At 35.7% G+C, this 144,179-nt stretch overlaps 6 protein-coding genes across 10 annotated transcripts; 4 read left to right on the top strand and 2 right to left on the bottom strand.

Moving 5' to 3' along the window:
* Window positions 1-40,758: 40,758 nt before the first annotated feature.
* On the bottom strand, window positions 40,759-54,125 carry LOC131154565 (uncharacterized). 2 transcript variants are annotated; one of them, XM_058107405.1, is made up of 10 exons: window positions 53,894-54,125; window positions 53,687-53,756; window positions 52,862-52,990; window positions 52,674-52,737; window positions 52,490-52,577; window positions 45,784-45,868; window positions 45,404-45,460; window positions 42,516-42,653; window positions 41,759-41,829; window positions 40,759-41,533 (listed from the first exon to the last, which is right to left on the bottom strand). In XM_058107405.1, exons 1-10 carry the CDS (start codon window positions 53,995-53,997, stop codon window positions 41,008-41,010), a joined length of 1,332 nt encoding a protein of 443 aa, XP_057963388.1. In that variant the 5' UTR covers window positions 53,998-54,125; the 3' UTR covers window positions 40,759-41,007. The 2 variants fall into 2 exon arrangements, with proteins under 2 accessions (XP_057963388.1, XP_057963389.1); XM_058107406.1 differs by lacking the exon at window positions 45,404-45,460.
* Window positions 54,126-63,974: 9,849 nt separating this feature from the next.
* Window positions 63,975-82,043, top strand: LOC131153214 (kinesin-like protein KIN-1). Of its 2 annotated transcripts, XM_058105369.1 has the most exons (17): window positions 63,975-64,059; window positions 64,298-64,495; window positions 64,694-64,796; window positions 77,392-77,435; window positions 78,239-78,277; window positions 78,419-78,448; window positions 78,533-78,655; window positions 78,742-78,767; window positions 78,939-79,020; window positions 79,535-79,576; window positions 79,657-79,690; window positions 79,794-79,869; window positions 79,940-80,156; window positions 80,237-80,328; window positions 80,722-80,836; window positions 80,917-81,096; window positions 81,641-82,043. In XM_058105369.1, the coding sequence occupies exons 2-17, from the start codon at window positions 64,382-64,384 to the stop codon at window positions 81,809-81,811; spliced, it is 1,488 nt and encodes a 495-aa protein (XP_057961352.1). In that variant the 5' UTR covers window positions 63,975-64,059; window positions 64,298-64,381; the 3' UTR covers window positions 81,812-82,043. The 2 variants fall into 2 exon arrangements, with proteins under 2 accessions (XP_057961352.1, XP_057961353.1); XM_058105370.1 differs by lacking the exon at window positions 78,239-78,277.
* A 2,113-nt stretch (window positions 82,044-84,156) lies between these two features.
* LOC131153211 (GDSL esterase/lipase At1g54790) lies at window positions 84,157-86,714 on the top strand. Its single transcript, XM_058105364.1, has 5 exons — window positions 84,157-84,567; window positions 84,856-85,056; window positions 85,207-85,373; window positions 85,538-85,808; window positions 85,919-86,714. Exons 1-5 carry the CDS (start codon window positions 84,333-84,335, stop codon window positions 86,185-86,187), a joined length of 1,143 nt encoding a protein of 380 aa, XP_057961347.1. The 5' UTR covers window positions 84,157-84,332; the 3' UTR covers window positions 86,188-86,714.
* A 1,469-nt stretch (window positions 86,715-88,183) lies between these two features.
* On the bottom strand, window positions 88,184-90,258 carry LOC131153212 (UPF0603 protein At1g54780, chloroplastic). The gene is made up of 3 exons (XM_058105365.1): window positions 89,670-90,258; window positions 89,205-89,397; window positions 88,184-88,616 (listed from the first exon to the last, which is right to left on the bottom strand). The coding sequence occupies exons 1-3, from the start codon at window positions 90,114-90,116 to the stop codon at window positions 88,369-88,371; spliced, it is 888 nt and encodes a 295-aa protein (XP_057961348.1). The 5' UTR covers window positions 90,117-90,258; the 3' UTR covers window positions 88,184-88,368.
* LOC131153213 (uncharacterized) lies at window positions 90,168-100,361 on the top strand. 2 transcript variants are annotated; one of them, XM_058105368.1, is made up of 8 exons: window positions 90,168-90,718; window positions 91,260-91,339; window positions 91,694-91,754; window positions 93,535-93,592; window positions 93,789-93,846; window positions 94,514-94,586; window positions 99,724-99,844; window positions 100,058-100,361. In XM_058105368.1, the coding sequence occupies exons 1-7, from the start codon at window positions 90,395-90,397 to the stop codon at window positions 99,814-99,816; spliced, it is 747 nt and encodes a 248-aa protein (XP_057961351.1). In that variant the 5' UTR covers window positions 90,168-90,394; the 3' UTR covers window positions 99,817-99,844; window positions 100,058-100,361. The 2 variants fall into 2 exon arrangements, with proteins under 2 accessions (XP_057961351.1, XP_057961349.1); XM_058105366.1 differs by having other exon boundaries at window positions 100,054-100,361.
* Window positions 100,362-102,778: 2,417 nt separating this feature from the next.
* Window positions 102,779-129,919, top strand: LOC131153602 (sodium/hydrogen exchanger 2-like). Of its 2 annotated transcripts, XM_058106018.1 has the most exons (15): window positions 102,798-103,093; window positions 103,194-103,312; window positions 103,394-103,491; window positions 105,570-105,629; window positions 105,722-105,768; window positions 105,859-106,045; window positions 108,400-108,455; window positions 110,157-110,203; window positions 121,585-121,651; window positions 122,283-122,383; window positions 123,673-123,774; window positions 128,514-128,652; window positions 128,735-128,797; window positions 128,892-128,978; window positions 129,146-129,919. In XM_058106018.1, exons 1-15 carry the CDS (start codon window positions 102,920-102,922, stop codon window positions 129,470-129,472), a joined length of 1,674 nt encoding a protein of 557 aa, XP_057962001.1. In that variant the 5' UTR covers window positions 102,798-102,919; the 3' UTR covers window positions 129,473-129,919. The 2 variants fall into 2 exon arrangements, with proteins under 2 accessions (XP_057962002.1, XP_057962001.1); XM_058106019.1 differs by lacking the exon at window positions 108,400-108,455 and having other exon boundaries at window positions 102,779-103,093; window positions 105,859-106,053.
* The last annotated feature ends 14,260 nt before the right edge of the window (window positions 129,920-144,179 follow it).

Here is a 144,179-nt window from a genome sequence, read left to right as displayed (position 1 = left end):
CTAAATCCATCTAAATCAGATGCTGAATTATCCCTGCTGACATTGTTGCTCCTACCGATTTCCGGCTCAGAGCATCAACTACTACATTAGCCTTTCCCATGTAGTAACTGATGGTGCAGTCATAATCTTTTATTAGCTCCTGCTATCTCCTCTATATCATGTTTAATTCTTTATGTGTGAATAAGTATTTTAAACTCTTATGATCAGTGAAAATCTCACACCAATCCTTATATAGATAGTGTCTCAAAATTTTCAATGCATAGACCATTGCGGCTAATTTCAAATCATGGGTAGGATAATTCTTCTTATATTTTTTCAGCTGTCGAGAGGCATACGCTGCAACTCTCCCCTGCTGCATCAGAACACATCCGAGCCTTTTATATGATGCATCACTATAAATTACGAAACCCTCTTCTCCTGAAGGAATTATCAAAACCAGTGCATTGATAAGTCGTTGCTTCAACTCTTACAAACTCCATTCGCATTCATCAGACAACTCAAACTTCACACATTTCCTAGTCAGTCTAGTCAGTAGGCTTGACAGTTTAGAAAAACCCTCAACAAACTTGCGGTAGTACCCAGTCAATCCCAAGAAACTTCTGATTTCCTGCACATTTTTCGGTTGTACCCAGTCTACCACCGCCTCAATCTTGCTCGGTTCTACTAAAATAGCACCCCTGGATACCACGTGTCCAAGGAAGGTAACCTGCTTCAGCCAAAACTCTCACTTCTTGAATTTCACATACAGTTTTCTTTCTTTCAACACTTGAAGTGGGCTAGGATCTACATAGATCGTTACAGATTGGCAAATGATACAGATTGACTAACCTTGAGGGCCGACCAGAGTAAGTCTAGCTTACGGGCAACACAACCCTATTATGAGGGGATATATCATGATATACAGATCCTAGGGTATAGCAGAAGTTCCTATGTACATATATATCACACAGCAGCAGTTTATATTATTATATTAGCATTACCTTCAAATAGCAAACTCAAATACACAGTCATATTTTAATGATTACATGACAGATATATATATATTATGTACTGTTTATTTTCTCAGATTACAGTATCAGTATTATTTCAGTATTTTAAACGATTAACTCAGCCGCCACACACTAGTAATAGCATATTTCCACTTACTGAACATTGTCTCATCCCAGTGACTTATTATTTTTCAAGTGATCCTGCTAGGCGAGCAGATCAGGCTCGCGGTTAGAGATTGTCTTGAGCTGCCCTAGTTGGAAGGGTAGGTGTATTTTTTATGCCAATGATTTGGGGTAGATTGTTTTGGGATGTTGTCACTAGGTATTTTGTGTTGTAATTATATTTTAGAGCTCTATAGTTTTCTGGTATTGTATTGTATATAGCAGTTCCCAGTCTTGTGTACCGCTGCATAGTTGTGTATGATTTACAGAGATTCCTCAGTGCTCTTTTGGGCCTGGATGTTATTACTAGTATTTCAGACAGTTGATGTTTACGAAAAAAAAAATGTTGAATAAATAACAGGTTATTACAGTTTGGTATCAGAGTCTAGGTTACTAGGTTCTATAGACTCTAGAATGTAGCGGATACAATACAAGAATATAGGAAAAGAGTTTAAGGATTTGTTCTGTGGTCTGAATACAGGATTTTTGTGGTCGTATCTATGTTTTTCCTAGGGTGACGATTTTAGGAAAACCAAAGTAAACTATCGACGAGTCATATGTTTAGGTTGTAGGATTGGATTTGGGGGTAAGAATAAGGGAGTTGCTAATAGAGAGACTGGAGTTTCAGTTGAATGGATAGATTAGATTTGTGCGAGAATAGGATTTTGAAACTATGTTCTTTGTATTTTCAGGATGGATCTGGGTAGCAGTGGCACCGATGCTGGAGGTGACAGATGAGGACCCTCCAGTATGGGAGGTGGAGATACAAACATCATTTTACACAGCGTCACCCAGCAGGTGATGGCTGAGATGGCCAGGAGTGGAGGAGAGCATATCTGCATGATCGAGCAGTTTATGTGGATGAGGCTTCCTTCTTTTGCTGGAGGACTGGACCCGATTGTGGCTGAGAATTGGGTTCAGCATGTCGAGGAGATTTTAGCAGCACTGGCATGTACAGATGAGCAGAAAGTGGTGTTTGTGACGTTTAAATTGACAAAAGAGGCAAAGCACCGGTGGAGATCAGCGCGTATGATTGAGAAGCAGAGGCCGAATCTAGTGCTAGTGTCGTGGAGTCGGTTCAAGGAATTGTTCTTCAAGCGATATTTCCCTGCTATCGTTCGAAGCACAAAGGCAGCGAAATTTCTGCATTTGTCTTAGGGGTTGATGACGGTGACATAGTATGCTGCACGATTTCTTGAGTTATACCGTTTCGCCCCACATTTAGCACCAAACGAAGAGAAAATGGCCAGGAAGTTTGAAGAGGGATTGAAGCAGAGTTTATTTGAGCAAGTTATCGGCTTTCAAGCTTAGACGTTTGTAGAGGTGGTGGATAGAGCTACTGTGATTGAGGGTGGTATGCAGAGGAGCGCTATAGCTCAGGGTCAGTGGAAGAGGTCCACGCCTCAGGATTTACAGGCGAGCTCTCGGGTGCTGCAATAGAAGGAGGCTTAAGGAGCTCTATTCGGATTTGCTACTGTTGTGGCTGGGTTGGTTCTGGTACAGTGGAGTTGTGCTGAAGATGGTTGATGCTGGAGTTGCAAGCTTTGGCGTGGAGTTACAAAGGCTGCTCTGCTGTGTAGCTGCTGGAGAAAAGACTTGGGTTGCTGGTGTAGCAGTTTCGTGGAGCAGGGACTCGGGTGGAGTTGCTGGCCGAGGATTGCTGCAGGTTATGCTGCGGTGGAGATTGGTACGTGCAGCTGGAGCGGAGCTTGCAGCAAAGGAGGTTGCTCCAGTGGCTAGCAGAGTGCTGGAGATAAGGAGAGCATAGGAATACAGGGGAAGGAGAAGAGGAAACGAGAAGGAGAAAGATAGAGAGAGAGCTGATAAGAGAGTCAAGATGGAAAAAGATTAAAGAAGAAGAAGAAGAAAGTGAAGAAAAAGAAGAAGAAGAGAAGGAGAATGAGAGCAAAAAGGGATGCCTGCGCAGGGGGAGGAAGAGAAGGGAATTTAAAGGATAGGGGGGGAAGCCCTAGACCCGGATCCAGCCAAGATGAATCTGACCCGGCCCGTTTGAAAGGACTTGAATTATTATATTTTTTCATTTTTTTTTTGTTCTCTATTCATCACAAATCTGACTCTTCTAGAGCCCATTTCTCACAAAACTCAAAACACAAAAGTTGTAGATAATTCTTTCCTCTTTCTCTTAAAATTTGAATCGTCTCAATCAAATCTCATACGGAAAAGTTATGCATAAAATACGAACAAGTATCGGTTTTGATTTTTGAGATTTTTCTTGCAACAAAAAATTACCAAAACTTCATAAATAGTGCAATAAAGTTCAAGAATGATGATTTTGGCACTTTATTAAAATATTGGACAATTTTGGACATTTAATTAAAAATATAAACCATAAAGCCCGGGTTAAGATGCCCAATTACGTAATTTTGACGCGTAATCACTATAGCTACGCTGATTGGGTTAGTGGTGAGATGTAGAAGGGTACTTAGGGGTTTTCCAGTAACTATTTAGGGAAAAATATTACCAGCTGATTTGGTGATATTAGATATGCAAGGATTTGATATAATTCTAGGTATGGACTTGTTCGTAGATAATCATGCTAGTATTGACTGTCATTTAAAAGAAGTGATTTTCAGACCTCCAGGCGAGCGTGAATATAGATTTCTTGGTTCACAGGTACGTTCTTTGCCACAGCTTGCGTCAACTGTTCAGGTGAGAAAATTGATCCAAGAACGCTACCAGGGATTTTCCCCTTACATTAAGGAATTGCCGAAAGAAGAACTGAAACAAGCTGATGTCCCTGTAGTTAAAGAATTTTCAGATGTATTTCCAGAAGAATTACCAGATTTACCCTCAGACTGTGAAGTAGAGTTTACAGTGGATCTTCTTACGGGGTCAGAACTAGTATCTAAAGCTCCTTATCGAATGACCCCAGCCGAGTTAAAAGAATTAAAACATTAATTGCAAGAATTACTAGATAAGGGGTTCATCAGGCTTAGCGTGTTGCCCTGGGGAGCGCTAGTTTTATTTGTAAAGAAGAAAGATGGAACCATGAGAATGTGTATCGATTACAGGGAAATAAATAAACTGACAGTTAAAAATAAATATCCTCATCCCAAAATAGACGATTTGTTTGATCAGCTATAAGGGACCCAGGTTTATTCTAAAATCGACATGCGCTCAGGTTACCATCAAGTGAAAGTGAGGGCAGAGGACGTCTCGAAAACGATGTTTTGTACGAGATATGGGCATTATAAGTTCTTAGTGATGCCATTTAGGTTGACTAATGCCCCAGCGATATTTATGGATTTGATGAACCGAGTGTTCCATCAGTACCTAGACCAATTTGCGGTTGTATTCATTGATCATATACTGGTCTACTCGAGGAATTTTGAGGAACACGAGCATCATTTGAGGCTGGTATTGCAGACATTGAGAAAGAGGCAAAGTTCAAGAAATGTGAATTCTGAAGGAAACAGATTTCTTTTCATGGCCATGTAATCTTTGAGACAGGTGTATCTATTGACCCGAGTAAGATAGAGGCAGTAGTGAATTGGGTAAGGCCACGAAATGTTCAAAAGGTTAGGAGTTTTCTGGGTTTAGTAGGCTATTATTGGCGCTTCGTGGATGGTTTCTCCAGTTTTTCAGGTTCGTTGATGCGACTTATGAGGAAAAATGTAAGGTTTGAATGGACTGAAGACTATGAGCAGAGCTTTCAAGAGTTGAAGCAGAGGTTTGTTACAGCCCCAGTATTGGCTATCCCAGCGAGGGAGGATGGGTTTGTGATATACAGTGATGCGTCCCTGAAGGGGTTTGGGTGCGTACTGATGCAGCACGCCAGGGTCATTGCTTATGCTTCTAGAAAGCTTAAAGAATATGAGAGGAATTACCCTGTGCATGATTTGGACCTAGCTGCAGTGGTGTACACTCTTAAAATTTGGAGGCATTACCTGTATGGTGGAAAGTACGAAATCTTCACAGATCACAAGAGTCTGAAATATTTCTTCACTCAGAGAGAATTGAACATGAGGCAAAGAAGGTGGCTAGAACTTATAAAATATTATGACTGTACTATTAGTTACCACCCAGGAAAAGCAAATGTAGTAGTAGATGCTCTGAGTAGGAAATTAGTAGAACCAGTACTGGCAGCCATAAAGATTCAGCACCCGATCCTGATGGATTTGGAGAGACTCAACATAGAATTGGTAGAGCATAGTCCTCAAGCTTTTGTTGTCAGCCTAGTTATACAACCTAGCTTATATGAGAAAATTAAAGTAGCTCAGAGTGATGATGCAGAGTTGGCAGAGGTTATGGCTAGAGTACGGGATGGTCAGGAAGAAGAGTTCAGCATATCAGATGACGCAGCCTTGCGATTCCGTACTAGGCTTTGTGTTCTTGCACATACCAAGATTAGGAGAACTATATTGGGGGAGGCTTACAGACACTATACACAGTCCATCCCAACAACATTAAAATGTACAAGGATCTGTGAGATTACTTATGGTGGAATGGAATGAAGAGGGAGATGGCTGAGTTTTTTCAGCAGTGCTTAATGTGTTAGCAGGTTAAGACTGAGCACCAGAGACCAGCAGGGCAGTTGCAGTCGTTGTTTATTCCAGAGTGAAAGTGGGACCACTTTTCTATGGATTTTGTTACAGGATTACCGCCAATGCAGCATGGATTGAATGCAATTTGGGTGGTTATTGATCGTCTGACGAAGACTGCCCATTTCATCCTTATTAAAATTGGCTATTCCATGGACAGACTAGCAGAGATATATGTTCAGGAGATAGTTCGTGTTCATGGAGTACCAGTATCCATAGTATCAAACCGAGATCCTTGGTTTACTTCAGGATTCTGGAAAAGCTTTCAAGAGGCTATGGGTACACCGTTAGCATTTAGTACAACTTTCCATCCTCAGACAGATGATCAGACTGAGAGGACAATTCAGACCTTAGAAGATATGCTTCATGAATGCGTGTTAGATTTTGGGGGTAGCTGGACTCAGTTTTTACCACTCATTGAATTTGGTTACAAGAACAACTACCAGTCTAGTATTGGCATGGCTCCGTACGAGGCATTGTATGGTAGGAGATATCGTTCTCCTCTTTTCTGGGATGAGGTAGGCAAAAGGTGAGTTCTGGGTCCAGAGGTAGTGCGGTAGGCTTGTGACAAGGTCCAACTAATTAAAGAAAGAATCAACACCGTGCAGAGTCAGCAGAAAAGCTATGTAAACACTCGCCGCCGGAAACTAGAGTTTGACGTGGGAGACCAAGTATTTTTAAAGGTAGCTCCTCTAAGAGGGGTCATGAGGTTTGGAAAGAAGGAAAGGTTGAGCCCTAGATATATTGGCCCTTTCGAGATACTAAAAAACGTAGGGTCCATTGCCTACAGGCTAGCTGTGCCGGCAATGTTGGTTAGAATTCACGATGTATTTCATGTTGCCATGTTAAGGAAATACATCCCAGACTCATCTCACATAATCAGCTATGCAGAGATAGAACTTAAGGATTCATTAGCTTATAAAGAAGCACCATAACAGATATTAGACAGAAAGACACAATAATTACACACAAAAAAAATTCAATAGAGGAAACTTCTTGGGAACTCGAAGAGCAAATCAAACAGAGATACCCGCAGTTGTTCCAAAAGGTATAGAGGTAATCAGGTAATGTATAATAGTTAGATAAGTTTCTTTTACAGGTACATGTATGGATTTAGTTAGTAGATTGTTTTAGTTTTATATATGTAATCTCCCAGAACATAGAATGTAACCACGGTATTCCTCCTCCATAAGTGAGGGTAAGTAATAAAATAAGTAGACCATTGGCTTTTATGGAATGATAAAAGGTGATACAGATAGTAAATTTTGTGGACGAAATTTTATAAGAAGGGGAAAATGTAATAACCCAAGAAACTCTTTCAAGACTCGTCGACGAACACAGGGGATTCCTCGATGAGGGTTCTTCAGGGTCTTGTCGATGAGAAGATATTGAGAGTGGGTTTAAAGCAGACTGAAACTCGTCGATGAGGGTGTAGGTTCGTCGACAAACTTTCTACAAGACTCGTCGACGAGGTGACGTGTCTCGTCAACAAATCCTGCCTTATAAATAGTTGAAACTCGGATTTTTGGCAGATTATTGGCGCAAGACACCTCTCTCTCTCTCTCTCTCTCTCTCTCTCTCTCTCACACACACACACACACACACACAAAAATGCACCCCTCCCCTTCTCTCTTATATCCTGGCCCCATTTCTCGCCAGTTTGAAGATCTGAGACCACCACGACACTCTTGGCGAAGTTCTCTACAAGTCTGCCAAAGCAGATCGTGGGAAAAGTTGATTTGAAATTCATCCCAAATCTAGGATAAGGTATTTTATTTAGAATCTGCTTTCCCTAGAAGTGTTGTATACAGGAAAATACTGATGTTTGGTTTTGGAGGATGTTGATTTCAGGGAGTTGATCTAGGAATCTTGCAGGTATAGGGCGAGAATTTAGTAGAGGCCTTTCAAATTTAAGGTAAGGGAAATATGTTATGCTAGCAGTTTTAATATGTATACAAAATATTATAAATATGTATTTACAAGCATGCCGATCAGATTAATTTTTCCAGAGAATTATGAATACTATCTTCATAGTAGAATTACAGAAATTGAGCATGAGATTGTGTTTACTCAAATGTGTGACATGAGTTTATTACAGTACAATATGTAGATTTTATAGTATTATAGATATTCAGATATTTCGTATTATTAGCAATAAATTAGACTTATAGTATTTCCCAAAAAAAACATGATTTCTAAACCATAACACTCAGACAGATTATATAGTTATAGCATCAAGATGCTACAAAAGATTATTCAGAGATTACATATATTATATATAGAGTATACAAATATTATATACAACTATTTTATGCAGATATTACAGATAGTACAGACAAAAAACACAGATGTTACAGACAGATAATATATATATTTTAGTTAGATATCTCAGATAATACAGCTCAGAATTATAGTGTTATGGTTGTTCTTAAAATCATGTTAAAAGCAGCAAGATGATTATATATTTATATATATGTATATAGTATTACACAATATCAAATCCTTGTGGAAATTACAGACAGATATATTTACAGCAGAGCACGGTACCGTTGCTAGTTTCAGACACGTGCAACCACATGACTCAGATAGCATGTGGATTCCGTCTAACCGTGCTAGGAGAGATTTGCAGTCTCCCTAGTATGGGTTAAGGTAGCCGGTTAGATGATGATAGAGGTTTGAGATGGCCCGGAGTGATTGCAGTGGGCTAGGATCTACATAGATCATTACAGATTGGCGGATGATAAAAATTGACTTACCTAGAGGGCCGACCAGAGTAAGTCCAGCCTACAGGCCCCACAACCCTATCATGAGGGGATATATCATGATATACAGATCCCAGGGTATAGTAGAAGTTCCTATGTATAGATATATCACACAGCAGCAATTTATATTATTATATTAGCAGTACCTTCAGATAGCAAACTCAGATACACAGTCATATTTTAAAGATTACATGACAGATATATATATTTTGTACCGTTTATCAGTTTTCTTATATTATAGTATACGTATTATTTCAATATTTTAAATGATTAACTCAGCCACCACACACTAGTAATAGCATATTTCCACTTACTGAGCGTTGTCTCATCCCAGTGACTTATTATTTTTCAGGAGATCTTGTTAGGCGAGCAGATTAGGTTCGCAGTTAGAGATTGTCTTAAGCTGCCCTAGCTGGAAGGGTAGGTATATTTTTTATGCCAGTGATTTGGTGTAGATTGTTTTGGGATGTTGTCACGGGGTATTTTGTGTTGAAATTTTATTTTAGAGCTCTATAGTTTTCTAGTATTGTATTGTATATAACAGTTCCTAGTTTTGTGTACCGCTGCATAGTTGTGTAGGATTTACAGAGATTCCTCAGTACTCTTTTGGGCCTGGGATGTTATTACTAGTATTTTAGACAGTTGATGTTTATGAAAAAATATGTTGAATAAATAGCAGGTCGTTACACAAGCAATAATAAATAAGTCAATCATTTGCCACGTCACAAACTCTGATACAATATCAGCATAACCCAACCTAAAATAGGATACCGGGTAATCAGATTATCTCATACAAACATACCTAACAGCGGAAGTCCAAATTAACATACCATCTAGAATAAAAATGTAACGACCTGCTTATCTTATCATATACTACAGTATAATTAGTAAAATAATCAACCCAAACCCATGGGTAACGGGGACAGCTGTCAGTCACAGCGGAACCTAAGCAGCAATAAATGTAAATCTTAATCTCAAAACTACAAGGTACATAATACCAGAGTCAAATATAATCCAAAACACGGTGTTTATATACAAACCCCCAAAAATACAAAAAAATGTCTCTAGGATCCCACATCAAAATCTCATGATTATAGTTCAAACTTACTCTCCTAGCGGGGTAGCACAACTGACTCAACAGTGGCCTCGACCTGCCGGTCCTTCTGGGTTTCCTGAAAATTATTTAAGTTTGGGGTGTGAGACACTTCTCAGTAAGGGAAAAAAAACTAAATACAGTTGTGTGGCAACACGAATATTGGGGTGTTATCATACATATATAGTACATTTCATATGTTGGAAAACATTCATCAAAACATACTGAATAATCATATACTTTCATAATTTCTAATAATTCATACTGATCATGAAATGTCTGATATAACTGATAATACTGTAATTTACCCAGGATGTATAGCTAGTTGATGTCATGTATTACCTCACATGACGGGTTGTGCAGTCCGAAGGTGGGACCCGACAATGACTGGCCGACCACTATCGAGTAAAAAATATTTTTAAGTACGATGGGCCTACCACACCCTGGTCTGGACTGCAAGGTGGACGTTTACAACTCTACACTGAAAGCCACATCGACTATCCATCTCTCACCCCCTTATGGGGCGGTTAGTGCAAGTTTGAACATAGTAATATGATCTGTATAGTTACGATACCATGCTCCTGCAACTGAACTAAACTATCATCCGGGTTCTGATAATATGTAATACATGATTATATATAGTTTAACATAAATAGATTGATAGCATTTTCAGTAATAACATAATACATACGGCCTTGCGCTGATTACTTTCATATCTGTGGCCTTGCACCAAAATCATACATATGTATACGGCCTTGCGTCAAAATTATATATCATACACGACCTTGCACCAGCTATCAATCATGGCCTTGCGACTAACATTTCATACATATCATTCTGAATAAATAATTCATTTATCATGTATTTTGAAACCATAATGTACTGCATTATTTCACAATTCCTAAAAACATATTTTATTCATAAAATTGTCATATCACAATACTTCCCACATAAAATAATATCCATGCCACATATTATATTCTAAAATCATAATTTCTAGCATTTCATACATATATATACATTTCAACATAATAGCAGTATTTTCCCAAGTACGGATTTTCTACATAATATACAAATATAAAACATGCTTTCCTGAAAATTAATTTACTGATAAATAATAATAATTTGTAGGGAAAATAACTACTTTAGTTTATTCCCTTACTTGATTTCTGAGAAGAAACCCCCTATATACTTGTCTTGCACCCGTAGGGTTCTTCGATCAACACCTTGAAATCGACAACTCTCAGAATTAAACTTTAGTATTTTTTTGTGAATAACATTTCCTATAGCTATGGGAAGACCAAATTCTGAATAGAAAACCTTACCTTGACTCTTAGATAAATTTCAACTTGGTCCCATCAATGATTCGCTTCGGTAGATTTGGAGAGAACTTCTCCAAGAGCGTCGTGGTGGCCTCAAATCGTCGATCCGGCGAATGTCGGAGCCAAAATCAAAGAGAGAGGAGAGAGAAACCGTAGAGAGGAGAAAGATTGAGGATTTTTCTGATTTTCTGCATAAAAATTCAAGGTTTGGGCTATTTATACCATGGGCTTCGTCGACGAGCCACATCACCTTGTTGACGAGGTCATGAAGGCTACTCGTCGATGAATTCTCCCCCTCATCGACGAAATTTAGAGTCGCCCAAATATCATCTCAGTATCTTCTTGTCTACAAAATTCACCTTCGTAGACGAGCCTATACTGCCACATCGTCGACGAACGCTCTGCTGCCTCCTTCTGTTACTGTTTCTATTACCCTCTCTCTTTATTATTTAAATACCATTATCCTTCGAGTCATTATATTCTCCCCTCCTTATAAAATTTCGTCCTTGTAATTTACTATTCATATAATTCATCATCCCTTAAAGGCAAATGATCTACTTATTTTATTACTTACCCTCACTTATGGCGGAGGAATATCGTGGTTACATTTCAAGTCTTGGGAAATTACATAAGTACAATAAAAATTCCCCCAAAACTAAAATATTACTTACTAACTAAATTATTACATGTACCTGCAAAAGAAACATTATACAATCACATATATTTTCTTGATTAAGACTGAACCTCTTGGAACAACTGTGGTTATTTCTGTCTGATTTGTTCCTCGAGCTCCCAAGAAGTCTCTTCTATTGCATGATTCCTCCATAGAACCTTTACCAGAGGAATCTTTTTGTTACGTAATTCTTGGTGTCTTCTATCCAGTATCTGCACTGGTATCTCCTCACATACTAGTGAATCACTGAGCTCTAATTCACCATAACTGATAATATGAGAAGGGTCTGAGACGTATTTCCTCAACATAGAAACGTGGACTACATCGTGCATTCTGGATAACGCAGGTGGTAAAGCTAACCTGTAGGCAACCGACCCTATTTTTTCTAGAATTTCAAATGGACCGATAAACTTAGGGTTAAGTTTACCCTTCCTTCCAAATCTTATAACCCATTTTAATGGAGCTATCTTTAAAAATACATAATCACCAACATCAAATTCCAAATTTTTGCGGCGATTATCAGCATAACTCTTCTGTCGGCTTTGAGCTGCACTGATTCTATCTCTGATGATCCGAACCTTATCGTATGCCTGCTGCACAAGCTTTGGTCCCACAACTCGCCGCTCACCCATCTCGTCCCAATACAAAGGAGATCGACATCTCCTACCATATAGAGCTTCAAATGGTGTCATACCAATGCTAGCCTGATAATTGTTATTATACACAAACTCTACCAACGACATGAACTGAGTCCAACTACCCCCAAAATCTAATATGCACGCTCGGAGCATATCTTCTAATATCTGTATTGTCCTCTCAGTCTGCCTAATTGACTGAGGATGGAATGTCGTGCTAAAATATAGCTGAGACGCTAAGGCTTCCTTCAAGCTTCTCCAAAAACATGACGTGAAACGCGGGTCTCGATCTGACACAATAGATACTGGCTCCCCGTGAGAACGAACTATCTCCTGAATGTAAATCTCTACCAAACGGTTGAGGGAGTAGTTGATCTTGATAGGAAAGAAATGGGCGGTCTTAGTCAACTGATCTACAATCACCTAAATTGCATTCTGACCATGTGATGTCGATGGCATCCCTGAGACAAAACCCATAGATATATGATCCCACTTCCACTCTGGGATAAATAGCGGCTACAACTGACTAGTCGGCCTCTGGTGCTCAACTTTTACCTGCTGGCACGTCAGACACTGTGCTACATACTTGGTGACCTCTTTCTTTATACCACTCCACCAATAGAACTCTCGTAGATCTCTATACATTTTGTACTACCGGGATTAACCGTAGACAAAGATCCGTGAGCCTCCTCTAAAATAGTCTTCCTAATGTCAGCATCGGCAGGATTACATAACCTAGAACGAAACCGCAAAGCTCCATCATCTGTAATGTAGAATTCCTATCCCTGACCAGTCTGCACTCTGTCCATAACCTCTGCTAATTCTGGGTTTTTCTTATGAGCAGCTTTAATTCTCTCATGCAGAGTAGGTTGTACCACTAATTTGGTGATACATACTGGAGGATCACTCTCGATCAATTCGATGCTGAGTCTCTCTAGATCCATCTTGATCGGATCCTGGATCTTCATAGCTGCTAACACTAGTCTCGCAGACTTCCTGCTCAACGCATCAGCTACCACATCTGCTTTCCCTAGGTGGTAACTGATAGTACAATCAAAATATGTAATTAATTCTAACCACTTTCTCTGCCTCATATTCAATTCCTTCTGGGTGAAGAAGTACTTTAAACTCTTGTGGTCAGAGAAAATCTCACATCGATTGCCATACAGGTAATGCCTCCAAATCTTTAATGCGTGCACCACTGTAGGCAATTCAAGATCATGGGTAGGGTAGTTCTTCTCATATTCATTCAACTACCTAGAAGCATATGCTACCCTGCCATGCTGCATCAATACACAGCAAAGTCCTTTCAAGGACGCATCACTGTAAATGACATAACCCTCACCTCCTAACGGGATGATCAGTACTGGTGCTGTGATTAGTCTCTGCTTCAATTCCTGAAAACTCTGCTCACAGCTGTCGTCCCATTCGAATTTGGCATTCTTCTTAATCAATCGCGTTAGAGGCCCTGATAAAGCTAAGAACTCCCCAACAAAACAACGGTAATAACCAGCTAACCCCAAGAAACTCCTTATCTCCTGGACGTTCCTTAGTCTAGCCCAATTCACTACCACATCAATCTTACTGGGATCTACAGAAATTCCGTCTCCTGAGATAACATGTCCCAAAAACACAACTTTCTCGAGCCAAAAGTCACATTTACTAAACTTGGTGTACATCTTCTTTTCTCTAAGTGTCTGCAAAACTTGCCTCAAATGTATCTCATGCTCCTCATAGCTCCTCGAATAGACCAGTACATCATCAATAAAAACAACAACAAACTAGTCTAAAATGGATGGAAGATGTTGAATTAGGTGTAATCCCAAGAGGGGGGGTGAATTGGGTATTTTAAAAATTCTTTGAATCTATCTACCACTTAATCCCTACTTGTATATTTAGCAAACCAATATTAGGGATTTATAACGAACAACAAATTCAATTTACCAATGAATTCTTATTACCCAATTAATTGTGTGTAATGTTATTCAACCTATACATGCAATATGAATAGTTTAAGTGTAGTGTTGAAAGTAAAGAGTAAAGGGGAAAGAGAAGACAAACGTAGTTTTTATGAGGTTCAGCCAACTCAGCCTATGTCCTCGTCTTGAGCAACCACTCAAGGATTTCACTAAAATCCCTGCTCCTTAAATTGGGACGGAGCTTCCCTTACAATCTGCTGCTCACAAGAGGCAGAGTTCCCTCCTACTCCGCTGCTTACAAGAGATACAACTCTCTCCTCAAATCCTGGTTCACACACTGAACCGTGAATACAATAGAATCTATAAAAACACTCAAAAATGCTTCCAAACAAAAGCTCGTGAGTACAATTCAAATTCCTAATACATTAACATATGATATAACTTGAAGCTCATAATGTATGAAATGATATAATCGTTTATGTATGATATGCTTTAACATAAAAATCCATTTTTATAAAGTCTCCCTAAAATTTTTGCATAAAACAATGCTTTGGAGATCTTAGGTTAGATCTTTGAATATAAAGATAGCTTTGTAGATTGCAAAGATGTCAAACACACTTTGTCAAACAAACAATATTTCTCTAAATATTTCAAACTCAATGTGATATTGATAATATTGACTTAATATATATATATATATATATATATATATATATATATATATGTGTGTGTGTGTATCTCTAAAATGATAATGCCAATGATCAACAAACTTAATATTTGATTTTCAGAAAATATCCTTTAATATGTATATAGATAGTTATGCACTTCTAAGGATATAGGTATATTCAAATAGTTTAGATGTATTAAAAAATATCAGCTTTAAATTAAGAATACACTTAAATAAAGAAACTTTAATCAATGGTCAAATACAAAACTTTCTCAAGTACTGAGTTTGTTAAAAACGATCTTTATATGAATGTGAAAACTCAATATCAAGTTTCTCTAAAGATATCAAAACAGATGGCGATATGAGATTCTCTAACAAAACAAAATATAAGAACCAAACCTCAAACCAATTTGAAGCACAAGATGTATAATAGAGATCCGTTTAGATTTTCTGAGGTGATTTGCCCAAAGAAGATGTGTAGAAACTAGAGCATAGGCAAACGTACAACAATCAGCTCAAGTATCTCAGTTTTCTTTTCAACAAGATGTGTTCTTCGCTTTACGTTGATCTTCTTGTGTTTAGCCTACGTATTAGGGTTTAGATAATCAATATTTATAGTATCTTACTCTTAGAATTGATCTTAACCGTTGGATCAAAAGATAGCTGGCGTGTTTACACAATAAAAATTAGTTTTTTAATCTTTCTAGCAAGTTCAGATGATTGAGGTCAAGGGCCCAGACGACTGAAGTCCTCTTTATCCTTCGAAAAAATAACCTGAACACAAGGTCATACGACCAAGGTCAAGGTTCAGATGATTGAAGTGTTGAGTTCAGATGACCGAGGTCAAGGTTCAATCATCTGAGGTGCTTCTACCAGTTTCTATTTTTCACCCAAAAATTTTTAGACAACTGAACTTATTTTTCAGACGTCTAAGGAAATTCTTCAGCCAACCGAACTTAAAGTTCAGTCAATCGAAGTCCCCATTTTCAGAATTTTCTTTTCTAATTTAAAATTCTGCTTTGCTCTCCTTCTTGGGTCTTTTATAAAACATATTTTCCATGATTTTAAAATTATTTCTAAGTCCATGAAAGTACCCTAATGATATACATGAAATGCATAAATCCTAAAGTCTTTCTAAGTTATGTTGAGCCTCAAATTAAATCATACAAAAATGTAAATACATGAGATCTAAGTACCCATTCCCAAGATGTTCTTAAATTTTGCCGCTTGCATCTTGATTCTCGTACTTTTTGAGTTCCATGGATCTTGCCAAGATTTGTGTTCTTTACTTTAAGGCTTCCATGACTCGTTATCCTTCCGTACATGCTTAATATGGTTCCTGTTCACAAACTCAATGCATAGATCAAATACCAAGTGATTTGTCATTATCAAAACTGGATTGGACTCGTAGAGTCAACAGAAGATCTTGTTCATCAAATCCATAAATATCGCGGGAGCATTTGTCAGACCAAATGGCATAACAAGGAACTCGTAATGTCCATACGTGGTCCTGAAGGTCGTCTTCGATACATCTTCAGCTCTCACCTTTACTTGATGATAGCCTGACCTGAGGTCGATCTTAGAATATACCCGTGTACCCTGGAGCTGGTCAAACAAATCATCGATATGGGGTAAAGGATACTTGTTCTTGATCTTCACTTTATTATTCTCCCTATAATCTATGCACATCCTCACAGACCCGTCCTTCTTCTTCACAAATAATACTGGAGCTCCCCACGGAGATACATTAGGTCGTATAAAGCCCTTAACAAGTAAATCCTACAACTGATCTTTTAATTCTGCCAACTCTGCCGATGCCATTCGATACGGTGCTTTAGAGATCGATGGTGTACCTAGAAGTAGATCCATAGGAAAATCTACCTCACGATCAGGTGGTAAATCCGATAATTCATTTGGAAACACATATGTAAATTCTTTCACTACAAGCGTATTAATAAGCTTCATTTCATTATCTGACATTTCTTTGATGAAGACTACAAATCCCTGACAACCACTTAGGAGTAGTCTCCTCGCCTGTATAGCCGAAACCATCTAAGGTAGAGATTGCACTCGTGACCCTGTAAATTTGAATTTTGGTCTTCCTGGAGGTCTGAAAATCACTTTTCTTGCACGACAGTCTATAATGGCAGAATTAGCTGCTAGCCAATCCATACCGAAAATGATATCAAACCCATGCATGTCCAGCACTACCAAATACGCAGATAAAATCCACCCTTGAATATCAACTAGACAACCACGGAGCAACCTACTACACCTCACAGCTGACCCGGTCGGTGTAACCACTAATAATTCAACATCTAAGGATTGTGTTTTAGCCCCACACAATTTAACACACCCCATAGATACAAACGAGTGCGTAGCCCCTGAGTCAAATAATGTAATAACTTTAAACAAACAAATATTAACAGTACCTGTCACCACGTCGCCGGTTGCCTCAGCATCACCTGGCGTCAAAGCAAAGACCCTGGCTGAAGCCATGTTCCTCTGCTGGCCTCCACATGGCGCCTAATAGCCTCCTCGAGCAGGTCTAGGAGCAAGAGCAGAACCGTCTAAGTTTGAGAATCCCTCATCACATGCCTTGGCTCCCCACACAAGTAGCAGATACCTCGCCCAGCACGACACTCCCCTAGGTGTCTCTTCCCACAAGTCGGGCAAGCTGGAAGTGGCTGCATACCCTGAAAACCACGATTCCCTATCTCCTACCTCCGGTCTCTGTAGCCACTTCACTTCCACGAACCATGACCGACTCCCCGCTAAGAACCAAAAGGTTTGGATCTCTTCTTCTGCCTCTGCTCCTCAGCCTCCAACCGCTCTCTAGTCTCTGCTATAGTAGCCCTATCAACCAGCTCAGCAAAATCCTGTAACTTCAGTATCGACACTTGCTTATATATTTCTCTCCTCAGACATCTTTCAAACTGTCATACCTTCTTCACCTCATCTCGAATAATGTACGAGGCGAAGCGAGATAGCTCAATGAACCTCGCCCCGTACTGCTGCACCGTCTGCTATCCCTGCTTCAGATTTATAAACTCCTCTATCTTGGCTTCCTTGGACGAGGCTGGAAAATTCCTATCGAAGAATATCTCCTTAAACTGCTCCCATGTCATCTCCACGGGTACTATCCTATGCTGCTCTAAGAGTTTCACCACCGTCCACCATCTCTCAACCTCTCTAGTGAATCTGTAGGTAGCAAACAACACCCTCTGCTCCACTGAATACTGTAGCACTGCAAATACTTTTTCGATCTCCTGCACCTAGTTTTCAGCAACTACAGGATCAGTTTTTCCTAAGAAAGCAGGAGGATTCATCTTAATGAATTTCTTGATCAAGCTATCGTGGCTTGTCGACAGACCACCCTATTCCTTCGAGCTCCTAACAATTTCAATGATAACTTGTTGTGTCACGCTGCGTAAAACTGCATCTGAATCACCACCCACAGCACCTAAGGGTCCAACACCCTCATTCCCACTGCATGGGCACTACTGCCACCAGGGTCCATCCTGAAAAACAAACAACTTAACTTAGAACCATATCACCTTACATATCATCCAACTAATATATCCCTAATTAATTCATTTCTCCTTATATTAATTCAAGGTTCAATCCTGTAAGTTAGATACCTAACTCGACGATAGTTTACCATGACTTTCCTGAAATTGTCACCCCAAGAAAATTACACAAACCACCACGGAAGTCCTACATCTAGACTACAAAACCAGACCTCAAATTCCTTTATCCTATACTCTGGTATTATTATTGCTGCATTCTAGAGTCTACAAAACCTAGCATCCTAGGCTCTGATACCAAACTGTAACGACTAGCTTATCTTATCATATACTAAAGCATAATTAGTAAAATAATCAACCTAAACCCGTTGGTAACGGGGACACCTGTCAATCATAGCGGAACCTAGGCAGCGGTAAATATAAATCACAATCTAAAAACCACAAGGTACATAATACCAGAGTCAAATATAATCCAAAACACAGTGTTTATATACAAACCCCCAAAAATACAAAAAAAATGTCTCTAGGATCCCACATCAAAATCTCCTGATCCTAGTTCAAACTTACCCTCCTAGGAGGGTAGCACAACTGACTCGGCCTTGACCCGCTAGTCCTTATGGATTTTCTGAAAATTATTTAAGTTTGGGGCGTGAGACACTTCTTAGTAAGGGAAAATAAACTATATACAACTGTGTGGCAACATGAATATTGGGTGCTATCATACATATACGGTACATTTCATATGCTGGAAAACATTTATTATAACATACTGAATAATCATATACTTTCATAATTTCTAATAATTCATACTGATCATGAAATGTCTGATATACTGTTAATACTATAATTTACCCAGGATGTATAGCTAACTGATGTCATGTATTACCCCCCCAAGAGGGGTTATACAGCCCAAAGGCGAGACTCAGCAATGACTGGCCGATCACTGTCGAGTAAAAATGTCTATAAGTACGATGGGCCCGCCACACCTTGGTCCGGACTGCCAGGTGGACGCCTACAACACTACACTGAAATCCACATTGACTATCCATCTCCCACCCCCTTGTGGGGCGGTTAGTAGAAGTCTGAACATAGTAATTTGATCTGTATAGTTACAGTACCGTGCCTCTGCAACTGAACTGAACTATCATCCACGCTCTGATAATATATAATACATGATAATATACAGTTTAACATAAATAGATTGACAGCATTTTCTATAATAACATAATACATACGATTTTGCGCCGATTACTTTCATATTTGTGGCCTTTTGCCAAAATCATGCATATACATACGGCCTTGCGTCAAACATTTCATACATATCGTTCTGAATAAATAATTCATTTATCATGTATTTTGAAACCATAATGTACTGCATTATTTCACAATTCCTGAAAACTTACTTTATTCATAAAATTGCCATATCACAATACTTCCCACATAAAATAATATTCATGCCACACAATGCTGTATAAAACCATACATTATATTCTAAAATCATAATTTCAGGAATTTCATTCATATATATACATTTCAACATAATAGGAGTATTTTCCCAAATATGCATTTTCTCCATAATATACAAATATAATACATGCTTTCCTGAAAATTAATTTGTTGATAAATAATAATAATTTGTATGAAAAATAGTTACTTTAGTTTATTCCCTTACTTGATTTCTGAGAAGAAACCCCCTAAATTATACTCGTCTTACACCCGTAGGGTTCCACGATTAACACCCTGAAATCAACAACTCTCAGAACTAAACTTCAGTATTTTCCATGAATAACATTTCCTATAACTATGGGAAGACCAAATTTTGAATAGAAAGTCTTACCTCGACTCTGGGATGAATTTCAACTCGATCCCACCAATGATCCACTCCAGTAGATTTGGAGAGAACTTCCCTAGGAGCATCGTGGTGGCCTCAGATCGTCGATCCGACGAACGTCGGAGTTGAAATTGAAGAGAGAGGAGGGAGAAACCGTAGAGAGGAGAGAAAGTGAGGATTTTTCTGATTTTCTGCTTAAAAATCCGAGGTTTGGGCTATTTATACCATGAGCTTCATTGACGAGCCGCGTCACCTCTTCGACGAGGTCATGAAGGCTACTTGTCGACGAACTCTCTCTCTCTCGGCGATGAAATTCAGAGTCGCCCAAATATCCTCTTGGTATCTTCTTGTCGACGAAATTCATCTTCGTCGACGAGCCTATACTACCACGTCATCGACGAACGCTCTGCTGCCTCCTTCTGTTACTGTTTCCATTACCCTCTCTCTCTTTATTATTTAAATACCATTATCCTTCGGGTCATTACAAAAAATATCAGAGACCTATCCATCCATATATACACATATCTATACACACCTCGAAAATCAACAACATACCCTAGGGGATTACACAAACACATCCATAACACAAAACACTTACCTTAACTATCAAGGTACCAACTCCCCTCTATTTCAGAGCTCTATCTCCTAATCTGTTACGGTTCCCTGAAATATTTAAATATTTTGGAGAGACACCTCTCAATAAGACAGAATAAATTATTTACAGTGTGTTGCACATGAGTTTAGTTATATCATAATACACTCATTTTAATGATTATATCTTTTAAGAAAATGTACAGATATGTACTTATAATCATATAGTTTTAAAACATAATTTTATAAGCTTTGATACCATTTCTCATTTTAAAACATGATTTTATAAGCTTTGATACCATTTCTCATACTCATACATATACAACCAATATTTATCAGCGAAAGTACCCAAGGATAGGGGAGATTACACGCCCATACATGTAACGCCCCTCTGCTCTGATATCGTTTGTAACTTTGCCCGAGTAATTCAGGTGCAGCTACAACTAATACTTATCAAGACACTCCCCTTACTCAGTAAGCACTCGAGTGGAGAGTTTTACTTCGTCCTAATTATTTTTGCCATTAAATTTACACTCTTTCATTTCTCATTTTCATTTCATTATCTTGCTCATGACTGTCCACCAGTAACAAATACACATTATGTCTGTAACTCATGGCTGCCCTGTGGATATTCACATCGTCATGCTTCCCTGAATGATCGGGTTGTGCGGTCCGAAAGCTGGACCTAACAGCGGTTGGCCTACCCAGTTAGATCAAAATAAAGAATCTGTCTGTCTGTAGTACAATTTACCTACCCACTCCTAGTCCGAACGCTAGGTGGCAACACTACCCTTCTCACTGGCACAATTGACTGTCACGCCACACTCTCCATGAGACCGTGTGGTTGCACTATCACCTCACTAGCAATGGTACCGTGCTCTCAATCCAACAGTCATCCATCAAGGTTCTCATTTCACATTTCAGTATTCTCATTTCAATATTCACATTTCAGTATTCTCATTTCAGTATGTTGGTTCATCTCATCACATTAGTAATATTCTCATCATTTTTTGTTTCATTCTCATTATATCAATACACATTCCATCTCATAATAGTACATATCTCATTTCACGTATTTTAACATTTCTCAATAAAACATATCGATATTTTTTATTTCCTCGTTTATCATAGAAAAAATTTATATACATATATATATATATATATATATATATATATATCATATTCCTTCCCTTTCCAGCAAAATACACATTGGTATATCACAATTCATCGTTCTCAATAAAACAATTCTGTATTCCACTTTTCATCATTTCCCAAATATCAAATATCATATCATCACAATTCAATATATAAAACATAACTGGGTTTCCACTTATTTCATTTTTGCATAAAACATTTAAATATATATATATATATATATATATATATATATATATATCATAGTCTCATTATTCTCAGTGCAAAATCACATAACCCAGTTTCAATTACATTTTCAGTATAAATCATATGCCACACAATTTTATTTGATATTCATATCATAATAATCACAGGCAAAATATCATATTCTCATTTTCACATATTTACTTAACCAATAATATCTATAAAAAAAAAATGACTGTTATAATTTATTCCCATTACCTGGCTTACTGAGAGGTCTGCTAACAACCCTAAATCCACGCCCCACGACATTCGAAGCTTAAAACCCTGAAATTCACATTTCCCCAACTCAATCAACTAAATCCCATAATTATTTATCATTCAGTATTTTCATAGGTCCCAAATACTCTAAATTAACAATTAAACTCTAAAATACCTTACTTACCTTGGTTTTGGGGTGGTGTCCCGGAACCCCAAATCAATGATCTGCTCCGATTAATTTATAAAGAATCTTCCCACAAACCTCGTGGTAGCTTCTGACCGTCAAATCGGGCTAAAACCGAGCCAAAAATGAAGAGAGAAGGGGTGAGTAGCTAAAAGTTAGAGAGAGAGAGTGAGAGTGAGGGAAAGCAGATTCCACACTGAAAATATGATTTTTGGCTATATATAGACTGGTGGCCACGTTTCATCGTCGATGAGACACATGTACTCATTGACGAGCCAAAGAAGGGAATTCGTCGACGAACCCTGAATAGTCTGAAATTCATGCTCTCGGTATCTCCTCGTCGACGAATGTCCCTGCTTATGCCCCTTTTAAATTTCTTTTTTCCTTATTTTATTTCTCTTTTCCCTTTATTATTTTCATGAATTAAATTTTTTGGGTCTCTATAAAAATTATCCCTCAAATTAAATTTAAAAGTCTTTTAATTTACCACCTTGAAAATTGCATGACACTAAATACTATATAAGTATTCCCTCATGTATAGGGCATACGGGAGCTCGAGAAAAGCTCATGCCCTTTGTTTGAAATCATAGGGATGGAAAATCGAGAAAATATGGTACGAAAACATACTCCCAGGATTTTTAAAATTTGGAGGGTTTTTCTAGGTATGAAAATAATATTTCGGGAGGGTTTCGAATTCATTCGGAATAGAAAAGGATGCTAAAAATGAATTTTAAGTCTTAAAATATTTTTCCCGATTTTTTTTCTATTTTTTAGAATTTTTTCCATATTTTTTGAATTTTTAAATAAAAAAATACAATTAAATAAAAAATGAAGGTCAAATTAAAAATATTTTTTCTAGAATTTTTCTTAATTTTCTAATTTTTTGTAATCTTTCCATGTTTTTAAAATTCAAAATAATTACATAGTATTAAAAAGAAAAAAAAATTAAAGCAAACAAAAAGAATTGAGTCTAAAATATTTTCTAGGATTTTCCCCAAATTTTTCTATAATTTCTTTTGAATTTAAATCAAATAGATAATATATTCACAAGAAATAAATAAATAAATAAAAATGAAAACTAGTTAAGACTGGTTTAGAAAATCTATTGATTCTTGGGAAGAACTGGTCAAAGGGTTCACTACTTTCGGGGGACGGGTCCCGGGAGAGGGGGATAACCGGTTTAAGGCCTGGCTAGGGCCATAGCCATGTGTCAACAGCCGAGCGATGGATGAAATGTGACCCGGATCAACCATGTGGCTTCATCATGGCCGCTAACATGAGGGGGCGATCTAACGGCTCTTAGAAAGCCACGTAGGGTTGTGCGGATGTCGAGGCAAGGATGCTAGGTGTCGAGGATCGAGTGGCAAATGGAGATTGAGGGGACTTCTGATACGGTGCCATCACGACTGTTGTAGGGCTACAAAGATCGGACGACTGGGGCGGGGAGCACCCAGATTGCTGACATGGCTGGATCGTGATTGTGTGGAGAGGGTTTGATCAAACGGTGGAAGATTGTGGCGCATGGATCACGAACGTGGTAAAATCCATGTTGTTTCCATAAAACACAAATCGGACAATTCGGGAAGAGTCGCGTGTCTTAATAAGCATGGACGAGGTGAAACCACGTGTCACCCGCTACTGAAGGATGGAGAGCCACGCGTCAAGATCTTGTGGTTTCGAGGGGGTAGATACTTAAACCCAAAATTTTTGTTTCTTCCCCATTTTCATTGCTCCTTTTTTGAAATCCCTCTCTCCATTCTCTCTTCTCTCCTTCCTCCTTTCCCCGCAGACGAAACCCTAGGGTTTCGTCAATTCTATAACTCTTTCCCCTCTCCTTTTGTCAGTTCTCTTCAACCTATAGCCAAAGCTTCATCGTTCTCTGAAGCTTTCTTCTCCCTTCTTGCTTCCTTCCGTAGACCTTCTTCTCAGGAACCCTTCACGAGAGATCCCTAACCTCTCTTATATCTCACCCTCATCTCTCCCTGATTCAAGCTTTCCTCATTCTCTAGCACTTCAACTGAAATTCTAACTTGGGTTTCGGGACTTGCAACCCCCTTACCTCACTCTCTACTCTCTCAACAACTCTCTGAGGAGGTGTAGTTTCGAACAAAAGCCCCTCTCAAGCTTCTGTTGGTCAAATCTAAACAACCTGAGAACCTTGTGGAGGAATGGTGATCGATGAGCATCCCTAGGGGCATTTCGAGGTGAAGGAACAACGTGAACCTTAGGGAGACCCCCTTCGACCTCTAAATAGGTCAAAAAGATAAGTTTTCTTTTTTACCTTATTATTATTATTATTTAAAAAAAAGGTTTTATGATTGTCATGAGTATTGCTTGAGTGTGATGCCATTTACGATCTGTTCGTGGCTGTTTTAACGATCCTGGGTCACAGATCTGGGATCAGTTTGATTAGGGTTGCAGGGTTGGGGTTGAAGACGAGGTAACTCATCTTCACCCAATGAGTGGGTGGCGGATTGACTTGCCAAAGTCAATCCGAGGCGATGTGTTGACTCGGGTAAGCCTGAGTCAGGCTTTGGACACGTGTGGGCCTCAGGCACGTGCTGGGTTTTGGGTCACTTGGAATGAACTGGGCTTCGAGTGTTTTTCAGAAACGGGCCTAGGTTCTGCTTTACAACAATGGGCTTCAGCGGTGTTGGAAAATGAGCTTGGTTAGTTTTAAAAACAAGTGGGTTGGTTTAGTTTTAAAGTAAATAGGCTAGGCTTAAGTTTTAAAAACGAGTGGGTTGGTTTAGTTTTAAAAAGGGGCCCGGTTTGAGTTTTGAAATAAGTGGGCTGTTTTAGAACACGATTAGACCTGGTTTAGTTTTAAAATGAGTGGGTTGGGCTTAAGTTTTAAAAACGAGTGGGCTACAGGATAAAATTATAACATGGGCCTAGGTTTAAGACATTCTAACGACTTCAGGTTAAACTATTTTGAACCCGAATTCAAGTCCGGGTCAGGGGTCCGGGTTTAATGGCCTACTTCAAGAGGTTCGAACCCGAGCTTGAATTTGGGTTTGGGGAATTGGGTTTGGGTTTGGTTTAGGTTTTGAACTCAAATTCAAGTTTGAGTTTAAAAATTTGGGTCTGATCACTATTGAATCAAGGTTCAGGTTCATGCAAGAACCTGAGACCAGAGAAGATACACATGCTTGCACCTACACCCACAATTACCATATGGATTGAATGGGACAAAAATGAGGGTTTTAGATGTTACCTTTCCCTTTTTCTTCTCCCATCTTCTTCTCTAGTGGGTGAGTTCCTGAGTGCTGACTCATAATAGGCTTCTGAGTTTCTACTTCTGGGTTTAGTAATGTTCTGTGCTTTCTGCTCTCCACTCTGTGCATTGCAGAGCTTCCTCCTCTCTTTCCTTTCTTCTTTTCTCTCACTTCCTACAAAATACCCTCTCTAAAACTCCTAATTCTGCAGAGTTTCCCCACTGTAATTATCTTATTGCCCCTCCCCTCTCTCGGTTTCTGTAGAGCTTCTTTGTAATGCTCTCTGCTTTCATTTTTTGCAGAACTACTTTAATTCTAATTGTCCTTCCTCTAGAGCTTCTTTGTAATGCTCTCTACTTTCAAGTTCTGCAGAACTTCTCCAATTCTAATTGTCTTTCCTCTCTCAGTTTCTGCAAAGCTTCTCTGTAATGCTCTCTGTTACAGTGCGAGACTCTCTATTTATAGGGAGTCTAGGTGGAGTCTTGCCGCCAAAATGCCCCTCCAGCGAGGCTCACCTCCAACTGAATTCCCCTTTAACAACCTGGCAGGGAATATTTTCTTAACAACTTCATTCTTGCACATGTGAATTTCTTTTTCAATTTCATTTTAATTTTGCTGGAATTCCAGTTAACAACTGATTTTGCTACTCTTTTGTGCACAAGTTAACTAGGAGCTCCAATTGGCAATAGAGCATTGGAGGGCTTTCATTTACCATGTGTTTTTTTTTTTTGTAATTTTTATGTGTAAAGGAAGTACCCCCGTACTTTTTTCATGCAACCATTCTTTGTAACATTCCTTGTATTTTGTACTTTTTATTTCCCTCTATTTTTTCTTGTTGTAACTTTTTGCATGTGCAATTTTTGTATTTTCTCACTGTGTTTGGTAGTGCGTGCTGCAGAACTCTTATGTGCTTTGGAAACGTGCACCCCTTCTAAAAAAAAATGTGACCTCAATGCATGTTTTATTTAATTTGGACTAAAATTCCAATATCAAGATTGACGTCTTACCCAAAGAACACCTAGTAATAAAATATGACCTTAAGGCTCCGCAAAATACCTGGTTTGGAAATTGAAGGACCCACTCTTAAAACTGAAAGACTAAATTCATAAATTAAAAGACTCAACCTAAAATCTAAAAGTTCAAAAAGTAGAAAGACTCAATTCAAAAAGCATTCTAGATCTCAACTTAATTTCCCAATAAGAGGACTCAAATTTTGAAATCTAAGGAATTCAACTAAAAATTAGAAGAATTCAATTTTAAAATTTAAACTAAAAGGACTCAAATTTTTTCGTTTGAATATGCAGGACTTAATTTCACGGAACCTGGCCAAATAAAGGAGATTAATTTTGGAACTAAAAAAAAAAAACTTGATTTAAACCTAAAATAAAAAGGACTCAATTTTGGAAATACAGAACTTGAGTCACTATTCCTCGACTAAGGGACCCAATTGAAAATAAACGGTGCCTGAATTTGAAACGAAAAGTTTCAATTTAGAAACTCGGGACTCACTTGCTGACGACCGGAACTCGATCAGACTTCTTTCAAAAAGGGTCCTCCGACTCTAGGGATTTAAAGTCAATTTTTATTACACCAGATCTTCTCAAGAAGACGTGGTTAAAATTGGGGTGTCTACGCTCTCCTTTCTCTTACACATTCTTTTTGTGTTAAGAATATTTTATCTTTCAATTATAAGAAGCTTTAGTTTCAATTTTCTATGTGATTTCCCCTACAAAGTCATAGAACAAGATTACGAGAGAAGATCAAGTAATTTCACAATTAAATTTTCATAAATTTAAGTTTTGTTGAATAAAACTTGAAAATACAATCAATAAACATATAAATTAAATAAATTCCCGAAAACATGCATACAATATACTATTCTATATATGGCTAGACTAAATATGGTAGAATATATGTTGCCTTAATAGGCTAGGCCAGCACAAATATAACTATCAATTCTGCTAACAGCTACAGGTATACCTTCCTTTTCTATCACTTATAATGATTTCTTAATGGTTCTTTTTTTTAAGATTGACCTCAATTTTTAAAATCCAAATTGGTATAAGCAAGTTATTGGATATTGACATTTTATTAAATATCTTAGTTATGATTGCACTTAAAGATGTTATTTATTATGGGAATGTAATATACACATCTTTATCATTGCACTTGGGTTTTCTTAATATACTAGACAAATTACACGCGCTTTTCGCAGCGGGATAATATAAAAAATAATAATAAAACACATATAAAATAAGTTAAAAATAAATATAAATATTAAGACCAAAAATAATAATACAAAATTACATTAATATATTATTATGACATAATGTTTGAATATAAATATAATCTTACTATTAGTAAATGTGTATAGAAAAAACATATTTGGAATTGACAATTTCGTTAAACAGTGCCTTTAAAACACATATAAGATAAAAAATATTTAAGTATAATTTTTTATTTTTTTTAATGAGATTAATTGTTAATTAAATCACGATAAGAACATATCAATCTAAATTCCTCGTTCAGCAGGGAATTTTGAAAATACAAAATTGTAATAATTTATCATTTTAACATGGAATTAAACATTACGTTGAAATACATAGAATATAAGCAATATTTAAGTATAACTTTTTTATATGTTTTTGTGCAATTAATTGCTAATTAAATCACTTAAAAAATATATCAACTTAACTTCTTTGATCAACCGACAATTTCAACAATTTGAAGGAATTATTTAAATAAATAATCAAATATGTTTAATTAAAGGGAAAAATTTTCACCATTAGTTGCCGAAGATGACTCCTAAAGGGAGGTTAGCAGTAGGACTCCCTTTTTCTGCCAGAAAGGTTCAACTGTCATGTATTAAAAGCTTGAGAGCTAGTGAATGGAATTTGAATGAATACTCTTAAAGATTAAATCTCCTTTAAGTTCAGAAAAGCATTCATGAAGAAGTAGGACATCATTTGAAATGTTTTCGTGCTAGTAAATATGTCCAACTGTTAGCTCTACTGTGATCCCAAGAGGGGGGTGAATTGGTATTTTCAAAATTTAATCCCTAGGTAAATATTCTAACACCAGTATATTCACAACCCTATGGTCAATTTAATGCAAGTAATGTAAATATACCAAAAATTAAATAAAGCAATTTAATCAACAACACATGCACCAAAAAGCGGTAAAGTAAGAATGACACAGAGAAATGTTATCGAGATTCAGCCAATTGCCTACGTCCCCGCCTTGGCTAACAAGCATAAGGATTACCACTATACTTGCTCACTTAAACGGGTGGAGCGGCACCTAAACAAACCAGGTCAATTAGTACATGATTGACCTCAACCTTTACAACCAATCCTTACTGGGTTGGATTACCGCCCCCTTAGGCCATGCTTGGAAACACTCAGATTTTACAATCAAAGAATATCGGTACTGTCACATCCTCAAAATTTCTCCATTTTTTTAAAATATCTATATAACCATACTTAAATAACGGAAACATAAGTCATACAACCATATATACTATACAATACCAGAATTCTGTATATACAAACCATAGCCATATACAATAACTTCCTCCAGTATCGTCTACCCCAAAAAAATACAAAACCCTGTCACAAGCTTACCCTACATGTAACGACCCCAAGAATAACAATAATTAAATAATAAAGAGAGAGGGAAATGGAAACAGAAATAGAAGGAGGCAGCAGACTTCGTCGATGAACGCCTCACGTTCATCGACGACAATGCATTTTGGATATAATAACTCAAGAAATTTTCCAAGCACTTGTCGATGAACACAGGGGTTTCGTCGACGAGAAGATACGGAGAGAGGATTTTTGGGAAGTCTAAAATTCGTCGACGAGGGTGCAGATTCGTCGATGAACTTTCTACAGGACTCGTCGACGAGGTGACGTGGCTCGTCGACGAATCCCGCAGTATAAATAGCCTTAAACTCAGTTTAATCGTAGAAAAATCAACGCAACTTTCCTCTCTCTCTCTCTCTCTCTCTCTCTCCCCTACGGTCTCTCCTTCATCTTTCTTCGATTTTAGCCCCATCAGACGCCAGATTGACGATCTGAAGCCACCACAATGCTTCTAGTGAAGTTCTCTCCAAGTTTACCGGGGCGGATCGTCGGTGGGATTGAGTTGAATTTCTTCCCAGAATCAGGGTAAGGTTTTTTATTCAGTTTTTGGTCTTCTCGCAGTTGTAGGAAATGATGGAGATAAAGAAATAATGATGTTTTGTTCTAGTGAATGTGGTTTTCAGGGAGTTGAGTGGGAAGCCCTGCGGGTGTTGGACTAGTGTACCATAGGGGCTTTCCAGTAGTCAGGTAAGGAGAACATGCTATGTTAGGAAACTTCATTATGATTTCAGTACAAAATATAGGTTGTTATCAAATTATTATTCAGATTATATATATATATATATATATATATGTTTATAGTTTCCAGAACCTGATAATATTAATATTTATTTGTGTGGCTTGAGTTGATAACATAACAGTACTATATTTATAGAATTTGTGAATACCGTGTCTATGGTTATTAACAGAAATACCATGTTATTTGCATGTTATAGAATGATGAATTTTTTAGTGTACAGTATACTAAGAAATATGAATTTTCAGTAATCTCAGAATAACATGTTTATCAGTACCATAATGCCCTGATATACAGATATTCAGACAACAGTTCAGTTATACTGAAATCAGGTTTTCAGTTAGTTATTTAGAATTTCAGATAAATTTTATAGGGTTATGGGTGTTTTAGAAACCACAGTAAAAATAGTATATTACATATATCAGTTACCTATATAGTATCATACTTTGATGCATCAAACAGCAAAGCACAGTACCGTAACTACAGATATTCAGTTCAGAGTGCAACCACTTTACTCAGACAGTAAGAAGTATGAGGTTGATCGTGCCCACGTCAGGATAGACTCTCCATCAGATATAAATTGAGGGGGCTGATCAGATTGTCGGAGTTCAATTGACTTACCCTGGTCGGCCAGCCAAGATAGGTCCCACCTTCGGGCCGAACAACCATGTCATAAGGGGTTAAATCATGACATACATCAATCTAGGGAAATTTATCAGATATTATGAGTACTATCAGACTTTCAGAAATAGTAGTGTTAATATGAAAAGTATTTTCATACAGATTGACATGTTATGTAGCTAATGGTTTTATTATACGTAATGTAATATCAGCATTTTTAGATTCAATTATTCATATAACTCTTAAATCTTATTATTTTTTTACCAAACTATAGCTCAATAGCCACACCCTAGTAATAGCATGTTTCGTCTTACTGAGCATTGGCTCATCCTAGTGTTGAATTGTTTTTCAGGTGAACCAGCTAGGCGAACGGAGCAGGCTCGCAAGTAGAGGGGCTGTTGTACTACCCTTTTGAGAGTGAGTATTTTTGGGTGGCATGTTTTGTAAAGCCTTGGAATTAGTAAGGGTAGTTTTGAGAGAGCAATGATGTTTGTATATTATGGGAAGATTTGACACTCTGGTATTGTATTATGTGTGGTTTTATTTTATATGAAATGTCTTCCGCTGTTTAGGTTAATGATTTAATTTTAAACTCGGGAAAAAGATTTTATTTTATTAGCAGGTCGTTTCATTACAACCAAGGTAGGGAGGTCAACTCTCTATCCACGAGCCTGATCTGCTCGCCTAGCTGGCTCACCTGAAAAATGATAAAGTAATAGGGTGAGACAACGCTCAATAAGTGGAAATATGTTATTACTAGTGTGTGGCGACCGAGTCGTAAAACTATAGCATTAATATATATATATATATATATATATATAAAGTTGCATGATCTGGAAAATCTGTAAAACATATGTATAGTAGCTTAAAACATTTATATCATCTGAACTTTCTATCATTCATACTACTATATCATACTATATACGACAAAAGCTGTAAAACTGTATACATATAAATAACTGTGCTCTTTCCCTGGGATTCTATATGTCATGATTTGACCCCTCATGATAGGGTTGTGCGGCCCGTAGGTGGGACTTAACCTGATCGGCCCTCCAAGTAAGTCATCATACTCTATACTACCTCAGCCCAGCCAAATTGCATCCACTCCTAAGCTCGGGACTGGCTGCTACCTCGTATAACCAGCCCGCTTAACCTAGTGTACTAGGGAGCTGCATCCTCTCCAAGTACGATTAGACGGTACCCACACACTTTCTAAGATATGTGATTGCACCCTATCTGTATATTGCAACGGTACTGTGCTCTGTAAATTGTATCTGTCTGTAATATTTCCGCAGGGATCTGATACTATATAAGTACATATATATATATATATATATATCTTTACTGTTCTCATCATGTTTCCAAAATAACCATAACGCTATAATTTTATACTGTAAATACTGTAATATCTGAGTAACTGTAGCATCGTGATGCTATAACTATATAATTTGTCTTTATAAACTGTCTGTATAATCTGTCAGTATAAATTGTGTGTTAAGGCATTTAGAAATACATGACGTTCTGTAAATACTATAATATACTGAACTGAATAAAATCTGTATAAATCTGTCTGTTAAATATCTGTGAATATCTGTATATATATTATATATCATGATATGCTAAAACATTATACAAATTCTACATCAGGTAAATATCTACTCAGGCCACACAAACATTAAAACTCTTTTTCTCTAAAAACTGTATAATAAACTGGTATATATGTATCCATAAAATCTCTGTTAACATTTTGAAAACTCCTAGCATAGCATATTTCCCTTTCCTTAAATCTGAAAAGTCTCTCATTGAACACTAGCCCTACACCCGCAGGGTTCTCCACTCAACACCTTGAAAACAACATCCCCCAAAACAAAACATTAGTATTTTCTTACCTGCAACATTTCTTATAACTACGAGGAAGACATAATCTGAATAAAATGTCTTACCCTGGATTTGGGATGAATTCCAAACCAATTTCTCCCACGATCAGCTCCTGTTGACTTGCAGAGAACTTCGTCAGGAGCGTCGTGGTGGCCTCAGATCTTCAATCCGGCGAGAAATGGGGCCAGGATCGAAGAGAGAAGGAGAGGGGTGCATTTTAGAGAGAGAAAGAGAGAGTTTGCGCTGAAAATTCATTCAAAAATCTGGGTTTTCACTATTTATAGAGTCGGATTCGTCGACGAGACACGTCACCTCGTTGATGAGTCCTTAAGTAATTTCGTCACCAAACCCTACCTCTTCGTCGAAAAAATTCAAACTGCCCGAAAACCCGTCTTGGCATCTTCTCATTGACGAGGTGTGGCTTCGTTGACAAGGCCTACTTATGAGCTCGTTGACGAACTCCCTGTGTTCGTCGATGAGGCCCTGTGTAAAACTTCTTGGTTATTACGTCTAAAGTGCAACGTCATCAACGAACGCAGCCTGCTGCCTCCTCCTATTTTTTTTTCCATTTCCCTCCCTCTTATTGTTTAAATACCATTATTCTTCGGGTCGTTACAAGTACAGTGATTGTGCTTTCATGTAAAGCAGATATGTACCCAGATGCGCTCAGTCACAAACACCACAAAATGATTTAATATGTAAACTCAGTATGGTCTAATATTTCAACTCTCAAATATATTTTCTATCAATGTAATGAGTGCATGAGAGTGCCGGCAAGCAATCTTTGTATCACAGAATATTCAATCAACGTGTTCATACAAAGATATCAAGCAAGTCTCAAGAATATTAATTAGCAGGATATCTTAATCGTGTAACTATCAAATAATGTATATTCTTGGTTTGCAAAGAATATTTAATCTTTGTATTCAGCAAAATGATACGTAGGTCAATGAGTGTTGCAACAAAGATTAATGTCACAAACACAAATATCTTTTCAAAAATATGTCAAAATAAATCACCCAAGATATTTGAGAATGTTTTGAAAAAGGTTTTTGCAACCCAAAAACAAATTCAAGCTTCCTAAGATATTGTAACACAAATGCAATACTCAGAAGCTTAATACAAGTCTTCTTAGGAGAGACTTATTAGCAAAGTCCCCCCAAGAACACTTAGGCTTAGCTCTCAAGAATATCGAATCAATCAAACAAGGATGGGAGAGCCAACCTATTAAATCAAACACTCAATCAACTTACAGAGGATTTAAGCAATGGTAGAAGGTAAGTATGAGTGAAAAGAGTGTAAAAATGAGTAGTAGGATTTTTGAAAGTGAGAGAGAATTTCTTAATCGGGTTTTTTAATCGAGTTACCAATCATCCCAAATGAAGGGGTATATATAGACTCCCTTAAAATTATAACTGTTAGGGACAAGGTTGGGATTATTAAAAAAATTTAAACAATATTTAGTTATTTTAACTCTGTTAAAAAATAGTTAACCACGGTAAAAATGCAGGGCAACTCGAGAGCACCGATCGAACAGGATAGGTTCGGTCGACCAAAGTTCTTATGACTCGGTCGACCGAGCCAAAAATGAACTTCAGGTTCGGTCGACCGGACAAGTATGTCTGAGACAATTTTTCCCATTTTGCGAGGTTCGGTCGACCAGGGCAAGAGTGAACTACACTGGTAGATCGACAAGACCGTTGGAAGTTTGATTAGGGTTGTAGGGCTGGGGTCAAAGACAAGGTAACTCGTCTTCACCCAGTGAATGGGCAGCGGATTGACTCACCACTCCCTGGGTTCAGTAATGTTCTGTGCTTTCTGCTCTCCACTCTCTGCATTGCAGAGCTTCCTCCTCTCTTTCCTTTCTTTTTTTCTCTCACTTCCTACAGAATACCCTCTCTGAAAGTCCTAATTCTATAGAGTTTCCCCACTGTAATTATCAGATTGCCCCTCCCCTCTCTTGGTTTCTATAAAGCTTCATTGTAATGCTCTCTGCTTTCAATTTTTGCAGAACTTCTCTAATTCTAATTGCCCTTCCTCTCTCAGTTTCGGCAGAGCTTCTCTATAATGCTCTTTGCTTTCAATTTCTGTAGAACTTCTCTAATTCTAATTGCCCTTCCTCTCTCAGTTTTTGCAGAGCTTCTCTTTAATGCTCTCTGCTTCTCTATGTTATAGTACGAGACTCCCTATTTATAGGGAGTCTAGGTGGAGTCTTGGCGCAAAAATGCCCCTCCAGCGAGGCTCACCTCCAACTGAATTCCCCTCTAACAACCTGGCAGGGAATATTTTCTTAACAACTTCATTCTTGCACATGTGAATTTCTTTTTCAATTTCATTTTTATTGTGTTGGAATTCCAATTAACAACTGATTTTGCTACTCTTTTGTGCGCAAGTTAACTAGGAGCTCTGACTGGCAATAGAGGATTGGAGGGCTTTCATTTACACTGTGTTTTTTTTTTTTTTGTAATTTTTATGTGTAAAGGAAGTACCCCCGTACTTTTTTCATGCAACCATTCTTTGTAACATTCCCTGTATTTTTTACTTTTTATTTCCCTCTATTTTTTCCTGTTGTAACTTTTTGCATGTGCAATTTTTGTATTTTCTCACTATGTTTGGTAGTGCATGCGGCAAAACTCTTATGTGCTTTGGAAACGTGCACCCCTTCTAAAAAAAAATGTGACCTGAGTGCATGTTTTATTTAATTTGGACTAAAATTCCAATATCAAGATTGACCAGTCTTACCCAAAGAATTCCTAGTAATAAAATATGACCTTAAGGCTCCGCCAAATACCTTGTTCGGAAATTGAAGGACCCACTCTTAAAACTGAAAGACTAAATTCATAAATTAAAAGACTCAACCTAAAATCTAAAAGTTCAAAAATTAGAAAGACTCAATTCAAAAAACATTCTAGATCTCAACTTAATTTCCCAATAAGAGGACTCAAATTTTGAAATCTAAGGAATTCAACAAAAAATTAGAAGAATTCAATTTTAAAATTTAAACTAAAAGGACTCAAATTTTTTCGTTTGAATATGCAGGACTAAATTTCACGGAACCTGGCCAAATAAAGGAGATTAATTTTGGAACTAAAAAAAAAAACTTGATTTAAACCTAAAATAAAAAGGACTCAATTTTGGAAATATAGAACTTGAGTCACCATTCCTGGACTAAGGGACCCAATTGAAAATAAACGGTGCCTGAATTTGAAACGAAAAGTTTCAATTTAGAAACTCGGGACTCACTTCTGACGACCGAAACTCGATTGGACTTCTTTCAAAAAGGGTCCTCCGACTCTAGGGATTTAAAGTCAATTTTTATTACACCAGGTCTTCTCAAGAATACCTGATTAAATTGGGGTGTCTACTTGGTTAAGAACATTTTACCTTTCAATTATAAGAAGCTTTAGTTTCAATATTCTATGTGATTTCTCCTACAAAGTCATAGAACAAAATTACGAGAGAAGATCAAGTAATTTCACAATTAAATTTTCATAAATTTAAGTTTTGTCGAATAAAACTTGAAAATACAACCAATAAACATATAAATTAAATAAATTCCAGAAAACATGCATACAATATACTATTCTATATATGGCTAGACTAAACAAGGTAGAATATATGTTGCCTTAATAGGCTAGGCCAGCACATATACAACTATCAATTCTGCTGACAGCTACAGGTATACCTTCCTTTTCTATCACTAATAACGATTTCTTAATGGTTCATTTTTTCAAGATTGACCTCAATTTTTAAAATCCAAATTGGTATAAGCAAGTTATTGGATATTGACATTTTATTAAATATCTTAGTTATGATTGCACTTAAAGATGTTATTTATTATGGGAATGTATTATACACATCTTATTATTGCACTTGGGTTTCTTAAGTGAACTTTGGAAATACAAAATTGCAATAATTTATTATTTTAGCATGGAATTAAACATTATGTTGAAATACACAGAATATAAACAATATTTAAGTATAACTTTTTTATATGTTTTTGTGCGATTAATTGCTAATTAAATCACGTAAAAAATATATCAACTTAACTTCTTTGATCAGCCGACAATTTTGACAATTTGAAGGAATTATTTAAATAAATAATCAAATATGTTTAATTAAAGGGAAAAATTTTCACCATTAGTTGCCGAAGATGACACCTAGAGGGAGGCCAGCAGTAGGACTCCCTTTTTCTGCTATTGAGGTTCAGCTGTCATGTATTAAAAAAAAAAAACGAATGAAAACAAAACGGGGAAGAAAAGAGGAAGAAAAAGATGGGTCATAATACAAATAATATTTAATTATAACATTTTTATGTGTTTTCAGTGAGATATATATATTGATAATTAGTTTTGACAATAATATCATAATTTACACATTATTTTATATTATTTTTTCAACATAATTGACAAACATTGATAATTTATATGGATAATATAATATGTACGTAGTACAAAAAAACTCTTAAAAAATTTATGGACATATATATATATATATATATATATATATATATATATGATATAAATTTAATTGTGGCAGATTAATTTAAATGTAAAATTAATTGAGAAAAATAAAATATAAATATAAATCATAAAAATTTTGAATGAGGATTTAAAATTTAAACTTTAAGTAAAATTAAAATATTTTACTTTATAACATATGGAAAGTTGAACACTTATTAAATTACATGTATTTATGTATTTATATATAAATATATATTTATATATAATTATAATTTGTTAATTTTAGAACTTTTTGATGGAAGATAAGTGAGAAAACAATCACTTATTCTAATTTTAATTTATATATTATATGTAAACAGAAATGTAACATGGTATATATATATATATATATATATATATATATATTTCTATATTTTTGAATAATATTAATTAAAATTAATTCCATAATTTTAGTGAAAAAAATTGTATTATATTGTATATATTATATTGAATATTTTTAAAATATTTTCAATCATTTATGCTAATTTTAATGTATATAATGTATGTAAAAAGAAATGATTAAAAATATTCTAATTTTAATGTATATAATGTATGTAAAAAGAAATGTAACACAATATATATATATATATATATATATAATATTTTTGAACAATATAAATTAAAATAATTTTATACTTTTAGTAGATGTAAATATAAACAAATAATGAAAAAAATAGAAACTAATAATTTGAATTAATTTTATAATATAAAAGCACTGAAAAAGAAAATGATGAAAAATTGTTGAGTCGGGATTATTTTTAAAAATATTATTTAGTGAAATTCATTAAAATTGGAATGTTTAAATCTTGTCTAATAAAAAAATAAAATATTTCAAAATATTGTTTTAAGAATTTAGTGAAATAAATATAGATATGAATTTAGTGGGGTCCGTGTAAGACCAAAGAAAAAGGAAATAATTTAAAAAATAAATTTAAAAATTAATGGGGCCCGCATAAGAGGAAGGAAGGGAAAAGGCATAATAAGAAGTTAAACATTTATGGGGCCCATGTGGGCTCCAGAAATAATTTTTTTGTCAAAAAAGGTAGGGCCCACAGGTGGCCCCTTCTATTTGTGAAAAACAAATGCAAAAAAAAAATATAATAAATAAACAAAAATAAAAAATCAACACCACATGTTAGCATTGAGTTGAAACTCTGGATTTAGAAATCATATATATATAAATTATGGGAATGGAATAGATATTTTGTTAATTAAATGAAGGGATACAAATGTAATTTTAGAAAAAGCAAACTATATAAATTCATAAATTTTCAAACAAAATAAAAGATAAATATCAATTATAAAGATTTTTAGGTTGTTCCAAATACATTATAAAACTTTATTTGTATTTAAGAAAATTATTTAGACCTTTATTTCAAATATAAAAAGAAAGACTATTGTTATGATTGAAATCTTGTAGTATTTGATTTAGGTTATGGTTACATCTACAAGTAAAATTTTACATTATTGAAAATTTCACTTGTGAGTCTCGTGTAAAAAATATAGTGAAAGATGAGTGCTTATATACATTGCTAGATTCAAGAGTCAATAGGTTTAAACTTTTAAGTCAAGTTGGTACTTATGTGTATCAAATTCAACTATAAATTCCTCTGACGTGAATAAATGGTATGAGAGCCAACGGTTTGTAACTCTAGGCAAACGATATCATAAAATCAAAGTGTGAAGTAAATTTTTCTAACGTGCTAATAGTTAGAGAATCAAGTGTGTAATTGAGACTAATAAAAATCATCTAGGTATGGTAGATAGATCCAAATAGTGTCAAGACATGGAAAAAACGTGAAATGCAATTCAAGACACATAAGGTGCGAGGGTAAAACCTTACTCCCAAGATGGAGATGGTTTCTCCTCGTGGAAGAGAGGTTGAATCAGGCACATAAATTAGGGCACAAACTCAATATTAATCTCATTAAATATTTGATTTTAAACCTTTTACTTTAAAATATACTTTTTCTTAAATTAGATTTATTAATTATCAAATAATTTAATTAACTTAGTAACTTGGTTTATTTATTAGTTCGAAACAAGCTTCAATCTAGTCAAGTTTGAGCTTGAGCTCGAGTTCGACTCGTTTAAGTTTTAATCAAGTTGAGCTCAACTTACATATACTTTAAACATCAAAGCTTGACTCGACTCGCTTGTTTGCAGCCCTGCACAGAACAATCAAGAATACTTCATTTTTTCGGTAGAGTAGTTAGAACTCACAAGTGAAGGAAGATTGTTGAGAATTCCACTTGTGAGTTTGTCTCACATTAAAAAGTAAAGTGAAAAATGGATGCCTATATACATGGTCAGGATATGGGAGGTAAGTAAAATACAATCCAGGATACGTAATGCACAAGGATAATACCTTATCCCTATGAGAGAGATGGTTTCTCCTCAAGGAGGAGAGACCCTATTAGGCACACAAAATAATCAAGAAAGCTTCTTTTTTAAAGAGAGTAGTTGAAACTTTCAAGTGAGTGGTTGAAAAAATAGAATAAATAAGGGTGCTTATATATACGATTAAACCCAAAATTCAATAGGTTTAAACTTTTGGATCAACTTTGTGCTCATTTGTGTGTATTAAATCTACTCATGAACTCTTTCAATGCTAACATACATATATGCACATATATTGTCGAACAAAATTATATTATATTTTATGATTTAATATAAAACAAAAATCATACTATAAAATGACAAGATATTTAATGAATACTTTTATTAATTTTGTATATTATAGTTGTATCGTATTATTACATGCAATAACATTAATACAACATTATTAAACATAAATACATAATAATATTATTTAACTTTATTTGCATATATTTGTGCTTGACACCATCTGTATGACTATTTCATTACTCAATTCCCCCTCCAATCAAGCCATCCAAGAAGATATAAACCCCGAGAATAACCCATATTCCCCCTCCTTTTTTTTTTGTTAGGAGTCCCAATTAAACTTTGCAAAATAGATAGAGTTGGATTAAATAATTTATGGTAGATTAGGAGGATTATTGAGTAACAAAATTACAATTCGTATTCAAGTAAGTGGTGGATCTACGACAGTTCAAATTGGATAATTTGTCAGTATAATTCTTTTTAACATTGGATGAACAATTTATTTTGTAAAATAATAACTAAAGTTATTTTAAAAATTATAATTTAGTAGATTATTAAACATTTTATAATCAATCATAAAATTTTGTACATATTTATTTCTTAAGATCATGAATTTAAAGATTTTATTTTGATCACAAGAATTGGGTATTTAGGCTTGAATTTAAGTAGAGACATAAGTAAAGTTAGTGCAAGAGTTGAAAGTGTAAGACTATGCCTGATCAATTAAAATTGTACTCTAGTGATATGCTTAATAGGTATCAACATATGAAATTAATTATGAATTTGGATATTACTTGTTAACCCATTGACGGATCCTATAGGATAAAACCTGAAATCCTTCAACCAACAAATTGGATAAACAAATTTTTATCCGCAATGCCAGGTCAAGTCCCCATAACACTGAGAAATTGCCATCCTGTGAAGAAAATTTATCATTATTATCTACCTGTACCCATTGTTCTACGGCATTCTTTTACTTGTTTATTTATTTTTACAAAAATGCTCGACAAAATCCCAAAAATTATAAGAAATTGCACTACTCTGTAATCATAAATATCCATTGTTCTTATCAATCTTATTACAAGGACAAGCAGTACCCATTCAAGAAAGAAAGAAAGAAGGAAACTGCTATATTCCTGAGGTTCTTAAAGTTTCATCTGTTGTTATAAACTAGATTGGTGTGTATGAGAGAGAGAGAGAGAGAGAGAGAGAGAGAGAGTTATTTGCATTAAAAAAAAAACCCTAATGCTCAACTGATTATGCGAAGAAGTTATTTGCATAAACACGAAACAGTAAATAGCCTAATGCTCGATCGATTATATGAATGCATATAAGGAAGCAGATCAAACAGCTTAACCAAGACCTTCTCGGTTATGTCCAACACAGTAAGGCCAGCCTGGTCTGCCAATGCAAGAAAATAATCGAAGGTGTCGACATTGCGAATGACGCAAGCAATGTATGCCACGGGGCTGGGCTCCAATGCATGACGCAGAAATTCGGCATTTGGAGCACCATTACATGTTACATTGCCTCCATGAGCATCAATTCCATGCCTGCTGTGGCTGAGATCAGTACCATCCAGGCCATGGGGATGGTAAACTTTGCTTTGATCAGTGTCAACTGTATCATCAACACCACCAACTTTGCCAGCCACAGTATGTATTGTCTCTGGTGATGAGCGGTGATGAACATCTTGACATGGTTGAAAATTGGCCTCTTTTCGGTCCAAAAGAATGGTAAGAACTCGAATAAAATGCGGGAGACACAGTGGATCGTAAATAACATCTGCACCCAAACTGTGAACAGACAAGGAAATTCAGCAATCGTTTTGAAAACAATAACCTGGTAAAAGAAGACCTGTAACTTCGAAAATTAGAATCTCCCAGTAAGGCAGCCTAGTAGTTGGTTCTAAATTTCTAATGAACAGCTGCCTTCCAGGCAGCAGAAAATCAGAGTAGAATAAGCAGTAATATTTCCTCATACCTCAATTGCAATTTAAAAAAAAAAAGTTGAACACTCACACAATGTCAGGCATATAGTCTTTGAGCTCACTTTCAGGTGCAGATTCCCATGGCAGATAAATACATTTTACCTGAAATTTTAATAAAATTCAGCAGTAAGAGCTTAATACTTCCTGGATCCATTGTATGACATAGGGCTTTTATATATTTCCGTCAGAATCTGAATCAACTCCAATTACGATTCAGATGCAACCAAATCATAACTTGAACAACTTCAAAAACCTATTTTTGAAAAAAGTGAATTTACATGTCAAGAATGAAATCCATTGGAGTAGGTAAACGAAGCACTTGATTCAATACTGGCAGTGTTCCTACTTGAATGGTCATCTCAAGCACATTGCATACAAACACTAAGTTACGCTTAGCTCACAAAATATCTGTTCCTACGAGCAAAATGGAATAAAATAAAAATGTATTAAAAAGTCACTCGAGCAAAAAAGTTGTGTTATTCCATCCAGCATGGAATGGTATAGATCATAGGGATGGTCATTCCCTTGCTCATTCCGTGTTATGGATTCACAAAAACATACAATACATCTATTGTAAGCTATCAAATCCTCGTTAACATTCAAGCACCCCCCAATAAAGAAAAAGACACAATATGGTAAGCATGTCCCCTGTCCCTGAATAATGCCAGATTACAATGTAATCATACAGATGTGCATGCCTGCGACTAAATTTGAACAAAGAAAGACACCAAAAACAAACCAGAAAAGATTGCAGTAGGGAAGTTTTTGTGGGAAGTGAGAACACTAACATTTTCAACTCTAGAATTCAGGAAATCTGGATCTTGAGAAATTCCTTCTGACACATCAATTTTGGTGCTCAACTGGTTCAACTCCAGATTACGCTTCATGTTTGCTAGAGTTGACAGGTCACCATCACTTAGCACCACCTGCATAAACAAACAAAAAATTAATAAGAATAGAGCAGTAAGTACCACTATGCAGGATCCATTATAGGACTTCTATTGCTCATTCAAGGGCAACATCTTCCAAAAGTTGGAGAGCAATTACATGCCTATTCACTACCTAAATCCAAGTTTTTTTAGGCCAGTTCTTCCCCTCCAACAGGCTCTATCATCAATTGATTTGATCCCCACTATGCATGTGTAGTCCATATGTTGGAAGGTCGCCTAACCAACTTAGATGCCTGTCCTTTATCTAAATATCTAATACATAATTTTACGGCGGGTTGGCAGTACATTATTTTCTAAAATGGTTTCATGTGAAAACATATTTTTACACAATGTATTGAAAGTTGATCATACACAAATTAAAGGACAATCACCCCAACCAAACTGCCAACCGGATGGCATGGAGAGACAGAGGGGGGAAGGAAAAACCCGTTTAGACTTCCCATTCTATAGGCTCTCATGGGGATATGGATGCTAGGAAGATGTTCATTTCTCACACAACTTTTAATTTAGCAGTACAAAATATACCCAATGATGGATAACTCCACAGGGTAAAAAAGGAAAAAGAAAAGGGCGTCCCCAGGCCACAAGGCTCCCCACTTTGTGAGGATAGGGGTAGAGTCCTCACAGTTGCAGCCTTAACCCTGCTTTTAAGCAGAGAGGCCGTTTTCTTGGACTCAAACCCGTGATCCACTGGTTACACAGGAGCACTTATCGTTGATCCAATGCCCGCCAAAAAGGAGAAATGAAATAAGACACTGATCAGCAAATACATGTATCTGTAATAATTAATAGGAACAAAAATATTGTCAAAACATGTCTTTTGAAACATCCTAAACCAGATTCAAGGGTAGTTCCCAAACTATAAAAGCCTCTAATCAAATATTAGAAGCATGGTCTTAATTTCAAAATCTTACTAAATCAACCAAAAATTGTCAACATCTCAAAATTTCAACAAAAATTATATTAAAAAAATTATTATCGAACAAAATTTTCCTAAAATTGAAATTTGAGATTCAAAATCCTCCAACACTAAAACTCAATATAGTACAATACTGATACTCTGATGAGAACTTTGAAGGTTGGATGATTCTCATTCAAAATTTTGAAAAATTCAAAAATTTCATTAAATAAATCTCTTGATTCAAACAGAATTTTGAAGTGTTCCAAGGTTCGAAGCAAGCTTTAATAATTTTGACAAATTTTTCCACATATTGTAAGCCATCTTAAACATAGAAAGGCCGATCTTTCAAGTTTTGGCTATTTGAATCTGTTTTAGTTCATTTAACACCCTATCCACATTCAATAACTCCATCTTCTATTTGATAATTTGTACGCACATATATTTTCATCAACAACAAACAATCCCACTAAGTGGAGTTGGCTACATGAATCCCTTGCCCCCAATTTATACAATCATGGGTAATTTCCTCTGACAAATTTAAAGCTATTAAATCCTTACTTAAATATCTCATTCTAAGTTATTTTAGGTTTACCCCTACCCCTTCTACTGCCCCTAATAATAACTAGATCACTCCTTATTGGTGCACAAAAAAAATGATAAAACATGTTTCAGTTTTTTTTTTTTTTTTTTTAATAGAAGAAGAATAGAGAGAAATACAACCTAGGTAAGACAAGAAATCCTCAAAAAGAAAAAATTATGAGTGGATAAAAATCATATGAAATAATATTGTTAAAAAAATAAATATTACATTGATTCCATATAAATATTATACATAATGATTAGTTAAAATCACATATATCAACAAACTAATGTCAAAAAATTTTAACATCCCATTCAAATCAAATTTGTAGTTTGAACAACTTTTATCTTATTTAAAAAAGAATATTCTTTAAAATTTTATTGTATTTTTATACAACAACAACAACAAAACCAAGCCTTAGTCCCACTAGGTGGGGTCGGCTATATGAATCATTTTCTGCCAATTTATGCGATCATGGACCATTTCTTTTGATAGATTCAAGGATATTAAATCCTTACTCATTATCTTCTCCCAAGTTATTTTAGGTCTACCCCTACCCCTTTTACTGCCTCCCACAGTAACTAAGTCACAGTAAAAAGAAAATGATGTTGATGTGGCTTTGGCAGTCTGCATAAACAATAAGTTAATACAAATATAAATCATTCCATGCATTGAGTCAAGCAAATAATCAGCACAGTAGTAGCATGTAGCTACAGTATAATAAACAAGGTCAAGGGTTCAACGCCACGCCAGGGCCTGCCCTTTCAACATCACTTTTTAATGTTAAAAAAGCAAGGCAAGTTGACTCGCCTTCAACCCCAGTTCATTCTGGTTTAAACTGGGTTGGCTGGGTAAATTTCAAGTTACCTCAAATTTAATTATCAAAGGCATACCGAACCGGCTCGGTGACCAGTTCCGGTTGAATCCAATAAGACCATCCGGTCCAATCTGGGCTTCAAAACTATGGCTGAAACAACTCAAAACCATAAAATCTAGTTTTTTAGTTTTTTTCAAAAACAGCTGAAAACTGATAACAAAAAATGAAAAACTTGCATCGTAAACAAATACGTTTTCATAATTTGTTTTTTTCACTGTATAGAAACAAAAAAAAATAGAAATGATACCAAATAGACCTTTAGTTTTTGAATCTTTCAACATTTTTTATAGCACAAGAGCTGAAAGCAGCGAGAGAGAGAGAGAGGAAAAACCTACATACATGAGCTTGAATTAATTTGGAAAACATACCTTGGAAGCTTTCACGCGAGCAAGACAAATGCCAACTAGACCAACACCTGAACCAACCTAAGAAACTAAAGAAATAAAAATAAGAGAACAAAAGCAAGGACATTTGCTATTATACACCAACAAATCGGAAATTATAATAGCATCATAAAAACCATAAACAAGGAAATGGATAGGTAAAACTGAATAAGTAAACTATAAACTATAAGACACTAAACACTTAAAAAACAAGAAAAAAATCAAACTGAGGTATTCTTCCAATTGCTAATCATATGGAAGATATACTAAATCCAAGCATTTATTCTTTCAATTTAGTAATAATGTCTTTGGCAAGTTTTTGTAAATAAGCATATGAAAAATAGATTCTGCAACACATATCTTACCTCAAAACATGATTTACTATGGAAAATCTCTGGACAAGAAAGAATGAACTCTGACAGAAAAAGACTTGAGGGCCAAATTGAACACCTATATAAAAGTCATTAACTGAAATTTATCAGTTTACATGCCAACCAAATAATAGTAATGCAAGCTCATCAAATTGTTGAATTCTGAGCATTGTATAAAAATCATCCACATTAGGAGCATATAGCCTAAGAAAATAATCAGCAGTGACTATACCATGCATAAGTTCAGTATAGAAGTCCAAAGCTATAGCTTGGTTTGTGAAAGTGAACATAACTGACAAAATGAATTAGTTGAACTGACCATATCCCAACCATACAAGTTTAAGAACATTTCCTGATTCCAGCTACATCTATTTATACTAACTCACATCTTACTGGACTGCCATTCATTCATTTCTTCTGAACAGGTACAATACATCTCAATACTCCATTATCAGTTATTATCTACAGGGGCTGCGGCCACATTTTTCATCTTGAAGATTTCAATATCTTATAATTCTAACCTTCCCAAAATAGATTCTCTTCTTCACCGTGTGTAATTTAAAAATATGCATATGTTGCTCCTTACACATTTTCTATTTTAATGCAAATTCACTGATTTACGTCTACTTCTACTTTTAGAAACATGGTAGTTTTAGAACACTTCTTAACTTGGAAGAACAGCATAACCTTGCGCACCCAACTCCACCAATGGGGGAAACTCCACCCCTAATGATAAAGCCTAGCAAAATGACTGCTTCAGAAGCGATGGTTTTACAATTTCATATGTTGTGAAAAACGAATCGCACAGCGGAATAAAACGATCTTACAACGCATCACTCAACGGTGAAATATACTGAACAACAATCACACATATTATAATGAAAGCAATAACAATAACACAAGGAATTACGTGATTCGCAATGGCTACATCCACGGGAGCAATCAGCAGTGTTTTTTCTTATTATCTTGTGTCCAAAAACATAAACATCATTGTAGATACAACATATACAACGTATATATAAAGTTCTCAGAGGCTTTCCCTCTAAAACCCAACCAACCTAATGTCCCAATTCAAAATTTGAAAATCTGCGCTGGGTTACTGAACCAAACCGTCGACGGTTTCCTCCTGCAGACTAGAATTCTGATTCCCACCATGTTTTCTCTTTGTACATGCATTCCGCTCAGTATATGAGTCACATATCACAACAATCTCCACCTTGGCGAATATACGCCCCTTAGAAGAAAACTGAAAATATAAATCCGCTGCTCCACCTTGGGACAATAGGTTGGCGCCGCCTCCCGTTTAGCAACTAGAGACAAAAACGAAGTCCAAGCAATGCTTGAACTTGTCTGTGGCAACTTCAGCTTCTACCATAAACCCCGACTCAGTTATAGATGTAACAACCGGAGACTGTACCCTGGACTTCCAATAATTAGGCCTTCCCACAACAGTAAGCACATACATTGTTGTAAACCTTCTGTCATCAAAGTCCCCTGCATAGTCTGCATCAACAAATCTCACAGCTGATGAATCACTCTGTTGCCTACCGAAACACCCCATTGCACCAGCATAGGGGACCTTTGACATATCCCGAACATCATTGTTTGTCCTTGGGTACTGAGCAATAGACAATTTACATTGATTCTCCACAAAATCACCCTAAGACGACAAACAAAATCTCCCTGCAGTTTTGTCCACAAAACCACCCTGAGATAACCTCAATCTCCTGTAGCTATGTCCTTGCAAATCTCCAAACCAAGACTCTCATTGGCCGTGTCCAAAATCTTCATGTCAAAACCTTTTCTCAACAGAGTTCCCAACTGATTAGTTTCAGTCAAAGTCTTCCCAGGAAATAACATGTTATCCACAAACAACAGAAACATCACCCCCTTACATCCTATCACCTCCTTCCCTTTTGGAAGTTTCACCAACTCCCACATCTGATTCTTATGCACTAACTCCATTTCCTCCACCATAACACTCATCCATCTATCTTTCCTTTTGCTGTGCACCGCATCTTGAAAAATAGTAAGAACCTTGCTCGTAGTAATAAATGCATAAAACACCAGAACATCAAATTTATACCTAAGTGGTGGCCTGAAAGTGCATCTGGACCCGTTATTTTCTTGCTAGTCTCCCGAGTTATAACTCCCTGCATTATGAACAATGTTACCTCTGCCCTAAGTATGTAACTCCACCTGCATCACATGTTCATTGCTGCTGCAGTTTTCTGACATCTGTTTTTCTTCCTTTACCTGAGTACGTTGCACCATTGCTTTCTCACCAAAAATCATGTCTCCACTGATCACCACCTTGTTTGTCATTGGATCACCCAGCTTAAACCCACCTTTCTTATACCCCAAAAAGATGTACCATCCGAACATTACACCAAGCCTAGATTTCACCTCACTAGAAACGTGCACAGCTAGACATCCAAATACTCTCACACCGCAGTGGTCTACCGCATAACCTATCGAAACCTCTCCTACAACTCTCCCATCTAGTGATACCTTTGGCGATCAGTTAAAAGAGAAACGTGTCATACTCACTGACTTCACCAAGAAGTTCCTTGTCAGCACTGCATACAACCTGTCATGCTCACAAAACTCCTTGAACAGAACCAGCGTACTCAATACCAATGTCTGACCTAAGGATCTCTCTCCCGGTTTTCCACATCAGCCACAAGTTAAACCTAGCAAACATTTCTGACTTGTGCCACATGAGATACACCAAGACCTTTCGTGATAAACCCACGAAATACATATGTCCACCCCGTGATGCTATCCTCACCGGTCCCCAAACATTTGAACAAATGTAGTCACCCATATGCCTTAACCACATATGCCACAAAATAGTGTCATCTGACTTAGATTCTACAGCTGCAGCTTCACCTACCACTGTGGTACCCTACAGTGCATACATATTTCCCGCTAACTTTTGTCCCTTCATCACCATCAAGTCGCCTTCACACACCTTCATTATCCCACTTTGAGACTTGTAACTATATCCGTTACAATCTAAAGTGTCTAATCAAATCACATTCTTCCTTAGATTCGGTACATGTCTTACATCACATAAATTTCTCACAACACCATCATACACCTTAATTCTTACGTTTCTTATTCCAATTATTTTGCATGAAACATCATTTCCCATTAGAATAGAACTAGAATTTACTGACCTGTAGGTGTTGAACCAATTTCTATTTGGTGCCATGTGATAAGAACACCCAAAATTTAGGATCCAAGAATTCGTGAGGTATTCTTAATCCAATGAAACAAATAGCATATCACCATCACTGCTCTCTGAGTCTCCTTCCCCTACATTTACAGATTTTGACGAACCCTCTTGATTTTCAACATTCCCCTTCTTCCACTCTAGACACTCCGGTTTTATGTGCCCAATTTTTCCACACTTAAAACACCTTATGCCCTTCTTCTTTTCAGACCACGACCGAGATCCGCTTCGAAACTTGCTTCTCCCACGTTCCTAGTTACCCTTCACCACAAGCCCTTCACCATGTGAAATTTCAGCACCAGTCATCTCTCTTTAATGAAAGCCCAGCAATGCGCTTGTTACCTCTTCCAAATTCAAGTTTTCTTTGCCTCATGTTAGTAGTAACCAAATTCTCATGCGTGTGAGACGCAAGTAGGGAATTTAATAGCATCGGCGCCTTGTCTTCCTCCTCAAACTTCAAATCAACACGCATCAAATCACTTACAATCTGATTGAATGCGTTAATGTGTTGGTTCAAATTCGAACCCTCCACCATCTTAAGCTAATATAATCTTTACTTAAGAAATAACTTGTTCAATAAAGACTTAGACATATACCGGCTTTCAAGTTTCTCCCAAATTGCTACCAGAGAATCATCATCCATGATTTGATACAACACGTCATCAGCCAAACAGAGTGTAGAGACCCGAACCCAAAAAATAAAAGAAAAATAAATAAAAGGAAAAGGAAAATAAATAAAGGAAAGGAAAAATAAGAAAAAGGAAGGAAAAAGGTTTGGCCAGGACCAAACTGTCGACAGTTTTGTGGGACTCAAAAAAACCGTCGATGGTTTTCCTGCAAGGCAAACTACCGAGAGCATTCAAGTGCCAAACCGTAGATGGTTTTGTCAAGCACAGAAAAACTCTTGACGGTTTTCTGTGGGGACAGCCTACCTATAAATAGACATTAGGTCATTTTTATTTGAAAAATCCGTTCTCTCTCTCTTCTCCGAACCCCCCCCTCTCTCTCTCTCTCTCTCTCCTCTAAGCCTCCCGGAGCATTCTTGGGTGCTCCACGATCCTCTATCCCTCCTCCCGGCACGTAGGTCGTCGATCCTCGACAGATTTGAGCGGTTAGGTTTCAGGGTTTTGGAAAGTTTTAGGCAGAACTTCAAGGAATAGGTAAGGGAAATAAATTATACCAGCTTTTTATTAATTTTGAACCGGTTAAATTCGAGTATATGAGCCTATGTATATATGTATGATTTTATGAACGGTTTAGGCATTTGAAGATGATGGTTTTTAATTATAATTCTTATTTGGGAAAAACCAATGTGAGTAGGATATATTATTTATTAATAGTATATAACAGTATGGTTGACATCCAAACCGTGTGGCATGAGAATAACTCTTCATAATAAACTGGTTGTGAGTCACTGTGGTATCTAAGTTTATGTATATGGGTGATTGTGTGGTTATTCGTGTAATTCACAATATAACGTTGGCAGGCAATGAGGAGGTCGTTATATTGTGCATAATATAAATCGCAATATAACGTTGGCAGAACTTGAGCAGGTCGTTATATTGTCATTTATATAAATGGGGTAAAACGTGGCAGGGCAACAGGTCGTTTTACTAATTTACCATGAATAGGTCAATGTGAAAGTGTAGCATGTCTAAAGTGAAGTACATGCTGAGAACGTTGGGGAGGGATGCTCAGTATGTAGAGGGAACGATGGGGAGGGATGCCTTGAGAACCACTGAAAGTGAAATGCAGAAGTGAAGTATTTGTGTATTGTTTGCTGTGGGCGTGCGTACACGCATGTGAATATTGATGTGTTTTGAAATGATGTACGATACGTGTTTACGTGGAACTCTGAGGTATGATTGATATTGAATGTGTGAATACATGTATGTGAATTAAATTGCATTAATATTTAGGGCAAAGTAAAACTCTCCACCCAAGGGCTTACTAAGTAAGGTGAGTGCCCTGATAAATATCAATTGTAGCCTCACCCAAATTAAATGGGCAAGGTTACAAACGGTATCAGAGCAAATGGACGTTACATGTATGGGCGTGTAGTCTCCCCAATACTCGAGAACTTTCGCTATAAATATTGGTTATGTATGTGCGAGTACAGTCTGCATGTGTCTTTTCAATTGATGTTGATTAATAAACGGCTATATTTTGTATACACTAAAACTCATCTACCACACACTGTTATAATTTATTCCATCCTTACTGAGAAGTGTCTCACCCCAGCGAATTATTAACTTTTCAAGTCCTTCGGGTGATTGAGCTTAGCAAGCTCCCGGGGTAGGGTTAGTTTTTGTAACTACGGTAGTTGTAGAAACTTATGTAAAGTTATGTTTAATTCCTGGTTATGTAATATAAAGTGAATGGTTTCACTTTTTGGATGTACAGTATAGAACTCTGGTATTTTAATTGAAGAATGTTAATTATTTTCCGTTGTGTGAATGGTATTTAAAGTATCAGAGATAGGTGAATTGAAGACATAACACCCCGGGCCCCACTTGGCGGGTTCGGGGCGTTACACAGAGTCTGATAGTCGACACAGCCTTTACTTCCAATTCATTCCAACTTGTTTCATCCATGCTTCCCAGTTGAACTTCATATAAAGCTTTCACCATACCTTATTACACTAACAGATCTTTCACTCTTCTCTGCCATAAATTGAAGTTTCCCGTTCCATTAAATTTAACGACATCGAACTTTGCAGAAGAAGCTCCAAAAGCCATTACAACAATGCTCTGATACCAATTTGTTGTGAAAAACGAATTACACGGCGAAATAAAACAATCTTAAAACGCAGCACTCAACGGTGAAATATACAAAACAACAATCACGCAAATTATAATGAAAGCAATAACAATAACACAAGGAATTACGTGGTTCAACAATGCCTACATCCACGGGAGCAATCGACAGTGTTTTTTCTTACTATCTTGTGTCCAAAAGCATGAACATTATTATAGATGCAACATATACAACGTATATATAAAGTTCCAGAGGTTTTCCCTCCAAAACCCAATCAACCTAACGTCTCAATTCAAAATTTGAAAATCTACGCTGGGTTACCGAGCCAAACCGTCAATGGTTTCAGACATACCGTCGACGGTTTAATACCGAGAGCAAACAATCACAGAAACCAACCTAGAACTGTCAACTGTTTCACTACTCCTGGGCCAAACCGTCAACGGTTTCCTCCTGCAGACCAACATTCTTATTTCCACTATGTTTTCTCTTTGTACATGCGTTCCACTCAGTATATGAGCCACATATCACAATTTTTTTTCATTTCATATTTTGGTTGGTCCAACTATTTTAGAAACCTTGTCCCAATGCACTCGGTATTGATATAAATTCGATGTGTCACCATACAACATTCACTCGTCAACCTGATTTTATTCACTCATAAGCCTAATTTTCAATCAAGACAAAGAAAATGACAACAAAACATACCCAGTATCTCCTTCAAGCATGTTGAGTGAACATTGCAGCGGAATCACCAAGGTTAATGATCTTGAAAAACTAGGCGATTGTGAACAATCTACAAATATACCAAAATATCAACTAACATAAGTTGAGGCAAAGAAACTCTATTACTCGCAAAGCAAAAATCAAGATAAATGTTCAAAGTTCAAACCATCAGGAAAATGAAATGAAATGTACTTCAAAACCCTTGAGTTCTCTTTCACTGCCATATCATCCTAGGTAATAAGAAATATTGTAAGATATAACTCAAGCAAGACATTTAAGGTAATTAAAAATATGGATTATTCGATACGGACTTAAGATTTCATGACTAAGCAATATCTCAGCGGAAAATATTACCTTCAATAAAGTCACGTAATGAGCATATAGCTCATATAATTCATCCAATACCTCCCCATGGTTCAACTCAATTTCATTGATAAGCTTCTTAAGAAAAATCTTCAAGTAAGGTGCATAACCTTTTCCATCCTGCAATAATTATAAAACTGAGTCTATTGCTCACAAAATAATCAAACAGTAACAGAGAATTTGGTTTCTAAGAAAATGAAAGAAAGATTGGAATATAAATATATTGTTCATGAGAGAATGATGAGCATTTTTCTGAGTATCAATTTATTTTTAGTATAAATGTTTGAATAATAAACTTAGTTAAGTTGATGTCTTCAATTCAAACCTCTGTTTTCTTTTTTTTCCCCTTGGATTTTCCAGTGACCAATTAGAAGTAATTGATCATGTTGAAAAAATGTAAGAAATTAGGGAAATGCAAACTAGCTTTCCTGCTGCTTTCAAAAGCAAGAAAATAATCCAAAAATTCTTGTCGACCAATGCACAAATCTTCAACTTCAAGCACAACAACTCAGCTCAGTTGAGTTGCTCCTGACTGAGATGCAAAAACAACACATAAAACAAAAGTAATGCATCACTTGTTCAGCATCATTATATTTCTCTACCTTCGAAGCTGAAAATTGAATTAATTTTAGCTCGCCCAAAAAAAAATAAAATAAGTGTTTTCAAGATGCGAATTAAACAAAACCTTAAATTTTTATTTTCCTCGGAATAATACCTTAAATTTCAATCAACCTTTTTGTTCATTTTCTTGCAAGACAAGAGAAGCAATGGGCAACTATATATATATATATATATGTGAGAGAGAGAGAGAGTTACAGCTTTTCTAATGCAACGATCCCAAACTAAACGTTGCACTGCCTCTGTAATGAACCCTCCACCACATACTCTGGGGTTTCCAAGCACAATCGTTAGTGATCCAATCTATTCAAATATCGAGAACGAGAACAAGACGAAGAATAAGAGTACAGCAGGGTTTGCCAAAGTGCGCGGTAGTAGCTAAAATCGCCGGGGAATCGCCATTACCGTGCCAAGGAGATCAGTGATTCGGAGGGTTCCATGGCTAGAAAGGCTGAAACCAAGTGGAGATGTGAAGGGACTGCGAGATCGAGCCCTCCGTCTTCCACCATAGCTGCTTCGAACAATTGCGGGTTTTCTACCACCGTAGAATCGTAGATGATGCAGAAGAATGGCTTTAGCCTCGGCCGGCTTCGGCCAGCGTCTAAACAGTGGCGGATAGCGGCTGAATGTTGGGATTTGTTCGTTGCGCTTTTTAATACTGTGGAGGAATTAGAACGAATTTTATTTTTATTTTTATTTTTTCCAGTATTTAATTATTATTGAAAATAAAAATTCATTCTAATTTAGTTAAAATTTTAAAAAGTTAAACATTAATAACCAGTAAATTTCAATGTTTCTTCACTGTATTAGTATACTTAAATGTTTGAATTCTTTCTTCTTTTTTTTCACTTTCTTGAATGTTTTTTAAGCTCCAAATGAACTTTAATGCGGCATTTTGCTAGAGGAGGAACTCGAAAAGAAAATTAAAAATTATATTTTATTGTATTTTTATATTCAATCAATTTTATAAAATAATATTTTTGTTGATAATTATAAGTAAAGAGATATAAGATGATACAATAAAGTCTCAAGGAGTCAAAAAAATTATTATACAAAACTTGTACATTAAGATTTAGAAAAACATAAATGGCTAGAATTTGGTAAATTTTTTTAATCCTAAAATTCTTCCTCTGACATTATAAAAAATATATATGGTTCATATAGGGTGGAACACATGTACATAGAGAAAGCAAGTTGGAGAAAAATAAGGAAGTTGGCTTGAAGAAATATCGTCGACGGTTTGATGGTTATATCAACGATTTCAGACAAAAGCCAAGTGAGGGAGAAAATTATCGACAGTTTGCATAGTCCACCAATGGTTTCAGGCATAAGCTTATTAGGAATAAAACCGTCGACGATTTTGTTCGATGCTGCTTTTTGAAATTTGAATTAGGAATATCAATAGGTTGGAGATACGGAGGAAAATCCTTCGGGGATTAATACAGGGGTATTTGGGGAAATTTCAAATCCCTCTGTACGTGTAGGGTTAGCATAAATACAATGTTGTAACCATGGTTTTGAAAAATAATGAAATTTAGCCGCTACTTGCTCTCATGGACGTAGGCATTCTGTCAAACCATGTTAAATTCCCTACCTGCATCTCTTACGTACAAAAATTTGGTTACAACTCTGATGTGAGGAAAGGAAAATCTTGAATCGGAGGAGATAACAGGTGCTCTTTTGGGTTTTCATCATAGGAAGAAAGCCAACTATAAGAATCTACAAGAAGAAGGGCTTATGGTGAAGGGTAACCAGAAATGTGGGAGAACATACGGTGTTTTAAGTGCGGGAAAAAGGGCACATAAAACAAGTTTGTCTAGAGAAGATGAAGGGGAATGTAGAGAATAAAGAGGGTCTATCAAAATCGGCGAATGTAGTGGAAGAAGCAAACTCAGAGAGTAGTGATGGGGATATGCTTTATATTTCATCCAGTTCATATCAACTCATGGATTCTTAGATTCTGGATTTGGCAGGTTGCTGTCACATGACACCCAATAAAGATTAGTTTAACACCTACAAGTTAGTAAATTATAGTTCTATTTTGATGGGTAACGATGCACCATGCAAAGTTGTCGGAATAAGGAATATCATAATTAAAATATTTGATGGTATTGTTAGAACGTTGTGTGATGTCAGACATATACCAGATTTACGAAAGAATCTAATTTCATTGGGCATTTTAGATTGTAATGGGTTTAATTCCAAATCTGCAAGTGGAGTAATGAAGGTGAGTAAAGGCGTATTAATAGTGATGAAGGGGCAAAAATTAGCAGGAAATATCTATACACTGCTAGGTACAATAGTTGTAGGTGGAGCTGCAACTGCAGAATCTGAATCAGATAGTACTATCTTGTGGCATATAGGTAAGCATGGGATGATGGAGCTTCATAAGAGAAATCTTTTGAAGGGTGTTAAAACATGCAAGCTAAATTTTTATAGGTATTGTATTCTTGAGAAACATAATAGGATGCAATTCAAGACAGGCACACACAAGACGGAGGAAATTCTTGACTATATTCATTCATATGTACGGGGCCCAAAAAGGGTAGCATCATGAGGAAGACATATATATTTCATGAGTTTTATTGATAATTACTCACGAAAGGTCTAGGCATACATCATGTGGCACAAGTTAGAGACGTTTACCAAGTTAAAAATGTGGAAAGCTAAAGTGGAAAAGTAGACTAGGAGGAAGATCAAATGCCTCAGGTCTGACAATAGTAATGAGTACACAAATTCAAAGTTCATGGAGTTGTGTGAGCAACATGACATTAAGACACATTTCATAGTACGCAAGACACCACAATAGAATGGTGTGGTAGAAGGGTGAACCGAACAATAGCTGAAAGAGCTCGGTGTCTCAGGTTGAATGTAAGACCTACAAAGAACTTCTAGGCAAAGGCAGTGAATATGACATGCTTCTTGATTAACAGATCACCGAGGGCAGCACTAGATGGGAAAGTAGCAGAGGAGGTGTGAATAGGTAGCGCAGTAGACTACTCTGGTTTGAAAGTGTCTGGATGTCCAATAGTGAGGAGAGATCTACGCTTGATGCAAAGTTTAGATAGTGTATAGTTCTGAGGTATTGGAAAGGAGTGAAAGGTTTCAAGTTGTGGGATCCAAAGGCAAATAAGGTGGTGATTAGTAAAGATGTGTTTTTTTATGAGAAATGCATGTTGCAGCGTACTCAGGAAGAAGAGAAACATGTGTCAGAAAATTATAGTAGCAATAATGTAATGCCCTGAACCTGAAAACTCAATCCACATAGTTTTTCCCAAATTATAAACTATGACCAAATCTTTATTTTAAATTTCCTGAACCGTTCAGAAAATCATACTATAATTATACGGTTCCTATACATGAAAATAACCGATTCAAATTTAATAAAAAACCTAGTATAATTTTATTCCCCTTACTTGATCCTCGAAGTTTTTCCTAAAAGGAACGGGAAATGGAAACCTGTATTCCACAAATCGTAACTTAATCAGTTCAACCCTGGAATATTTATCATTTAACATTTCCTAGACCCACACACACCCAAGAATTAATTTAATACTAAAACATCTTACTTACCCTAGTTTTGGGGTGGTGCCCAAGAACTCCAAATCAAGATTCTGTTCTGATTAACTTGAAGATAATTGCCTTAGGAACCTTGTGGTGGTTTTCAATCGTTGAATCAAGCTAAATTCGGGCCAAAATCGAAGAGAGAAGGTGGAAGGGCCAAACCCTAGAGAGAGAGAGCAAAAGGAGAGAGAATTTCACGGAAGAAAATGACCCACGACCTATTTATAGGCTGGTCTTCATTGACGAGTCTAAAAGGTTCATCGACGAACCAAAGAAGGACACTCGTTAACGAGAACATCGGGTTCGTCGACGAATCTGTTAGCTTTGGTGTATTCCCAAGAGGGGGGGTGAATTGGAATTTAAAACTTTTTCCTAAGTTTGACCTAAATAGTAGCAGTACATTCACAACCTAGGTTTTGTCTAAGCAGTTCCAAATGCATAGATAAATATAACGTGCGGAAATTAAAATTATACGCAGCATTCACCAACTATAACATACATGTGCAGGAATGTAAATTGCAGAAAGATAAACAATGCACACAAGATATGTTATCGGGGTTCAGCCAACTGTGCCTACATCCCCGCCTCTAGCTCGCAAGCCTGAGAATTCCACTAATGGCTCACTTAATGGGTGGAGTGGCACCTAATACAACCAAGTCAATTCAAGGGGCTGACCTCAACCAACACGCCTTAACACGATGACGCATCTAGCTTTTTCCTAATCGGATCTAAGCCAATCCGGGACTATTTCACAGGGCTAGTCTCCCTCTTCAGACCCGTGCCTGGAAATACAACAGTATTTTTCTCAATCAAGTTGGTACAGTGATTGTGCTTTCATGTAAAACAGATATGTACTCAAATATGCGCAGTATACTTAATCAATCACATACACATCAACAATGTAGGCAGATATAAGCTCAGTGATGTGTATGTACGTGCAAATAACACTCAACAAGATATGATCACAATAATGTTCAAAAGTGTTCTAAACAAACAATACTTTGGAATTTAAGTAAAGCACAAATCAATAGCACATTAGTATTCCAAAGATATCAATCAGATATTCAAACTAGCTCAAGGAGATTTTCTTCAATAAAATATGCACACTACTAGTTTGAAAATATTTTGCTTGCTTGAAAATATTTTTGGATAACCAAAAACAAAGCTATTGGACACTTGCAATAACAATGCAAATATCCTAAGCTTACTAGGTTATCCCAACACAAGATTTATAGTATGAAAATCTGTGGGATAAACCTAAGCTAAACTCTCCAAAAACATTATCTCAATCACACAAGCACATTGGGAGTATTAGCAATACTAGCAATCACAAGCACACTCACTAAGCTCTTACAATACCAAGATTTTTCAAAGGAATGAGTATTTGAGGGTATTTGAGCAAAGTGGGATTTTCAAATAGAGAGGATTTTTTGCTAATTGTTTTTGGCTAATCCTTGTTTAATCCTCACAAATGAAACCATATATATAGGCCAAGACCAAAATATAATTGTTTAGGACCTATAAGGTATTTTTTGAAAAGTTCTAAAATGCTTAGGGAGTATTAACCCAAATTAACTCAATTTACCGCAGTTAAATTATTTTTAACCTGCCGAGGTTCGGGTGGCTGAACCTAGGTTCGGTCGCCCAAACAGACACAATTATGAAAGCCTTTTAAATCAGTTCAGCAGCCCAAGTCTCAGTTCGGTGGCCCGAACAAAATTCAGAAACATTTCTTCGTAACTTCAGGTGCCTGATCATAGGTTTCGTAGCCTGAACTCGTGTGTTCGGTCACCCGGGGTCTGATTTGAACGTGAAGGTTCGGCAACCCGAGTTGGTGAAAAGTAACCTTCTAAGGGTTCGAGCGCCTGAGGGCAATATGGTCATTTTGGTTTCGGTCGCCCGAAGCATGATCAAACTGCTGACTTTCCAGCAGTTCGAGCGCCTGAGGAGTTTTGAACTCCTGAGGTTCAATCACCCGACCTCTTACATACTTAACCTATTTTTTCCAAATTTATTTCAATTCTTTCCCCTAATAATGTAAGTGATTATGGGGACTTTGTGCACAATGTGTAGGAACCTAGGGTCTTTTCAAGTACGCCCAAAAACCTAGCGTCGGTCGACCGAGGGTGCCCTAAGGTCATTCGGTCTCTATGGTCAATCTATGGCATTTCTGAGCTTACAGAAACCTACCTGCATGACATGCATAGATTATTACAGACCATATCCTAATTACTATTACATACTCAATAACATTACAACAATTAATAAACATTATGGGTCTTCATTTTCTTCAAGTTGCCATGTTCCATCAATATAATTTTCCTACTATGGTCCTGCACACAAACTTGGCAAACGTTAAATACTAGAGTATTTGTCATAATCAAAACAAGGTATGACCCATGGGGTCAAGAGAATCCATTAAATCTAAATTTTTTCTAGCTCTCGGTATTTCTTCGTTGACGAGTGCAGGGCTCTCTTTGACAAAGCCCTGTTGTGATGCCCTCTTAAAAATTTTTCTTTTCTCTTTATTTATTTCCCCTTTTTCTTTTATTTTCTGGGTTCGGGTTATTACAAAGGTCATATTAAAATCTCATATACCTTTGCAAATATTCTAGCATGTATTGATGTCCTTGAAAGACAATAACCGGCTAATAAACCTAAACCGCATGTTAAGCGTGGAAGGTGAAAGTGTGGTAGTATGGTCCATTACCACTTGTCGACCCGGGAGTATATAGAGTTAGAGGGGGGTGAATGAACTCTTTTGCATATTATTGACTTTCTCTAAAAAATAAAACTCTTGGCAAAATTCAAGCAATTATATCAATGTAAATTATGCACAAGACAAATAATAAAGATTATAGGGAGAGAAAGCGCCTTGAGACCAATTCGAGGATTCTACTCTAAACTCCTTCACTGACGGAGAAGCCTTACACTCGGGAACAAATCCCTACACTCAGGAACAAATTTCTACCGCGCTCACCAAGAGCCACAAGGATCACCAAGATCCCTTGCAAGTCGGTTCACCAAGAACCTTAACCAAATGGTTCACAAAGAACCTTTACAACAAGAAGACGATTTACAAAATGATGCTCCTCAAATGAGCTGATTGCAAATAAAAAACAAACCTATCATTTAATCTCTCAAGTAATGATTCACACAAGATTAGAGAGCAAGAGAGAATTTGAGCACTTGTGAATATGAACTAAAATGTAAAGTGCTTAGGTTTTGTATAAAAAGTTGTTTATCACTAAAATGATCAAAAACCCATGCTAACCAAGTCTAAGAACTTGTATTTATAGCCAAAATACCAAGCTAGTCGTTATGTGTCCGTTGGGAGTGAATCCCAAAAGAAGCTAGTCGTTTTCTAGCAGTTGGTGTTCAGGTCCCGATACGAATCGTCGACGAATCTATCCCAATTGTCGACGAGTGACCTTTAGTCATCGACGAGTAATGCCTTTTCGTCGATGAGTCACCTGGGCTAAAAAACATGTTTTGGCTATTGGAAAAATTCTTCGACGAGTCAATACTCATTTGTTGATGAGTCATGCCCATTCGTCGACAAGTTTATGCCATTTATCAACGAGATGCCTGGGCAAAAACTCAATTTAGGCTACTGGTTTTATTAGTCGATGAATGCACTGCATTAGTCGACGATTGTTCTGTTTTTTTCATACCGAAAAGCCTTTTTGTGACTTAAAACATTCTTAGACAAAAGTATATGAAATATATTAAGTCTAATGAAGATTTATACTTGTCCAAATGAGTTTCCCCTTGAATATAAGAAATATTGTTTATGAAAACAAATTTGAAGGCTCATTTGATATCTTATATGCTTCTATGTCCTTTATGAAAATATATTTGAGTATACGATATTTTTGACAAACTCTTGTTTTAACTTTGAAAATCATGTATGTTGAATTTGTGACTAAGTGAAATCCTATATATTCTTGTGTCCTAGTATGCATGTGCAATTGCTCAACTCTTGCTCAGAAAACGTGCATGAAACAAAACCACAAGGGTTACAAAGACTACTACCTCAAACACACCCCATTACATATAATTCTACATTAGGCTTCCTTTGGTTGTGCTTGAGTCCTTTTCGAGTGAGTGTCCTTTTGATCTTTCCTTTTCAACGTTAACTTGGTCCGATCTTTGCCTTTGATCCAGTACTTCATGTAATTGTCACTTGTACCTGTACTAAACATGATTTGCAAAGATAGGAAAACATTAGGAACAACATATAAGTTAATATCATCAAAATATATAAAATATGATTATATAGCCACCAAGGCTAACAGAAGGAATGTTGATGCAAAAGATAAAACTCTCAGAAGGAGAAAGTTGAAATATGTAAATACTCTAGAAGAGGTTATAGAGGTGGATAATCCATTCGATATTCACAGACCCATTTCTCCTGAAAATGGAATCCCTATTATGGAAAATCCTGAAGAGGAATCTCTTGAAGAGAAATATCTTGAAGAGAAAACTCTTGAAGAGACATCCTTTGAAAAGGGATAAGTACCTAGAAATAATAATCAGATCTCAATTCATTACATTAGAGAAATGTGGGATAGAAATAAAGTTGTTGTCAACAACATATTTGCATATGCAGTAGCTAGTGACATTACCATAAGTAATGAGGATCTTGAACATAAATCTGTTAATGAATGTTGATATAGAAGTGGTTGACCAAAATGGAAAGAGTCTATCACATCAGAATTAAACTCTCTATTAAAAAGAGAAGTTTTTGGACCTGTAGTCCATACACCAGAAGATGTCCAACCCGTTGGATATAAATGGGTATTTGTGTGCAAGCGAAATGAAAAAAATGAAATTACTCGATATAAAGCAAGGCATGTGGCACAAAGTTTTTCGTAAAAATTCGAAATTGATTATGAGGAGACATATTCTCCCGTAACAAATTGAATCACTTTAAATTCTTAATTGGACTAGCAGTTGTTGAATGACTGAGCATGCATCTTATGAACGTAATAACAACATACTTATATGGATCGTTGGATAGTGAAATTTAGATGAAAATTCCTGAAGGATTTAAATTGCCTGAAGCAAACTCATAAATTTATATTCAATTAAACTGCACCATTCTTTATATGGATTAAAGCAATCTGGACGCATATAGTACAATCGATTAAGTGAGTACCTTGTGAAAGAAGGATTCATAAATGATCCAATTTGTCAATGCATTTTTATTAAAAGATCAGAATCTAGATTTGCTATAATTGTTGTTTATGTTGATGATTTGAATTTAGTTGGGACTCTTGAAGAGCTCACTAATGTTGCTAATTATTTAATGGCGAAATTTGAGATGAAAGATTTAGGAAAGACAAAATATTATTCTAGCCTACAGATTAAACATGTAAATGACGGAATTCTTGTTCATCAATCTAAATATACCGAAAAGGTATTAAGACAATTCTATATGGACAAAGTTCACCCTTTGGGATCTCCAATGATGGTGCGATCACTTGATGTTAAGAAGTATATATTTCGACCTCATGATGATAGGGAGGAATTACTTGGTCTTGAAGTACCATATTTAAGTGCTATCAATTATTTGATGCATCTGATCAATTGTATAAGACCTGACATTGCATTTATTGTAAATCTACTAGCAAGATATAATTCAACTCCTACTCGGTGACACTGGAATGAAATTAAGCATATTCTTTGCTATTTGAGAGGTACATTTGATTTGGGTCTATTATAGTTATTTGATTCAAAATCTCAACTAGTAGGATATGCAGATGTTGGATATATATCTGATCCTCACAATGCTAAATCTCAAATTAAATATGTATTTCTTTATGAAAAAACTGTTATATATTGGAAATCAGTAAAATAGATGATTACAACAACATCTTCCAATCATTATGAAATACTAGCTATCCATGAAGTTAGTAGAGAATGTGCGTGGCTCAGATAAATGATTTCTCATATCCAAGTAAATTGTGGTATTCAATCAATCCAATAGGTTTATACGAAGACAACGCTGCATGTATAGTTCAACTAAGAGGAGGATACATAAAGGGTGATAGAACAAAGTATATCGCTCCAAAATTCTTTTATGCACATGAATTCCAAAAGAATAGTAATATAAATGTGTAGCAGATCTGATCAAGTGATAATCTAACAAATTTATTCACAAAAACTTTACCTACTATAACATTCATAAAATTAGTTCATCTCATCAGAATGAGACATCTTAAAGATCTTAATAGAAATAGTTAATATATGAGTGACATTCAAGTGGAAGTGTTATGAAAACCATAAGGGTTTAATGGTTGTCTCCCATTCGTTTTTCCACCCCAATAAATACTTTGCAATTCTTATTGTCCTATAAAAGGGCACCCTCTCCTTCTCATTTAAAGACACATTGCATGCTTGAAGATACATTACATGCTTGAAGGAAGTAGATACACAGTAAGGATAAGAGTAGAGGAGAGATTAAGAGAAGAAATATTTTGTACAAGTATAAAGAGAAGAGATATATTTTGTACGTATCTGGTTTAAAAATCATTTTATAATTTCTTCCGAGATAATGAATTTTTTGATCCCATCCCCCCAGTGGAGTAAGTATAATTGAACCACTCTCATCTTTATTTATTTTCATGCATCTTTAATAACATGTATTATTTATATTTATAAATTGTTTAATAAGTACTTTTTAAAAATAAATTGTTAGAATACGTTTTAGATGTCGTACGTAAGGAACGAAAGGATTGTTAAAAAGCCCGAAAGTAGTTTGAACTTTGAGTTTGAACCCATTTGATTACTAACATAAAATTGACGCCGTTTCAGTTTCTTGCAGATTCGCAACAGTGCGACTCCCACTCGTCATGGCTCCGCCACTGAGCCGTGCTATATATTGCACAAATGAGAGAGATACGCGCCAAACCAAAATCTGAAATCACAGAACGGGGGAGCGTATATTTTCTCGGCAGCCAAACGAAGAATCATAAGCTTCTTGATTTTCAAAATCAAGTGCGGTACGTGAATATTGGAAGTTTCATGCTTTCCTGGGGCGATTTTTTGATTTGTTGTGGCAGTTCACCTTCATTTAGTTTAATCAGCATTTTGGAAGTACTTTTTCTTGCTTTCGAAATTCATCCAAGTGATTTTAGTTCCGAATAGAAAGAGTACCTCCACAATGCTAATCAAACAATAATTTTCAGTTATAATACTCCCTGCTTGAAAGTAATTGCCCTGGATGTTTTGTAATTGCAGATATCGCAATTAGCTGAACACTCTTTTTGTCTAATTTTAGGCGAAATTTCCTGAAAAAATTGATGTTCTTCGCGGTATAGAGACATGTCCAACGTAACGGTCTGTGCACGCTTTAGACCTTTAAGCTCCAAAGAGAGAAGCGATCACGGTGATAATACTTGCATTCAAACCGTAGATGCTGAAACTTTCACGTTCAAGGTTTGCTTTTGTTTTTTGAACTACTCTTTTCCTAATTTTAGGTGCTGAACTCGCTGCTTTTTTATTTTTTTTAAGGTATTCAGAAGTGAGGAAAACTCTTAAGAAATGCAAAACAAACAATGCCTTAATTATCCCTTTTTTTGATTATTTATTAAAACTGTAGTTATTCCATAATTTAATTATATTGATGAACTATAGGATGAGAAGGATGGAGATTTTATGTTCAGTTTTGATAGGGTGTTCAATGAGGATTCTGGTCAAGCTGATGTTTATGAATTTCTGGCTTTGCCAATTGTTCGAGGTAAGAAGCAGAATATTTTTTTTTAACGACTACACTTCTTTTAAACTGATTTTGTGCAATTAATATTCTGTTCGATTGCTGAGAAATAAAGGGAAACTAAATAATTTTCAGTAACAAGTTTTCTACAACCTGAGTTTCCTACTATGAATTCAGTAAATCTAAGCCACATAATTAGTGTTACTAGCTCAGTGGGTTTTACCTTTTAAAAGCTCAACAATGAAGTAAACTCCAAGTTCAAAAAATTGTGTTTTCTCCTCGTATTCCTGCTTTATGTGAGCACATAAACAGGTTAATAAGTTTTCTGTTTTATTTTTCTGTTATATTAGTTTGTATTTAGGGTCAGTAGAGTTACGGTTTTGTCCCTAGGTATTTGTACATATACCCACCTGTACTGTTTACTGAGTACATACAAATGAAAATTATTTTTTTCATTTCTTGATATGGTATCAAAGCGAAAGTGTCACGGGAGTCTAAACGCTTTTTGATTCTTCTTCAATTCTCCTTCTTCGATTCTCCATTTTCCCTTTTTCTCTTTTTGATCATGGCGGAAAATTCTTCTGTTCGTGAAAATCTACCTGCAAGTTCTACTGCGAATGTCGAATTTGATCCACATAGCCCCTATTTTCTCACCAATGCCGATCATCCTGGAGTTCTATTGGTGAACGAGAAACTGAGCAACAACAACTACCATTCATGGTCTCGATTGATGTTTCTATCTTTGAAGGCACGCAATAAGCTTGGTTTTATTGATGGATCACTTTCTGTTCTAGCCAAGGATGATCCTCTGTTTTCTTCTTGGAGCAAATGTGATACTGTCGTACTGTCTTGCCTTCTTAATTCTTTGTCTTCAAAGATTGCTCAAAGTGTTATATATGTTGATTCTTCCAGAGCAATGTGGCTTGAGCTGAAAGAACGATTCTTGCAAGGCAATGGACCTCAGATTTTTGAGTTACAATCTACTATTTCTGCCCTGCGCCAAAATTAAAGTGATGTGAGCACTTATTTTACAAATTTAAATGTGCTATGGGATGAACTTCTGAATTATCGGCCTTTGCCAGTTTGTTATTATCATGGATGCACATGCAATTTATCTACTGTTCTTGCTCAATATCATCATCAGTCCTATCTTATGATATTTCTTATGGGGCTTAATGATTTTTTTGATAATGTGTATCAAGAAATGAAACAAATAATTTTCATTCGAATGTATTCAGTAAACAGTAGAGGTGGGTATATATACAAATACCTAGGGACAAAACCGTAACTCTACTGACCCTAAATACGAACTAATATAATAGAAAAATAAAACAAAAAACTTATTACTCGCCCTCAAGATGGACTACATATATTCGCTAGTCCCATCTTGCCAATAAAATGATTAAATTGATACAACCCAAGGGCCTTGGTTAGAGTATCTGCGATCTGATCATTTGTTTTTACTTGAAATAACTTGATAACTCCCTCTTGCAATTTCTCCCTTACAATGTGACAATCCAATTCGATATGTTTAGTCCTTTCATGATATACCGGATTGGAAGAAATATGAATCGTAGCTTGACTATCGCAATACATCAAAGCCGGATGATGAGATGTAATACCAAAATCTGAAAACAAATTTTTCAACCAAATAACTTCACAAACAGCTGCTGCCATAGCTCTATATTCTGATTCAGCTGAAGATCTAGAAATGGTATGTTGTTTCTTGGACTTCCAACTAATCAAATTATCACCCAGAAAAATAGTAAAACCAGTAACAGACCTCCTAGTATCAGGACAAGCTGCCTAATCTGAATATGTATAAACTTTCAGCTGAAAACTATCTGAAACAGTAGAGAAAAACAAGCCTAATCCCACCGTACCTTTGATATATTGCACTACTCTATGAGCTGCAGCCATATGAGGTGTTCTAGGTTTACTCATAAATTGACTTAGCCTTTGAACAGCAAAAGTAATGTCTGGCATTGTTATAGTCAAGTATATCAACCTTCCAACTAACCGTCTATATTGAGAAGGATCTTCTAGTTCATCACCATCACTAGAATTGAGAGCCAAATTTTGAATCATTGGTGTATTAGCTGGTTTACAGCCAAGCAAGCCACAATCCTCAATAATTTCTAATGAATACTTCCTTTGACACAAGTGAATCCCTTTAGAAGACCTAGCAACTTCGAGTCCCAAGAATATTTCAAATGACCTAAAACTTTCAACTTGAAATGAGTATTCAAATAATTCTTCAAAGAATCCATAGCATTAATATCATTGCTAGCAATTAAAATATCATCAACATGTACTAAAAGCATGATGATAGATGCGCCTTCAACCTTAGAGAAAAGGGAATAACCAGCAGCTGTCAAAGTAGTAGAGAATTTAGCAAACCATTGTCGTGAGGCTTGTTTTAAACCATACAAGGACTTTCTAAGCTTACAAACCATATTAGTCTCTCCCTTGCTGTCAAAACTAGGTGGCAATGCCATATAAACCTCTTCATGAAGATCACCATGCAGAAAAGCATTATTCACATCCATTTGAATAATTTGCCAGTTCTTGACAGCAGCAATGGAAAGAAAAAGACGAACTGTTGTAAGTTTAGCTACAGGACTAAAAGGCTCATGATAATCAAAACCCTCCAATTGAGTACCCTTTAGCAACCAGGCGAGCCTTGCATCTTTCAACACTGCCATATGAATTTAACTTCAGTTTATAAACCCATTTGCAGCCAACAAGATGTTTTCCAGCAGGCAAAGAAACTAAGTCCCATGTATGATTCTGTTCCAAGGCTAAAATTTCCTCTTGCATAGCAGTCCTCCATTCAGGATAAGAAATAGCTTGAGAAAAGGTCTTTGGCTAAAAAAGAATGGAAGTGGTTAGAACAAAATGCTTATGAGAATCAGATAATTTGTCATAAGAAAGATAAGAATGAAAAGGATGAGAAGTATTCTGAAAAGAAAGCCCAGCATCTTGTGAAGAAGAGAAACGAGGAGAATGTAACATGGCCTGCTGACAGTGATAGGATTGAAGATATGTAGGAGGATGTCTTACATGAGCTGATCTTCTAGGAGGATCAACTTGAGGAAGGAAAGTTGAAGGATGGTCTGAATGTAGAACTGATCAGATGTAGATGAAGTAGGATAAAAATCAGAAGCTGGAGCAGGTGATGAAAGAGAAATATATGAAGCAGGTGAAGCAGAAAATTTAGAATCTGGAGCTATCGTGGGTGAAAAAACAAAATAAAACGATGGAGAAAAAGAAATATCTGAAGAAGGAAAAGATATGGAGGACGACTTGTCAAAAGGAAATACATTTTCATGAAATACCACATCTCTAGAAATGTAGGAAACCTGAGTTTCTAAATTGAGCAATTTAACTCCGCCTGTGATGCACTTAAATGTCCTAATTTTTTCACACACAGCCGGTCCCAAGCCTGGGTTAAGGAGGAGGGTTGCGTTAGGTAGCTGACAGCCAGCGTAAAATTTGTCAGATCACTATGATATGAATCCTTACCGAATATTTGCTGGGGCGTCCCCTACGAGCGACGCGTTGCACTTGAACCACCCGGGTGTAGCGAAAAGTGGGCGAGGGTGGGCTAGGTCGTTGCCCCGAAGCGACGCGCCGTGTCGGCGCCCGGGTACGGTGTCAAATATGCGAGGGTTCCTGCATCATTCTGGACGTGGGCAGGTAAAGACGTTAGTTCAGGAAACTAGGATTAGATTAGCAACTTGGAATATAAGGACACTTACGGGTAAAAGTATGGAAATTGTGGATACAATGATTAGAAGAAGAATTAATATAATTTGCCTTCAAGAAACTAAGTGGGTGGGGGAGAAAGCTAGAGAAATTGATAAATCAGGTTTTAAACTTTGGTACACTGGAAAAGAAAAACATAAGAATGGAGTAGGCATTATTATAGACAAAAACTTAAAAGATAGCGTTATGGATGTAATTAGAGTAAGGGATAGAATTATAAAAATCAAAATGGTATTAGGACAAGAGATAATAAATATCATTAGTACTTATGCTCCTCAAGTTGGCTTAGCAGAAAATCTTAAGAGACAATTTTGGGAAGATATGGATAGTATTATACAAGGCATACTAGGGACTAAAAAAATATTTATAGGAGGAGATCTAAATGGACACGTTGGAAGAGATAATAAAAATTATGAAAGGATATATAGAGGATATGGATATGGAGACAAAAATGAGTCTGGGTAGATGATCTTAGACTTTGCTATGTCATATGATTTTAGTATAATGAATACTTGCTTTAAGAAGAGAAAGAACACTTAATAACCTTTAAAAGTGGACAAAATAGAAGTCAAATAGATTTTTTTTTAACTAGGAGGGTAGATCGTGTATCATGCAAGGATTGTAAAGTTATTCCAGGTGAAAGTCTAACCACACAACATAGAGTCTTAGTGTTAGATATATGCATTAAAAAATGGAAGAAAAAGGATAAAATAAACCAGTGTAGGAGAACTAGATGGTGGAACCTAAAAGGAGAAAATATAATAAAATTTAAAAATAAAATGATCAAAGATGAGAATTGGACCTTAGAGGATGGGATAGATTCAAATACTCTTTGGAATAGATTAGTTAGCTCTATTACAAAGATAGCAAAAGAGATTTTAGGCGAATCAAGGGGAAGATTCTCAAATAGCAAAGAAAGTTCGTGGTGGGATAAAGATATACAAAAAATCATAAAGACAAAAAGAATTTGGTATAAAACGTGGCAAAAATGTAGAAACAGCGATAACTTTGAAAAATATAAGGAGGCAAGAAAAGATGCAAAAAGGGCCGTTAGTGAAGCTAAATATAGATCATTTAATAGTTTGTATGATAGATTAGGTACAAAAGAAGGGGAAAGAGATATATTTAAACTTGCTAAAGCTAGAGAAAGGAAGAACAAGGACTTAGGAAATGTAAAATGTATAAAAAGTGAGGATGATATTGTCTTGGTTAAGGACGAAGATATTAAAGAAAGATGGCGAAGTTACTTTAGTATGTTGTTTAACGAAAACCAAATAGAAGGCTTAAATTTAGAATTGTCAAATGAGGAAAAGACTAAAAATATAAGATTTATTCGAAAAATTAGAGTTAACGAAGTTAAGTTTGCACTAAAAAAGATGAAAAATGGGAAAGCTATGGGACCAGATAACATCCCAATTGAAGTTTGGAAATGCTTGGGTGATAACGGAATTATATGGTTAACTAATTTATTTAATACAATTGTAAAAACTAAGAAAATGCCAAATGAATGGAGGAAAAGTATTTTAATACCTATATACAAAAATAAAGGAGATATTCAAAATTGTAATAACTATCGTGGAATTAAACTTATGAGTCATACGATGAAACTATGGGAAAGAGTAGTTGAACAAAGATTAAGGTTAGAAACGAAGATCTCAGAAAATCAATTTGGTTTTATGCCTGGGAGATCTACCACAGAAGCTATTTATCTTTTAAGAAGATTAATGGAAAAGTTTAGAGAAAAGAAGAGGGACTTGCATATGATATTTATTGACCTTGAGAAAGCATATGATAGGATACCTAGGGAAGTTCTATGGTGGGTTTTAGAAAAAAAGGGTGTATGTTGTAGGTATACCGATATCATTAAGGATATGTACGATGGAGTAATGACTAGTGTAAAGACTATAGATGGAGAAACTAGAGAATTTCCAATTACCATAGGTGTACATCAAGGATCTGCTTTGAGTCCTTATCTTTTTGCTTTAGTGATGGACCAATTGACTAAGAGTATTCAAAAGGAGGTTCCATGGTGTATGTTGTCTGCAGTTGATATTGTATTAATTGATGAAACTAGGGATGGAGTAGAGGCTGAGTTAGAATTATGGAGAGAAGCTTTGGAATCTAGAGGCTTTAAGATAAGTAGAAATAAAACAGAATATATGAAATGTAATTTTAGTAATGATAGGAGGAATATTGGAGACAAAGTTAAACTTGATGATGAAGAAATAAATAGCACTTGTAGATTTCGATACCTTGGATCTATTATGCAAGCTGAAGGAGAAATTGAAGATTATGTAATGCATAGAGTTAAAGCAGGTTGGGTAAAATGGAGAAATTCTTCAAGTGTTCTATGTGATCGTAGAATACCCTTAAAATTGAAAGGGAAGTTTTATAGGACAGCTATAAGACCAGCTATGCTATATGGATCAGAATGTTGGGCGACGAAGAAACATAATATCCAAAAAGTAAAAGTTGCCGAGATGAGGATGCTTGGATGGATGAGTGTTATAACATTGAAAGATAAATTAAGGAATGAACATATTCGTGGTAAGTTAGGTGTAGCTCCTATAGAAGATAAGATAAGGGAAGGACGACTCAGATGGTATGGACACTTGCAACATAGGCCTTATAGTGCACCTGTGAGGAAGAGTGACTTAGTTACTGTGGGGGGCAGTAGAAGGGGTAGGGGTAGACCTAAAATAACTTGGGAGGAGATAGTGAGTAAGGATTTAATATCTTTGAATCTATCAAAAGAAATGGTCCATGATCGCATAAATTGGCGGAAAAGGATTCATATAGCTGACCCCACTTAGTGGGACTAAGGCTTGGTTTTGTTGTTGTTGTTTATAGCCTTTAACACCAAAAGGATATCCAAGAAAAACTGATTTTACAGCTCTCGGAGAGAACTTGGTTCGATTATGAGAAAGTGTAGAACCAAAACACAAGCATCCAAGTACTCGAAGATGAGAATAAGAAGGAGGTTTATGATATAAGAGTTCAAAAGGACTCTTATTAATAAGAACAAGACTTGGAGTTCTGTTAATAAGATAAACAGCTATAAGAACACTGTCCCCCCAAAAACATATAGGAACCTTAGCATGAAAAAGCAAAGATCGTGCCACATTAAGAATATGTTGGTGTTTTCTTTCCACAACAGAATTTTGTTGTGGAGTAGCAACACAACTCAATTGATGAAAGACCCCTTTGGAAGTAAAGAATGATTTTAAAGCAAATTTAGGTCCATTATCAGACCTGACAATCCTAATTTTTGCAAAAAACTGAGTTTTTATATGAACAAAAAAAGATTGTAACAAAGTACCAGCTTCTGATTTTGATTTCATTAAAAAAAATCCAAGTAGTTCTAGAAAAATCATCCACTATAGAAAGAAAATACTTGAAACCTTCCTTTGTAGGAATTGACATGGGTCCCCATATATCATAATGAACCAAATGAAAGGGAATATTAGATTTATTATTGCTAATAGGAAAGGGCAATCGTTTTTGTTTAGCAATAGGATAGGTAGTACATGTAACATATTCAGAAGACAAAGGAGGAATATGTTTATTCAAAAGTTGTAACCTAGAAAAACAAGGATGTCCTAATCTAAAATGCCACAAGGCTTCATTTGACTGAACAGAAACACAAGTAATAGAAGATTTATTATGCAAAATAGAAGAAGAATTTGAAGAAGTCAATCTGTACAGGCCATCTTGCAATTCACCAGTCCCAATCATCTTCCAAGTTGCAAGGTCCTGCAGAAAACACTTGTCACCTTGAACAATTAAGCGATAGTTTGAAGTAGAAGTAATCTTGCTGACTGAAATCAAATTGACAGAAAAAGAAGGAACACAAAGCACATTTTTCAGGAGGATAGTAGGACTGAGAACAATGTCACCAATATGTGTGACATTAGCACAAGTACCATTTGGTAATTTTACTGAATATGATACTGATGTTGGTGGATTAGTATATAAACTTGGAGAATGAACCATGTGGTCTGAAGCACCACTGTCAATTATCCAAGTGAATGGAGTTAAAGAATGTGTAGCAAGACAAAATGAAGTGATATTACCTGAGAAATTTGGTAGCAAAGCCATATTAGCCGAAGGAATAGGAGTGGAGGATGCTTGTGGCGTGAGGAGAGCTAGCAATTATTGATATTGATCTGTGGTGTATCATCAGCAACAAAAACTTGTTGAGTTGAATTTACAAAAGCGGATTGTTGAGCTGAATTTACAGAAGCAGATCCAACCTTGGTTCTGTCTTTAAATTTATAGTTAGGAGGATAACCATGTAACTTGTATCATTTATCAACAATGTGTCCAGCAAAGCCACAATGACTAATGCCTCGTTGTCTCTCTTCTTGTATAACAAGAGAAAAAGCTGTATTAATAGAAGGCAAATGATCCATCATCAAAATCTGGCTTTTCACATTAATAAGCTTTTTGTTTTATTTTTTTGTTATATTAGTTTGTCTTTAGGGTCAGTAGAGTTGCGGTTTTGTCCCTAGGTATTTGTATATATATATATATATCCACCTGTACTGTTTACTGAATACATACGAATGAAAATTATTTTTTTCATTTCTTGATATGGTATCAGAGCGAAAGTGTGGCGGGAGTCTGCACGCTTTTTGATTCTTCTTCGATTCTCCTTCCTCGATTCTCCATTTTCCCTTTTTCTCTTTTTGATCATGGCGGAAAATCTTCTGTTCGTGAAAATCTACCTGCAAGTTCTGCTGCGAATGTCGAATCTGATCCACACAGCCCCTATTTTCTCACCAATGCCGATCATCCTGGAGTTCTATTGATGAACGAGAAATTGAGCAACAACAACTACCTTTCATGGTCTCGATCGATGTTTCTGTCTCTGAAGGCACGCAATAAGCTTGGTTTTATTGATGGATCACTTTCTATTCCAGCCAAGGATGATCCTTTGTTTTCTTCTTGGAGCAAATGTGATACTGTCGTACTGTCTTGGCTTCTTAATTCTTTGTCTTCAAAGATTGCTCAGAGTGTTATATATGTTGATTCTTCCAGAGCAATGTGGCTTGAGCTGAAAGAACGATTCTCGCAAGGCAATGGACCTCAGATTTTTGAGTTGCAATCTACTATTTCTGCCCTGCGCCAAAATCAAAGTGATGTGAGCACTTATTTCATAGATTTAAAGGTGCTATGGGATGAACTTCTGAATTATCGGCCTCTGCTAGTTTGTTATTGTCATGGATGCACATGCAATTTATCTACTATTCTTGCTCAATATCAATATCAACAATTGCTAGCTCTCCTCACGCCACAAGCATCCTCCACTCGTATTCCTTCAGCTAATACGGCTTTGCTACCAAATTTCTCAGGTAATATCACTTCATTTTGTCTTGCTGCACATTCTTTAACTCCATTCACTTGGATAATTGACAGTGGTGCTTCAGACCACATGGTTCATTCTCCAAGTTTATATACTAATCCACCAACATCAATATAATATTTAGTAAAATTACCAAATGATACTTGTGCTAATGTCACACATATTGGTGACATTGTTCTCAGTCCTACTATCCTCTTGAAAAATGTGCTTTGTGTTCCTTCTTTTTCTTTCAATTTGATTTCAGTCAGCAAGATTACTTCTACTTCAAACTGTCGCTAAATTGTTCAAGGTGACAAGTGTTTTCTGCAAGACCTTGCAACTTGGAAGATGATTGGGACTGGTGAATTGCAAGATGGCCTGTACAGATTGACTTCTTCAAATTCTTCTTCTGTTTTGCATGATAAATCTTCTATTACTTGTGTTTCTGTTCAGTCAAATGAAGCCTTGTGGCATTTTAGATTAGGACATCCTTGTTTTTCTAGGTTACAACTTTTGAATAAACATATTCCTTATTTGTCTTCTGAATATGTTACATGTACTACCTGTCCTATTGCTAAACAAAAACGATTGCCCTTTGCTATTAGCAATAATAAATCTAATATTCCCTTTCATTTGGTTCATTGTGATATATGGGGACCCATGTCAATTCCTACAAAGGAAGGTTTCAAGTATTTTCTTTCTATAGTGGATGATTTTTCTAGAACTACTTGGATTTTTTTTAATGAAATCAAAATCAGAAGCTGGTACTTTGTTACAATCTTTTTTTGTTCATATAGAAACTCAGTTTTCTGCAAAAATTAGGATTGTCAGGTCTGATAATGGACCTAAATTTGCTTTAAAATCATTCTTTACTTCCAAAGGGGTCTTTCATCAATTGAGTTGTGTTGCTACTCCACAACAAAATTCTGTTGTGGAAAGAAAACACCAACATATTCTTAATGTGGCACGATCTTTGCCTTTTCATGCTAAGGTTCCTATATGTTTTTGGGGGGACAGTGTTCTTATATTAATAAGAGTCCTTTTGAACTCTTATATCATAAACCTCCTTCTTATTCTCATCATCGAGTACTTGGATGCTTGTGTTTTGGTTCTACACTTTCTCATAATCGAACCAAGTTCTCTCCGAGAGCTGTAAAATCAGTTTTTCTTGGATATCCTTCTGGTGTTAAAGGCTATAAATTGCTCAATTTAGAAACTCAGGTTTCCTACATTTCTAGAGATGTGGTATTTCATGAAAATGTATTTCCTTTTGACAAGTCTTCCTCCATATCTTTTCCTTCTTCAAATATTTCTTTTTCTCCATCTTTTTCTTTTGTTTCTTTACTCACGATAACTTCAGATTCTGAATTTTCTGCTTCACCTGCTTCAAATATTTCTCTTTCATCACCTGCTCCAGCTTCTTATTTTTATCCTACTTCATCTACATTTGATTCAGTTCTACATTCAGATCATCCTTTAGCTTTCCTTCCTCAAGTTGATCCTCCTAGAAGATCAGCTCATGTAAGACATCCTCCTATATATCTTCAATCCTATCACTATCAGCAGGCCATGTTACATTCTCCTGGTTTCTCTTCTTCATAGGATGCTGGGCTTTCTTTTTCAGAATACTTCTCATCCTCTTCATTCTTATCTTTCTTATGACAAATTATCTGATTCTCATAAGCATTTTGTTCTAATCACTTCCATTCTTTTTGAGCCAAAGACCTTTTCTCAAGCTATTTCTTATCCTGAATGGAGGACTGCTATACAAGAGGAAATTTTAGCCTTGGAACAGAATCATACATGGGACTTAGTTTCTTTGCCTGCTGGAAAACATCTTGTTGGCTGCAAATGGGTTTATAAACTGAAGTTAAATTCAGATGGCAGTGTTGAAAGATGTAAGGCTCGCCTCGTTGCTAAAGGGTACACTTAATTGGAGGGTTTTGATTATCATGAGCCTTTTAGTCCTGTAGCTAAACTTACAACAGTTCGTCTTTTTCTTTCCATTGCTGCTGTCAAGAACTGGCAAATTATTCAAATGGATGTGAATAATGCTTTTCTGCATGGTGATCTTCATGAAGAGGTTTATATGGCATTGCCACCTTGTTTTGACAGCAAGGGGGAGACTAATATGGTTTGTAAGCTTAGAAAGTCCTTGTATGGTTTAAAACAAGCCTCACGACAATGGTTTGCTAAATTCTCTACTACTTTGACAGCTGCTGGTTTTACTCAATCAAAATCAGATTATTCCCTTTTCTCTAAGGTTGAAGGCGCATCTATCATCATGCTTTTAGTATATGTTGATGATATTTTAATTGCTAGCAATGATATTAATGCTATGGATTCTTTGAAGAATTATTTGAATACTCATTTCAAGTTGAAAGTTTTAGGTCCTTTGAAATATTTCTTGGGACTCGAAGCTGCTAGGTCTTCTAAAGGGATTCACTTGTGTCAAAGGAAGTATTCATTAGAAATTATTGAGGATTGTGGCATGCTTGGCTGTAAACCAGCTAATACACCAATGATTCAGAATATGGCTCTCAATTCTAGTGATGGTGATGAACTAGAAGATCCTTCTCAATATAGACGGTTAGTTGGAAGGTTGATATACTTGACTATAACAAGGCCAGACATTACTTTTGCTGTTCAAAGGGTAAGTCAATTTATGAGTAAACCTAAAACACCTCATATGGCTGCAGCTCATAGAATAGTGCAATATATCAAAGGTATGGTGGGATTGGGCTTGATTTTCTCTGCTGTTTCAGATAGTTTTCAGTTGAAAGTTTATACAGATTCAGATTGGGCAGCTTGTCCTGATACTAGGAGGTCTGTTACTAGTTTTGCTATTTTTCTGGGTGATAATTTGATTAGTTGGAAGTCCAAGAAACAACATGACATTTCTAGATCTTCAGCTGAATCAGAATATAGAGCTATGGCAGCGGCTGTTTGTGAAGTTATTTGGTTGAAAAATTTGTTTTCAGATTTTGGTATTACATCTCATCATCCGGCTTTGATGTATTGCAATAGTCAAGCTGCGATTCATATTTCTTCCAATCTGGTATATCATGAAAGGACTAAACATATCGAATTGGATTGTCACATTGTAAGGGAGAAATTGCAAGAGGGAGTTATCAAGCTATTTCATGTAAAAACAAATGATCAGATCGCAGATGCTCTAACCAAGGCCCTTGGGTTGTATCAATTTAATCATTTTATTGGCAAGATGGGACTAGGGAATATATATAGTCCATCTTGAGGGGGAGTAATAAGTTTTTTGTTTTATTTTTCTGTTATATTAGTTTGTATTTAGGGTCAGTAGAGTTACAGTTTTGTCCCTCGGTATTTGTATATATACCCACCTCTACTGTTTACTGAATACATACGAATGAAAATTATTTTTTTCATTTCTTGATACAGGTTGAGAAATAAAGCCCTTGTTTGATGCACCAACTATTTCTAATCAGCTTCATTTCACTTTCAATTTTTTTTGTTCTTTTAATTAAACAGATGCTGTTAATGCAGTAAATGGGACAATCATCACTTATGGACAGGTAAGACATGGCTACTTCTGTGGAAATCATTCCTAAGGATGCCCACTTCTGACTGAATTAATAATTGCCTTGGTATTCATATTGTTTTGAATGTGGAATATGTAGTTGTATGTAGCACAACACAGACATTAATTTCTGGACCTCCATACATGCAAATTGATTTTGAATTTTTTATATTTTAGTGATGGGAATTATTGATATACTTGGAGGACAGGGTGCATGTGTTTGACATAGCATAATGGAGAACTATGATAAAACACAAGGTGCTTAATTGTGTTCTGTCATTACAAAGGACTAATTATTTATACTGATTGAATAATCAATAGACAAACATGTTTTTTTCCCAGGCCATCAAGAGACCAAGATAAACTTGTGTTTTGGATAAAATACGTGCATAATTGTTTATCTTTGTTTCCATGTCAATGTTCCCATGGACTTCTGATCTATCAATGCTATTAAAGGAGCTTGTGCTGGTCAGATTCTGCAATAGCAGTGTGTATTCTGTAAGATAGAAAGTAAAGAAATCTGAAGATGTTAAATAATAGGAAGAGATATGATTCTAAAACAATAATCTATAATATATAATTAAAGGTTGTAGGTGAATCTGGAGGTGTTGATTAATTATTTATTTCTTTCCTCACAGAGCATTCATGATAAGGCTTTGATACTGTTGTGATGTCGAAAATCTTTGCCCTTCTGTTTTAAGTTCTAAAATCAAGCATAATGGATATATTCAGAGTTAAAATACGAATTATATTTTAAATATTCAATTTAACGGGTTTGATTTGATTTGTGCATTTGAGGTTACAATGAAATTCAGGAACTCAAGTGTTCTTGTAGAGGTGCCTTTTTTCTTTGGCTTATTATTGTTTTATTTATTTATTTATAATAATAAATTTCAAGTGTATATTCATCAGCCAAATTACTGATCTACGTAGAAATTCTATCCAATTGACAAACTTTCCTCATGCATTTGGTGACAGACAGGAGCAGGGAAGACATATAGCATGGAGGTGACGTGATGATGTCATTAATATATTCCATGTACTGTAGTTGTCTTCATCACATTAAGCTCATGTGTGAGCTTATTTGATCAGGGACTCAGCATCATAGGCTGTGATGAGCCAAAGAAAGGGTTACTTCCAAGAGTTGTAGATGGACTTTTCGAGGGTATTAAGAATTCTAATGAGTCAGTCAAATACACAATCAAGTTGTCAATGGTATTGAGACTTACCTTATAGTCTCTGTCATCAAATAGGGGTTAAAAAAATAGGTAATTTATGATTTTTTTTTCAATGATTTGCAGGTAGAAATCTATATGGAGAAAGTAAGGTTTGTATTAAAAAAGGGTAGTTTTTTTCTATTTTTATCAAATATGCAAATTCACTTTCATACCTCACTACTTAGGAATTCCTTAATCCATGGGGCAGGTGTTGAATTTGAGGAAATTTTGGGGCGTTCATCATTCCAAATTTTCTCACAATTGTATTTCCTTTACTACAGGGACCTCTATGATTTGTCAAAGGACAACATACAAATTAAGGAGAGTAAAGGGCAAGGAATAATGTTGTCTGGTGTGACACAGGTGACTTTTTTTTTTTTGTAGGCTCTATGCTTGATTTTAATCTTGTCATGAAATTGTATCAGTGGCAGCTATATTATGATCTTATTTTACTTTATAACTATTTATATAGAAATGTAAATGTATATTTGCATGCACAGCATGTGCATGCACACGTAAAATAACAAATAAAACACACACACACATGTATGCAGACTGCAGAGATATAGAAGGCACCATTTATTCTTGTTGTAGGGCCATAGTCTGAGGGCTAACATGCCCAATGCCTGTAAGGACATAACTTTGTTGTCCAAACTGACTTATTGTCCAGTTCCAATATTCATGTGAATTTTATGCCAACATTGCCTTAGTCATTACCACCAACAGAAGTTGGGATTTCTTGAAATGCAATGATTAGACAGCAGTGCTGATTTGGTTCGCATCCAATCCTCAAATTGGATGTTGAGTTGTTTATTTATTAAATACGATTACATAGTTCCCCCCCTTTGAAATAGCCTCTGATAATCTCTACATACAGATTTCTCTAATGGACCCCGCAGAAGCATTGCTAAGCCTATCGGTAACACAAACTGTCTTAAGAAATTTTTTCCAGCTTTATGTCTTTCTTTTCAGCTGCTAATATTGATCTTTAAATTGCAGACAGGGATAGCAAACAGGACTGTTGGAGAGACTCGTATCCTTCTATATTATCTTTTCTAGTTTTAATATTCTGCAATTATATATCTGTTTGTTTGTGGTAGTCTTGCATATTCTGTTTTTGAGCTTAACATGGATAGAAATGAATATGGCCAGCAGTAGAAGTCATTGTGTTTACATTTTTACTGTTCAGATGGAATTGACTGGGGAAAAAAGGTATTCTTTCTTTGCAAAACACCTTTCAAAATCAGATGACAAGTCCTCCGCATTTTAAAACTGTGATCAGGGTCAAAACTGGAAAGTTAGTTCTTGTTGACTTGGCGGGGTCAGAGAAGGTAGATAAAACTGGGGCTGAGGGAAGAGTACTTGACGAAGCTAAGACTATCAACAAATCCCTGTCTGCCCTTGGAAATGTAATAAATGCATTGACATGTTCACAAGGCAAAGCAAATCACATTCCATATCGCGATTCAAAGCTGACTCGACTTCTACAGGATGCTCTTGTCAGTTTTCTTCCCCACCTTCCAAACTCAGCATACCATTGTCTGCTCCTATTGAACACCAAGTAGTTCTCTTCTTACAGGGAGGCTACTCACGAACCGCATTGCTGTGTTGTTGCTCACCTAGTCCTTCAAATGCATCAGAGAGCCTGTCCACTCTCCGCTTTGGTACAAGGTCTGTTAAGCTGCATCATTTGGGAACATATAGCTTTCAATATTTATATGAACGTAATGGCAAATTTTAGTTTAAGGTAAACAAGTAGTACTCATCATGGATTTAATTGTTGTGGGAAAAAAATGTTGAAGCAGTTCTTTCCTGGGAAACTTACTTTCTTGATATGATCATCAAATAATGCTTAAGCTTCGGGTTTTGGCATTTGCTTTTTTACCTTTTGAGTATTCAGATGCTTTTATTGGTAGATTGGAATTTTAATGATCAAAATATCTGTTTGCATTTAAAAACAGGATTTGGTAACTAGACGTTAATTTCTTAAAATTGTTGTTGCCAGAGCTTTTCTTATGAGAAGAAGTAAACAGAAGGGCTAACTTGTTCATCTGGTTTGGGCAGGGCAAAGCACATAAAGGCATCACCGTGTGCAAACCAAGCTGAAGATATGTACAACAAAAAGCAGGGAGCGCCCTATCCAACAAAAGATGAACCATGTGAGAGAATTCTACACAAGGTTAGTACTGGAACCCCCCGAAGCTACTCTTGTTTGAACTACTGTTTAATCTCTAAATGGACAAACTTACCTCCGCATAGTTGAGGGAGAAACTGGATATTGAAGATGTGAAGTTACTTGAGAACTTGTTCATACTGGAGGGAATTTTCTTTGATCCTAACTCAGTTGAAGACTTGGAATTAGCTTGTAAAGATGTCACATTGCAGACAATTTCATCATTGCAGCAAGCTGTGGAAGACCTTGCATTCACTGTTGAGGAGGTAAGATAAAAAAAAAAGGTTATGCTGTTTAGGACCAATATATATAATGGAATAATGACTTCGTTTATAACTGTTGGTAGATTTTCTTGAGGCATATCTCATGTCTTCTGTTAGACCAATAATAATAATAATATTGAAATGAAGCAGAAATATGTTCTAGCTTCACTTGTTTTTTGTACTTAGGAGTTCAAACCTCGGATTTGAATTTTATATTGAATCTCAACCAAATTCACAATATGAGGCCCAAAATCTATACTCCCAAACTCATCCTTTCAGCTTTTGAGTTCTGCTGCTTTAAGCTTCAAAGCAGTCGTAAACCGCTTCGTTTGAGAAAAAACAAAACATCATGGTTTACAGAAACATATCGTTTTATAAGATGAGGTGAACCGTGAGATTATTTGATAGATCATCTGCCTGACATTAAAGTCTCCCTGACACAGCAAGTTAATATTGATATGGACTCTTAGGTGCCAAATGGGAAGTCATTAATTTTGTTTGTTTCAAACTTCTGATAAATTTCATGCCTGGATTTCCACTTCTGCAGCTTAAGAAAGAGAACGAGGATCTCAAGGCCAGACTTAAAGCTACTAAAAGTTCCCCTTCATTTCACAAAACGGCAGGAGAAAATCCAGGTTTTGTTCATATTTTTTCAGGCATTCCGAGTGCCATCCTTTCCTGGATTGGGTCCGTCTCTCCCTCCAAGATGCGAAAATGAAAACCACTGCATTGCTTATTCTCATGGTGTGATCTTGCAAAATGCAAAAATGTAGACTACCAGAAGTACTCATTATTTGTTTTTACTTGGGCCCAATCTGATTTTGAGTGGGCCTGGGAATGGAAAAGGCTTGTGTAAATTGGGCTGATCTCCTGTTGGGCCTGGGCCTGGGCCAGGGCCAAATGCTGCATTGTCAAATGAAGATTGGAAAAAGAGTGACGCATTGTTCATTCCTTGGAGATGTATGCTAAACAGTTCTCAAGTTTGCCACTTGTGTAAGCCGAAATCAACCCCTTGCTTGCAAAATGGAGGTCAGGTCTGTCCACTCTCTTTGCTTTTGGAACCTCTAGATGCCCATGGCTTCCAAAATGGCCAAGAATTTTACTCTTCACAACACAAAGACGCAATTCTGTAAAAAGGTAGGGCCAATACTCACTCGTGAAAGTTTTATTTTTTATTTTCATTTTTAAAAATATCATATTATTTTTCAGTTCAATTTGTTGTGAAAATTTGAAAATACTTGTTTATTATTTTTTCAATTTTCTATATAGAAATTAAAAAATAGAAAGTTAAGCATAGGTATTGGATTTGGATTTGTGTAAACTTGGACAAAATATAATAGAAAATTCTATTGAGTTTTGTCTAAATATACTTAAGTCCAAATCTACCCAAATCTAAATCTAAAATTCTAAATCCCTCCTCGCCAACCTCCTTAATATATAGGTCCCTCTGTTACTCATCATGTGGGCATGATGTTTACAACCAAGATGTTAAGCATTTTTTAAAAATCCAAAATCTTTCAACAATTTTGTGGCAATCTAATTGAGAAATACTTATAAAAGGTAGTTCCTTCCCCTAGAATTTAGATAGAACCTTTCAATTATAAAATATTGTATTGATATTTGAACCTATGTAAATGATGTGAGATTTATATTATTGGATTTCACATTAAGCAGTATCTCTTATTTATGTGGGTCCAAATACTAATATGATATCTTCTAATTAGAGACGTCTAAATCGCACATGTAGAGGTTTCTCAATTAAATCAACTCAAAATGAGATACAATGACTGATATACAAGTAGGGTCATCTAAGTTTGGATGCATCTTTGGTTTGGGTTTTCCTTGCTTCTTACCCTTTTGTAGCAACAATGTTTGTGCCTCGCAATTTTTAGTGCCAAACTAATGAGAGATTTCAAATTACCATTCTAATGAGGTTTGAATGGAAAAAATCATAGTCTTGTTATTTAATAAATTCAATTTTAATTACCTAATATGCTTTTATGTTTTTAATTTTGGAAGTGTTCAACGATTCAAAATTCATGTTGGTGATCGAAGCTGAAATTGATTATATGCTCAGCTCATAATTTCATTCTGATTTCAATTTAATTTCATATCTCAACCATAGAATCGTGCTCCGCTTGGCAAATTTTCAACACAATTGATTTTCAAATTTTGCCGCTGCTATAGAATTGCTACTAAAAAATGCACACCTTATAATTCTTTTTAAGTTTTATTTCATTTTATTTTATTTTAGAAAATGGGCTTTGTAAACTAATATGCCTTATTTATTTTTTTATTACTGCTTTTAGCATTATTTATTAATTTGTAGTCAAGAAATTGTGATGCACATTATAAGATTTTGTATTAATGGGCTGTGATGGTTATGATGTGAACATGGTTATTATGGCACTAGGGGATCCGGAGGCTTGTTGGTGGCTAAAGTTTATATGTAAAAAAAAAAGAAAAAAACTATTATGACATCTTGTAACTAAAGAGTTCCTAATCCAATCAGCATAAAATAGATCCAACTTGACAGACAAGTAGGACCATCTAACTTTGGATGCATCTATAATTTGTAACACTAATATTTGTGCCCCGCAATTTATAACACCAAATTGATAAGAGATTCCAAATCACCATTCTAATTAGGTTCAAATCGAGAGAATTATGACTTTGTCATTTAATAAATCCAATTTTAAATACCTTGTATAATTTTCTGTCTTTAATTTTGGAAGTATTCAATGAATCAAAATTATATCGGGATCGAAGCTGAAGTTGAATTTAATTTTCCTACATTTGGTAATTTTTCAGCAGAATGTCTCAAAAAGTACATCTTATATGTTTTTTCCCATTACCATATGTTGAATATGCTACTTTTAACATTATTTATTAATTTATAGTCAAGAAATTATGATTCAAACAACCATATATGAGGACTTGGGCATTGCCAATCTTTTTTCCCTTAAAAAAAAAAAAGGTGAAGAAGGACCATATGTGGTAAGGGCAAATTGGTCATTCGAATGACTGAGAGGATATAACGGTAACAATGGGAAAAAAATGTACAAGATGGAAAATCGCAGTTGCCAAACTTCTGTTTTGGATTTCCACAACTCAAAGCAAACTTTAAAGGGCTCGTGAGACCAAATTAACCTCTCAAAGTGCTCGTGGCCTCTGGGTGGTTGGTAGTGTCTCCATATAAGGCGAGAACTGCAGCCCCCCTGCTGCCTCTGCCACCATCCATGGCTCCCATGACCTTTATTCTGCAAATTCTCACCTTATTTTCCATCTTCTTCTCTTCTGTCAACTCTGTCGATTTCAATTTTCCAGCGGTGTTCAACTTCGGCGATTCAAATTCCGACACTGGCGGCCTTGTCGCGGGGCTCGGCGAGCGCCTTGAGCCCCCCAATGGAGATATTTACTTCAAAAAACCATCTGGGAGGTTCTGTGATGGGCGGCTCATCATAGACTTCCTCAGTAAGTTCCCTATGCTCTCTTGAAGTTTTTCATCAATGCATTGTTTTTAGCTCTAGACATATTTACTATGCATGACAAATTATCAATACGACTCTTTTCTTCTTAGGCTTTTACTTCCCCCTGTTTCCCCTGTTCTCTTCAGAAAAATAAACTGGGTTTTTTTACATCTCTTCAGATGAGCCAATTTTTCGTTCTTAAGGGACAGGGTTCTATTCGTTTGCAAATATATATGCGCATTATCCCTCTTAATTCTGTTCTTGGATTGATCTGTTTGGTATGTTGTTGCAGTGGATGAAATGGACCTGCCATTTCTAAATTCATATTTGGAAGCAGTTGGTGCACCAACTTTCAGAAAAGGATGCAATTTTGCTGCTGCAGGGTCTACCATACGTCCTGCAACTGCAGCTTCTGTAAGCCCATTCTCATTTGGCATCCAGGTGGCTCAGTTTTACAGATTCAAAACTCGGGTCCTTGACCTGCTGGCTACAAGTATGTACTTGGATCAACAAAATTCTCAATCACTACTGCCCCAGATTTCCCCTTTGAATAATTAACAAGAACATCTGAACATGTCAGGACAAAAGTATAATTTTCATGAATGATAACAGGTTCTCAGATGTCTTCTAAATTTTGTTGCAGGCAAGAAATTTGATAAGTATCTTCCCCGTGAAGATTACTTCAAGAAAGGGCTTTACATGTTTGATATAGGTCAGAATGATCTCGCCGGTGCATTTTACTCCCAAACACTGGATCAAATACTTGCTTCAATTCCAACAATTTTGTTACAATTCGAAACTGGAATCAAGGTTGGGTTCAATAGATGATTAGTAATTTCATTTAAATTTTTCAGCTTGTAGTTTTAAGAATCTTTTTTCTTTTTTTCTGACGCAGTTCTATGATTTAAAACTTAGATATGCTATATTAAATTAAGTAATTCTTTCTGTTTTTTTTTTTTTCTTTTCTTTTTTAGGAATTATATGATCTAGGTGCAAGAAACTTTTGGATACAAAACACGGGACCTCTAGGATGCTTGGCTCAGAATGTTGCCAAATTTGGGACTGATCCGTCGAAGCTTGATGAGCTAGGATGTCTCATTGGGCACAACCAAGCTGTAAAACTTTTCAATCTGCAGCTTCATGCGCTCTGCAAAAAATTCCAGGGCCAATCTCCAGATGCCAGTGTCGCATATGTTGATGTATTTACAATAAAGTCAAACTTGATAGCAAATTACTCTCGTTATGGTAAGTATTTGCTATTGTTTTAATCAACACCTTTTAAATTGAAGTTCCATCTTGTGTATCAATCCAGAGGGAATAGCAAAAGAAGTTTGATTGTTCTTGAACCTTTGCAGGATTTGAACAACCCATAATGGCATGCTGTGGATATGGTGGTCCACCGTTGAATTATGATAGTCGGATTGCCTGTGGGCAAACAAAAGTTCTAAATGGGAGCTCAGTCACAGCCAATGGTTGCAGTGATAGTACTGAATATGTGAATTGGGATGGAATCCATTACACAGAGGCTGCAAATCAGCATGTCTCATCACAGATACTCACTGGAAAATATTCGGATCCTCCTTTCTTGGACAAGATGCCTTTCCTTCTCAACCTCAAGTTCTAAGGAACCAAATATTCTTGTTTTTTTTTTTCGATTCCTTTTGATGATTTATTGATGCCTGATGATATTTCTAAGCCACTCATGGAAATTATGTTCAGAAAGTGTGGTATACTGTGCAGCTTGAGTCCGAAGAAAAATCGTCAGTTATTTTTAATATGTTCCCTTAACAGCTATCAAAGGGCTTCAGTTGGTAATTACTTATACACTTGAAGATGAACCAGTCAGAAGTTCATGGATATGCTGGAATTATTAGGGCCAATGCAATATGGACTGCCCAGTTTCCATCTCAGCTTGAAAGTCATGCCCTTAATTTGGACACAAACCAAAATTCTGCAATATTTCATCTGTTGTGTAATTGCCCTCTTCTGCCTTCATTAGTAATAAAAAAATTATGAAACTATATAGGTGAAAGTTTAAAATCCTTTTACCCCATGTTCAGGAGCTTGGGATTTGGACCTTAGATTTGGATTTGTGTGGATTTGAATAAAATACAATACAAAATTATACCGAGTTTCATTTAAATCCACAAATTCAAATATGAAGCCTGAAATCTATGCTTTGAAGCACAATATTAGTCTCCAAAATTCAGAGTTTATTAGTACAGTTTCCAGTTTTTATTGAATACTATCGATTGGCATTGCAGGACTTCATATTCTGTTGCTGTTAAATAACAATATGAGCTAAAATTTTAAGCTGTTTATCAAAGCTGTAACAGTAGTTTTAGATTCCCTCACAGATCTTAACATACTACATCATCGTGCTTAGTCTCTGGACACTAGACTATGAGTCCATAATAGATATGGAACCATGTTGAAGAACCATTTGGTCTAGGAAACCCAAAATATGAAGAATCTTTAGGACGTTAACATTTTACACAAATTTTTTCACTGTAAATCTATTCTAATGCACTATAGATGCTGCATACCTGTTCAGTCCTTGGAAAACATTTGCTAGGCATCTGGGTCGGGGAATCACATGTCTAGGAATTCTATTCCTAGAAATAGGATGCCCTTTCCAAGGGAATCTGGGTTAACCCAAGCAAAAAAAGATGGGAATATTTTGTAGGCGTGATAGATTCTGGAAATTCTCTAATGCCCACTATGCAGGATTCCTGTAGTGAACCAAGCATGGGCATCCACCATGCTTCCCAACTCACATTCCCAGGAATGCTCAAATGTTCCTAGAAACAAACAACTTTGGTTTAGTACACTTGCATAGTTTTTCATTCCATAGTTGATGTTTCCTAGTTTTATTTGTAGATTGCCAAATAAACTCATCATGGGCATGAAAATTGGGTACTATTGACTGTTTAATTCACCATACAATAGGAAACTGGGTGTCCAGCTTATGCAGTTTCATCCCATTATGTTCAAAAAATTTGAAATTGTTTGGATTGTTTCCATACAATTAGCATTGAGCTTATTCCATGATGCTATAGAATCAGTTTCAAGATTTCAGCTGCATCATGGATGCAGAAGGGTTTGGACATGGCAGTTTCCTCGAGCAGCCTGCTTTCAGAATTAGACTAGCATTGAGAGTGTGCGTCTTGTTTGTTCAGTGTGAGGATAGACATTCTCGTTTTCTGAATGCAAGGGTTTCTATGTTTCTGAAATAACACCGTATGGGACCCTAGGACCCATGGATTTATTATAGCTGAAGTAGCTGCATTGTTTATATTGAGAGAAATATTAGTTGGAATGTAGGTTTCGGGCATTTGTAAGAGGTGGTTGCCTATACAGTTAGTGTAGCCCTACACATTTAATGATTATTTTTTATTTTTATTTTTTTTACTTTGCACCCAAAATGAAAAGGAGAGAGGCACAAAAGCAACATGATTTTATTTTTAGTTAGTATAACCAAAAAATCCCTTTTATCCCTTCTGATATCAAGTTCCTTGTCAACTAATTGTTGAACATTATCATTTGTACAACTACATCTAATACATAGTATTTCGAAAACCAAGAGAAGGATTATTTGGACCCAAGATGAGAAGGAGAAAGGCACAAAAGCAACATGATTTTATTTTTAGTTAGTATAACCAAAAAATCCCATTTATCCCTTCTGATATCAAGTTCCTTGTCAACTAATTGTTGAACATTGTCATTTGTACAACTGCATCTAATACATAGTATTCCGAAAACCAAGAGAATTTGGAACTCAAATTTTTAGCAATGCAAATACGGCCTATTTCTTGGAGACATAAGCATAGTATTGTGCCATAGGAACAACAAAGGCAATCACTAACAAACCTCCAACTACTAGAGTAAATTGTCCTCGTTTCTCGTCCGTCTCTTCCTTGGTTTTAAAGTTGGATTCCCTTTTGCTGTCCTGGAACTTAGGTCCACCAGGATCTGGAAGACCATCAATGGCAGCAACCAGCCGCTTGGCACTGCTAAAAATTGCTTCATTGTACTTCTCGTCTGTAGCCAAAACTGCAATTTTAAATATGATAATTGTTAAACTTATCAAAACCACAATATCCTAAAGTAATTTTCTACCATTCATCAAGGGAAAAAAGTGAAGTGAATTTGTACTGAGTTTCGTCATGGAATAAAAATTTAACTATTACATTAGTGTACCAACATTCGATATTTGCTGTTATATATATTACACATGTACACATATTTTCCATCTGAAAAACTGCTGGAGAATTGCAATGAAATTAAACTTCCATTCTGCTCCCAAAATGAAATGTCAATGAAGAAGCAAGTTTATTCAAACAATTTTGTTCTCTCTATCTCATGCAAATCCTCGTAATTGTTGAGAATCCTACTTGTGAGCTTGTCCCGCATTGGACAATTAGAGTGGATGATGGGTGCTTATATACATGTTGGACCCAAAACCCAATAAGCTTAAACTTTTGGATCAGTTGGTGTTCAAATAATTCCATTTAAGGAAAGACAACAATTGACCTACTTCAGAAAACACAACAAAAGAAGAGGCTGCTTCAACGTGTTATTGGCCAATTAGAAAACTAAAGTAATCAAAACTTGCAAGAGGGAAAAGAAAGCCAAGGTTACCAGGAAGGTTCTCAGACACAGTGGAGTCCAGGACACCCTCTCCAACAGCTTGGATAAAGCCAGGACCTCCAGTGATAGCTCCTTCTTTCTGACTTGTAACAAGCACTACAATACCCTTGTTGTTGCCTTCCTCAACAGTGGGATACCAACGCTCCAAAACTTGGTCTGCATACTCAAAAGCATCTGCTTTGCTCTGAAACAAGAGATCATTTGTGGGCTACCAAATTCCGAGATTGAGGCCCCAAGAACTCAATTCTTGAAATTCTCATTTCTAATCTAAAATTCCCAAGCCAAGTCTCATATATTATGGAATAAAGTTCACAAAACAACCAATATTCTCAGATCTCACCATTTGTACTTCAACAAAATTTCAGAATTCGGATCAATAAGGGCACTCAACTGTTCACATTATCAAAAGGGTACGCGTTGGTATAGCTAAAATCATAGTTTCTTTAAAGTACTTACAGTAAGCTTTCGAACAGTGATGAAATTGATGTGGAGATTTTTTCTTGACTCCAAATCTGACAGCAACTGCTTCAAGTCGGATTTCGTCACCCGGCTAAGTACGCCAGCGTCGTCCACGACATACGATTCTTTCGTCGGCCCCTCATATAGGATATCAAATTCAGATGCTAATGCAGAATCACTTGGCAAAACTGGGAAAAAATTTAGCGTCAGAGAGAGAACTACAGCTGCCAATCCATGGTGAACATGAGAAAACCAGCTTTTGGGTATTGGAAAAGATGGTTTTACGGATTGGAAAGCTGCTTGTTTGAGGCTGCAAGTGATGGGTTTGGTGAGGAGGAGAGAACTTGATCTGGGTTGTGAAGAAGAAGACGAGAGGGTCTTTGAAGAGGAAGATTTTGGGTTGAACAGAGGAGAGAAAGAGTGAGGAGAAAGAATGGTTTCCATGGAGAGAAGCCAATGCGGATGCAGAAACTGGGGGATATGAGAGAACGCAGGTGTTTATTTTGTCATTTTTATTTTCCACTTTTTTCTTTTTGAATTTCTGTTGAGCTCAGATTTTTGGGTGGTTTGGGTTTTTTACATTTTCAGATTGGTTGGATAAATCCTAATGGGGATAACGTTGAAATCATGTAGGGGCTTGTTTGTCTATTCACAACAGCTAAAATGCTCTTTTTGGTGGCTGTCCGAGCCATAAAAATCATGGGTGTCATCCTCACCATCTCATGGCCTTTCTTCTCTCCCTCTCGCCAGCGCCACACCCAAACACTAATAGCTCCGGCAAATCATTTCCTCTCCCCACTCTCAAACCTCCCACTCTCTTCAACTGCTTCAAGACCAAAAGGGTGTTCATCTTCAAAACTGTTTCAATCTGTGTCGTTTATCTGATCCCTTTGTGCCCTTCTGCTGTAGCTTCTTCAGAGCCTTTGCCTTCAAAATCAAAACCAATCCTTTCGGCCATCGCGAGCACCAAGTCGTGGTTTCAGTTCTTTGGCGACGGTTTCTCTATTCGTGTCCCGCCTCAGTTTGAGGACATTATGGAGCCAGAAGTATGTAATTTCAATAAAATCTGTTGGAAAAATTGTCAGTCATTTGTTGTTGGGATTGTCCTGTTTGACGTTTTTGAAGCATAACTATAGTTCAGGATTTTATTTTTCTTTTTTATGCCCAGTTATGGCAGTGCTGCGTCTGCCTATTTGTAGAGAGTGGGAGAAACTGAATGAATTGTCATCTAAGACATCCAATTTTGAGTTTCACAATATTTTTTTAAGTCAAAGCTTTGGAATTTAAATCTCTTTTTTTGTGGGGGTGAATGCTGTAGCTGTTGAGTTTTGCCCCCTCCTTTTTTAAATCAAATTTGTTATTGGGGATGGGGGGGAGGGGAGTGTTGTATGCTGGTATTTGCAAGAGGCATCAGGTCTAAAAGCACTCACTGTCGAATCATAAAAGATGTAATGTGCTTCAACAGTGAGTGTTCTAAGAGCTCCCTAATGCTTTTTGAGTTAGTGTGATGTTCGAGGGTATTACTAGATTCTGTTACCACAATGCTATATTTGTTGACCAATGACTTCTGTTGTTTGATGTTACTAGGACTACAAGGCTGGTTTGTCTCTTTATGGAGATAAGGCAAAGCCCAAGACTTTTGCAGCACGATTTGCATCTCCTGATGGGTATTTAATCTTATTAAGTTTTCCCTTAGTTGGATACTTCATTATTATTCTTTCCATTTTTCAGTAGTCTAAATTTTTGTTCTTTTAAAATAGAATATGCATGCTAAATTTATGTAAAGTTGGTGCTCCTCATTTATCTTTGTTTGCTGTTTTGATATTTTTTATGTTGGTTTGTGTGCTGTATTTTATAATGTGTCAAAATGAAGCATTTGTATGACCAAATGAATGTTGAGTCTTATAACTATTTTTTGAGATTGGTAAAACACGTAACTTTTCCTTGACTGGATTCATTTGCACCCAAGTCATTGTTGTGCAACTGTATTTGATCATTTAGTTTTTTTATTAACTGAGCAGATCTGAAGTTTTGAATGTTGTTATTCGCCCATCAAGTCAGCTCAAGATTACCTTCTTAGAGGTTTGTATAGTGACATAAGCAGTCATTGCATTTGTCTACCATATAAATTTAGTGGCATGAGTACTTTTACATGACCACGCCTCACGATAATGGACAAATAGAGCCAGTCTCAAATAATAATGGACTTCATCACTTGTGATGCCTTGCAAAGTGCGAGAATTTGGGACTATTTTTAATTATTTTGAAATTATCATCATCTTGTTTTTCTTTGCTTGAAAATTAAAAGGGTGGAAAGTACTGAAAAATTCTAGCTGCAAGGTTTTTCATAGTCCAATTGTCTACTGTTATTGATGGATAAACGTAAAATGTGCAAGCAGATATGGGAAAGTAAAAGAAACATGTTTTTTTTTTCCCCTATACATTTTGTCCTATTCTGTCCTGTCTTAACAACAACAACAACAAAACCAAGCCTTAGTCCCACTAAGTGGGGTCCGCCAATTTATGCGATCATGGACCATTTCTGTCTTAATTTACTTTTTTCTTAAATTGGCCAAACAAACCTGTCATTAGGCCATTATGTTTTAGTTCTAAATTTTAGAACTATAAAATAATTTATTTATGATTTCTGCATGAAATCATTGTCAAACCCACTAACATGGTAGTTGAACTGCCAAACCATATATCACGCACTTGTCTGCTTTGGTTAATCTAGCAATTGGCTGTTGGAACTGGCTTTGATGTTTGTACAGGTGGATCTCGGATTTGGAGAGAGATTGTGATGCACACTAGTAATGGAAATAGAGAGGGTCAAGAGAAGAGAACTGGGCAATCCTTTGGAAGCTCAGGTGTTAGGTGGAAGGTGAAGGAATGTTATGTGGATGTGAGGGTGCAGAGATTCTAGAGAAGCTCTGGCCCTTAAAGAGACAAAGTTCCATGTGAGTATGATGGCAACACTCCCCCGCACCACTCCCCCCCCCCCCCAAAAAAAAAAAATTGAAATGAGAGAAGGGGGTATTTATTGTGATAGAGGATGTGGTGTCATCCTCACCATGTGATGCTCTGGCCAAAGGGAGAATAAGTTTTGAAGGTGCAATGTTGCGATGGCTGGTCACCAATAGGTTAGGAGAAGGGGTACATGACACGTGGTAGACACTTGAGTTAGCTAATGAAGAGTTGAGGGGCCAAGCCTTCCTTTATGGACTCATGTTCAAGCACACAAAGCCAAATCTCTCTTTGACATCCTGGAACTTAAGATTAATTAAGAATCCCACATTGCTCCTGGCAATAGCACATTAGATTTATGATTATCATATACATGCATTCCTTGTACAATAATCATCAAATTGGAATGCTTAGTAAGTAATTAATTATTACTAAGTGTGAGCACGATTGAGCTTAATTTATAATTCATATAAGATTGAAGAGAGGACCATACTCCATTTTCACAATTATTTGTTAAGCAGCAGATTTAAAGGGAAACAAAAATGTAACACCTAGTGCACAAGGCTCCCACGTCATCAGGGGTCTCGGGATGGCAAGATATATGTAGTCTTACCTCCACCCATAGAGAGATTGTTTCTAAGATTTGAACCTTTAACGTTCAGGTTTGGATTTAAAACCTTATGATTGAGTCAAAAGCTTGCCCTCAGCAGATTTATAAGAAAATCAACCATAATTAACAAAAGTGCAAAAACAAACAAATAGTCAGTAGGATCATCCCAATGTTTCTTGTTGTATATCCTTAAGGAATACAATACCTTGTTTTGTTTTGTACCATAGTCCATATACAATTATTTGTAGTTATACTTCTTAACTTGCTTATTTTTTCTGCCTTGAGCAGGCCAAAGATATTACTGATTTAGGTTCCTTAAAGGAGGCGGCAAAAATATTTGTTCCAGGTATTCTCATCTTGAGTTCTTTTTGCATGCTTAATGTGGTTTTAATAAAAATACTTCTTATTGGGTTTTTTTTAGAGGTATAATAGTGTATACACTAGCAATGGTCTTGTATATTGTTCCCATAATGGCATCATATATCCATTCAACTATCTCCTGCCTTATTTTCATTTTTTTTTTTTTAATATTGGCACTGCAGGTGGGGTAACTCTGTATGCTGCACAAGCAATAAAAATTAAGGAAGATGAAGGTTTCAGGTATATATCAATATTGATGTTGATGCAGTTAGTCATATTGGTAAATATTATTTACTAAATGATGCTGCAAAGGTCTTGGCGTTAGTTCAAAAAGATATAGGGTCTGTTGGAAAACCATTACCAGTTTTATAAAGAATGATGAAAATGACACCTTGTTTCCTATTTTTCAACATTATGTATAGGAAATTTGCAAAACATCTTTTTTTTGTTTTCCTAGTCCTCTATATTATGTTCAAAAACTAGAGAACAAAGTGGTATTTTTGTAATCCATTGGAGGACTGGAAATGGAAAATAAAAGTTGTTTTTCACAACTAAACAGGTCCATGGCTCCTTTGTTTTGCTTTTTGTTGGTATAAGGAAAGAGTTTTTGTTCTAGAGAACAAGAAAAATACCCAAAGTGAAATCTTCCCCTTTTCTCTATCGTTGTGAGCTATACTAGAACTTTTGTTGTTTGAACTTTGACTGAATAACAAATATTCTTTTGTAGAAATGCATTTCCTTGGTAGCACAGGCTCTCTCTCTCTCTCTCTCTCTCTCTCTCTCTCTCTATGTGTGTGTGTGTGTGTGTGTATTGCAGTTTGAATAACCAATAAAACTTGTATGTTTGTAGCATTTGTTGGTCCCCCCACACCACATTTTTCTAATGTATGATGATACAATGCTTCAGGACTTATTACTTCTATGAGTTTGGTAGAGATGAACAACATGTTGCACTTGTAGCTGCTGTTAATAGTGGAAAGGTATGTTATCAGCAAGCTCTTTATGTAAGAATATCATGGTTTTTTTTTTTTAAATAAAAATTAAATCAAATTTAATTCCTTTGAGGTTTGGATCTTGTATTTTCAACAATTCTCCGATGAAGAAATTTCAGGGTTGCCTCAAAGTAGTCCAAGCTTCCTGCCATTTTGATTCACATCTCTCTTTGACAGCAATTTTCTAGCACTCCATTGTGAACTAGAGAGAGGGTGGCCCTGTTTTTTGGCAGTCTCACTTTCTCTAAGGTAGGCGAAAACCATTCTAAAGAAGGTGAATTATGGAGCCTTGTTATGGGATCTTATAGGGTTCCATATGCTAGCTATGGGAGTAGGACTACTATTCTTATTCCTAGTTCAGTTCCAATTAAGACTCCTGCTTCTCTTATAATTGTAATTATGCCCTCCAACATAATTGCAAAGTAATACTAGGATTTAGGATAGTTGCTATTGAAACCTTTACCTGAAAACTCATTGCCAATAAGTCCTTTTGTTTATCCTTATTCCACATTCAATCTCTAAGGCTTAATAATTATTTCACTATCACTTTAGGTTAATGTTCAATTCCAATTGGGCATAGGACTTATAAATATTTCATAAGCACTGCTAATAATATATTCTCTAATATATTGTATAAACCACTTGAGAACTTTTAATCAAAGCATAACAGCTAGATTTATTGACTTGAAAGCACTATGGAATAACTGGAATAACACCTCAATTCTGCAACTTGCATAGATATCTTGTTAAGGAACTACATATATCTTGTATTATGTTCATGTAACCCAGCATGCCCATAGATAGCCCCCACTTGGGCATCAACGATTGAAAATATGACACAAATATTGTTAATTCTCTAATCATAGCTAGATGAGATCGGCTACATGAATCATTTTTCACCAATTCATATGATCTTGGAAATTTCCTCAAACAATTTCAGGGCTATTAAATCTTTATTCACGATCTCTGCCAAGTTATTTTAGGTTTACTCCTGCCCTTTCTACTGCCCGTCACAGTAACTAGCTCACTCCTTACGGCCCAAGCCTTCGCTCCACGGACTAAGCCTTAGGATAGAAATCTCTAATTAAATAAAGGTCGGATCGGCATCCAAATTAAAACACAATTAGGCTCCACAAAAGCCCACATCATACACAATCACATTCTACAAGATCCCAAGAACATTTTGACATAAAATGCTCATAATCGAAAATAGATTGATAAATGAAATATTGGCCAATGATCGTCTAATACACCTATACGAACTAGAGAGGTGGCAGCCTTTTCTTTGGTAGTTCTTTCTAGGTTTTTTCTTTCTTTATAAGGCAGGAAACAGCTTTTGAAAAGTTAGTTTTGGAGCCTCGTCTCTAATCCAGGCGCTCTCATAATTATGATTATGTCCACCAACATAATTGCAAATTTACACTAGGGATTTTGGATGATTGTCATTGAAATCTTTTCCTAGTGCCTTCTTGCCAATAAGTCATTCCACTCCTCGTTATTCCACCATTTAATCTCAAGAGCTTAGTGATTACTTCATTGTCACCCTTTAAGGTTAATGTTTAATTCCAATTTGGCAGAAAATTCATAAATGTTTTTCAAACGCTAATAATAATAATAATAATAATAATTGTTGGGAAGTAAAGATAAAATTCAGAGGCACAACAGTTCGCTCTAGGCAGCTTCTTTATGTGCAGGTCATGTGGAAGAGTTAGAAGAGTAGGTCTGCCTTGTGCAGCTCGTCCACATGTAGGTCACATGGAAAAGCAGGTCACATTGAAGAGCAGCTCGCCCATGTGTAGGTCACGTGGGGAGCTGGTCTGCTCTGCACATCCCTTCAATGTTTTGTTCTACAATGCTCAGCACAGCTCTACTCTGTGCTGTGCTGCACTGTTCTGCCCTGTGCTGCTCCGCAGCTTTGCAGCTCTGCACTGCCCTGTAGCTGTGCTTCTCTGAACAGTTCTGCAGCACTGCTGCTGTGTGTGTTGTGCTACCATTTGCAGCTCTGCTGCTCAAGTCGGCTCTATGGCTCTATGCTGCTTGTTGAGAATTCCACTTACAAATTTGTCCCATATTAAAAAAAAAGTGAGTGGATGATGAGTGCTTATATACATGGTTGGGTTAAAGATTCAGTAGTCTTAAGCTTTTAGGTCAAGTTGATGTTCACCCATATATATCAAACACACCTATGGACTTCTCCGGTGCTAACAAGTGGTATTGGAGTCGACGGTTCATAACTTTGGATGAGGCTTGTTGAGAATTCCACTTACAAATTTGTCCCACATTAGAAAAAGTAAGTGAATGATAGTACTTATATACATGATTGGGCTAAAGACTCAATAGTCTTAAACTTTTAGGTCAAGTTGGTGTTCATCCATGTATATCAAATACACCTATGGACTCCTCTGGTGCTAATAAGTGGTATTGGAGTCGACGGTCCATAACTTTGGATGAGGGAGTATGTGACCGAGACCAATAAGGATCATCTAGGCTGCCTGAATGATGGATCTGAATAGGGTCAAGACATGAGAGGTAAGATTGGTTCGGAAGTACGTGGAATATAATCCGAGACACGTAAGGTGTGGTGGTAAGGCCCACTTAAGCGACTGTTGGATAATTAGTCCCATGAGAGAGAAGATGACTTTCGTTTAAGGGGGAACAGTTGAAACTTACAAGTGAGAGGATGATGTGTGCTTATATACATGGTTGAGCTTAAGACTCAATAGACTTAAATTTTTGGATTAGGTTAGTGCTCATTTATGTGTATCAAACACACCTATAGACTCCTTGTTGCTAAAACTGTTCTAGGCTGCAGTGCTCCACACAGCTCACTCATGTCCAGGTTACGTGATAAAAGCACGTCAATTCTAAGCTCCTTGCCCATGCGCAGGTCATTGTGGATAGCAGCTCAACTGCTACAAAATGTGAACCAATGACCAAAGCAGTAGGTACGTTTATGTGTGTCATTTTGTGTTAAAAGTAGTTGTTCTTCTATCTAGAGCTTTGACCAAGCCAAATTTAGTTGGTTGAACATATGTTTCCAATAATGCAGAATTTTTCAGTTTGTGGAATGAAATTATGTACGCTCGCCCTCTGAAGTAGAGTATACTCTGGGTATGCTTATGTAGATATATAGGTGAAAATGTGTGGCACTGTTCTATGCTGCGAGTCAAAGCAGTTTTTCATTAGACATTGGTGAAAATCTGTGGCAGTGCTCATGTAGATATATGTTCGCTGTCAAAGCAACGAGTCAAAGGTTGCTCTGTGCAGTGCTGCGCTGTTCTGCCCTGCACTGCTCCGCAGCTTTGCAGCTCTGCACTGCCCTGCAGCTGTACTGCTCTGCACAGTTCTGCAGCTCTGCTGCTCTGCGTTGTGCTACTGTTTGCAACTCTGCTTTGCGCTGGGCTGCTCAAGTCGGCCCTGTGCTGCTCTACGCTGCAGTGCTCTGCACACCTCACTCATGTACAGGTCACGTGATAAAAGCATGTCAACGCCTTGCCTATGCGCTGGTCATTGTGGATAGCAGCTCAACTGCTACAAAATGTGAACCAATGACCAGAGCAGTGGGTATGTTTATGCGTGTCCTTTAGTGTTAAAAGCAGTTGTTCTTCTATCTAGTGCTTTGACCAAGCCAATTTTAGTTGGTTGGACATATGTTTCCTACCGTGCAGAATTTTTTTAGACTTTTTTACCCGTTTTATCCTTTTTTTTTTTTAATATATTAAATAATATTTTTTTTGAAAAAATAATTTTCGGAATAATCTGACATAATCTCGTTACTTAGAGTAGCGATATTTGTCACGTGTCATTCCAAAAAAAATATATTTTTTAATATATTTTTTTAAAAAATAATAAATCGAGAAATAAATTTTTTAATATGTATTTTTTAAAAATGATAAGTATTTTTCTTAATTGATATTGATATTGAATAAAATTTTTATATTGAATAAATATTAAAGTACCTTTTTTTGTTGTGTCAATATATATATATATATATATATATATATATTAATTTCAGGTACAATTAAAATTGGTAATTTAAATAAAGTTCAAAATTTTAATTTATAATGTAATAAATTCTTTTAATATATTTTTTAAAAAAATAATAAATCAGGAAATAAATTATTCTGCGTAATAAATTATTCAGCGTAATAAATCGGGAAATAAATTCTTCTGTGTAATAAATTTATCATTTATTATTATAATAATGATAAATCGATTTATTACGTAGAAGAATTTATTTCTCGATTTATCATTTAAAAAAAATATATTAAAGAATTTATTTTTTGATTTATTACAAGAAGAATTTATTATGCAGAATAATTTATTTCTCAATTTATCATTTTAAAAAATATATATTAAATAATATATATATATATATATATTTGGATTATGCACCGGGTATCCACGTGTCCGTTTTACGGTGCACGTGACTAATCCTGCACCCCTTGAAGTTGACCCCACAACTCCAAAGGGAGGGTAAATTCAGGAGTTCAGGGGCGGAAACGAATTCAAGAGGGTTTGAACACCTGATTTCGTGAGAGGCACTTCTGCAACCCGCACTACCACCTGAATCACACCCTGGGGGTATAAAATAATATTTTTTTTGTGGAAATGACACGTGGCAAATCGCGATTTTAAATCTCTCTACTCTAAGTAGCGAGATTATGTCAGGGTTATTTTTGAAAATTTTTTTTACAAAAAAGGTATTATTTAATATATTAAAGAAAAAAGGATAAAACAGGGAAAAACTCGAATTTTTTAGCTTGTGGAATGAAATCATGTACGGTCGCCCGAAGTATAATATATTCTGGGTATGCTCAATGTGTGGCACTCAGGATTTCCTTGGTGAAGTAGATTAAAATATATATTAAATTAAAACTGCCATTAATTGCATGGGAAAATTTTTTACTACTAAAAAAATGCCGTGTGGATATAATATTGAATTAATACTCAGGATCACTAAATTTAGTTTTGAGGAACAAAATGCTCTACCTTCGGCAGTGTTTGTACTTCGTACCAGTTCACAGTTTGTCTGGGTCTTGGCATTTTCTGTTAAATACCGAAAGAAATTTGCTTGCCAAAAGGAAATAACGCTCGGCTGAATTGCTTCTTATCTGTTTCATAGGTATATATTGCTGGAGCAACTGCCCCACAGTCTAAATGGGATGATGATGGCGTCAAGCTTCGATCTGCTGCTGTTTCTTTGACTGTCCTATAGTCGTCCATCAAGAATTTTTCTTTTTCAGGTTTATGATCTTGCTTCTTTGATGCTTAGAACCATCAGTTTTATTATCAAAGAATCATTTCCTGTGATGGGAAAAATGCTCAATCTTAGTTTCCTGCCTGGGATGCAACAAATCATTCCCATGCATTTCATATTTCCCGATACGTGGTCCAAAGCAAAAGGACCCCATTACTTGTATCCAAATGCTTATGGTTTTTTCCTTGCATGCAGATAGTTTTCAATGCGCGGATGTGGTTTTAAATGTGACAGATGAATATAGTTTGCAGATTGCTGCTTATTCGGTTGAGGGGAAAATTTGATTCTTGGTCTCTGTCGTTTTTGGGATGCCATTGAGGGTAGCTGAATTCATTGAATTCAGTTTCCAGTATAATTTTCATTCAATTGTGAGCAAAATTGGGTGAGCAATTAATTATTATCTTATTGGAGAATATTTGAGATCATCTTTTGTAATTAACTAATTAGTTAATTTTGAGAAAAATTGTGATCACTTTTGTAATTAATAAAAAGGGGGCTCTTTAGCTTCTTGATGTGTATTTCCATATGTTGTGCGGTCGGTTCACAGGGTTACGGTGCGATTGTTTCGATGATATACAGAGAAATATAATTAAAAAAAAATTAATGTTTAAAAATCTTCTTCGTCGTCTAAAATAAATCCTTGATCCAAATGGAGTATGGATTTCTTAATTTTAGGAAATATTTTTAATTAAGAAAAGGAAGAGCGAAAAACAAGGGATTTCACTTCATGTCGAAATATTCGAAATTTGAATTTTAAAATGCTAACAATTTAAGATAGACAAAACTAATGGGTATTTAGTAAAGTTGTTGAATGTTGAATTCAAATATAATTATATTCTGAATTTTTGCTTGAAACCGGTCTGGTCACAAAGTCTAAATAGTAACTTATTTTTATCTATTTGGTATCTAATATATGAATATGTCACTTTTCAATTTTAATTCTTATGAATTTAGGTTTCATTTGGGTGTCGAGTTCTTTGCTATTTTCATATTTCATAAAGGGTCAAAATAGAAAAGGAAAAATAAAAGACTTCTAAATTTTCCTACTTAGCAAATTGGACTTGATTATATGTTTGATTTAGTCTAATTAATTCTAAGAAAATTAAAAATTATTACAACATGCTTCGATGTTTGAAATAAGTAAAACAATTCAAACACAGCATCTATGAAAAGGTCTTTCAAATCAAATAAACATTCTTGATTACTTATTGAAAATATTTTTTTGCCATTTTTCCTCCTTATTAACATTTTTGCCATACTCATTCCATAAAACTTATTAATAACAATATTCCTTATTCTTAATTTTATCTAAAAAATTGTTAACCATTCATTTTTCATATGCATTACTACTATTTTTTGTTAATAAAGGAATTTTTTACAATCATGAAAATATTTTAGGGAGTGTAATTGCACTTTTTTCTTCATTTCTTTACCCTTAAAATTAAGGCTCCGTTCGAATGAAGAAGTTCATTTGAAAAGGAAAGAAAAAATTTAAATTATATTTTTTGCTTGAAATAAAATTTTATTTTAACATGTTTAAACTTTTTTTTTAAAACCAAATCTAATTATGTACAAAATTAAATTTTTATTTATTGATTTATTATTTGTTTTATTTTCTCTCATTTTTTTAATAATCAAAAATAAAAAAAAAATCATATTTGTTCTTCTTTTTTTAAATGCTTTCCGCAAGATTAAAATACTATAAATAACAAAAGTTTATGACAAAACAAGGACCTTCTTCAATTTTAGCAAAAATAGACAAATCTTGCCCACATGGCATGGTGTGGTGGAAAGACATTAGTAAGTAAGAAAGAGCATCGGGGGTTCAATTCCAGGTAGATACACTCACGGAGTCAGCGGTACCTGTGGATGGTGAGTTTACTCTGTGAGCCAACGGGGACTGTAGATGGTGAAAGTTTACTTTGTGAGCCAGTGGGGATCGTGGATGGTGAGAGTTCTCTGTGAACTAGTGGGGATCGTGAATGGTAATAGAGATATGTCCCGAGAGTCGAGTTGGCCGAACGTCCAATTGATGCACAGAAGTCGTGTCTGTATCCGGATTTTATCCTGATCAGCGAGACCTGAGGGCGGAGGATGCTGATCCATAGGTTTGGCGCTGCACTATGAGGTTCGAAGGGCTCGTTGGTGGCTGGAATTCCTATGGAATAAAAAAAAATGACAAATCTTAATGATGTTCCTAAAATTTCACAACTTTTGACACACTTTTAATCTCTACCAATTGAGATACCTATCTTTCGGGAAATTATACAGGGGACGTCCCCCTTCATGTGTCCATGTGCCTATATTTTGAATGTTAGATATGTGACGAATTGATTATACATTCATTAATATTATAGAATGACCCATATTCAACAAGGGTATAATTTTTGAAAGAGACACGTAGACACATGTAGGGAAAGTTTCCTGCATAATTTTTTCTATATTTCTATCAAATATTAGGAAAAATATACATATTCTTGCTAAATCTCAAGAAAAATTCATGTATTTTCGCTAAACTTAATGTCTATTAAAATCTTAAAAAAGACCTTTTTTCTCCCCCAAATTTTAAGGAATACCAATGTGTTTTGTCCAAATTTACTATCACAAAAAGTTAAATAAAATAAAATATTAAGCTGAGGTAATAATATATTTTTTTAATTGATTTAGGATGATGGGACTACGACATCATGGGCTGACGTGAAACAAGCGATAATTGTATCACACGCCTCATGTACTTACCTCTCATATACTGCCACGTGGATTTACCTGCTATTGTATTTTCTTTTTCACATTTCAAATCCATTTGACGTGGCACGATTTTTGACATTGTTTGCAAACTAAAGCAGTTGGGAATGTCAACAGGGGATCCTAGCCCTCCCCAACTACCATTCTTCCCTCCATCTCGAAGCCTCAAAATCATGAACAGTAAGTTATCTTGCATATATCTCAGACGCAGCCAAGCCACTCACACTGCCCTTCTTCCATTCCTTCGTTCACTCCGAAGCATTTCTCTTCGAGTTTCGATTGTGAATGCACAAATTTCTGCTGAAGCTGTCCAGAAATGGCGATCTCCGAGAAGCTGCCGGACTTGTTCTCGCTGCAGAGCTCGTATCTCAACACGAGCACTGTTGTGGCCATCACCTTGTTCTTCACCCTACTCTGCGCTTGCATCATCATCGGTCACCTCCTCGAGGAGAACCGATGGGCCAATGAATCGACTACCGCCCTTCTTCTGGTACGTTGAGTAGGGTTAATTGATTCTCCTGTTCGATTGGGAAGTTTTGTTTCACTGGTTCCCTGTCAATTCACATTGTGTGGTTGTGACTGGAATTCAGGGCTTGGCGTCTGGACTGGTTGTGCTGTTGGTGAGTAAAGGCAAAAGCTCGAGAATTCTCGTCTTCAGTGAGGAATTGTTCTTCATTTATTTGCTGCCCCCAATCATTTTCAATGCTGGGTAAGGCTTCGCTACTTGAATTTCTCTCTCTCTCTCTCTCTCTAACGATGCTATTGCAATTTTGTTTAATTATGGCGGCAGATTCCAGGTCAAGAAGAAGCGATTCTTTCAAAACTTCTCAACAATTTTGTTGTTTGGAGTATTCGGTACTGTAATATCATTCTGCCTCATAACATCAGGTAATCTCTGGAATCTTTATTGCTCTCTGTATTTATCTAGTTTCAGATTTAAATTTCTACGAAGTATGAAGAACCCCATTTGCTCGCTGATTAAAGCAAAAATGGAAGAAATAACTACTCTTGCCATGGAGGTTTCTATTTGTTGTACTTCTACCCTGTTATGTGTTATCTTTGATCTGTTACTGCCATAAATGGGTGTGATATGATATGCAAAGTTAAAAACTCAACATCTATATATGGCTGTATAACTACTCTTGCCATGAAGGTTTCTATTTGTTGTACTTCTACCCTGTTATGTGTTATTGTGCTGGGCTTTTGTGGAGCCTAGTTGTGTTTTAATTTAGATGACGATCCGACCTCTATTTAATTAGAGATTTCTATCATAAGGCTTAGTCCATGGAGTGAAGGCTTGGGCCGTAAAAAGGATTTCTTTACGGGTGATTAGGGTTGGCGTGGTTGTACCTGCGAGAGAGCGAGAGGGAGAGCATTGTATCGCCACACTCTCTGTGTTTTCTTCCTGATAATATTGAAATCCCTGCAACTCCGTGGACGTAGGCAAAATTGCCAAACCATGTAAATATTGTCTTGTGCGTGTGATTGATTTTTCTTTGGCGTTATTTTTCTTCTATTTTTGTTTCTCACAGGTTTCGGGAATTTGTTCTTTATTCCCAACATTATCGTTGATCTGTTACTGCCATAAATGGGTGTTATATGATATGCAAAGTTAAAAACTCAGCATCTATATATGGCTGTAACAGCATCTGGAGAGAATTAAAGCACCTCTAAACCTTTTCATGTACGTAGCATAAATAAATTGATGACATAGTTTGCAAAATATCTTTCTTATGGGTCCATTGAAAGGCTCACTGGCTCCCTTCCTCCACCCCCTTCCCAGTATCTGCGCCAGAAATTTTTCCTTTTAGGGGTGAGGCAAAATAGAGTACTACTTGTATGACCAACAAATTATAAGCCCAAGTATAATTTTCTAAGAGGTACCAGATAAAATATTTTTACTTCATTATTTTTTTGGGAGGAGGGGTGGGAGGGGTGTTGAGAATTCCACTTGTGAGTTTGTCCCACATTGAAAAATTTGAGTTGATGATGGGTGCTTATATACATGGTTGGACCCAAAACCTAATAAGCTTAAGCTTTTGGGTCAAGTTGGTGTTCACCCATGTATATCAAGTCCACCCATGAGCTTCTCCAGTGCTAAGAAGTGGTATCAGATTCGACAGTTCCTAACTTAGAGACAGTTTCCATTCAAGGGGGAGCAGTTCGTACTCACAAATGAGGGGGAGATTGTTGAGAATTCTACTAGTGAGCTTGTCCCACATGGGAAAATTTGAGTTGATGAAGACCCAATATACTTAATCTTTTGGGTCAAGTTAGTGTTCACCCATGTATATCAAGCCATTTCATGAGCTCCTCCGGTGCTAACAAGGGGTGGAAGGGTGACTTCAGATTTTCTATTAAAAATACTTAAAAAGATAAGGGTTGTGAGTTCAATATTCAGGGGTGATGGGCGACTTCAGATATTCTATTAAAAATACTTAAAAAGATAAGGGGTGTGAGTTCAATATTTAGGGGTGATTGACACAATGTCTCCTGACTCATTCCCAATATGCCCCTCCCTGTGCCACTGCTCCTTCCCTGCCCCTCCGACATTCATGAGACTTTCAAAACTAATTTCTCATCTTTAAACAGTTGGGCTGTCCCCTAAGGGGACAGTTTTTAAAATTCTTTAGATGAAGGAAAAATGACTTGCTCTCAAAGTCCTTCCATTATAGGAAATTTCTTTCCTCATGTAGAAGGCATTAAAAAGTCACTTTTGGTTTGGGGAATGGAATGGGTGGAAATGAAATGAAATGAAAATTTAAATGGAGAACATGAAGAAATCAAGTAATAAAATTGGCCCTGTTTTGCTCGATTCCATTCCATTCCTATGTTGTATGTACCAAACATGTGGTAAATTCCTATATCATTGCACCACACAATATGCTCATATGGGAGAACTGATATACTTACTTTCAGATTTTGTAGCCATTTAACCTCACTATTGTTTTTCTGGAGCCTTACAGGTGTCTTTTTGCTATTTAAGAAGCTTGATCTGACAACCCTCACTATTCGAGATTTCCTAGGTGATTTATAACACGTTGACTGATTTATTGTCTGTTTCACTTGTCACGGATCATGTTTATTAATAGATTATTTTTGTTGAACATATTTGCAGCTGTTGGTGCTATTTTGTCTGCAACAGATTCAGTTTGTACTTTGCAGGTACTTCCATAATATCTTGCTCCTAATCACTGCAATTGCTCATTTTTCTTGACATGGTCAACTAATACACCATTTTTCCCCATGCCAAAGGTTCTCAATCAAGAAGATACGCCCTTCCTTTACAGTGTTGTATTCGGGGAGGGCGTAGTTAATGATGCTACATCTATTGTGCTTTTCAATTCAGTCCAATCACTTGACTTCAACAACCTTACTGCTTTGACAGCCTTAAAATTGCTGGGGACCTTCCTTTACCTCTTCCTCACCAGTACTGTTCTTGGTATAGCAGTAAGTTGTAGTTTTGTGTTTTATAATTCAAGCAAACTGGTTTACTGAAATTAAAAAGATAGTTTATGCTAGATTATCTAGTATCGAATATAAACGTGCCTTACATACATCTACTTACATCTCTTTTATTTGCTCTCTTGTGAGAATTTTTTTACTTTTTTCACTCTTCTGAACATGTTAACAGTTTTTGTTTGCATTTTTAAGTTGCTTTTACCCGTTTCAGTTTATTACAACTGATCTTACCTTTTGTTTTGACTACATATTTGATCTGAGTGTGGAAAATGTATTCTAATCCATAAAATGTTATGAAAATTTTCTTGAAATTGTTATTGAACTAGCCCCTAAAGACACACACTTCAACCACGCCTTGCTTTTCCTCACCCATTAAAAAAGAAAATGTTTGCCTGGTTATCTCCACTAGATGCCCTCAAAGCCCTGCTGCACACCCCTTAAAAATAACCTAAAAGGCTAAAGTTGCTCCTAAAAAGCTCCTCCACACACTCCATATCTAGGTCCTTTCCACAGTGGCCCAGACCACTAGACCTTAAAAATACAATATTTATCTACCAAATATTATTATCTGATAAATATAGAAAAAAACTAGCATGATGCTCACAGGTTGAGCCACCCCCCCCCCCCCTTTTTTCCCATGGTTTTGAATGAGGTTCTCCTTTTAAAAGTGAAAGGTGGGTATGAAACTATAAATGCATTTGGTAAATAGCTGGATTCATTTATTTATTTTGGAAACTTTTAAAAGTTACTGGAGCTTTGAAAGCTAAACGCTAACCCGTTTTTTTTCTTAACAAATTATTATATTCCATGGTTGTCTTTACTTTTTGCAAATATTACAGAATTATCTACACATTCATTGTGCTTCTTAAAAGACACATTCTTTTTGGTCATTTTAAACATTTTAGACACATAGTTTTTTTACCGAACATTTAGGATCAACTTTTTCTTTCTAGGAGTTCTTTTTTTGTAAGGGACTAAACAATTTTTACAACAACTTGAATTTGAATAACTCATTTTCATCAGTTTCTTCTTAAAATTAACATAAGAAATTTTGTGTAGAATTTGTTAGAACACTGATTGAATAGTAATTTTGAGAAATCGGAGGCTGATTAGCAATTACGGAGATGATATGAACACTACATTGGCCAAGCTCCAATTGGAACTTGCAGAGTTGCAGTGTTGTGAGGGAGGTAGGGACAGAGAGGGGGCTTTGCCTATTTTAATACAAGAAAGGCACAAGCATGAGGATGTGAGCGGAAAGAAGAGGTCTTTTAGCTTTTGTTGAGGAAGACCACAAATCAATGAGCAAACATGAGGCCCTAATTACGTGATATTTCCTTTGAGAAAAGTCAGCAAATCTTTTTATTGTAGAAAGGAGCGTGGAAATTGATTTAGGATTGATTTTTTATTTACTCCATCGTTCCCCAATTACAAGTATAAATAGGGGTTGTAAGTCATTGTAAAATATATAATGGAATGGAGTTATTTATTTTTTTTATTCTTCTTCCTCTAATTCTATATTTCTTTTATTCCTCTGGTCCGTTTTGCTCTGATTTTAACATGGTATCAGAGCTGGTTTGTCGAACCTCTTCTCCGATTGTTCGGTGAGCTCACCACCAGCTCTGCCATCGATGACAACGAAGGAACCGTTACTCCTTCACTACTGATCATTGGCGCTGACCAGGTCTTTCATATCTAATCTTCGTCTCTGCTATCAACGACCTCCGACGTTGTTGTCTCTATTGTCGTTCTTCGCTGAAGTCTTCGACGTCGTCATCTCCGTCATCGGCGTCTTCGTCAACTTCATTCTCTAATGCTGCCTTCCTCAATCAACTCGTTGCTCTTTTAGATCTACGCCTTCGCGGATCGTCTTCGTCGTCGTCTTCAGCACATCAGAGAACACACTGGTTTGTTTGAATTAGAGGTTAAAGACAACCTTTTTCTCACAGCTACAGATCCAAGCCCAAGCGACCCACACCAGGAAGCCACCCCTCCGCAATTCATGGCACACCAAGTAGGCGGTGTCGACTCTTCATTGGCTAGTACGCCCAATAATGATCATTTGTGGATTCTTGACAGTGGTGCAACCGACCATATGGTTTTCACACCCACTATTCTGACTCAATCTTTTCCAGTCCATGGTTGGACAGTCAATTACCGGATGGCTCCCATGCCACCGTTACTCATATTTGATCAGTTCGCTTCTCTCCCACTCTCACTTTAGATAATGTTCTTTGTGTCCCGACCTTTCATTTCAACCTAATTTCTGCTCGTAAGTTATGCAAAATACACCATTGTCTCATTATCTTTTCTTTTGATTTTTGTTTTATTCAGAACCTGAGCGGGACGGCCTCTACCACTTTGCAAACACCCGAAAGGCTTGTTGTCAGGTGGCCACCTCCACTTCAACTTCCCATATTTGGCATCAACATTTAGGACATTTGTCCAATAAAAATTTGTCTTTCCTTTCCAATAAAGTACCAGAAATTTGTAGTTCTAATTTGAAACCGTGTTTAATTTGCCTCTTGGCTAAACAGACTCATGCTCCATTTCCAACTAGTTCCATTTCTTCCCACAAACCTTTTGAACTACTACATGTTGACATTTGGGCGGCTCATCGCATCCCTTCTATTATTGGTGCACATTATTTTCTCACTATTGTCGATGATTCTACCTGTAGTATCTGGTTTACTTAATGCACCACAAATCTAACACCCGTTCTCTCTTGCAATCTTTCATTCATCTCGTTGAAAACCAATTCTCCACCACCATCAAAATCATACAAAGTGATAATGGGCTAGAATGGGATCATTCAAACAATCCATATGCACACAAGCCAGCAACCCGCTGATTTATTTACCAAGGCTCTTGGACTTGCATAATTTAACTACCTACTCAGCAAGTTGGGTGTTATAAATATCCAAGCCAACTTGAGAGGGAGTGTTGAGGAAGACCACAAATCAAGGAGCAAACATGAGGCCCCAATTACGTGATATTTCCTTTGAGAAAAGTTAGCAAATCTTCTTATTGTAGAAAGGAATGTGGAAATTGATTTAGGATTGTTTTTGTATTTACTCCATTGTTCCCCAATTACAAGTATAAATAGGGGTTGTAAGTTGTTGTAAAATATACAATGGAATAGAGTTATTTTTTTTATTCTTCTTCCTCTAATTCTATATTTCTTTTATTCCTCTAGTCCGTTTTGCTTTGATTTTAACAGCTTTATTTGTGATAATTAAAAATTGTCTCTAGAAACTACTTTTTTGTTGTAATAGGTGCATTATTTGTATGTAAAACTTCCGAATTAACAACTATTAGTGACACTTAGTCCCTTTGGCTTACTATTATTAACAGGAACAAATCTGTCACTAATACTTAAAAATGTTGTCCCTAAAACTTTTCTGCCATTAGCAACAACTAAAACTTACGTTGCAAATAACTAGTATTTCTCAAGCTTTCAAAAATGGTTGTGAATAATGCTTACTTGTGACAATGTTTTATGTGTCACTAATTATTTGGTTGCTAAAAAACTGATTTTTTATAGTGACATATATATTTATAATTTTTCTAGTATACAACATGTCATTATCCTTCCATAAATTTCTTTTTTCCATTTGTCCCTAAGTCCTAGTTGAAATTGTGCATATGATCTGTTTAAGATATCATGCATGCATGTGTGTATATTTTTGTTTTTGGTTTGGAGCTTAACAAAAATCATAACTCTTTTATAGCATATGTTTTTGGTTATACAATTTTTTATTTTTTATTTTTTATTTTTATACATTGGATGCCCATACTAGGCCTGCGTTATGAAGCAGAGGTAGCCCATATCCCATCCTATTTCACTTCCCACCCCTTCCACGATTTGAATCCAAGACCTGTAACGTGGAAGTCTTAAGCTTTAAGTCTTTAACTGCTGGATATCTCCTAGGAAACTGGTTATACGCTTTTGAGATAGTTGGTGTATATTTGCTACAGTTTCCTTAAATGAATATCTTGTGTTTTTGCATTACTACTTCACTAAATTTGAAATGCATTTTTGTTTTTATGATAGTGCACATAGTAACAAAATATTTGTGGTAACGTTTCAGGTGGGTCTTTTAAGTGCATTTATCATAAAGACACTTTATTTTGGAAGGTAATATAGAGAACTTTTGCCCTTTTCTTTTCTCACTACCTTGTGTTTGCATTGGCCTGTTATTGTACCCTTTGTTTTTGCATGCCTAATCACTTGCTAATGAAAATTTTTTGATGATTCCTCAGTTCTAAGTCAAAAAAAATTGCATGTCGAGAGAACATCTCTTGTGTCAAGTAATTAAAATTCTTGTCTTACTTCCTAAACTACAATTGTGTGACTTAAAGAATCCAAAATGCTTCACTAAGAATAGGTAGTTTTTTAAAATGTATTAGAAAGTATTATAGAGATGTAATTGTGGTAGACAACAAGATAATAAGGTGCTACAAAATGAAGAAATAGGATATTGGAAGGCAACTTTAATGTAATTGCCTTTCTTTGTTAGCTCTCTGTTTTACCCAAAGGATTTTTTGTCCTGCATCCTCCGTAATTTTTCTTTTCATTAATAGATCCTTTTATTATCCTAAGAAAAAGAAGAAATAGGAAAAGAATGAAAAGTTTTTTTTTAAAGCGTTAGATGACAATTGTAAGAGTTGGTCTTGCCTATACGGTGGGATATGGTTTACATTCAAAAAAGAAAGCGCACATGTGTGGAGAGAGAGAGAGAGAGAGCAAGGAGATGGAAGGTCATTACATGATATATGGTTGTATGCATGGATGATTAGCTTGTAGGTTCAAAATTCTTGGTCGGCCAAGCTCAACAGTGCATGCTTCAATGCATGGCTAGTTAGGGGTTTATAATTGCTTTGAGATGTGACTTATGTTCAAAGATAGTTTGCTTGAAGTCTATAAGTAAGGGGAAAGATTATGTGCAGAGGGCGAGAAGCACGAAGGACCTCAAGTATTATGTGTGGAGAAGGCAAGGTGAAATTTAGGTTGTCCTTGCACAAAAGTACAGGCATTTTGGAATATGTTCACACAAATGTGTGGGGGCTGCAAGAGCACCAACTAAGAATGGAGTTCAATCTTTTGTCAGTCTCTTCAACAATTACTCAAGGAAGTTTGAGTTTATTCCATGAACGAAAAGTATGAAGTGCTATGCAAATTCAAAGAGTGAAGGCAAAAGTAAAGAAACTGTGAAGTTGATAAAATGCCTTTGGTTAGATAATGGGTTAGACTACAAGTGAAACAAGTTTCTGGATTTCGATTTCTAGAGGTTTAGAGGAATTGTCAAGCATTTTATTGTTTGAATGACTCTATATAAGATGGCCAAGAGGATGAACAACCCTGCTTGAGAAGAGTATGACACTATAGGATTGGCTGCATAAAAGTTTTTGGGCAGATGCACTTAGTGACTTAGTACAACACTAAAGTTGTTGTATTGTTAACATATCCCCTTTTTCAAAGATGGATGGCGAGCTGGGCTCAAACCCATCCCTAAGCACAAAGGAAAAGACAGAATAGGCAGGGACTTTCGGTTTTGAAAGATCTTTGAGTGTCAAAGAAAATGTCTGTAGAAAAAAAAAATGGGGGATTGTTGGAAAATATGATTTTTGGGTGAAAAAAATATAACTTTTGAAGATGGAAATGAACCATTGTTCCCAAATTTCCTAAGCCAAGGAGCAAAAGCCTCATGCCAAGAGCCTTTGGCCACCCTTTTCAACTTTGGTCAACCTTGAGTGATAGAAGTCCTCTTACATCGTGAAGATCATGATTCCTTTTTGAATGACAAGAATTCTAATGGACCATTAAGTGATAGGAGCCAAATGGAGCCATCACTCCAAATTAGTCATCCCTTAGGAATCCATATAATAAGCAAAGAACTAAACTTTGACTCCAAGGTTTGGAAAGGCATGGTAAAGAAGACTAGGGTTCAGGAGTTGAATAACAGATTGAGAAGGTTAATGCACCCTACAAATAATTGTTATAGGAATAAGTAACTGAGCATATTTACATCATTCCTTCACAGTGACTTGGAGGAGTAGATTTATTTGAAGCATTAAACAGTTTTAGGGAGCTTGAGAAAAAGAACAACGTCTGCAGATTTAATAAATTATTCTATGGTTTGAAGCAGGCACCAAGGTAGTGTAACAAGCCCTTCAATTCTTAGATGATGAGCATTTATCTCAAACTTCTACCTATCTAATAGTGTATCTATATTTTTATGCTATATATCAATGACATTCTCATTGCTTCAAAGAAAATGGGTGATGTTAATTAGGTAAAATCTCTATTGAGTAAGGAATTCAAAATGAAGGATCCTGGTGTTGCTAGAAGGATCCTTGGGATGGAAATACATGGAGACTCGAAATCTAGAAGTTTTGGGTCTCACAAAAAAGGCATACATAGAAAATGCTTTTGAGAGGATTAGTATGAGTAATGCTGGGTCCATGTTGTACTCTAGTAGGAAAACATTTTAGGTTGTCTTGAGCACTGTGTCAACAGTTAGAAATGGATGTGGAGGAGATGTTCAGAGTATCATATGCCAATCCTGGTGGGTGCTTGATGTTAGTGTTGTGAGCAACTTTATAGTCAAGGAGCACTAGCAGGCACCAAAAGTTGTCATTAGGTACTTAAAGGGTACATTAGACTTTGGTATCGATTTGGGTATTGAATAGGATTAAGTATTGGTCGTGGGGTATGCAGATGTAGATTATGCTAAGGACTTAGATGAAAGGAGGTCCACAACAAGATATGTCATTGCAGTGGCAGGTGTGCCTATTTATGCGTTGGTTGTGGGGTATTCAGATGTTGATTCATGCTAAGGACTTAGATGAAAGGAGGTCCACAACAAGATATGTCATTGTAGTGGCAGGTGGACCTATCTATGCTACAGTCAGTTATTGCATTATCTACAACTGAAGCAAAATATATGGCAAAGATAAGGACTACAAAAGAAGCTATACAATTGAAGGGATTAGTAATTGAGCTTGACATAGAGCAACAACTTATTCATCAACATAGTGACAGATTGTCATCTACATAGCAATGAATTAGGTTCACATTAGGACTGAACATATTGATATGAAGTATCACAATATATGAGTATTAATTTCGACAAGTGAGATTCATCTTGTTAAGCTTGGTATTAGGGAAAATTCAGATGATATTTTTATCAGTCTTTATCAAGATCTTGCAGTGCTTAAACCTCTAGGAAATTGTTGAATGAATTGCAGCTAAGTGGAGGTACAAGTTTGAACATTCCTAAAGAGTGGATATTCATTAAGGTGGAAATTGTTGAAGTGTGACCCGTATTTAGAGTGTAGTTTACTTGAAGTATCTAGGTAAGTGGAAGGTTTCATTGGGAAGGCTAGAAGCCCAAAGGAAGGACCTTGAGCATGGTTCGAAATCGCAGTCGCGGGTAACGTCGCGTAACGGTCGCGGGTGTCGCGGGTCGCGGGAGACGTGGGTGTTATGTAACGGGAAGCGGGCACAACGGTCGTGAATTTTTTTCACGCATGCACAACCATGCCAAAATTGAAAAATAAGCATGAAATCCATTAATACATGATTTTTAATGAATTTTGAAGGCTTTCATTCAACCTACAAATGCTTTTTAATAGGCATTATGATTTTTATATTAATTTTAGTGCGCTGTTTACAAAAAAAATCATATTTTTTTATAGTTTACATTACTTTAATGAGTAACAAGATGTAGAAATGTAAGAATCAATTAATTAAAGTCATAAAGTTACTAAAAATGAATCAATACTCAATAGACTCAATACTCAATATACACATTACACATACATGAATTTAAAAAGTGATTAATATCAAATATCAATAAATAGTTGAAAATACATGAATACAATATTACAAATTTATAACATAACACATGTCACCACCGAAAAGAATGACGTGGAGGGTCTTCATAATTTGCATCTATATCTTGAGATTGGGATGGGAAATTATCTCCCTATCCTTGTGGAAATATATAGTTGAATAAACCCAAGTTTGCGTCATTTCGTTGTTGCTCTTGAAAATGTACTGGTGATGAAAATTCTCTTGAATAATTTCTATAAGTTGGGGCAGGGGCTGGCTTTGGGTAGTATGTAGAAGAAGACTCACTAGATCCTGAGATTCCTGATCCACTAGGATAAAAATGTGAGTCACGAGATGCATAATGTGGATATGCTGGATGAGATCCTTATGGTTGTGATGATGAACCATCTAAACCAAAGTCGCCAAAACTACGAACCACACCATATGAATCTTCAATAGAATCACTAGGGTCACCACGAGCACTCTTTCTCCTGGGTTGTGAAGATTGGTTCCCTGGAGGAATACCCAAGTCATAATTTTCAGGTATGTCATGTAGTCCATAAGGATCAGAAGGATATATATCCCTTGCAAATGATGTCCCTGTGTCATATCCATAATTATATTCTACACCACCGCCTCCACCACCACCACTGCCACCCCCCCCCCCAACCCCAGCTCCAGCACCACTATTACCATCATCATCACTTAAATCATCATGCGCGTTTATTGGTGGTTGATCACCTCCTTCTGTAGTACCACCAACTTCTTCATTTAACCAATTTGAATTGTCCTGACCGTCGAGTAGTGGTCTCTCTCTCTCCTCTAACCATTGACTTAAAGGATCATCTTTTTCGAAAATGTAGTCCAAATTGATAGGATTGAAACCCTCTTCAATTTCTCGTTGGCTTCTTCTCATTGTACATCTTAACTTTAACCTCATGTTGTAATGTACGAAAACAAGTTTTTGTAGTCTCATGTACTTTAATCTATTTCTTGTTTTTGTATGGATGAGGCTAAAGGTGCTCCAATTACACTCACAATTCGAAGCTGATGTGGTCTGGCTAAGAACTCTAATTGTTATTCTTTGGAATTCAGGAGCACACAAGCCATAATGAATCCACCATTCAGCTGCATGAATAATTAAAAAGAGTTTTATGTTAATATAGCGTATATTTCAAAAGTCAAATTTGAACATAAAGAGAGAAAATAGAGTCATTCTCCATTATTTAGCTATATAGCCATATTTACCAGGATTTGTTTGTTTCACTGTCCTTTGAGCCAATGGGGAACTTAGGAGCACACAAGCCATAATGAATCCACCATTCAGCTGCATGAATAATTAAAAAGAGTTTTATGTTAGTATAGCGTATATTTCAAAAGTCAAATTTGAACATAAAAAGAGAAAATAGAGTCATTCTCCATTATTTAGTTATATAGCCATATTTATCAGGATTTGTTTGTTTCACTGCCCTTTGAGTCAACGGGGTTCCAAAAGTCTCCTGCCTATCTTGATATAGCAACAACTAAAAAAGGATGATTGTGAAATATAATTAATTAATTAGATGTATTTATAATTATTCTTGAAAGTATTACAGAATACTAGAACAATTCATTATTCAATTTAATGAAACCAATACTTACTTGATTAATAGCCTGAATTTGAGTATCTATATCGGGTACCAACTTGGTTATCACTTTTTTAACTCCATCCATGACTTCTCTAGCAACTTCAGGAGAGGGTGGGGCACCATAAAGAAATTGTGGGTTCAAAAAATACCCTATAATTAAATTTAGAAACATATTAATCAATGGTTTTCTAATGCAACTATGCATAATTTAAAAGTTAAAATAATAAGAAATTGTATTTGATTTACACTTACCAGCAGCGTGCAAATCGTGGTGCAACTGAAAACTCCACTGGTTGTCAATAATTTTCCAATAGTTTTTGTAAAACCGGCAATCTTTTTGAATGACCAAATTCGCCCTATCAATTGCCTCGTATATGAAGCCCATGGTTGGTTTTTCATCACCATCAACCAATTTAAGAACTTTCACTAAGAGTTCTTGCACTTTAATTATATCAGAAGCCTTTTGCCAAAACTCTTTGCCTAAGATAATTTTCTTTGAATCATATGCTGGGCCTGATTTTGCCATCCCAAATCTTGAGTTTTTCCAAGCATCAGATGTAAACATTTCCCTTAGTGCTTGTTTATGCCTGACAATAGTCTCCAAAGCAATGAAATTTGTGGCAAATCGAGTGATAGCAGGGCGAAGTAACTCTCTATTATTTGTAAATTTCTTCATGAAATTCACTGTCCACGTGTGGTTGTAAATAAATGAGGTTATTGTTCTTGCATCTTCTAAGACCTTCTTCACGTTACTTTTCTTACCAATATCTTCAAGAATGAGGTATATGCAATGAGCTGCACATGCTGTCCAATAGAGATTGGGCCTCTTCCGCATTAATAATTTTCCTCCTGCCTTCATTGGAGTTTCATTATCAGTCACTTCTTGGACAACATTCTCCTCTCCAATTTCTTCAATCACCTCGTCCATTAATCTGAAAAGAAATTATAGATTCAATAATTACTACTATTTAATTAAAAACATGCAAGTTCATAATACTATTTGCATATACAATTAAAATTAGAAAATTACCTGAAATAATATTCAACTGTTCTGCTTGGTACATCAGAGGCATCAACTGATTTATGAAACACGGTGCCTCTATCGCAATAAACTAAAAATTTATAATGTATTTTCTAGTTGGTCCTGACCAACCATCACACATAAGGGTTACACCTCTCTCCTTCCAAATTCCAGCAAAAGAAGCTATATAATTTTTCATTTCTTGATACTCTTGCTCCAAATAAATTTCAGATATCTCATAGGGTGATGGACCCTTCACCCCTTTTCCAACCTCTGTAGTAATATCAAACATAGGCTGCATAAATGGAGAGTCAGCTACATTCGCTGGAATCCGATTATAAATTAAGAATTTTCCAACTGCTTTTCCTAATTTACTTCTTAAACCTTTCAGTAACTTTGTGTTGATTTTTGGTTGTTTCGCACTCTTGCTTCTTTCTAAAATAGGATCCATTGCCTTTAGTCTAGCTTCAGGGGCATCAAGATTGATCCATTGTCATCCACTACCTTCAGCTTCTCGACCACTATAAGATCGAGCTCCTGCTCTATTGAAACCACTGGTAGAACCATTGCCAGAGTCACCTCCCTCTTCATAAATATTACCCCCTCTAGATGTTCTTGCTCGAAATCTTTGTCTCTCTTCCCATTGTTGCTGTGATCGTATGCTTTCTTGTCGAGCAAATCTTATACTTTCTTCTTCCAAGTCTTCTTCATCGCTCAAATTCTCCAAATCTCCACTAATTTGGGCTTCTGCTTCTTCTTGCCTTTTTTGTTTATCTCTTTTCTTTCCGCATACTGTTGTAGATGTTTCATCATTTGTTCTCTGACTTGTGTGGTCACATTTGAGCATCCAGCTACTAGACATTTTTTATGTGCCAAGTGTTGTTTCAAGCGTGTAATGCCTCCTTTAATTATCTTCCCACATAACTTACACATAATAACATGTCTATTACCGTCTACCACAGTACCAAAATGCCATCCAATATCCTCACTAGGTAAGTTCTCATTTCCTCTATCACGTGACATATTGATAGACTTAATTTGATGATCTCTACACAAAACATAGAGAAAATACAAAGTTACAACCTTTCTAAAAAAAATGACAGGAATAATATTATAATTAGTAATTTAGTAAATATTAAATAATAAGTACTAGATAGTCCTTCTAATTTTAAATACTTATTACGTAAAAATAAAATATAATATTTGATTAAAAATAAGAAGTAATGTTTAATTTATTTTTATATTTAAATAAGCAAAATTATAAAATATTAGATATTTTATTACAAAAAAATATATTCCTTTATCTTTAAAAAGATATTTTCATTATTTTTTATAACTTGATTTTATTTTCATTTATAACTATAGGAAATTAACATTGTAATTTTAAAGGTGGAAAAGACTTGCTCTACTTTCATATACATCATAGCATCACTAATAGAGATCCATACAGTACAAATTGACTATTTAATTTTTTAAGCATTTTCTTAGTTTATGGATTAAGATACTAATTTTCTACAAATTCCAATAGTAAACTAGTAATTAGTAAAAATATGAATTATTAATATATTAACTATTAGGTTAAAATGTTTTTTATTAAGTTATCAATTTTTACTTTATTTGATAACTATTAAAAACAAAAAATAGATCATGTAACGATTTATTTTACCTAATTTTAAATTTAAGGTCAAAATGATGTTTTAAAACTTAAAAAATATTTATAAATAGGAAATATGTGATGAAACTAAATTTTCCTAATTACCTTTCAAAAAATATAAGACAATTAAAATATTTATAAATTAAGAAAATTTTATTTTACATAATTATTACTATTTTCTATTTTTTTACTCTATTAAATTACTCTTTTTTTAATTCAATTTAACAAACATAATTTACAACAAATTATAATTAAAAAAAAAACATAATAAAAAGTTTAAGATGTGGGAGGTTTCTGATCTTTGAAAAAAAAAAAAAAAACAAGAGTTGCATCTATGGGCAAGGCCTAAGACTAGAAAAGAGTATTTTTTGTACTAATGTTGTATCTTGGAAGTCTATAACCATAATACTATTACTAACGGTGTCAGCTTTCAAAAAATGTTAATGCAATACCATATAAATGAAATTGATATTGTATATGAATATAATAATTTACAAGAAAAAAAATGCTGTTAGGGGAAATAATTATGCAAAATGTTGTTTTACTCACAAATATAAAATAGCATAGAAATAGAACATGAGAAATTGTCCACTCCATATTTTTGTAATGCCATGTCATAGTCATTTATTTTAAAATAATATATATTTTATATGCAATGAAACCAAAAGGAAAGAAAGAATACGTATGCTGATTTGGAAGAATGAATAAAAGTACGTTAATCAAAATTGAATATGACATGCTTAAATTGTTTAGGAACCAATTTGCATATTAAATGAATCTGAAATTTTAAAGCTTTTTACTGTATTAAATTACTCTTTTTTTTTTTAATTTAATTTAACAAACATAATTTACTATAAATTATAATTTAAAAAAAAAAACATAATAAAAAATTTAAGATGTGGCCGTGGGTGTTGAGTGTTACTAAAATTTTAAAGCTTATCTCATACGCGAGATGAGCAGAGGCTAGAGAGTTTGGGACTCTGAGTGAGACCGAGAGAGGGGAGGCGACTCGGAGGATTGGAGGAGCCTTGAAGCCTCGAAGCTTCGTGCGACGACTGGCGGAGGGCTGGCTGGTGGCGGCGAGTGCGACGACTGGCAGAGGCTGCCGAAGGGCTATCGATGACTCCAAGCTCCGTGCGACGACTGGAGGTCGGCAAATGAAGCTGCCTTCGGCCACTCTCAAGCTTCGAAGGAAGGCTAGACAAACTGACGAAGGCTGCGAAGATGAGTAGATCAGCTCAGGCTTCAAAGGAGTGAAGGCGTGAAGCCTTCTTATAGCTTCGGCGGCTCGGCCAACAAAACTTCAAGTAAGTTTTTTTGCTCTTTGAATGTTAGATTTAGGTAGATTGAATGGCAGATGGGTGCTTGGGACTCAGGAAAGGGGGAAAGGAACACTGCGCAGCAGAAAGGAGATTCTGCAAGTTGTCGGCATGTAACGGTCCGTAATGGACCGTTACGGAGAGTAATGTTGGGGTAACGGCCGTTACGGCTGTGAATTTTTTTCAAACCGCATTATCGGCCCGTATTGGTTTCGGAGCCCTTGATTTACGTTACGTATCGACCGTTACGCTATGTAACGGCCGTTATTTAAAACCATGACCTCGAGGTACAATATTGTATTTTTAAGCCTAGTGTTAGTACATTTATATACGGGGCTATTTCAATATTTTCACATGGGTGGCTTTATGTACTTGTGGTAACCTAAGGCATTATTCATTTCAAAATAGTGGGCTTTTTCGCAAGGGCTCCATAGATGTATGCACATCTTCGAACCATTTCAATTGTTGTGATGTTCTGTCCATTTTCTCTTATTCTTTTTCTTTTTTTCTTTTGTTCGTGTGAGAGTGTACATATACTAGCTGGTCAATTTCAGCAACAAATTGTGAAAACTTGACTGAATAGAAGAGGAAAGGAAAGCTAAAGTAGGAATGTGCCAAGTGTGATAATGTAATTGAAGGTTCTTATTCGTAGGGGTGGGCAAGGAAAACCGAACAGTCGACCAAACCAAACCTAACTAACCTAAACGATTGGTTAACCAATCGGTTTTGTTTAGTTTTGATTGGATTGTTTTAAATTTTTTTGCTTTTGGTTTGATTGTTCGATTTTGGTTCATCAATATCAATAATCGCAATAACCAAATTGAATCAATATCGTACCATTAGTTTAATATACTATATAAATGCATATCATATATATTGAAAAATATTATGTTTTTACATGTTATTAAATTTTATATATTTAAATATATATTTTTATTTTTTTTGGAGTGAAGGTATAATTTTGAAATTAATTAGTTTAATTTAGTTAATCATTCAATGTTGGCCCAAGTTATATGTTAATAAAAGTTAACCACTCAAAATTATTCAGTTTTAGTTCAATTTTTTAGGGAACTAAAAATTCAATTCGATTAGTATTTAATATATGGATTGGTTTATCGAACCAAGTCCGCCTTTCTCCTTATGTTCTTTGTCCTAATCTTTTTCTTTCTCTATATCAATCTTATAATACTTGTTCATATTGCTTTTGGGTATGAAAAATAATGTGGGTACTTTGGTCGGTTTAAGTCATGGTTTAGATTAATAGGAAAGCCTTTGTGGGTTTAAATCAAGTTGCGGGGAGGTGACTTTTCTAGCTCTCTCTCTTGTTGTACTTTGTTCTCCTTGGTGGTAAATTGATTCTCATACATAGACACAGGCTTAAGTGTTAAACCACTTAAATTATAGTTGTGCTCAATTTTATTACCTTGTGCTTTCCCTAGTTGGGTGTTGGTGGTCTTAAGCCCAACATGCATTTAAGTTGTAGTTGGGTTTCTTCTCTCTTTCCTTTTTTTTTTTTTTTTTTTTAATTTATTGTTTTGAGTTTTTGGAAGCCTCCATCTTTGTTTTAAATGATGTTTAGAGTTTTTGCATATTCGCACTCAAAACTAAGCTTGTAAGTACCTCAATGGACAAGGGCGGCTTAGGTGGTAAACTAAGGCTCTCGTGGTTAAATGATTAGGGTTCAAATCTTAGTGGCTATAGTGTTGCATTTGAGATAATACATTGGTATTTAAGTGGAGAAAGGTAAAGGGGTAGTTCCATTATCTTGGTAGATTAGTCAAGTGTCCAAAGGGCCTTAGACACCATCATTTCAAAAATAAAAATAAAAAAGAGTACCTCAATGGACAAAATAGATAAATTCACATATACACACATTACTTTGGAAGTTACATATAGAGGCATTCTTAAAAGAATATGCTAGTGGAAACTGGAAAGTAAACATGTCTATCCTTTCAATCCCGAAGTTAATTTGTTGAATAGTCCATGAATAATATATAACCACATCCTAGTCTATAGTTCCTGACTTGGTTTATAATGATTTATTGATCTTTTATCGACAGACATTCAACAGATCGTGAAGTTGCTATCATGATGCTTATGGCTTATTTGTCGTACATGTTGGCTGAGGTACGAAAGATATTATACTCCAGCATATTTTTTTTAATTGCTAAATTTATTTTTAAGCCATGCTTCCACCTCTACCCCACCCCCTTCCCTTCCCCCACCAAAAGAAAAAAAAAGACAGTTGATTTGTTGGAGAAAGAAAACAGAAGTGCAAGCAATTTTTTACTGTCACTGTTGTTCTTTTAATGAGTTGTTTAGAGTGGTGATACTTAGTCTCATTATGGTCCATGACAATATATATTAGTAGTAAACTTGAATGAGAAATTCACACAATCACACCTCTAAAATGGCAGGACCCTCAATTACATTTGCGGGTATTTTAATTCTATGAACAGTAGAAGCGTTTCTTCTTATATTTGCCCTAACACATCACCAAAATGGTTTGGATTCATAAATTCCTTGCATTTAAATGGATGCATTTTCTTAGACTTTTTAGTTAATTAAAAAAATCTTCAAAAAACACTAGTTCCGATCACAATGAATGAAAATTCTAAAACAAGTATAAAGAACAATATTTGGGTGTTACTTCTTCAAATTTCCTTCGAAATGATATCTTTTAGTTGAGTTCTAATGCTACTACGAACTCTATATTTATTTAATGCTATAATTTTATGACATTTTTTTCTCCTCGCAGCTTTTAAATCTTAGTGGCATTTTGACAGTCTTCTTCTGTGGCATTTTCATGTCACACTACACATGGCACAATGTAACTGAAAGCTCGCGTATTACAACCAAGTGAGAGCATACTAAACTTTTCCATTATGATTTTCATTTTTGCCATAGATAATGGTACCAAGGAGAATTGGTTCATAACACGATCAAATAGTACAAAATTGAAGTGACTATCTTGCACAGTCACTTTGTGTACCAAGTTATGCAATAATTTAGGGTGATGATCACTTACTAGTTAAAAGATCAGTCACAATCCCTAAAATCTTTTTTTGCACCAATATCTATTTTTTAGTCTAGAGAGAAAATGATACCAATGAATTTTGGTCTATCCATGCTTAGTATGCATAAGCAAGATGGCCTTGACTTGTAAACATTCATTCAAGTGACTCTTAGAATCAGGAAATCCTATAGTTAAGGAATTTTTCATCCAATGATGCAAAGATAATTTAAGAAAAAAAAAACTGACTAAAAAAAAAAATCTATCATACCGTTGTTTCTTTGCATGCATGCTTATAGTACAACTAAATCCCAAAAACATGATATCTAAAGTAAGTTTTCAAATATGCATAATTGAATATGCTCAAAACTTAAAAAAAAAAAATTATTATTCTTGTGGAAGAAGAAAATGTAAAGATTATGGAAAATTAGCGGAAAACCTGTAAATAATCCATACTTCAAGAAATCAAATGAAAAATGCATGCTTACAAAGAACAAGTTCAATTGCAAGTAGAGCGTTTGGTCACAAAAACAATATATCCTAGGAAATTTAGGAAATTGATCTCATCTCAGGATGATCCCTTAGGGTCCGTTTGAATCAAGGATTCTGCTTGGAAAAAGAAAAGAAAAGGAAAATATGGAGGAAATTCATTTTCCATTGTATTTTCCTTTTATGTTAAATATTATTAAAAATAAAAGTTTTTTTAATATGACCAAAAATAAATAAAAATTAAATATTAATGATGTGTAAAAATCAAAATTTTGTTCATGGATTTGGCATATTTTTTTAGAATTTTTTTATCACCTTGATAATCACACATGAAAATGTGGATTCCTTGATCTTTTCCTTTTCTTTCATTAATGTTTTCTGAGTTCTAGATAGGCCTTTAGTGGCCGTGGCTTTTTTCTTGTGTGATTCAAACACCAACATAAAGGTTTACATTATGTATGCATATGCCACAAGTATACAAACATATAATATTGTCCACGGATTTTATCTTGTTTTGGTTCAATGATCTTTGCACATATATGAGCCAAAGAATTTGTATAGAGCATACATTAATTACGTGTTACTTAATACATGCATGATGACTTTCAATGGAATTCTAACCATCAAAATGGTTTCGTGATTTCAGGCATTCATTTGCAACAATTTCCTTCATTGCGGAAACTTTTATATTCTTATATGTTGGTATGGATGCCTTGGACATTGACAAATGGAAAGAAAGTCATGCAAGGTAGTTTTGGTAGCATTTAAATTCATATTTCAATGCCAGTAGTTAATTTCTTGTTAATCTATTGAGTGTATAGAGAAAATAAGGCATGATTTATTTGCATGGAAAAAGTAAAACAGTTGAGGAGAAGGGCTTGATGATAGTATTGTTGGTGAATAATGTATTGGTTTGTAGAATTCACGCCCAATGTAATAGTTAGGGTTATACCAGTGCAATCTTGGCAGATGGCATGTGCATTCCTTGTACTCACGGTTGGTTTTTCATCCCCATGTACTTATTTCAATACTTTTGCCAAATGTTTTTGCACATTCCTTATATCTACAACATTTTTCCAGAACTGTTTCCCTTATATAATCTTCTTGTTGTCATATGTGGGGCTTGATTTTGCCTTCCCAAACCTTGAATTTTTCCAACCTCACATGTGAACCCCTTAAGGCTTACCTATGCCGCAGAAAGGTCTCTAAGGAAAGAAATTTTATGCCAAATCAAGTAGTGGGTGTATGAAGCAACTCCCTATTATTTATAAATTTCTATATGTAGTCCATGGTATATTTAATAATTAGTAATTTGGTGTGTGTTCTCATGCGTATCATAATCATTTATGAGCTAAAAAAATTATTATTTATTACCTTGTTAAAACTACATTACAACTATAAATACATAAACATGTTCCTCTCCAATTTCTTCCACTCCATCCATTAATCTGAAACCAAATTGTATATTTAAGAGTTAGTAATTTAGTCTGCATGTGTGTATCATTACAGCTTCTGAGCAACAAAATTATGATTTATTACCTAATGACAACTATATAACAATTATAAATATATATAAATGGATATGCCTTAATATTAATCATTAGTTTAGCTAGGTAAATTTTATGTATCCACCGAGTTATGAAACACAGTGCCCCTATTACAGTATACTATAGAAGTTTGTATGTTTTCTAATGAGCCTGACCTTTTACCACTTACAATGGTCTCTCCCCCTTTCCTTCCATACGTCAAACAAAGGAGGATATATTAACTTTTGATATCTGGATACACTTGTTCGAAAAAAATCATCGTCACTTCATAAATGGTAAAGCTTTTCACTCCCTTTCAAAGATCTAAATCAACGTAAGCATAGGCTACATAAATGAAGAATCTGCAACATTTGATGGGATATGATTCTATACAAGAAACTTCTGTACTACTTTTCCTATCTTGCATTTAAAACCTAAAGATTTCAGTGTTAATCTTTGGTTGTTTTTGCACTCTTGCTCCTTTCAAGTGTAGGATCCATTGTCCTCAGTCTTGCTTTAAGTGAGTCCAGATTGATCCGCCAACATCCACTACTACCGACGCGTCGAAGAATTTGTGTTCAACTCTACTAAAACCATTGCAACTATTAGAGTCACCCCTTTTCATTGCCTCCAAATCTTGCACTAAATTAGTCTCTCTTTCCATTTTTGTTGTGACTGCACGCTTTCTTGTTAAAAAACCTCATTCTCACTTCATACGAGACATCTTTCTCTCTCCAATTATCCTAATCCCCTTAATATAGGCCTTCAATTCTTCTTGCCTTTTTGTTTTCTTTCTTATTGTCAGAGATTTTTCATTATTCATTTTCTAACTTTTGTTATTACATTTGCACTCCCATCAACTTGACCTTTTTTATGTGCAACTTGTTTCAATCATGTAATGCCTCCTTTAATATTCTTGACACATTTTGCATATCACAGGTATATCTACTACCCTCCACATGAGTTGCAAATGTCATCTAATGCCATCATTGTGAACTATGTGAAGTTCTATGGAGAATTACATAGATTAGAACTTAGAAGTATGGTGACTTAGCGGATACAAGCGAAACATTGTAATTACGTATTAGAAAGTGAAACTGATCCGCCGAGCCCTCTCATGGACTATGTCCTCCATCACGATGTCGAATGAAACTATCCATGGAATCGTGCGCCGTGTGAAGCGTAGATCATCGCTGTTCTTAACCCAGAATCGGCTTTTCCTGCCCCCCCCCCCCCCCCCCCCACGCCTTGGCAAAGTGCTTCGCTTCCGGTTCTTTAGAAGAATCAACTGACTTCTCCCTTCAATTACAACTCAAGACTACAACTGAGTTAAATTAACATAATAATAAATTATCTACTAAAAATCTGTATTATATACTTATATATATCACATTAATTACTAGGTAGAGGGTTGTAGGTTGAAGTATTAAGTAGCTGATAGGAAAATAATTAATTAATGGTAATTATCAGTATTAATTACTATTTATGTATTAGTTGCTATATAACTATTTACAATAATGAATAGTACTTAATAGTATATTTAATGATTGCTAATAGCATCTAATTATATAGTGTAAATGTATAATGCAATAATGTATACTACTAACATTTATTTGTACTTGTATATTAAATAATATTTTAGCTAAGAAATATATATATACATATTCTTATAATAGAAGAAGATGAACTAGAATGGAAAAAATATACAAAGAAGGGGATAAGAAAATCCTACTAAACAAAAAGAAGGAAAAAATAAAATAAAGCAAAAAGATAAAAAGCAGCCATGGACTAATAGAGCTAACCAATTTTGTTACATATTAGCAAACCTCACCCCTTTAAAACAAAAACACACCAAAGAGCAAGGCTAAGTAATGAATCTTCTAACATAACAAAGAGAAAATTCAGCTCTTTCCTTCCAACCATAATCCCACAGAGCTGCGAAAACTGCACACCTCTCCAAACCATCTGCTTCCTTCTACCAAAACCAGAAAAAAGAGAGGACCAACAGTTCCTCCACAGCTCCACCGACTCAAGACAAACCCAACTTTCTCCCAGGAAACTTTATTCCAAATATTCCAAGTAAAAGTGCAATGCAAAAACAGATGAGAAGCTGTTTTTGAACTATCAAGACATAAAGAATACACATCAGGAAAGTGCCTTTGAAGGTCTCCATTCACATGCAAGCCAAATGTACTTTTAATGACTATATGCCAAAGAGATGATTCCTCTAAGAGGCAGTGTTCGAGCCATAACATAAGAGCAGTGTTTTGGACACCGTAATATGTTTATTACCTATTACTTATTAATAAATAATAAGTAAAATATACTATGATACTATTAATTGTTCGGAGTTCTTAACAAGTTAATTGCAAATATATTGATGTGAGCACGTAATAATTATGTATAAGCTTGTAGTAATATATTTTAAAAATTACTACCCATAAAAATGCATACTAATTTTTTTTTTCTAAAATTATGAATTAGTTGTTAAATTAATACTTCAATATTATTATAGATTGGACTATGCTTTAAACCAAATCAAAGGGAAATAGAAGGGAAAATACATAGAAATACAAGGAAAAATACATACTTAAAAAAATTTCTAAAATTATGAATTAGTTGTTAAATTAGTACTTCAATATTTTTATAGATTGGATTATGCTTTAAACCAAATCAAAGGAAAAAAAATAAAAAACTTACCCAAGAGAGGTGGACTACAAGTCCAAAATCTCATTATGTAACAATGGTTGTTTAAAACAATACTCTTGTGTAATGATATCTAGAAGTGCTACGATCAATTTAGTTCTTCAAATTACTAGGCTCTTGTTTGCTTCAACACAATAGCAACAATGAAAGAAAGTGATGGTGGATTGGTTTTTATTTGATACCAAACTTATGCAGGCAACATGGTGATGAGATAGAACATAGAAAAATAAGAGAGAGGAAGGGAAGAAGAGAGAGAAGAAAAGGAGAAAGAAGAGAGAGGAAGGGAAGAAAAGGAGAAAGAAGACAACAATGGTGGATTGGTTTTTATGTGTTACCAAACTTGATATATGACACATGGAGATGGGATAGAGCCCAAAAAAAAAAAGGAGGGAGGAATGGAAAAGAAAGGAAGAAGAAAAGGAGAAACAAGTGTTTTGCATAGAGAGAGTGAAAAAATGTTTGAGTGAAATTCTAATTAGATTCATATTTCCAATTGATAACCCACAACACAAAACTACAAATATTTAAACACCCTCCATTCAACTACACAATAACTCTTAAATAACAAAAAAAATAAAATAAAAAGTATTGAATTTTATTCTTGAATCCTAGTTTTGAAAGCTTGTGCCCATATTTGTGTTCCAAATAGTTGGGAAGCCAAATTGATGGTGTTAGTGCTCTATTAGCATGCCATTTCTAAAGTAGCATGCCCTAGAGTAAAACAAACTTGTTATGAAGTTCTAGGCAAAAAAAACATCAATATAAAGTGCAATTGCCACATTACAGAAGGTCTTATGCATGTCAACTATCCACGAATAACCACTTGTTTAAGAGAAGTGCAATTGCTTTCTTTTTATTTATATTTTTCATTTCATTTATTTGGCAGTTTGATTATGATGAGTTTAAAAATAAATACAAGTCATAATTTGTGTCAAACATCAAGTATGCCATAGAATTAAATAATTTCTTGTCTTTTTAGATTTTATTTCAAATGGATCCTATATAGACCCTATATAAATCCTATTTACACTTGTTTGTAGGGACGTTATCTTTGTTTTCTTTTAAAAAACTAGCTTATTTCCATTTTCTTGGGTGATTTTCATCAAACATTCTAAATTTCAGAATGCTAACTTGCATAATAATGACATTTTTTTTGTGCCCCAACTTTTTATTGTCAATGTATGTGCCCTACTCCTTGAATTTTTGTGTAAAAACACGAAATGATTCTTTAGCTTCTTTCATTCTTTTGATTCAGCGCGGGCACTTCAGCTGCTGTTAGTTTAATTATGTTTTCGTTGGTCTTGCTTGGGAGGGCAGCATTTGTTTTCCCTCTTGCAAATATTGCAAATTTCTTTAAAAGAAGAGACAATAGCAAAATTGAACTTCGGGAACAGGTACTATGTCTCAGCATCTCTGCACTAAGCCACAAAATGTGATCAACCTGTTCTACTCATGACTAACAATTGAAAATCTCAGTTTATAATGTGGTGGGCAGGCCTAATAAGAGGTGCAGTTACTATTGCCTTGTCTTACAATCAGGTACATATATAAAATACATATATATCCCTTATTCCTACCCAAACCAAGTTTCATCTTTTGGTTGCTTGTTGATATACTCAAATTTGTTATGTAGTTTTCATCATCTAGAAAGAAGAAGTCATCTCAAGAATACGCACTAATGATCACCTCTACCATAATTGTTGTTTTGTTCAGTACAATGGTACGTTTCTAGTATGTTTTCTATGATGTTTATTTATAATTCAAAGAAACAGAATTTGCCTATAAAACAATTCAATTGATAATTAAAGCTTTTAACTTGTTTACAGCAAAATTAGGTTACCCCCTTTCTTTGGCGCTATATGACTTTATTTTGTTTTTTCTAAGTAGGTGTTTGGCTCAATAACAAAGCCTTTGATTGAAGCAGTGTTGTTACGACATAAGAAACCTACTACTTCCGACACAACAGATTTTGCAAGCTTGGAAGACTTAAGACTCCTCTTCCTTGAGAATGGTGGCCCAAGTGGTGAGGGCAATAGTAATCAATCGGCACGTAAAGCAAGTAGCTTACAGTTGCTAATTAGATACCCAACTTCAACAGTCCACTACTTCTGGAGGAAATTTGATGACAAATACATGAGACCAGTTTTTGGCGGACGAGGTTTTGTTCCATTCGTTCCTGGTTCACCATCTGGTGCAGCAGATGAAACTCCTTGAATTCATTTTTGTTATCATTATGAATAAGAAAATATGTATTTTTGTTGTAATATGTGGCTCATATGTTGAATGGAATGCATGTATAAAAAGAAAATATGGTAGAAAATAGTGAAGCTGGCTTGCAAGAAGAAACCAACGACGATTTGCCTGAAATCGTCGACAGTTTTGTTTAGGTGCAGAAGAAACAATCGACGGTTTTAATGTGTTACATTGATTATTTGGTCTCAACATTAAACCATCGATGGTTTTGCTTGGTTACCCAGCGCCGATTTTTGAATTTTGAATTGGGAAGTTGTATAGGTTGGGTTTCGAGAGGAAAATCTACGAGAGGGTTATATATACATGTTGCATGTTGTAACTCTAAGTCTAAATGTTCTTTTGGACACAAGATAGTAAAAATTCACCGTTGCTTGCTCTCGTGGATGTAGGCATTGCCAAACCACGTTATTTTTTGTGTCATTATTTTATTGCTTTCATATAATTTGTGTGATTGTATTTTTTGTATATTTCATTGTTGGTTACTGCATTGTGTAATTCGGTATTCCATTGTGCATTCATTTGCACAACAAATTGGTATCAATGCAATTGGTTTTTCAATAGCTTTTGGAATTTTGTCTGCAAAGTTTGAGGTTGTTAAGTTAGGTGGAACGGGTAATTTTGGACTATGGCAAAAAAGAGTTAAGGATCTGTTAGTGCAATAAGGTATGATGAAGGCATTATACGAAGATCAACTAGAAGGATGGACGAAACAAGTTGAAAGGAGTTTGAAGTGAAGACTATGGTGACTATTAGACTTTGTCTGGCTGATGACGTGTTGTATCACGTCATGGATAAGGAATCTCCTGTGGCTGTTTGGTAGAAACTGGAAAGTCAATATATGTCTAAGTCTTTAACAAACAAGTTGTATCTTAAGTAGATATTGTATATACTTAAGATGGTAAAGGGTTCGGATTTGAATCAACACATTAATGTATTCAATCAAATTATAAATGTTTGATGTGGGTTTGATGTGAAGTTCAAGGAAGAAGACAATGCGTTGACGTTATTGAGTTCCCTACCTGTGTCTCATATATATGAAAATCTGGTTACAACTCTAACATGGGGGAAAGAAACCTTGAATTTGAAAGAGGTAACAAGCACTTTGTTGGGTTTTCATCAAAGAAAGAAGGCTAGCAATGAGATTTCACAAAGTGAAAGACTTGTGAAAGGTTACTAGGAATGTGAGAGAAGCAAGTTTTGGAATGGATCAAGTAGTAATAAGTCTCGGTTACAGTCCAAGAAGAAGAAGGACATGTAGTGTTTTAAGTGCAAAAAAAAAAAAAAGGGGGGGCACATAAAATCAGAGTGTCCAGAAAAGAAGAAAGGGAATGCAAAAAATCAAGAGGGTTTTTCAAAATCGGTGAATGTAATGAAAGGAGGAGACTCAGAAAGCGATGATGGTGATATGCTTTCTATTTCATTAGGTTTAGATTGCCTCATAGATTTTTGGATCATATATTCGACGTGTTCTTATCACAAGACACCAAATAAAAATTGGTTCAACACTTACAGGTCAATTAATTCCAGTTATGTTCTAATGGGAAACGATACTTCATGCAAAATTGTTGGAATAGGAAACATAAGAACTAAAATGTTTGATGGTATTGTAAGAACATTATGTAATGTAAGGCACATACCGGATCTATGGAAGAATGTGATTTCATTGAGCACTTTGGATTATAACGAATTTAGTTACGAGTCTGAAAGTGAGGTAATGAAGGTGTGTAAAGGCGTTCTAAAGGTGATGAAGGGGCAAAAGTTAGCAGAAAATATCTATGCACTATTGGGTACTCTAGTTATAGATGGAGCTATAACAGCAGATTATGAGTTAGATAATACTATTTTGTGACATATGCGGTTAGGACATATGGGTGAGCGTAGGATGAAGAAACTTCATAAGAGGTATCTTTTGAAGGGCGTCAAAACATTTAGGCTGAATTTCTACAAGTATTGTGTTTTTAGGAAACAGAACGAGGTGCATTTCAAAACAACCCCTCACAAGACGAAGGGTATTCTTGACTACATTCATTCGAATGTTTGGGGGGCGGTGACAGTAGCATCACGAGGTGGACATATGTACTTTGTAAGCTTTATTGATGATTACTCATAAAAGGTTTGGGTGTACTTCATGCAGCACAAATCAGATACGTTTGTCAAGTTTATATCGTGGAAAGCTGAGGTGGAAAACCAGGCCGAGAGAAGAATTAAATGCCTCAGGTTAGATAATAGAACTGAGAACGCTGATCCGAGGTTCATGGAATTGTGCAAGTAGCATGGCATAAGGAGATATTTCACAATACGCCGGACACCACAATAGAATGGTGTGGCAAAAAGGATAAACCGAACTCTAGCTGAAAGAGCTTGGTCTCTCAGGTTGAATGTAGGGCTACAAAGAAATTATAGGTTGAGGCAACGATTATGGTGTGTTTCTTGGTTGACAGATTGCCAAAGGCATCACTAGAGGGGAAAGTTGCAGAGAAGATGTGTACAGGTAATGTAGTAGACTACTCTGATGAGAGTGTTTGGTTGTCCAACTTATGTGCACATTTCTAATATGGAGAGATCAAAGCTTGATGCAAAGTTTAGACGTTGCATTTTTCTAGGGTATCAGAAAGGTGTGAAAGGTTTCAAGCTGTGGGATCCAGTGGCAAATAAGGTGGTGATCATTAGAGATGTGGTTTTCGATGAGAAAGTCATGGTGAAGAGTACTTAGGAGGAAGAAAAAGAGAAATAGGTGCTAGAAAATTGGAGCAAAAAAGAGCATGTGGTGCAGGTGGAGTTAGAGACTCAAGGTAGTGATGAAAATGTTCAGAATGTAGGGAGTTCTAGCTCGAGAGATAAGTAGGATCATAGTATCGCTATATACAGACCCAGACGAACTATCAGGTCACCGCCCAGGTATGGATATGATGATCTGGCGTCTTATGCTCTCATTACCAGTTGTAAGGATCCTACTACTTTTCAAAAGGCAGCGAACAATCAAGAGAAAAGTAGATGGATGGGTGTTGTGGTAGAGGAGATGGAGTCATTACAAAATAACCAAACATGGGAATTGATGGAGTTTCCAGAAGGGAAGAGGGCGATAGAATGCAAATGGGTGTATAAGAAGAAAGAAGCAGTATCAGAAAATGAAAGAGAGAAATTCAAGGCTCGATTAGTAGCAAAGAGTTACTAGCGAAAGAAAGGAGTTGATTATGATGAAATATTTTTTCCTGTGGTCAGACACACTTCCATCAGGGTAGTATTGAGATTTGTGGTGCATTACAATAAGCATTTGGAACAAATGGAAGTAAAGACAACGTTTCTCCATGGTGATTTAGAGGAGTTGATTTACATGGTACAGTCAGAAGGGTTTAGGCAACCTGGACGGGAGCACTTGGTTTGTAAATTGAAAAAAAAAATCACTTTACGGGCTGAAGCAGTCTCCAAGGCAATGGTACAAATTTTTTGACTCCTACATGATCCAGATTGGCTACAAGAGGTGTGAGTATGGTTGCTGCGTGTATGTGAAGAGTCTTGAGGATAGTTCACTCATTTTTCTGTTGATGGCATGTTGATTGCTACGAAGGATATGAATGAGGTAAATCAGTTAAATACTCTATTGAGTAAAGAGTTTTCCATGAAGGATTTAGGTACGGCCAAAAAGATTCTTGTGATGGAGATTTGTAGGGACAAAGTTGTAGGGAGATTGTGGTTATCTCAAGGCAGCTATGTGGTGAAGGTGTTGGAGAGGTTTGGCATGGTTAATGCAAAATCGGTAAGTATACCATTAGCGACTCATTTTAAATTGTCTACCGCTCAGTGCCCAATGACGGATAATGATATCCATGACATGTCAAAGGTCCCCTATGCTAGTGCAGTGGAATGTTTTATGTATGTTATGGTATGTACAAGACCATATCTAGCACAAGCTGTTAGTGTGGTGAGTAAGTTTCTTTCAAATCTAAGTAGACAACATTAAGATGCAGTCAAGTGGATTTTTAGAGATTTGAGGGGTACTTCCCACGATGGCATTATGTTTGTCAAGCAACAAAGTGATCCATCAGTTGTGGGATATGTGGATGCAGACTATGAAGGAAATTTGGATGACAGGAGGTTTACAACAAGGTATGTATTTACTCTTGTGGGAGGGCCTATTTGTTGGAGGACCGTGGTACAATCTCTAGTTGCACGCCGAAGCTGCCAATAGCTAGGTATTCCGTAAGGTAGAATTTTGTTACGTTGTGATAGTCAGAGTGTCATCTATTTGGTAAAGAACCAAGTGTATCATGTGAGAACCAAGCACATAGATGTGACGTTTCATAGAATCCGGGAGTTGGACTCTTCTAGTGAACTTGTAGTACTTAAGAAAGTTCACACTTCTAAAAATGCAGCAAATGTATTGACAAAACCTATTACCACGGATAAGTTCAAGCATTGCTTGGACTTACTTAATGTCTCTAGTTGCTGGACGCGAGGTAGTCCCATTTATGGGTTGTTGCTATGCTGCTATGAAATCCACCATCTCCCCATATTTCATACCATTTTTTATATAATTTCCCTATAAGCCACTACACCTACAAAATTGGACATGTTGTGCCCTACCAGTCCATTATTGTATATTCCCTGTAAATTCTCAATGAAGGTTTCCACCATGGGGAGCAGAGGTTGTAACTATGCCACAACTTGTTTTCAATACTAGGCATACTCCTGTTTCCATCTTCTTCTTTTCTAAGTTTTGAAATTGAGATTGGTTGGGCGCTATATCAACATTGAATTTGTACTATTTTAGGAATGCACCTATCAAACCTCTCCACCTTTGCACCTTATTCTTGGCTAGGGATGAATACCAATGTAGAGTTGGCCAAAGAGACTCTTATGGAACATATATATTAGCAACTTATAGTCATCTACATACATTATTATCTTTCTTGCATACATTTTCAAGGACCTAACTCCATTGTATTTGTCAACTTCTAGTACCTTGAACTTGGTTGACATGTCCAGGTTTGTAAATAAACATAAATTTTTGAAGTGCCTCCCCCTATAGTCTTGTATGCCATGGATTGACCTCATTTGCTCCTCGTGGTAGGCCATGTTGTCATTTACAGAAAATTCATCCTCCATTTGATCTTTTTGAGTCAGTGCCTATAGTACGAGAAGTTTAGGGGTTGATCTTCATGTAGTTTTTCTAGCAGGAGCAGATGGCCATTTTTCATTGGTGCATTTCCTTTTACTAATGTTATCAACTTAACCATGACCTTTTCCAAGGCTTTAATCTTTTTGTTTGTATCCTTCATACTATTGTATCTCAGCATCCATTTTCATAAATTTGGATAAGGTAATGATAGGGTCACAAGTGATGAACTGATCCTTCCTTAGGCATGGAATTTTGAGGAAACAAAAATTTGCATAAATTAATGTGCAAATGATTTCAAAAAGTTAGAATGAAACATGAACACACAATGGACCCTAAATAGGGATAGAGTTTTATGAGTATCCACATTACCCTTGTTCATCTAAGATGTGTAGGAGTGCCAAGATATACATATTATGACAATTTGAGTAGAGATCGAAGTTTCTCGTGTTAACCCTAAGGTTTCACTAACCATATTTTAATGATAACAAACTATTTTGGTATGTTGGCTTTGTATTTAAAGTTGTGATTATACAGGAAGTTGAAGAATTGAGAGAAGATTTTGAAAAATTGAATTTGTTAATTTGTATTATTGTTGGGATTGGTGTATTCCCAAGAGGGGGGTGAATTGGACTTTTAAAATTTTCTTCCTAGGTTCGACTAACCAGCAGCCGTATATACACAACCTAGGGTCTGTCTAAGCATATACCAATTCAATAGATATATAAAATTTATATAAATTAAATTTAGCGCAGTAAACACAATATATCAGATATAACATATATGTGCAAGAAAATAAAATACAAAAATATAAAATATTGCCCTCACAATATGTCATCGAGGTTCGGCCAATACTGCCTACGTCCCCACCTCAAGTTCAAAAGAAAGAGGATTCCACTAAGTTGCTCACTTGCGGGTGGAGCGACATCGATTACAAAATCTTACAGGATGGTGCACCTAGTTCTCTTATTCGAGTCTGAACCAGTTCGGTGCTCGTCTAATCGAGTCTGAGCAATTCGGGACTATTCACAGGGCTTGTCTCCCTCTTTTAACCACACTTCGGGAATACAACGATATTCAGATAAAATATTTTTTGTACAACCAAGGTGCTTCTAAAAAGCAGATGTGTACAACAATAAGCACAATGCCCTCACGTATGATATGAATATAAGCTTAATATGAGTATATGTTTTTCTCAAAGTGATTTTATAATCTTTGAAAACTGATATTTATAATAATGCACTTCAAAGATTAAACCCCAATAAAAATGTTCTCCAAAAATGTTTTTTCAAAGTAAAGTGCAGAAGAAGTTAAGGTTATGACTCAAAAAATATTTATGCAATAAGAACAAGTGAGCTCTTAGAATCTTGTAATGGATGTGCAAGGATTCCCAAGCTAGAATAAGGTTTTTCCCAAAAAAATTTATCAATAAAAATATATGGGAGAACCTTTAATCTTACACTCAAGGATGATTTTCAATATAAAACTTGAGAGTGTATACTTTAGATGAAGAATGAATGCCCAAATAAAATTTAAAATTATGCTCTCTTGAAAGATTTATCAAAGAAATAGTAAAGGAGAGTAAAAATGAAAGTATAACTCAAAATAATTTTTGGAGAATTTTTATCTCTAATCTTATCTTTAAAATTAAGTAATGAGGGGGTATGTAATGACCTGCTAAAATTTTATATATTTATATATATTAAGTTAAACTGCGCTAATAACTCCTGATGGAACAAAACATCAACCTAAGCAGCAAGAAGCTGAATCCATACAACTGAAACCATATATATACAATACAATATCGTACAACACCAGAGTGCTAAAAAAATACTCCCAAAATATATATATATAATTGAACTAGGGCTACACAAAAATACCCTCTTTCCCAAAAACACTCACCCTCCTGGCAGGGTAGCACTGTAGCCCCTTTACCTGCAAGCTTGATTAGCTCGCCTAGTTGGATCACCTGAAAAATATCAATTAAAAGGGATAAGGCGACGCTTAGTAAGAAGAAACATGGTATTACTAGGGTGTAGAAAGTGAGTCATATGCTTAGAAATTCTTATTTAAGAAAATACCATACACCTATATTGTTTAACATAATTTGGTTTTTCTGAATAATCTGCTCATAACACTTCTAAATATCTAAGTAAGACTAATTTTCTGAAAAATCTGATCATACATATATAATAAAACTGAGAAAAGTTCCCTAGATGGATAACTAAAGTCATGAATTAACCCCTCATAATAGGGTTGTGTGGCCCGAAGGTGGGACCTAACCTGGCTGGTCGACCAGGGTATGTCAACTGGACTACAACAGTCAGATCGGTCCTCTCAACCCATATCTGATGGGGAGCCTATCCACATAAGCATGATTGACTTCTGAATACCACCTATTATCTGAATAGGGGTTGCACTCTGAACTGAATATAGCTACAGTACCGTGCTCTGCTGCTGAATATGGTCCATCAGGGTCTGATACTATATACGTAACTAATATTTCTAAAATAATGTTTTTATCATGATTTTGTAACAGCTGAAATAGCCATAACATTACATATATTGAGCTAAATAAACTATAATAACTGGATATCTGAAATGTCTGCATAATTGAATAACTGAAATATCTGATTAATTGTATAAACTGAACGTCATGGTTTTGAAATGGGTATAACATAATATTCTGAAAAAATATTGTAAAATACAAGTTTCTGTGCGTATACTGAAAATCATGATATTCTGAAAATTATGGAAATCTTGTACTAAGCTAATAATAAACTCATGCCACACAATTAAATATTGATATTATCAGGTTCTGAAACCGCATAAATAATCTGAATAATAATTTTCTGAAAAACATATAATTTATATTGAATCATAATAGGTTTGCCTAGTATAACATATTTCCCTTACCTGATTTTGCTAAGATCCCCCTATTGAGACAGGTCCTGCACCAGCAGGATTCTCCACTTAACACCTTAAAAATAAAATATCCCAAAACAAAATATCATTATTTCTACGTCTACTACATTCCTTACAACTACTGGAAAGCCTAGTTTTAACAAGAAGTTCTTACCCTGAATCTCGGATGAAATCCAACTTCGTCCCACTGACGAACCGCTCCGGCAAACCTAGGGAGAACTTTCCCCGGAGCATCGTGTTGGCTTCAGATCGTCGATCTGGCGAACGGTGGGGCCGAAATCGAAGAGAGCGGGAAGAGGAACCGTAGGGAGGAGAGAGAGAATTTTTGCCATTTTCTGCATAAAATATGAGTTTAACACTATTTATACTGTGGGCTTCGTCGATGAGCCATGTCACCTCGTCAACGAGGTCAAGAGGAAATTCGTTGACGAGCTCTCCCCTTAGTTGATGAAATTCAGAGTCCCCCAGAACATCCTCTCGGTATCTTCTAGTCAACGAAACATGTCTTCGTTGACGAGACCCTCTTGTACCCTCACCGACGAATCCCCTGTGTTCGTCGACGAGGCCATAGGTAAATTCCTTGGGTTATTACATCCAAAGTGCAATGTCGTCAACGAACGCTGCCTCTTTCTGTTACTGTTTCCATTTCCCTCCCTCTTTATTATTTAAATACTATCATTTTTTGGGTCGTTACAGGGTATATATAGACCTTGGGGAAAATATAGCCGTTGGGGACATATTTGGGATTTTAGAATTTGTTTAATGAAAAATTAACCCTAATTACCATGGTAAAAATGCATCAACCCGAGAGGTTCGGTCTCCCGAACACTCACAATAGCACACAGGAAAATTTCCTAGTTCAGTTGACCATAGCCAATGGCCAGTCAGCTGCGCCAAGCGATTTCCCAAGGCTACGTGGTTTCGGTCGACTAATGAACGGATCGATTTTCTGAATTTTAAAGTTTGGTCGATCGTGATCATTTTGACCTAAAGGAACGGTTGCCCGAGGCAGGTGGAGAAGTCTCAATTTCTTGGTCGGTCGGCTGAGGTGTGGTCAATAGATTGACTTCTGACTTGTTCAATCAACTGAGGTTTTTATAACGCCATGGGTCAGTCGACTGAGACCCTTGAAAAATCAAGGTAAACCCAACTTTGACCTAATAAGTTTTAATCCCTATTTGTATAAGTTTAACATTTCAGCTAAGGGAATTTTTCATGAGTTGTTTAGGGACCTAAGGTCAGTCTATGGTCTTTGAGCTTGTCATTCATATCATGTATGTCATGCAATTATTATAGACCAAATTATAAAATAGAATGCATTACAAATTAAAAAACATTAGTCTTCTTCTTCATCTTTACTCTTTTGTCCTCATGAAATACGTCAGATGATATGGTCTTTATGTTCCTCTTGGCTTCCATCTCTTTCTTATGTGTGCGCTAAAATATTTAGCCTGCTCAAGTACTGAATACACACATAAGTAACTTGTGGTTTGTCATTATCAAAACCAAGGATCTGACTTAAAAAGTCAATAATTATTTTTTCTTGATTGTATAAATCTATAAGAATAAGAAGGACATGACACTAATGGACTAAAACTAAAAAAAATCATTCAAAAGGAGATTGTTTTAAGATATGCAGCATGGGCGGTTGACTAGCTCCTCAAGGGTGGCCAACTAGTCTAGATAGTAGCGGGGTGTGATCGACCAACCCCTGAAGGTTGTTGATTGGTCCACCTAGTTTTGGCTACTAATTAATGGTTAAATTTTTTCTTTAATGGCTAGTGCTAGGTCGATCGACCTCTAATATATATATACCCATTTAGGCCTAAGGAAAAAAAGCTAAGCACTCTAAATTGATTTATCAAGTGTCAAAACTTTTTCTCTTAAAAATTCTCTTTAGGCTCAAATTTGCTCATCGTTGAGAGAAATTCTAGAAATCTTAAAGTGTCATCTCTTCGTTTATTCTTAGAGATTTTTATTTTGAGCTTAAACTTCTGAATCCTTCCTCGTGAGGAAAATCTCAAGTTTGTTCAATTATCTTTTGTAAGTTGGTGATCTTGCCCTCATAAAAGCAAGGACATTGTAGGTGGTATCCTTGCCGTTATTAAAGCAAGAGGTGTAACGGAACCTCTAGGTGGTTAACCTTGAGAGAGTGGATGTAGGTCGGACTATGGAACCATTATAAACATGTTTACAATCTCTTTTCCCTCTCTCCTTTATTTAACTTACTCTTTACTAGTGTATTTTCTTGAGTTATGTAATTTGCTTTAAAATTTGAAATTAAGCATTAATTTTTATTAAACCCAATTCACCCCACCCCTCTTAGATTGCCTTTGGGCCAACACCTTAGGCATTGTTAGTAGTTTTTCTATGGATAGTCACAATCCTTCAATTATAATTTAGTTAAAATATCCCAAGGTCATTGTAAATATGACCATAGTCTCATAGTTTACTCCTCTTTTCTTAGTTTACTCCTTTTTTATTAATGATTTTCTCATGGACACAATATCCTAACTAGTGTTGGCCCTTTATATCTCTTAGGAAACAAAAGTTGAGAAAATAACAACAATGAAATAAACATGGAAATTGATGGTTTTCTCATGGACACAATATCCTAACTAGTGTTGAACTTTTATATCTCTTATGCAACAAAAGCTAAAGAAAGAACAACATTAAAATAAACATAGAAATTAATGGCTTTGCAATCCCTTATGGGAAGATTATTTAGTTTTGGAAATGAATACTCATGACACAAGAGTGTGTAGGGCCAATAAGATCCACATAAAAGCGATATCAAAGAAAATCAATAGTAAGGTTAGTGATTTACCTTGAGTTGCTAAATTTTCATACAAGTAGGAAAGACACATATGCCCTGTGTTAGATTTTCATCCAAAAGAGTTATTCTATTACATAGATATCTTACAGGTTGGATATAAGTTTGAGTGCAAAAATACAACTCTACCTTCCTTATATAGGCTTAAAGATCCCTGAATCTATCTCAACCATCAATGAGAGACAATTGAACCTTCCCCGAAAGTCCTTGTGATAATAGAAAAGAGTATGCACGACCCCTATTCCTTGTGAAGGAAGTTACAATTTGAGTGAAAGCTATTGTGAATATAATCGAAGGCAAGATGCCTATGGTTACCACTACTTATTCCTCTATCTGACCTAATTGGGTGAACTTGGGTATAGGTTTAAGTGTATGATGAGAAGGACGTACAAGTCTTCCTCACATTAAACTTGCAATCTTAATGAAATATAAAAAGGCATGCGAAATTTGCAATAAAACCCAAACATATATTGATAAAGATTCTACACATAGCTTAAAAGGGAAACATGAATAAACAAAACAAAGCAAAACAACAAAAACTAGCAGGACAAACAAACTATTAGAGCAACAACCTAAACTCTTTAGTGGTTCCCAACAAAGTTGTCAAACTGTTGACATGGATTTCTACTTGGGTACGACATGATGGGGATTAAATGGAGGGATAAGAAAGTGATGGAACAAAGTCGCCACCTTATATTCTGAGAAAAGGAGAAAATAATAAGAACTCTAATGATTTATAGAAAGAGAAATGGATTTGTGAGTTTGGTCATGCATAAGGAAGGTGTTAGACACCTCACAACATTTGTTCCAAGAACTATTGTTGTCATTGATTGAATGGTTGTCCTCAATGAAACAAAATCGAAAAGGAATGAAAAAGAAAGGAAGGATTGAATTGTATGCCCAAACTTAACACCTATAGTGGTGTGGTTTTGGGATAGAAGGAATGACACGTGAACTTCATTTTTAGCCCTAATGCTTTAAATGAAATGAATTTGAAAGGAGGAAAGTTGTAATGTTTTCCTTATGTGCCCAAATCGAACACCAATGATAGTTGATTCAAGACGAAATATATGATCTACAGTCTTTAAGAAAAGAAGAGAGAAAGTGGCCTTAGAATCCCAAATATTTTAGGTTTAAAATAGAGAAGGTGAAATGTGATTTTGAAAACTTGAACTTGAAATTTGAAGTAAAAAGTAACGATGTGATTTTTTGAAAGAAAATTTGAATTTAAGGTTTAAAATGAAAAGAAAGTGAGACATAGACTTTATACGTAGTCTTAAAGTTTTAAAAAGAAAAGGATTTAAAAAGAAGAAGAGAGAAAGTGACCTCATAATTCCTAAGTTCTAGGTTTAAAATAGAGAAGGTAAAATATGATTTTGAAAACTTGAATTTTGAAATTTAAATTAAAAAAAGGAAAGTTAAGATATGATTTTTTGAAAGAAATATTGAATTTAAAGTTTAAAATGAAAAGGAAAGTGATGATTTTGCAAACACAATGTAGGTTCTTTAAAAGGAAAAAGAAGAAGAAGAAAGGGTATCAGCCAATTAGAAAATGATAAGAAGATGTAGGAAGGAAGCAAGCAAAAAGAGGCTTAATTTACATATAAAATGAGTCAAAAACCCTAAGGAAGATCCCCATGAATTTCTCTTTTTTTTTTTTAAAGCTTGAAATTTTTTTCAGAAATTTTAATTGATTTTTTAGGGTATTTAGTGTTCTTCTAAATATATAGATAAAGTGAAACAAAGAAAACTATACTACTAACACTAGTGTGGAGAATGATAATAAATAATAAATAATAATAATATTAATAATAATAACAATGATAGAAATAATACTAATAATAATAAGAATAATAAAAACTTAAACTACCAATATTATGTTAAAAAAACAATTTTCATTTTTCCTTGTTTTCAATTTTTTTGGGGATTTTTTTTCAATGACAAACAACATGAAAAACAAAATAATATAATGATAATAAATGCAATAATAATTGAAACTAAAAAAAGGTTTTTACAAGATTTTAACAACACATTTTTAAAAACTTCTAGAATTGTTTACTTTTTTATTATTTTATTAATTTTTTTATACAATTTCAAGGAATTAAAAAAATTTTAAGTAGAAAAAAAGATTAGAAAAAAACACATGGCACCACTCAGTGCATTGACTGCATTATTTACTAGATTATTGAAACCCTAGTAGCAGTTGCCATTTTTTTTTTTTTTTAAGTCGGGACTCTAACCATCATAGTGTCCTCATCACGTCATTTTGGACACTATGATGCGACACCAAATCCAAGATGAAAACCGGTCGCCCATTAACACACCCTGATAATTCACCGACGTAACACGTGATCTTGGGGTCATCAAAATCACAAGTCGCCCTTACCACTTAAGCTGGCTCAGTTGGGCAGCAATTGCCATTGTTGCTCCTCCCTAGTTGCTCCACAGTTGCTGGTGGTCTGCCACCTTCCTCCTCCATCTTTGTCGCTGATGCCTGACAACCTTATGGTGGTTGCTCATTGCCCATGATGTTGTCGACTTTCTTCTTCTTCTTCTTCTTCTTGTAGCCCCTTGTTGTTGGGATAACCAGGTCAGAAATCAGAGTAAAATCACATACAGAACAACACCAAGATAAACATGGTTCGGCCAATTCCAACCTACATCCACGGGAAAGATAGCTACTGTATGTATTTTGAAAATACGGGGGAGAAAGAGACAAAATTCTTACTCAAAACTCTCTCAGCTCTCACAGCTCTCTCTGCCTACACTGGACTCACTTCCCTCAACTCGTTCTTCACTGATATGATTTACATTCACAATACACACATATTTATACATGGAGGAGGGAACAATCAGTCGAACAATCACTTGAAATATGCCAAAAATCATGCCCAAAAATATTTCCTAATTTACTGAAGAGAAATCCGTAGGGTATGGAGAACACTTGAATATCTGCTCCCATAATTTCTGCCTTAATTAGGGTATGAGCCCATCAATTCTCCCCTTCCATACCCATCAGAGGAGAATGCATGCAACCATTCTTCAATTGGTATCCATTTTGGCTATGTCTCTACATAACTTAAACGTCTCACGAGTCACTACTTTTGTCAACATATCTGCAGGGTTCTTGTTTGTGTGGATATTCACAAGTTTTAACAGCTATTGTTCCATCACTTCATGTATCCAATGATAGCAAATGTCGATATGCTTTGTTCAGGAATGGTACATTGAATTCCTGCTCAAGCCCAGTGCACTCTGATGATCACGATGTACGTCATACTCTTTTTGTGTGACACCCAATTCTTGGATAAACCTCTTTAGCCACAACATTTCTTTACCTTCTTCCATTGCGGCAATGTACTCTGCCTTTATTTACAATAAAGTAACACACTTCTGCAACTTGGATTGCTAGAGACTGCTCCCCCTACAAAAGTGAAAAGAAATCCTGATGTAGATTTCCTACTATCAAGATCACCTGTCATATCGGAATAAGTATATCCTTCCAAGACTGGTTCAACTCTCCTAAAACACAAACACATCTTTGATGTATTCTTCAAGTACCTAAAAATCCACTAAACTGCTTCCCACTAGTCTTTGCCTGGATTTGAAATAAAACTACTCAAAACCTACAGCGTGGGCAGTATCTAGCCTTGTGCAAACCATTGCATATATCAGACTACCAACTACTGACGAGAATGGAACGACTTCCATTTCTTTCACTTCTTTCCTCGTAGAAGGACATGATCTTTTACTCAACTTGAAATGATTTGCCAAAGGAGTATGATGGGGATCAA

Source organism: Malania oleifera, chromosome 4, assembly GCF_029873635.1.
Source record: "Malania oleifera isolate guangnan ecotype guangnan chromosome 4, ASM2987363v1, whole genome shotgun sequence".
NCBI lineage: Eukaryota > Viridiplantae > Streptophyta > Magnoliopsida > Santalales > Ximeniaceae > Malania > Malania oleifera.
The sequence above is the reverse complement of the archived record's forward strand: the minus strand, read 5'-3'. Positions and strand labels throughout refer to the sequence as shown.

Excerpts from the sequence above, each read along its gene's own strand:
- LOC131153211 (XM_058105364.1), top strand. The coding sequence starts at position 84,333 with ATGGCTCCCATGACCTTTATTCTGCAAATTCTCACCTTATTTTCCATC. Across the intron at positions 84,568-84,855 it reads GCTCATCATAGACTTCCTCA|TGGATGAAATGGACCTGCCA; the intron begins GTAAGTTCCCTA and ends ATGTTGTTGCAG. Across the intron at positions 85,809-85,918 it reads AGCAAATTACTCTCGTTATG|GATTTGAACAACCCATAATG; the intron begins GTAAGTATTTGC and ends GAACCTTTGCAG.
- LOC131153212 (XM_058105365.1), bottom strand. The coding sequence starts at position 90,116 with ATGGAAACCATTCTTTCTCCTCACTCTTTCTCTCCTCTGTTCAACCCA. Across the intron at positions 89,398-89,669 it reads TCACTGTTCGAAAGCTTACT|AGCAAAGCAGATGCTTTTGA; the intron begins GTAAGTACTTTA and ends CTCTTGTTTCAG. Across the intron at positions 88,617-89,204 it reads TGTGTCTGAGAACCTTCCTG|TTTTGGCTACAGACGAGAAG; the intron begins GTAACCTTGGCT and ends TTAAAATTGCAG.
- LOC131153214 (XM_058105369.1), top strand. The coding sequence starts at position 64,382 with ATGTCCAACGTAACGGTCTGTGCACGCTTTAGACCTTTAAGCTCCAAA. Across the intron at positions 77,436-78,238 it reads CAATCATCACTTATGGACAG|GTTACAATGAAATTCAGGAA; the intron begins GTAAGACATGGC and ends TGTGCATTTGAG. Across the intron at positions 80,329-80,721 it reads ACTCTCCGCTTTGGTACAAG|GGCAAAGCACATAAAGGCAT; the intron begins GTCTGTTAAGCT and ends TGGTTTGGGCAG.
- LOC131153602 (XM_058106018.1), top strand. The coding sequence starts at position 102,920 with ATGGCGATCTCCGAGAAGCTGCCGGACTTGTTCTCGCTGCAGAGCTCG. Across the intron at positions 105,630-105,721 it reads CACTATTCGAGATTTCCTAG|CTGTTGGTGCTATTTTGTCT; the intron begins GTGATTTATAAC and ends ACATATTTGCAG. Across the intron at positions 106,046-108,399 it reads CCTCACCAGTACTGTTCTTG|AACCTGAGCGGGACGGCCTC; the intron begins GTATAGCAGTAA and ends TGTTTTATTCAG.
- LOC131154565 (XM_058107405.1), bottom strand. The coding sequence starts at position 53,997 with ATGGTGGAAGACGGAGGGCTCGATCTCGCAGTCCCTTCACATCTCCAC. Across the intron at positions 45,461-45,783 it reads ATAGTAAATCATGTTTTGAG|GTTGGTTCAGGTGTTGGTCT; the intron begins GTAAGATATGTG and ends TTAGTTTCTTAG. Across the intron at positions 41,830-42,515 it reads TGAATTCTAGAGTTGAAAAT|GTAAAATGTATTTATCTGCC; the intron begins GTTAGTGTTCTC and ends TTAAAATTTCAG.
- LOC131153213 (XM_058105368.1), top strand. The coding sequence starts at position 90,395 with ATGGCCTTTCTTCTCTCCCTCTCGCCAGCGCCACACCCAAACACTAAT. Across the intron at positions 91,755-93,534 it reads TCAAGATTACCTTCTTAGAG|GCCAAAGATATTACTGATTT; the intron begins GTTTGTATAGTG and ends TGCCTTGAGCAG. Across the intron at positions 94,587-99,723 it reads CTGCTGTTAATAGTGGAAAG|GTATATATTGCTGGAGCAAC; the intron begins GTATGTTATCAG and ends TCTGTTTCATAG.